Here is a 134493-nt window from a genome sequence, read left to right as displayed (position 1 = left end):
TTCTCAGCAGAAAGACGTGACCAAGGCTGACATGAAAATTCTGTCTACCTCCACCCTTGTAAAAGAAGAGTGGGAAAGGTCCCCCCTAGGTCTTCAAATGTGCTTCATTACAATGAAGTGAGGTATTCTAATGTGACCTTGAGAGTTAAACCTCAATCGTGTGCATCCGGGCAGTGTCCGTGGGTCAGAGCTAGTATATTCACCCAGGCAGGATTACTCAGAAAGCCTGGGCGATTTAGGGAGGCACAAGAGATTGCGCTGTTCTGAAAACCATGTGCCACAAACTTAATACCGGATGCACAGTCACATGAAAACAATTGTTTAAATGCTAAATGAAACCTCGTAACAAGGCCCAAAGCTCCCCATTTATGGTCTGACTGGAGCCCCAGCTGCGTTTGTGAGTGATTTCCCTGATTTCATGGCCCAGAAAGCGAAGCTCCAGCTGTCTTTCTGGGAGAAAGGTGTCCTGTGTTGCCCCAGGAGCGCGGCGCGGAGGTGGCGGAGGAGGAGGAAGCCACCCCAGCCTGGAGCACCAGGGACGTGCAGAGGAAATGACTGCCTACTGCTTTGGAGGGGATAATTTCACAGAGGAGGAGCTGGCTAAAGCCCTGTGAATATAATCTGGCCTAGGGCCACGCAGAAGCTAGGAATGACCTTAAATAGTAGTCGAACTTGTGTTAGCATGTGCTGCCTGAACAGTGGCTAGGGACGGCCTGGACTGCTGACTCACCGGCTGCTGGGGTGAGAGCTGGCGACTCTACGGCTTGCTCAACGTGGAAGATGGATGCTGCCTTATTCATCACTGTTCAGGACAGGATGTTGTAAGGTGTCCACAGATGCTTGCAGGAATCAACACGTCCAAATTTCCTTTGCGTCAGAGCAGGGAGTCTGTATTTCTGTGGAATAGAGGCCGCTGGCTACAAACTACAGCAAAAGCCAAATTCAGCTGAAATCTAGATCAGGCTCTGGATGCTGCTCGGGAGTCTGATCTGCAGTGTGGGCGTTGTCCTGCTGTTGTCCCAAATCTGAAGTACATCGCTGCCGTTTTAACGAGGAATTTTCATGGGCATTTCCATTCATATGTAAAGGTTATGCTTCAGGGGCAAAGTCTCATCTGTTAAAAAATTTAAAAAAAAAAAAAGCTTCCTCTTTTGAATAAAATTTGTAAAAGTGTGTACTGGGTAGTGGGTGGCAAGGGCTTGGTAGTGGGGAGGCTGCAGGGGGCCTGTGTGAGGAGAAGCCATGGCTGCCGCGCGCCGGCCACGGCCTTGCTGCAGGGCATGGCTGGGCCTGCGAGCTACATTGGTGGTGCCTCTGTGAAAAACGTATTTTAAAAAGGAGCAAAACGCCACACAGGCAGTGAGGATGAGAAAAATAGAGTGAGGAAGCCACCCCGTAACCACCCAGGTCAGTGAGGGAGGAGGGGGAGCAGGTATTTCCCTGCAGCCTGGAGAGAGGGACGGGCCAGAGCCGACCCGCGCTGCAGCCCCTGGAGGACCCTGTGGTGGAGCAGGGGGAGGTTTCCTGACAGGAGCTGTGGCCTGCGTAGGACCACTGGTGTTTTAATTTGTTTCTCACTTTCCAAACCTTTTTTAATTGGCAATACATTAAATTACTTTTCAAAAAAAAAATGTCTGTTTTGCCCCTGGCTGTAGTTGGTAAGGTATCTCCTTGTCTTTACCTCAGCCCACAAATTTTCCATTTTGTTTTCTTCCCCTGCCCTGTTGAGGAGGGGTAGTTTTCTCAATCTCCTAACGTTTAACCAAAATCTGTTCAGGAAGAACCGATGCCTCAGCATCAGCATCTCCATCAGAACAGCCATCGCTGCCCATGGCCTTGGCAGCTGCTGTACCTCCCTGAGAGCCTGGGAGGTCTGCAGGAAGTGCAGGAGGTACCATACAGCTGGAAGCTTGGTAAGCACAATTTACATACACTTTCTAATTCTAGGTGGGAATATAATGTTACCTTGGGCGAATCGTTTTAAAACAAATCATCTGAATCAGACACCTGCCTAGGTAATCACCATAGCGATTTCAAAACAAACAATAGTAACCTTAAAATTATCAAGAGAACCTAAGGAAAATGAAGACGTGGGTTGCCGTTTTGGAAAATATTTAAGATTATGCGTATGTGGTCTTTTTGCAGACAAACATGCACTTGTTTACCACAGGCACTGAACTGACCAAAAGACACATGACTATGTAGAACTCTGTGCCTGAAATAGTACATATCACATCTGTGCAGACCTCATTAATTGGGCTAAAGTATGTACCTGCAAAAGCTCTGCCACACTAGGTTCAAAGGGACCTGTGGCTGTCTGGGCCTGAATATAGGTTGAACAAACTCCTGCCTGTCTCTGGGTACCGTGCCAATGTATCCAAAGTGAATCAAGAGCTGAAGCTTGTCAGCGGATCATCAGTCCCTGAGCCACCCCAGTATCCATGCTGTTCGGTGGATGTTCGTCCCTCAAGCTGGTCAGGGAACATCTTCCTTAACCGTGTGTATGCACATTTTTCCTTCAAAAAGTCATGCATGCAGCTGACTGAACTGCTTGAAATCATCATTTGGATTAAAGAGAAAAACAGTAAACATGATTAAATGGTTATTAAAAGGAGTCTGGAGGAAGGAAAAGGGCACAGGCACCCGTATATCTCACTCTGGGGTATCTGCGTCAACAAAGCCAGAAAAGCAGCTGTTGGGATTGTTAGCAGAGAGCTCTGAAGCGATGATGTCTTTACATGAAAATGTGCAGTTAGCATCCTGCTGTGATAGTATCAGCAGCTGCTTCTAGCTTCAGCCATTCTCTGGAGTTCAGGCTCCACATGCAAACCAGCTGAACTCTGTCTGTCCACATCGAGGGGGGAATACTAGGCACTTGGACTGGCTTCCCTGCTCTAATCTGGAAGGATCAACGAGTTCACGGCTCAGGAATGCTCCTAAGAAACCACAACAAGGGAATATGAGCAACTGCAGACATGGAAAGTCTGTGCACTACAGACCCAACTTCCCTGCAGAGAAGGGGAAAAAGTAGAGGGAGGTGGGGATGACCCAAAGAAGGAAAAGCTCCAGGATTTCTGACTCATGTCCCTTAAGGGGTCTTAAAGCAGCACATCATGCTACTTCCTATGGAGAACATGGGATTTCCTGGTGGCACCTGAAATAGGCCGGGGCAGGTCTTGTCCCCCTAGCCCTCCCCTTGGTATGTGTGAGCTGTGCTGAGCGCGATGCACATGTGCATGCAGCACTCTAACGGCTCGTGTAGCTGCACCTGCTGGAGGAAGGGCATTGAACAAGAAAGTGGCTCTCAGATGACCGGTGATCTTCAAAGACAAATGGCAAAAAGGATTGTATGCCACAGACCTAATTTTGCAAAGAACCAGACCTTTGATGTGTGATTTCATTAAAAAAAAAAGGGGGGGGGGCGGGGCAGAGAGTGAGAAAAGAGGAAATAAACCACCATTGTAACTGTTGGTTGCTGGTATAACCTGTTTTTTAATGGTATTTCTTCTTTGTCTATCTTACAAAGCAGATGGGTCTTGTTTTGCACTTGAGAAGATAGAAGCTATAAAAGGCAATTAGTAGAAGAATGTTTCTGGTTTTACAAATTCTAGAAATGTGCTAGTTCTGCATGTTGTTTATGATTTTTCACTTACTCTAGGATTTTTTCCAAAATGGCCAGTGACTTTGGATACCCAAAACTGGGACGGTTGGTGAATATGTGCAGGTATATACAGACAAAAAGCATGCTATGGGTGTGTTTTTAAAAAAGGAAAGGAAAAAAACCCAAACAGATATTTATACCTAATGGGAATGCTGTAATTTCTCCAATCTGTTAACAGATAAAGGACAGACCATACAACACTTTTGTGTTTGAGCACGACAAAAGATTTTAAGTGATATTTTTTGACTAGCCTCACTTAGTCTTTGATTATTATTTTTTTCCAGTCAGATGTTCCTAATGGAAAATTACAACATGGCATCAAGCAACTCAGAGTTTATAAATGTGAACAGTAATTCTGATATGACAAACACATGTTTATAAAGCATGGTAACTATTAACAATTGTAAAAATTTTGCGGAAATACTTTTTATTCTGTTCAGCATAGTGGTGTAAGTACCTACAAAGGACAGAATCTTTCAGCTGGATTATGGGGAAAAATCCTTACTTGGGACTAAATACCGCTTTGGGTTATAAAACAGAAAAATCTCATTTCATGGACTGTTGTGTTTACATCATGGCTTTTGATGAGGGCTGTCCTAGCTTTGACAATATTCTTTTCATACCCCTCTTTCCCCAGCTGAACAACCCTGTATGCTTCCCAGAGCAACTCTGTATCTGCAAAACTTTTCAGACCGATAACCCTGCTGACTTCCTGTCTACAAAAGAAAACAAGCAGGAGGTTGTTGCTCTCGCTAAAGAAATCATGTTGTCTAGCTTAACAGTTTCACATGCTTGTATATCTAGACTCTGATGCCCTAAAAGCCCAACTCTTCTGAAGAAATGCATACTGCACATACTTGAGATTGTCTGACTCATAACACTGGTGCCAGGACTTTGGCTTTTTATTTCTATTTATTCACCATGGGAAACCTAAAGTACAAATACATTGGATGAAAGCCTGGCTCCAGTGAAGTCAAGGACAAAATTCTCATTGATTTCTGTAGGTAGAGAACTTAACTTCTGTGCTTTTGGTTGTACTTTACTGTTCCTGGCTTAGGGCTGAAGTGACATTTGAAAGGGTTCTGTTACCCATAGTGATGAGGAATTCCAGTGGCACTTCCAAACACAGCCCATGTGTACAAGAAGCATCTGTTTCCATCCTGAAGAGCTTGTAGCTTCTGAAGTAAGCCAGATTTGAAGCAGTGCATAGTAAAGATTTTTTTCACTGCAACACATACTCAAACCTTGAGTCTGTTTGAAGCTTCTTTATGTCAGGCAACGGGGGGAGAAAAGGAAAATGTGGCTGACCTAGGTGTTGATTAGCTTTTAGCAGCACACAGAAGTTTGGTAACAAGCAGTCTTCATGTCAAGTCTGATGAATCTTGTGCCCACCTGTCCCACAAGGAGAGGCCACGTCCAAACAGCCCAGATTTTGATGTTTCTTTTGGTGCTAAAACAGCCCCTTGGGTGGTGTAAGCTGCCCAGCATAAATTGCAGCAGCACTACTGTTACTCTAATTTGTGCTGTGGTACCTAGTTTTTCTACTTCTCTAGAGAAGTGAAAAGAATAAATTTCAGATTATACTGTAGTTAGGGAGCTGGATTTGGCTGTAGCCTTCTTGTTAAGACATTGCAAGGGCTCACTGTCTCTTCATGTGCTTTGTCAGGTACAAATTCTGATGAAGAATCTTTTAAAAAACAAAACAAAGCAACCAAAAAGAACCCCAAACCAAAAAAACCAAACCTAATAATACACTTTGGAAAATAATATATCAAGAAAAAAACCCCAAATATCTTAACGTGCTTAGCATTTGAGTTGAGAAAAGTCCATCAGTTAACAAAAATAATACTGACAGCTCCCCAGTGCCCAATTAATCATTTGCTTTTAACAACTGAAACTCACAGGCAGACACAAAGTGGAACAGGAAAGCAGGAGAAATGAAATGGTCCTTTGTCTTGTGGCTGAACTTGTTGCCCTTGCTGGGACACAAACAGTTCATCTGGGCAGAGAAACCCACTGGCCCACTTGGCATCCTGCAGCTCCTGGCATGTGTTAAACAGGTCGGTAGGTGGTCTGGCACAGACCTCTCGGACGTGCTTTCTCACAAGGTCCCTTGCTTTGCAGGGGGAAAAACAGTTCAACAGCAAGATCTTTTCCATAGGGTTCATAAACTGTTTCATGGTACTTAGAGGACTCTATGAAATATGTAGCTAAACTTCAAAATATAAATGAATTCTGTAAGGCTGTATAGTTATTTCAATGCTACACCATACAATTTTTATTTGGTTTTTTTTAATGATGTATGCAACCATTTTAGTAGAGAAACTGTAGATAAAACAGAATTTGTGCATTCAGAAATCATTAAAATTATCAGGTGAAATAATTTGGCTGAAACTTTTAGCTAGTCTAATTAAGAATTGCAGTACTTCTCTCTGCCTTAATACCTGTCAATGTATTTTAGCTCTGAAGGCTGTGACACGTTTCACTTGCTTCAAATCTATTAGAGTTGATTATGCTGGTAGTTAAAGAGTCTTTTACTGCTTTATTGGTTTTATTATTATATTGTTATTGCAGGAATATATTAATCTTTATATAATGTATGCCTGCTTTACTCTAAACTCTTGGAAGAACTTTCAGGTTTTAGTGGGGAGTCAGATGGAAAAAGGAGGAAGGATATGGAAAATTCAGGACACACTGGCCCAATTCAACACACCTATAAAGGGTGGGTTGAAGGAGGATGGAGCCAGGCTCTTTTCAATGGTTCTCAGTGACAGGATGAGGGGCAATGGGCACAAGTTGGACCATAGGAAGTTCCGTTCAAATACACGGAAAAACCTCTTTACGGTGAGGGTGACAGAGCACTGGAACAGGCTGCCTGGGGAGGGTGTTCTCTTCTCTGGAGACTTTCAAGACCCGCCTGGATGCAGCCCTGAGTGACGTGCTCTGGGCAGCCCTGCTTTACAGGGGAGTTGGACTGGATCATCTCTGGAGGTCCCTTCCAACTCTGAAGATTCTGTGATTCTGTATCAGATGTATCAGCTTAATGTTATCTGTTAGTGCTTCTTTCTTCAGAGGTTGTTAGTAAAACAACTGCTACTTGAAAGGTAACAGTTGTCTGCTACAACCTTTTATTTACATTGCAGTGGTGGGGATGCCAGGCCATGACTTCGGAGGTTGAGGCCGTGAGACATTACTGAAGTTGACAGAGCCTCAGCAGTGTTCCTGCTTATCAGCTGGATCAGCAAAAAAATGACCCAAGGTGGAAGACTGTCTTCCACTGGTGTTTACTCTGGTGCACTTTTGCTCGTTTTCTTCTGGCAGCTTAAATTGGTGCATTTTGCATGTAATACACGAGGATTATGTGTGCTGATGACTTCATGAGTGGGTGTCCTGTGTCCGGCGGGGACAGGGTTAACCCCGCCCAGGCTCCGGCAGGGACACCGGGATCCCATCCCGCGGGAGCCGTTTCCCGCCCGGAGCTGCCGGGGGCGGGGGCAGGAAGTCGCCGCTTGGAGCGGGCGGGGGCGTCCCGGGTCCGGTGCGTGAGGGGGTAACCGGGTTTGTTTGTTCCTCTGTCCCTGTTGTTGTTTTCCTGTTCCCTTTTGCTGTTCCGTTCAACTGCCTTTGTCTCAACCCAAACCCAACCGGCGGCACCTGGCTCTGTTGCCGTCTGAGGCCAAACCACGACAGTGGGTAACTCCTTAAGCATATTTTGTTTGATAGAATTGTCCAGGCTTTTTATTTTAAATATTTGCTTCAGTTGCCGTTTAATATAAAGTGCGTAAGCTATGTACTGAGCTCTGTCAGCTCAGCGACTGTTTGATTCTTTTCTTTGAACTGGTTTTAGATGGGTTGTTCCTTATCAGTGGAAAAGTGGCAAGGTGGCCCATGGTTAAGAGCCCTTCCCAGTACATGAGCTAAATGAACTGTGAAATGAAGAAATAGGGATTTAGATATCGAGGGAGTTCTACTGGAAAAAGTGACAACGGCAACAAAGTTAAAAGGGGCTTTTGAAGCTGAGATGCCCAAATTTTGTTAGTGTCCCACTTCAAAAGATCTAGACCTTAGTTTTCCTGTGTCTTGTGTCTTTAGTGCAGGCAATAAGTTGCCCTCTTTCATGAGGAACTTTGTTGTGTACTCTTGGAAGCTTTCAGGCAAGTGTGTAGTGTGGGAAAGGGATTCCTAAAATATATATGAACAACAGCTTTTCATTCAGAGTCTGTTCTGTGTTCTAAATCAAGAATTTGAATGTGGTACTCAGCTGAAAAATTTTAATTAGTTACTTTTTTTTTTTTTTAAAACGAAGGGGTGCAGACAATCAGCTTTGTGTCCGACTATCAAGCATAGTCATCTCCATGAAATCTGAAGGCCCAGACATTGCCACATCTATCTTTAAAGCATTGAAGAGTTTGTGAGTTCCACCAACAGACATGAAGTCAACTCAGCAGAATATTTTTGGGAGGTGTTCCCACTTCCTTTCCAGCCAAATGTACCCACTTTGGTCTGGACTGGCCTCCTGAATCATAAAACGTTTGCATCTGCTTCCCATTACTGCCTCCTTCATTGTGAATTCCATAATGTCAGCGATGTTTCTGCCTGACTGGTTTTCGTACGAGTAGATAACACACTTTATTCCTTAAGAATCTGTTCTGAGGGAGAAAAAAAAGTCACTCTCTTCCAAACAATTGTCAAGAGCTCCTAAGCCTTCTGGAGCATCACACAAAAGCAACTTAATCCTGCTCTCTGCAAATGTCATGTTGCCTTGATCTCTCTTAACAGGAATTTGTTAAGTTGTTGCTACAACATTTCCAACAATCATGCCCTGTGTCATTGCCGCGTGCCACAAATCACATGCAGAGAGCTGTCGGGAGTAACAATAACATATCAAGGATGAAATGGCTTAAGTCCTGTGTGAAAGATAGAGTGCCATAGTTCCAGATTGTTCATTGGTTTTTCTCTGTGTGCTTCTACTGGATCCTTTGAGACTGAATTAGGTCATGGATCTGTAGGGGGGGTGGAATTTGCTGTGTAGAGAAAAAAAAATAAATCAAAGTTTAGTGTAGCTGGGGCTTGATGCCTTCATAAGGATTTACTGAAAGTTTTGCTGTGTGACCTAGTCTACAACTACAGAGCCAACACAGGGAAAAGGGAATTTATTACTGCCTTGCTGCTGGGGCGGAACACAGAACAAAGTAGCTCAAGACTTGTCTACAGGGGATAACTACTGCCATTAAAGTTCATTCTCATACTTTTTTTGCAGTAAATCCACCTATGGACGTTCTTCTGAGTGCCTGCATGCGGTTTCAGCTCATCTGTTTTCAAACTGGATTAAGGTAAGCCTTATAACGGCTACACAGACAGGAGCAGACAATCACATACTTGTGCAGCGTAAACTCTAAGCTGGGAGATGTGCACCAGCTCTGGTTAAGGAACTCTGTATCTGTGTTAAAATGGCATTAAAATCCCAGTTGGTGCTGAGAAGGATGTATCAGCTTGGGTTTAGTGCTGGACTGTCATAGCTGTGGATTTGCTGGCTTGTGACCTGCCAGCATGAGTTGCAGGTGGAGACATGTAATTTGTTTGCACGTGCCGTTGTACATAAACTGTTAGTACAACACAGGCATTTCTATGGGAGACTAAAAGTGGATTAAATAGTTCACAGTATTTTTTGTGGTCTTTTTCTTCCACAAGGCCACAGGCCCCATCTCTTCTTTTGCTCAAAATGGGTAGTAGTTTAGTTCCAAACTCTCTGCAGCAAACCTCCCTTTTCCCCCCTCAGTGTACTACCCACTTGGAAAGGGTAAGTGAGGAACCACTTATCTCCCTGGCACAAGTGTCAATGTGATGATAAATGTGATCTTTCTTGCAGTTAGCTGTAGGGGTGTAGACCTAGCTGAGCAGCTCTTTGATTAGTAGGTTTATCTGAAGTTTCAGGTACTGTTCAAGAGATTAAAGGTATTTTTGCCATAGTTGTACCACACTGCCAAGATATTTACCTTCTCATGGAAGTTCTAGGTAATCCCTTGTTTCATACAAAACTTAAAATCCCTTTATTTGGCAAAGACTAAAATAGTATGGCTTGATTTAACTCTGAAAAAGATCAGCTGTGCTGAAAATGAGCAAAAGATAAAGCATTCCAAGCTGCCTTGTCTTTTTTTATTCACTCTACTTTTACCATGTTTTCCTAGGGAAGTGGGATTTATACAACTTACATATTTGTGAATTTAACCATCCAGCTTGCCTGGCATGTCTCCTGCCCCCCTGCACTCCACCTGTGCCTTTAACTTGAACTTATTGTCAGATCCTGATCATCAGAATTTTGTAAACAGTGCAGCTACGAAGTTTGTATTTGGCAGGGTAAGGTACAAGACAGGATAAGGATTAAAGTCATGGTTCTTGTTTGAAATAAAGCCTGTTCATACCAAACTGGTGCCATAAGGGGTCTTTAAGTCATTAATTTCACTTGCTCTCCCTCCAGGGCAGGGAACTCAAGTGCACATTAGTACAACTGAGAATCTTCTCTTCAGTTTATACAGTGATGTTTTATTCTCTTCCTGTGCAAGAAAAGAGATTTGTTTGTATAACTTCAACATTTTTTTAATATGCAAAAAATAGAGCGGGAATTCACAGGTGTGGTATGACGGTAAGAGAGCGCTACTGTGATCCATTGAAGATGACCTTCACCTCTAGATTACGTGAAAAATTTTACTAATGCATTTTTGATATATTTTTATCCTTTGTCACCAATAATTTCAAATGGTTTACAATTAGGTGTCACATTTCCATCTCGACACCTGCTAAAACTACATGATCTAGGCCCTGATTCGGCAAAACCCTTAAGAATATGCTGTCCTTTAAAATTCATTTGATGTCCGTGAATTTGAAGATTTTGGATTGCAATGTTTTTTTGAGTAAGGGTAAACACAGGCACATACCTGAAGTTCATTGTGTCGTATGGCAGGGTTTGGGGTATCCTAGAAGCATTTCCACCAGTAACTTCTCTGCTTTCCAAATCTCTTTGCATCACCCTTTTGAGCAGAGGCCCTTTCTTGTCTCTGGTGCATTAGAAATCACTGACGCTCTTTATCCTTCAAATGAAGTCTATGATATATGTGGGGGGGGCTTTTTTTCCCTTAGCAGATGCTGTAAGTATTTCTTCTGACTTTTTGCGTTCGTACTTACTTAGGTGTGCATTTTCTGGTGCCAGTTTGTCTTTTAAGTCAGGATTTAAATTTGAGTATTTTCTAACAAGCACCTGGTAAAGATATGGGTAAATCTTGAAAAAAAAAATGTTGGTTTGAAGGGTCAGAAACCCACATGGAAGGTTTTTTTTTCTCTATTTTCACACTTAGGCTGTATTCTAAGTCTCAGGTCTCTGTGACAATTTCTGCTGTAAAACATTTGTATTCTGTCTTTCATCTGAATAGTATCTTTGAAGTCCCCACCCGTTCCTACTCTAAATGTGCGTTTCACAATGGTCTCCACACAGAATTCTGCTTCAATTAGAGAAGGAAGTCCTCTGGAATTAATTTCCCAAACTGATTTCACTTCCTTTGTTGTTTCCAGTGCTAAAGTGAGACTTTATAGCTTTTTTTTAGGCTTGGGGGGGAGAGAGACACACACCTGAAGCAGGGCCTCTGCATAAGTTGTGAGCATGAAAATCCTTTACCGACTCTAACCCAGCCTTGGTGAAAGGTAGTGAAGTGAAATAATAGGATGAACAGCTTACCCCAGTCCTCAATTGAATTTTTTGCAGATATATTCTCCCAGAGTGAGAACCGTACTGAATACATAAGCTTTCCCCTATAGCTTTTTTATTTAAGAAAGTGTTTTTTCACATGTGAATACTATTCACTTGTCAGTGGTGACTCTGTGACACCAGCTGTGTGACAAGACACATCCTATGGTGAGGTCAATTGACAGTGGATGTAGAAGAAAGTGCTGGAGTTAGGTAGGCAAATAGGCTTTGTACATGTACAGTTACAGATCATTAGTTGTTGCTCAGTGAGTTTATTTTGGTGATCTAACTTCTCCAATGAAGGGTACAACAAAAGGTGCAAGAAGGGTCTTCATCTCCGTGTCCTGATGATAGCATTCTTCACTCCTGGAAGATTAAGTGGTAAGGAAACATATGCTTATTTTATTACATTGCTGGGGTGAAGTGGGAGGAGAGCCAGTTCTTCTAACGGAGCTTTGAAAAAATTTGTCAAAGTGATTGCTCTGTCCATCCTGCTCCTTGAGGACCTCTGGGATTTGCAGAGAGCCTGAGCCTTCTGTCAGAGGGGGCTGGACTTCTGCAGAGAATTAACAATATTACTGATTTCCAGATACACTTGCTAGGTGCAGCACCCCACCATCACTGTGGGGGGAAAAAAAAATTTCTTTCTAGAGGCAATTAAAGGAAAGCAGTTTCTCCTTTCTCTTATAAAGTAACTGCTAATCAATGCTTTAAAGAGAGCTTTGTAGAGAAGGAATCCCAATCTGGAGGAAAGATGTGGCGTGTGAATTCAGGTTTTCTATTATAATGACAAAACTGTATAGTCTTGTAGCTGATTTTTGCAGCTGAATCACTAAGCCAATTGTTTTGAACCTGAGCGGGGTGAGGGGAACGCTGATCAAGAGTGGTGCATAAAGTTCTTACAAAAATTTTCTTAAGGGCTTGCAATTAGAGATTATTGTGTCATCACAGAGAAGGGGCAGCCTGGAGGTCATATCTGGTATGGGAAACCCCAGGCAGGTCTTTTAAAATAGCAAGGGCAAATCAAAATGACAAATTTACGAGAGAAGGCCAGCTTGTTACTCAGCATGACTTCACCAAAATCAGCTGTGCTGTATCAGAGTAGAGATTTGGCCCTGAATACAAATACATTTGCAGCATACTTGGACTTGTAGGATGTCCTTATAAAGTATAAATCCAAGCAGAGTTTCTTCTCGTACACCTTCCTCATATAAACAGTCTATAAACACATGACTTGTCAATCTCATTACTCATGTAAGTAGAGATTAAGGTCTACCCCAGAATTTCGTGTGTCTGTGCAATTCACAGCAGGGCCATGAGACATGAAAAGTTTAAGTCTGGTGTGTTTGGAGGCTGGAGTGTCTGCGGCTGAGACAGCAGCAGATGTTTCTGTGTGGATACCCACACGGTTTGGGAGAATTGTGTGTCCACCTCATTTGTCTCTGTTCTGTGTACAATACCAAATGGTGACATTAAAGAAACGATTCCTTCATTCTCCATGAGGCCAGAACATGCATCAAGTCATCAGTGCTAGATTAGCAGCATCTGGCATGCAGGGTGTGTGATGTTTCAAGAAAAGCAGGACAGAAGGACACTTAAAGCAAACAAAAGGTTGAAGCAATCTGGCTCCAGGCAGCTAGAAGAAGCAGGACTTAGGTTCAGAGTGTGAAAATACAGCCAACACATGCTGTAACCCCAGGCTGGGTGACGTTTCACAGCAGCTATGTAAAACAAGAGCTCTTTCACACTTTAGTCTCCCCACAGCTATGGGGTGTTGCACTGGGCTAAGTGTTACCTGACTTTGATGTTCTCCAGACAGACCCCATATTTGTTCATGTTTACACATTTTGACAGGGAAGGAGCAGCTCTGCTTAATATCCCCTGGTTTTCCTTGCGGTGGTTTTAAACACTGCAGTGCAAATAACAAACTCGCAGGTCCTACGACGACTCAGTTCCCACGAGGCAGAGTTTGTGTCTGGCAGGGCAGTGGGCGAGCACAGATTGCTGACGTAGGTTTCAGACCTGCACTCCTGCATGCAGATATCTGGAAAGCTCCCATTCCCTCCAAATAGGGATAGGAAAGTGTTGGAGAAGCTGTGATAGGCCAGTCCGTTAGTTCCCTCCTCCTCCTTTCCTTTATAATCCATCTCAGCATGCTTCATGAATACTTTTGACAGTAGCTGGACATCGCGGAGCTATTCCAGCATACCAGTTGTGGGGATATACTGGAATTGCATGTTCAGGCAATAGTATCCTGCTTTTAATATCATACGTGAATATGTCACTAAATCCCAGATTTGTGGAAAACTTGGGTTTATGTAGTGGATGCTTTCTTTTTGATGCTAAACTTCATTCTGATTTGAGCCTTTATATATAATAACCGGGATGGGGCTAATGTACTGAACACCCTTGGTCAAATTTTGTCCTCAATTGCATTGTTTTTGCTCAGTATTTGTTTTACCACAGGCCCTGCTTTAATCTGTTGTGTTATGTGCAGAGGACCTGGAAAGTAAGGTAATTCTTGCCGTGAAAAGTTGGAAGAAATAAAAGACCTATAGGTATTGCTGGGTTTCTGATGAGGAGACTCAGGCATAAAGAATACTGAATGATTTTTCTATGTCTTTGGGGTAGTTGGGGCATTTATTACAAGACTGTCTTTCCTCATCCTTCTGAACTTTGATCACATTTAATATCTACCTTTTTAATGATTATTTCCTTTTGCGTTAACAAGGAGAGCCCACAAAGAAACCAAAAGTAAACCTGAAATATATAAAATTTGTATACTGAAGGTGTGGCATACCCTCCTCTGAAGGACCATTTATCTAAATCCTAGGAAGCTGTGTTATCACTACAGGGAATAACACGGAATTACTGTTATCTGAAAGACAAGATAAGGCAGGAAGAAAGGCAAGGAATACACACACACACACGAAAATGAGTTGCCTGTATTGGGGTGAAGCTTTCCTCTTTGCAAACAAGCAGCCAACAAGCGTATTTGGTTCTGTAAATTCCAGCACTGGTCTTCTCTTGATCTTTTCAAGAACTTGGGCTTTTCTTGATTTCTCTTTTTTCCCCCCCACTCTCTGAATATTGTGAAATAGACCATTGTGTCACGCTTCAAACTGGAATCCAACAAGTTGAGACTTTATTTACATTCAGGATCAATGTGGTTAAATGCAGCAAGACAAAAGCTTAATTAAAATGCAATTTTAGTGTCCAACGCGCAGGAATGCAAAGAGGCAGCAAATAGAAATAATGAACACACTGCAGAGCTGTTGAAATTACATTAATGTATTTGTATCTAATAGTTTTATTCAAAAATACAATCCAGTCTTACCAGTAACTAGAAATACAGGACAAAACTGGGAAGGGTAAAGCCTCATTGTCTCTAAATAGATATTGTAAGAAAACAAACTGTCCTACTGCTACAGCAGTAGAATCAGCGTTTGGCTCTAAGGCCTGGGTTTTTTTTTTTTTCTGTGAGAAAGATGAAATGAGAGTGGATTTAGAGCCTCCTTCTTCCCATCCCAAAGTTCCATCAGTCTGTAAATAAAGTGTGGAAAAAATCAAAGCCTTGGGCCAAAAAGCCAAATCCAGTGCTTGTGGTGTTCTGTACTTGAACTGCGCATTTGGAGAAAGCATCAATCTACTCAGTTCATAATGGATAAAGAGCTGTCAGATGGCTGAAAGTCATTACAGTTCACAACTGGGGTTGAATTTGACATGCACTGGGCTAGGAAAGAATGTCCCAAGTAGCCTGCCACCATTCTTATGTATGAGATGGGACAGTCAGTGTCAATCTTTAACAAGAACAAGACACAGAAAGCTTAGTGAGGCTGAGGTCTTCTGGGGAGCAGTGTGAGGAGGGTGTGTAAGGCTATGTGTGTGAAGCTTCTGAAGTTCAGGAGGGACTTCTCAACTAAACCATGAGAAAACATAGCAAGCGGAGTAGACAAAACAGGTAGTCTGGATCTCTCCTAGTGTACCAAGGAAACAAGTGGTGTTATGAAGTCCTAAATGTAAACTATATACAAAACTGGATCTGCAGCTGAATGCTATTTGAGCAAAGTTGAACTGTACTGCTTTATATTTCATGAAGTTCTCTGTATTTGGCAGTGTAATAGTTTAGGCTCTCTGAAACACTTAAGTGTAGATGGGTGGATGGAACAAAGTATGATTTCATTCAGTCAGTTGTTCTAAATATTTATGAACATAGCCATCATTGGTAGGGAATGTGTTGTTACTCGGCATTAATAAGAATGAAAAGGGCAAACATGACTGAGGCTCATGGGGGCAGAACCGGGGACAGTGAAATTTATATAAGGATCTGTTCTTCTCCAGATTTTAGATATCCTTCTGAAGCTCTAGACAGGTAGGTAAATAGCTATGCAGAGGTATAGATGCCTGTTTCCAGCTAAGAATTATTCCTGTGTTGATATTAATGTACTGGAATATTAGAGGAAGTATTTTGGTTTGTCGAGGGCAGAAGTTTGGCTTCAGTGATGTGTTGTTCACCGCTGGCTCTCGTAACTCGTAGGCTTCATTCTCCCTTGTGCTTGGGGTCCCAGTAAGCCAGTATGACGCTAATGAAAGAGATTTCATGATGTGGGTTGTAGTCAGCTGAATGCGTAAGTGTCTCCACATTCAGGGTCTGACAGTTATCATGAGTCATTAGGAAAAAGTATCCTTTAAGTTTGGGAAAGGGTGTTGGGTTTTTTCCTTTTTGAAAAGCTGAAACAGTTTTTTCCCAGATATGTCCCTTACAAAGAAAGTTTCCTTCTAGTTCTGCCTTGCCCAGAAGCCACACATTCCATTGCAGACTTGCAAAGTGATGAAGGAATTAGTTCAGCTGAGGCATCCTCCTGGGTGCAAGGAGATCTGGCTGCCTCTGGCTCTGTCACCAATGCTGTATGTAACCTCATCTGTCTCCTTTGGTCTTGATTTTGTTTTCTGTCCGTATCTATACAAAATGCAGAATGAGTTTCAGGTAGAAGATTTTTGGAATGACAAAGAATAGTACTAATGTACAATTCATTGTTTTTCAGGTTCAACTTTCAAGCTTAGTCCTACCTTATTCCAGAAAGGATTTTATTGTGGTTTGCTATACTGGGCAAAAGCAAGATCTGTATCGTGGAATACTTGTTCTTTCTCCTTTATGAGACTATATAAGTATTTCCATCCTTCACTGCACTACTCTAATACTTTGATCGTCTTACTGAAGGAAAAAACCTGCCACAATAATCTGAAGTAGAAAAAGCTCAAACCAAACATCTTCACTTGCACAGTTCTAGCCTGACACCTTAGGGACCTGTTTTGCAGGCACAGATCCATTTGTCGGACTCTTCTGGCTGACACCTCTGCAAAACCAGATGTGTTTGGCTCTTTGGCTTGCTGTCCTCTGGCTTCCAAACTTGATTCTTGGAGTAAGAGTCAGGAAAGAATGTCATTCCCCCCCTGCTGCCCCCGCCACCTTTTCCATAGTCATCTTCTAGCATACATCCTGCTTTGCTGGCACCTTCCTTAGCAGCGTGTGATTGCTGGAAGTCTCTACTCATTGGTTGTGTTTCAAGATGACGGGCTTGGCCGGATCCTGGCCTGTGGAACTCAGTGGTAAACATTCTCACGAAAGGCTTACTGTCTGTCACAATAATTTGCTAATCTGTTTATGGCTGAGATTCTAACGAAATGAAATCAGTCCCCCCACGTAGCCTTTTCATCCAGATATCTACAAGAAATAGACTTGATGCCTTTGATGATGTCAGTTTGCTTGGTGCTGCTTAACTCAATGACATTGAGCAATACGCCTTCAGGATTTTTCCTACTTTGGAGCTCACAAAGTGTAAGAATAATGAAAAGGGTTCTTGCATCCCTCTTCCTTATTGCAAGGGAACCCTGAATTGAAGATGGTTCAAGACTGTTTGTCAGAAACTGGTTTGTAGTAAATGTTGGCCAGCCAGTGTGAATGGGAGCCAAAGCCATGTTTATCAAGTACATTTGAAACTTCAGTGAGTTAGAGAGTCATTAAAGGGTGATCATTAGCCGTTTAAATGATTGTGCTATTTCTGTTATGCTGTGTTACAAGTTCATGAAGACTCTGTAGCTAGAGAGCTTATGGATGTCATTCATGACATAACTTTGGGGCTCTTCCAGCTGCTTTGAGAGGAGCCTGCATTGAACTCTTTTCAGAGTCCACCTGTCCTTTCTGCCTCACGTATTGCCAGCAAAACAAAGAGCTAATTGTGTACTATATGCAGGCATAACTTCCAAGTAAGCTTTGAACTGGGTGGCATGGGTAGTAGGGACTATTAAAATACATGACAGATTTTAGTACCAGAGAGATGCCATGTTATATAGCTGCAGTCTCCAGTAGACTCTCAAAGCTAACTTCAGTTGCAGCCAAATCTCTCACTGCCACCTCCTTATTACGTCCGTTATCTGTGTTGCTAAGGTGAAAGCGATACAGCAAGTTCCACGTACATTTTGTTGTTCAGATGCAGCCCAAGAATACATCCATGTGTGTGAACAGTAGCCTTTTCAGAGGAGATCATACAGCTGCAAGGCTGAAGGTCATTGTTATTCTATGGTGGGGCTAACCTGTAGCCTCTATAAATAAGTCAATGTTACAGATCTCAAAAGAAGCCAGTAACTGTCAATACAGAGTTTCCCGGTCTTTGTTGTGGAAAAATTTGCAAGGATTCTTAGCAAAATTGTGCTAGTCTGTTATTTACACTCTTCTCTTAACTGATAAAAAGGGATGGGTTTTGCAAATCTGTGCACATCTCTTGCAAAATACATATTTATTAGCAGTCCGCAATTCAGCTGTTGTGTTTCTTTCTTTTGTGCTTAAAGTGTATTTGAAAGTGCTCAGTAACTCAAGGGAAATCACTGCAGCCAGTCAGGAACGATCATGGGAAATGGAAAATCCCTAGTGGTCTTGTTGAGAAAACTCAGACAAGGCTGTGCAATCAGTGCGGAGCTGCCCTCTGAAGGAACCCACGCAGAGCTGTAGCATCTGGCTCAGGTGCAGCCCGAAACCCTGGCAAAAGGGGAAAGCGCAGGCCAAAAGTCACTCCAGAAATTATTTCATTTTCTAGGAGTTTCTGGTATTTGGCAAGTATCTTTATCTTTTATTTTCTCTTTCTTTTTGAAAGAGCCAGACACTTATATGGAGCCTTTGGGGATGTCTGCACTGCAGGTCAGTGGTATGATAGTATTTTAACCTCAGCTCAGCTCCATCATATAAACTCCCTGGTTCTGGTGGTAGGGCTGCGGTGGCACTCTTAAGAGGCTTCAAAACTCCCCTGGGATTCTGAAACACGCTTTCAGTGACATCTATGTTATAAGGCAACCTGTTACAAATAGTCTGTATGGAAACTTCATTTTCAGTGCCTTCACAATCATTGCTCCCTTTGCCATCTAGACTAGAACTAGTTGGCATAAGCTGCTTTTACAATTTTTAAATTACAGTTTGTCTAGATAACAAAACCATGTTACGTGTTTTTTAAAGGAGACACTCAAGAGGCTGCAGCTGTTTGCAAGAGCTGTATGTGATACAGGGGTAGTTTATGAAGCAGGAGAAAACATCTTTACAAGCTGTTTCTGGATCCTGAATTCAGGTTGAATGAGCAGACATATGGCTTCACAGTGGAACAGAAGGCTTAACTGGTGGAACAGAAGGTACCGAGGGCCTGCTCCTCTACCTGTCACTTCCACTGCAGGTATGAGGAATGAAAGGATTTTGACTGTGCACAGAGTGTAAAATGAATGAGGTAGGATGTTTCTCCGAGGAGATTTTGGCAGCAGTCTCGTGCCAGTTCCATGTACTGGACAGGCTTATCCTGGGCATGAGGCTCCAGGGCTTGCTGAGCGTGCTGTGAGTCCTGAGAAACATTGAGTTAATTTCTAAGGTCTCCTTCCCTCCTTAATATTACCATGTTGAATGTAGCCCTTTGCTCCCAGTAAACGTTGTTTCTGTAGTTGTCTCTCTGGCTAATTAATACCTGTCGTGATCTGGTGAGAGGGACAGCTAGTTAAATCACGATATGATACTTCATGATTATCCAGGACTGGAAAGTCATAGTAACAGCCAAGTGCATTTCTAATGCGGCGATGTACATGGTCTCAGGCTTGCACGGCATAGGTAGTGTCATTTCATATCCTTTGATCACTTTGGAGAATGGAAATTGTTGGTTTTGCCCAGTTGTTGTAATTGACTTCAGGATGGGTCTGTGATCAGGAACTTTTAGCAATTAAATTCTTGGAAAGCTAAATAACTTACGGTAATTTTTATTAAGTCCTCAAAACCTCCCGTGCAGCTTGCATTTAGCAAGCAAGAAAGCCATTCAAATTATGCCTAGCACGTCCCATAGTTCTCTGAGGAGAGCTGGGTCTCATGCTGTGCTCAGCCTAATTTCCAAGCCAAATTGACATGGGGGCATTTGGAGAAAGCTTTGTAGAAGTGTCCAGATTGTTGATATTTTCTCCAAATAGACCTATTAACCTGTGAAGGAATTTGAGATTTGCACACCTTGAGTCGTGAGGGTCCCTGAGCCACGTTTTCAATGATCACATTATTCATATTCTCGAGGTAAAAAAATATTCCATTGACGTATTATGTGTCGCCTTGTGTTTCCTGACACTATATAGGAGGCTGCACCTATGCATTTCTGATGTCGAATTTGACCACACTTAGAAACTTACTTTCTCCAGGTGGAATATAGTCTATTGACACAGTTGGCTTTTTACAGTGCGGTGAAACATTAACTGCTTCCCCTCCTCCAGTCTGGAACATCAAACTTTTGACCTGTCATTTAGGAGGCAAGCTCATTTACACCAATCAAAACCTCAAGTAATGTCATTTTTTTGGGGAAGCTATTTTGGATTTACACCCCTTTAAGAGCAGAATTTGCTCTTGAGTGCTCTCTTTCCTCTCAACCTCTTCCTGCCTAGTTAAAACACTGAAGTTTTTGTACGCTCCCACATTAAATCCACAACAGCCTGGAGGTCAGGCAGTCCTATGCCATTGTGGTAAATATATCGACTTGCTCTGAAATAGATTTGCCTTTCATCAGACTCTTCTTTAATGAGGTAAGAGATTTAATTTCATGGTTTTAAAAAAAAAAAGAAATAAAAGATACACGATACACGAGCAACTCCATTAGACTCTGTGGGAAAATGGGAATTGCCAGACCAGGTCTAGACAGCAGTCCAGGCAGTCCAGTAACTTGTCTCTGAAATGGTTAATTAGGGAACAAATAGTTCGCTTTCAGTGCTGCCTTGAGAAAAGATCTGACTATCCGGAACCTGGAGGGAAAATTCCCTTCGTAAGAAGTGCATCTCGTACATTCTTGCCTTGGCAAAGTGCATTGCACTTAAATGAAATAGAAGTAAAAGACTAGAAACAAAAAGGGAAAAGATGTCTTTGTGCAAAATTAGCAGGTCTATAGATACATACATGTGTTTATAAGCCTGAAGCACCACCTCCTTGTGCTGAACGTCCTGGCCAGCCCGTGGGCTCAGCCCAGGGCAGTTCTTCGCCAGCGGTGGGAGGCCAGAGCGCAGCATGGTGTCAGTCCTGCTGTGTACCAGGCTGGAAAGCGCCTGCGATGCAGGGGGGCTGGATTTGACCCCAGAAAATGCTGTGCACGGGGACTCTCAGGCCTCTGCAAGCAAATTCCGTAGCTTATAATCATCTGAGTCTTTTTTTTTTTTTTTTTTATACACACTACAAGAAGCATTAATTCCCTGGACTGCTTTCAGAAGAGAAAACCTGAAAGGCGGCTGTTGTCTGTTGTTCCCCTCAGTATAGCTCTTATACCAACTGTATCCTTTGCAGTCAGCTTCTGGAAAGGACACAAGTTAAGTTGGAAAACTCAGAACATTTTGTATGTTCCTTGCCCTCGTTATTGGGCTGTTTGCTTTTGTCTGTCACTAGATGTAAAAATGTAAAATAATTTTTTCCTCTTTTACTTAGGGTTAACTTATGTATCTGTACCACACTGTTGGAACAGGAACAGGTGCAAGAGTCACTTCCAAGATTATATCTTAATAACTTCCTCAAGTGTCCATTAGCCCGGAGATGCAAATTGTTTCACTGAGGCGTTGCTTGTTATTCTCTCCATACTTTTTTTTTTTTTTGGACTGGAGACACCTCCCCCCCCCCGCCCCGAATCCATGTCTCTGCTGCCTGAGCCGGCTGCTGAAAGGAGTGACATCTATTGTACTGTCCTTCCTGAATTGTAATGTGTCTTTAAACATGCAGCTCATAACAGAGGGGCCCACAGAATAAAAATGGCATTTCTCTCTAGTTCTCTTGCTGTCGTTGTCTGGCTGCCTGCTCAGGGGCTTCTTACCTTAGTGTTTTTCAGTAGCATAGGACTGTGGCATCTCTACTAAAATAGGACATAGACTTGCTTGTACCTGGATTATACGTGCTCCCACTCTTGACTCATTAGAAATACCTATTAAGCCACCTAAACACGAGTATTGAAATGATTCCTGTTCCATTCACGTTGTTAGCATGGGGCTCTGTGCTAGCAGGAGAGTTAATATCCCCCTTGCAGCCCTGTCCTGAGTGCCTGAGGTCTGGGAGTGTGGATGGGGAGGTGGCACAAACTGGAAAAATGCATTCTGTCTCCATGAAGCCTTTCAGTGCTGCCTCACCTGAAGGAAGAGCGGTCGGTGTTTTAGTCAGGGCTCGGTGTCATTTCATGGTTGTCTCTCAGTGGGGGCTGAGCATCCTCTACCTAGAGAGGACAGTTTATTCGCGTTGCGGCTGCTCACAAAGCACTGAGATACTCCAGCTTGCTTCTTCAGCTACCTTATGGGATACTCTGAATGCAAAGGAAGTTGTTTGACAGCTTGTTTCAGCAGACAATGTCGTTGTTATTGCCAGATGCTTTCCTCCTGGCCTGCCTTGGGGTGGGCAGGCGGGGGAACACCCGCAGCTAATTAGAAACAGGTATTTGTCTGCAGGTACCACTGCCAGACAGAAGCCCTTTTGCGTCTCACAGGGTCCACGCAATCTGCAACATCTGAACAAGCCCCATGAGGAAAGAGATGAATTTTTCACACCTGTTTTTCCAAATTTAATAATAATAAAAAATACCATGCAAGCTCAAGAAGGCAACATTCCAGTAACATTTTGCTTTTACTGACTGAAATTTCCCGTAAGATGGGCCTCTGGCTATAGAATGGAAAATCTGTCCTCACTCGCTTCCCCCTCAGTACTGGGCAGACGTATAGAGTCTGGTTGCTTTTTTATTCTTGCCAGGGCTGCTGCAGTAGCTCTCTGCTTGTTAGTCCCGGGTGCCATGAAGTCAGAGCCACGAGTCTCCCCGTCGCAGTAGGCGGTGGGGGTTGGTAGTTTGTTCCAGGGGACGTTCCTAAGCCCTGTGTCACTTCATTACGCAGCAAATTGGGAACAGACACTAGTAATGCAGACAGCAAGGGAAGAAAAAAGAAAAGAAAAAGGGGAGTCATAATACTATCAGAGAAATATGTGTAAAGTCCATAAGTGCTTCTGCACCTTGGCCAAATGCCAAGTTGAAATCCAAGATGGTTGATGTGCTGAATTCTGAGTTTCCCACCACAATGCTCCTTTTCTATGTTTTATATTTATTTAGCAACAGATAGTGAGATACAAACTTTACTGTGTAGCAGTTACCATGTTGAGGTTGTGGAAAACTACAGCAGGACATGGGCTGAATTTGGCTATAATTGACTGGAATTCATGACATGGAGTATCTTTTGTTGGCTTTACAAAATGGAATCACTTCCTAACTGTAATGAGCAATCTTGGACATGATCGTTTTGGGATACTAAAGCACTGGCTGCAACACCAGTACTTCTAATCCTCATTGCATAATGGTGTCTGTAAAAAGCTTTTAAAGAAGAAATAAAATATTTGGAATTTGATACCTATATAGGTTCTGAGTCTGCTCCCTGTTCTCCAGGCATCAGCTTTAGAATTCAGCCTTGTGGGAGGTACTGCCTTAGCCAGAATAAATGCAGTTTAAGATAACAGTAGAAAAAACTCTCATGATGCAAATGTTTGCCCTAAAAATTACTTTAGATGAGAGAAATCTAACTGCACTCTAAAAAAATAAGGGCTGTTCTGGAGATAACAGATTAAAGCAGAGATGTACAGCAGGAACTCTTTTTTTTTTCTTTTTTTTTTTTTTTCTTTCCTTGGTTAGATCCTCATTTTAGTTGTGTCCTTCTGTGTCCTTCATTTTAGACAGCGACTGCCGTTTGTTTGGGATAAACAAAAAGTTTAATTTACCCCCGTACACAGCAACAAGACTTTTCTGCTCTATCTTGATTTTTTTTGAAAACATAGATACTATTAAATTATTGATACTGATAGTGCAAAAAAAGAAATGTCTGTTCTTTTGTGAACTGAACTTCTGCATTCAATTAACTTCAATTTCGTAAATGAAGTTTTAGAGGAGTATTTGCCCCAATACCGTCATACAGTTTGCACTCCAAAAGTATGGGGATTAAAGAATTGTATTCAGAATCAAAGCAGCATATGTGATTTCTATTGCGGTGCTGTCATATAAATAGGTTGCAATCAACCTTATTTCACTGTGAAATGATTTGGATTATTTTTGTTGTGGGAGATGTGCCTTGTTTGCTAGCTCTGAAAAGGAGATAATCTTAAATCTGAGCTAAGAAGGATGGTTACGAGCAAGAGAGGTTTAAACTGAATTTGCTGTTCTGTGTTGATGTTAAGAGAGCTACAAACTTAAGAGGAATTAATGGGGTGCTCCTGGGTTTTAGAGAATGCAGGAAAGGCACTTCGCATAAGGAGCAGTCAGTTATGCATTATCCTGTCTTGCTCCAGCATAACTTTTGCTTCTGCTGTGTTATCTGATGGACTCTAGGCTCAGTCTAGGGTGGACTACGCTGCCCTGTTAAAGATGCGAAGAATGGGGAAATAAGAAAGGATTGGTCAGGGCTCAATTACAAACTTGCATTTTTTTTTTTTCGTTAAATTCATGACAGATGCTTCTGACACTCACTCACTTTTTTTTTTTTTTTGGCTCAAAATTATTGCTAAACCTGGATTTCTAAAGATACAGAAGCAATGTAAGAAGTGAGCTAACCCATTTGAAGAAGTCTGGGATTACAGCTGTGTTTAATAAAATCTGAGTTAGCTATAGAGAATGTAAGTAAGCTAAATCCCATCTGCTTTGAGGTTTCCCTTTGGTCCCAGAAGAAGCCAAATGCAGGATATGAGGAGAGGTGTATGGGCTCCTACCGGAAATGCTGGGAAAAAGGCAAGGAAAAAAGGCCTCCCTCTGCTCCTTTGGTCTGCTTTTATGATGTGACCTCACTAGTGACACGGTGCAGTGTGTCGAGCAATACACAAGGAGAGAGCAGCAAGAGCTTGCGTTTCCCCCTCATTGCCAAATAAATGGGATAAGAGCTCTGTGAAGAGCCAGCATCACCTCTCCCTTTTCCCATCGCTTTGCTGTGTCCATAGATATCTTGGATAAAATGGGCAGCACCAGGAACTGGGCTGGCGGGACTATGCTCCTGTCTCTTCATGCCTGGGTGCAAACTGGAGATGAACAGCTAGATCAGGCAGGACATTTCTGAGGATTTCTAGGATTGATGTGGGATTAATCATACAGCTGGTCCTTGCCGGTCTTTGACAACTTGGATATGATATCCTACATGGTCAGGAGGCAATTCTGAGGGGGGGGGGGGAAGAGGAGAAGGAGACATTAATTAGCACTTTTCACTAAAAATCAGCAAGATTGGAACTGGAGAGTCAAGTGGAAATTCTCACAAGTCTGCTTTCCTTGGCTATGTTTCTTGTTACATTATCAAGAAATGAGACAATAATTAGGCAAACGTAGCTGTAAAAACCTCTTTGTTAGTACTCAGGAAAGCCAGAATTGTATTTCAAGGATATGCATCTATTGTATTTACAAGCCCCCCCACCTCTGCTCCTGGGATACTGCTCTTGAACCCGAGGTTCAAAATCCAGAGTTCGTTCCAGTCTGCTGTCTGGGCTATGTCTCTACTATTTCAGTGAACCTTTCACCTCTTCAGCTGATTGCAGAGGCTGAGAATTACAAAGCAAATGATCGCTTCTCCATCAGCCAGATTCCTGGCCTTCTCTAATGACTTCATCTGCTGCTCATCCCTAAAAGCCAGATGCAGAGGTTAAATATCCCTATTTGCTAATCTGTGATCATGATTTATTAGTTTAAACCAATTTTAGGGTATGCTTTGAAGACTAGAGACATAACTATCTAAGGCCTGCACAAACAGGTAGTTTTTAGCTGTTTTGGGACGTTACTGTTCACTTGAGATTTCTGGACAGACAGCTTTTCTCCAATGTTTGGGGGAGATTTTTTTTTGATTCAAAGGTCAGACAAACAGGTCTCTTCCTCTCTTACTGGGGTGCTTTGAATAGAAATGTTTTTTTCCCCCCTCTCTTTTATGTCAGCGGATCAGGACTGCCTTTGTAAAAGCCAGTCAAACTGTGCAAGACGGACACAGTGTGTCTGCTTATCCTCAAGTGGGTTTTATGGACGTTACTGACAGACCATTGATTGGAATACCTATCATCAATATTTATTTGTCTATATACCTGCTTACCTTCGCTCACAGGAATGCCAGTGGTGATATGCATGATACGATGTTTATGAATGTGGCTAAATATCAGCTTTTATTTCATTTCCAGAGAGTATATAATCGAAGGTACTTCTGCCACATTTTTCTACAGTGTCTTTCTGTGTTGGGGTTTTGCTTTAGGATTAAGACAGCCGTTGTGACCGGCTTTCTACTTTAAAGGCTGGACATGGTTATCTTGACAGGCAGTGGGTCTTGTCTCTCCAGTTAGCAAGAATTAATCACTGCATGGTGATTATCAAACCCACCGCCTTCAACTCCATGGATCCAAATTCTTGTAAAGTTTTTCTTTTTGTTATGTTGCGGGGGGTTGCATGTGTACATTTGTTGTGGGTTACCTGTTAAATAGCTAACCAGACCAGGTACAGCTTTTAGACTAATTGACAGCATTGCCTTAGCCGCGAGTGACTTAAACTGAGCTGTAACCTTTTTTTCTTAGAAAAGAATTTTTCACTGTTTTCCTCAGAATAGAGGACTTTGTCCTAAGGCAGGAATTATAACAGAACCAGAGTGTTGCATATTTGGGTATGGATAACTGAAAAATGTCAAATCTGTCATTGTAGGCTTCTGGCTGGGTATTAGAAAGTTCTGAACCTTGTCTTAGATTTCTCATTCTGCTACTGACATCATGTTTAATTTTGGTGTAGTTCCCTCAAAAAAAAGTGCTATACTCTTTGTCAAGCTTGTTTTACTAAACAGTATTAGTTATGGTGTAGCTTATTTTGCCCTAGGGAAAGACTATTATTACCTTTAAGGTCCCATCTCATTCTTTTTTGTGTAAGCGTTTGACATTTTTGGATGAAATGTGCAGTTGAGACTAAATATTGCTTAAACTCATGAAACCATTTCTCTTTGATTTACAGCACAGCATGGCTCACAGTAATTAGAATAATTTAAAGACGTAGTTAGCTACCAGAGGAGCTTCATGTTAAATCTTCATTCTCCCATTTCCGAAGAAAGTAGATTTTATATTTAGTAGCAGCAAACAAAGGTATGTCTATGTGACAGGTGTATATTTTTCCAGAGGAGTAGTCTCCTGGCTAGCTGAGTGGTCCATTTCTGGTGACCAGTTGGCATGTCTCTTAGTGACTGAACACATTTTGTGGGAGCAACATCTCACTTGGGGCATTGCTTCTTTCAGGCACCTTTTACTGCAGGGCCCTTCAGGGCCATCACTTAGTCCAGGAGGGCATCAAAGATTATGGAGTGTCCACAGGTTTTTTTTTGGTGCGGTGTGGAGGATGTGTGTGGGAGGTGTTAATGTGGCATAAATGAGGATATTTGGGTAGTTTGATGCCACCATGCAGCAGCGCCATCAAATCAAGCCATCAAATTCCTACTGAAAATTAAGACAGATCCTTATTAAACAAACCGTACTTGAGATACCAAGATAGAAATGAAGGGAACATTGCTGTCACTCTGTGGAGAGCTGCGTTCTTCAAGTACCGTGTTCATTAGATGTCCCCGTCTCTATTTAAGGAAGTGCTTATGTAGCGCAATCCTGTGGGTAATGTAGGCTACCTTCCTGCCAGGCCAACCCCCTTGTGATGATAGTTGGGTGAAATTGAATTGTGTTTTCTAACAAAAGGGTGCTTAGGTGTGCTCACACCTGTTTGTGCCGTAAAACTATTCAGTCTTTATCAGCATTAGGAATCCTCATCACTGAAGGGCATGTACAGATAATGGCTATCGTTATGTTTAAACATGTTTCATATAGAATGGGTGAGCATTACGGACTTCTGCTTTGCTTTTTTTGTTCTTAAGCTTCAGTAGGGAAACTGTTCCTGCAAGGCATTTAAGGATGTGTTTAATGTGATTAGCTCTAATTTTGACATCAGTGATCTTAAAAACATGGTTACAGTAAAGTGCACACTGTGCTTCAGTATTTTTTTGAACTCAAGCACTTAGAGGATACAAATTGGTGTGGCATGGTGTAAAACCTTTACAGCAGTTGGGTTACTTTCCCTGGGCCATCTATGTTTTAAGCACTTATGAGTAATGCCAACGTGCTGATAAAAGCTTTATGCCATCCCACATAGTGAGCTTCACTTTCTCACTCAGTCCTCAGCAATTCAGTATAGTCATCCTCGTCACTATTCCTACCCTGATACGTAGTGAAAGCCATATGTTGTCTCATAAACTTCTAATAAAGTCTATTGCAAATATAATAAAAGGCAAAGATATTTATAAACATTAGAAGTCACTCTGTGTGTTACGGATCCTGACACCAGCAGTTTGGATGGAAAATATTTATGTATTGGCATAGATATTATTGTCTATTTAGTCTTTCTTTTTTTTTTTTAAGTGAAGCTTTTATTTTTCTTGAGTGAATTTTGCGTAGTGCTATCTAGATTATCTTTGTAAATGTTTGTGACCTCACTAACAAAAAAAATCTTCTCTGGTGTATGTTATCAGTGTGTTGGTGTGTGCCCTGCAAAGGACATCTGTTTCATAGGTCAGGGAAAGAGATGACCAAGGTCGTCTTTTCAGGGCACGGCAGACCTTGCATTAGCACCCTAGTCATCTGGCTACACTCTCATGTATCCCTTAACAGGCACGTACCTTCTTTTCACTGATGTGATAAGACAGTTTGAAATAACTTTATTAAACACCAACATTTGCTCAATTACCTCTTGTTTGTGATTAAGGTTGTGGTCTTTCCAGCTCCTGCAAATACTGCCAAGGCATACTTAGCTCTTAAAAGAACAGTTGAAGAAAGGCTAAATGGCTATCTGTCACAACAGTCTTCCTGTGTACAGAGAGTACGCCAGCCCAGTGGGTCTGCTCTCAAACACCTGCTTCCTATTTCTTCATTTAGGGATTGAAAGCAACCCTTGGGAAATGTCCTGATAATGATAAATTCAAATAATAGAGGAAATTGCCGTTTGCTTTTTGGAGATCATCTCTTAAAAATTTCAAAATTGACAAGTATGTTTTTGTAATTTAGCGTTTGGTGTGATATTTAATATTTTAATTGACATTACGGGGCCTCAACTTTACTTTCTTTACATGTGCGGTTAATTCCACTGAAGTTCTCAGTGGTGCTGATCTGTGCAGCAATTGCAAACTTGTACCTTTGGCTTCTGCATTTGTCTGTTTAGGTGAGACTCCCCCTGGGTTAAGAATGAGCTGCTGCATTCTCTGATGCTAGAACATTGGACACTTTTCCTGCATTTTATACATGGGTTGCAATTATCAGGATCGATCCAACCTCCAAGTAATGTTTTCTTCAGCATGATTGAACGTGGTCATACCAGTGTTCGTAACATTTGGGAAAGAATGGCCGATGTATAACTGTATAAATTAGTGTTCTCATCTAAATATAAGCACTGAACAAGTAACAAAAATTCTGTAGCGCTCAAAAGCCCTCATTCTGTTTGAGAGTAATCACATCAGGGATGTTAGTGTAGAGGCAACATGAATTGCTGCAAATAGCTGATACTTAAAGCAATAGTTTAGATATTTTCTGGGGAAGTAAGATGAAGCGCCTTCTGGTATATTGGTGTTGAGTGATTCTAAATAACAAATGCTCTCACAGAAATCAAAGTCTGTTTGCAAATGATTGTCAAGTAAGAAGCAGTGAATGCATTGGGGTGATGGTTTCCTGCAAATTAGTAGGAAATAAATTGAAAAGCAGCAGATAAGATGGTAGCCCAAGAGCCAAAGTTTGAGCAAGATTGCAAGAATGTACTCAATGTGACCGAGAGTTAACTGAGCTGTATTTGGCTACAGTCATAAAGAAATCAAGGTAGTGCAGATGTAAAGACAAAAGTACTGTGAGCTTGATTCTGTACCAGTGAAATCTTGTGAATATGGTCTCAAAAGACAGAAAATATAGGGGAAAGGATATTCAGTGAAGAAGTATCAAAATGTCTCTAGAAATTACTTGACCTAAAAGAATCAGTTGGAAGAATGGAGCATCTTTAAAGTCACATCCCCTTAAGCATCAAACCTGTGATATTATAGTCTCTCTTTAAATCGTGTTTTTTCTCATCTTCCTCTTAACATTAAATAAGATAAGCTGTCTTCAGCAGGGTGCATTTAGTTGTGACTAAATTGGTACTGTTTCTCAAGCTGCCGGCTTGGCTGTCTCCATGCTGTGCTCTTGGGTGCTGCTTTTGAGCATTGTCCTACTCTAACATTAGTTTTCTATGAGAAATACGCATCCTTCCAGCCACAGGCACTCCTGGCTCCTAAAATCGTTCAAATCAAGTATGTGTTTCCCTGCCCCAAAGCAATATCATCTGGCCATTTATGTTTTGTAAGTTATATTCCGGTGGCTCACTGAATTCCCATCTGCACATTCCTGAAATCAGCAGCGCTATGTGCATGGCAGAAGACTCCTCAGGCTACGCTAACGGTAGCGTTAATTCCCCCTGTGTTCATGGCTTCTCATTCAGGGCAGCTTTAGCTCTCTCAAATATGCTGCTAAAAAGCAGATTATTCCTAGGACTGGGTGAATCAACACAGGCATTATGTTGGAACTATGTCTAATTGCCTGTGCCTATGTTGTAACAATTTTTCTCAAGGTAATAATAAGAGCATATTTTTTGCAATTCACCAATATTTAAAAAAAAAAGTTGGTCTTTTGTATGCTTTCATAAATTCAAGATATTCCTCGATTTGTCTGTCTGTTATGATCTTCTGTATATGTTTGAATTTCATCTCTAATATGAGCTTTTAAGCGCAGAAAAACACGGCAGTAAACTCGAGAGTATGATGTTCAGTGTTCATTTAATTTCTCCCTGTTCCTTTCATTTAAAAAAATCAATTGCTATCAACGTTTATCTAATGAAAGAGGATACCACGGGGCACAGAATGCAGTTTGTCCTGCTTGTTGAGAGATCACAACCTGAAGCTATCTTTCTGATTAAAATACGTTTTCCCTGTTCCTTCATGTTACCATTTGCTTCTGACTCAGTGTATCTTTCCATGTTTGCAACAGAGGATGATTAAGGATGGGTGAGCCCAAAAAGATAAAACAAGAACAGGCCTGAACTCTCACCTGAAGCTCATCTCATATGGCATATTTTTTGAAGTCAGGTAAGTGGGTGGAGAATTATTGGAGAAAAATTTAGATAAATTTTGATTCAGCTGTTGGCGGAAAGCTAGTTGTTAGCAAATGCTCCAAAAACAAATCCCGCAAGTTGCTTTCCACAGTTTCTGCGCAAGCTTTAACTATCTTGTTTAGACTTTTGGTGTAGATAAAGGACTGTTGAAGTAAGGACAGCAAATGGTTCATTGTATGGGGAACCATCTTTTACTGAGTCCCCATCAGATTTTGTTGGAAAAATTGTGTTACAACTCACACTTCAGTTTTTGGACTTGAATGCACCTTTTAATTGAATTTCATGGGACTGTGTAATTGGGGCACAGCTAACGTAGGCGGGTACCAGGACTATCATGAGAATATTGAGAAGAATTTCACACAAAAATTGGACACTTGCTAGTAGCTATATGCAGTAACCCCATTAACCCCATTGCCTCTGACATTGGTGGTGATGTCCAGAACAAGATTTACTTTTAAGAAATCAAAGAGGGTCTGATGCCTTTACCAGGAATTAGTCAACATTTCTGACCCTCTGTCCAACAGACTCTTGTTTCTTCTCTTAGGGAACGACTGCTATGAAACACAGCATGTCAGAAAATTAACACAGGAATTGGAAATGGGTGTTCACAAATGGCTTGTGCAGATGCATCACTGATTTTACTGAACTTTTGATCTCAGTGTTTTTTCTGGAATTTGTTGGACAAGCGGCATGTGTTGGAAAAATAATTTGTAAAAACCATGAGGTTTTTTTGAGGGGGTTTGTTTGGGTTTTTTTGCTTTTTTTTTCATCAGCATCCATTTGGAAATGACTGAAATTTGTGCCACGTGCCGAGGAAGGGAGCTTGCCGTGAGCTCAGCGATATTATTAGACATAAGAGAATACAGACATCGGGTGAATGTTATGTATGAAAGCCACAGCGAAGAAAATTTGAAGTAGTTCAGTGAGCAAAAGAACTCTACTTTTTATGGTCTCCAAAAATAATGGTTCTGAAATGGTGATTCAGAATGCCAGGGTCATGAATTCTCCCATCCTTTCCTAAATGTGTAGGATGGGCCAAATCTTCCTGGCAGCGCTGTGCTTGTGAAGCAGCAAAAAGGAAAAAATCCTGAAGGTGATATGTGAGTCCACAGAGCCTGGGAAAGGCCAGCTGGGAGGAGATACATTCAGAAAGAAACATGATCAGAAAGGCTTAGGCAATCAATTTGTATCCTTATGAGTTTCCTTGCTCCTGAGTAGGATCCCACTACTTTCGTGCTGGGCTGTCCTGGAGCCTCTTGAAATCAGTGAGTAGTGTTTTGTGTTTTCATTGTCTTGAGGTGTTTGGATAAGTCCTTGCTTTCTAAATCATCACACAGAAGAGTGATTTCATCCTTTATGCTGGAAGATAGACCTGAAAGTTAAAGATTAATCTTCCTCTCTCTCCCTGTGCCTTCACCCCTCCCTTACCCCCCACCCGGCCCCCCCCCCCCCCCCAAAAAAAAAAAAAAAAAAAGAAACCCAAACAAAAGCCAAACCAGCAGTGGGCTTGGGGAGTTGGGGGGCAAGGGAGAGGCAGATTTTTAGTAATCCTTTAACTGTGATCTTTACTTTTTGCCACAAGCCTGAGGTTCAAGGGTAGTCAGGGATAGCAAACACCCCTGGAAAGGTCCCAGATGAGCGCGCTGTGTGTTACTGATAGCTCCGGGATGGGAAGCAGAGAGAATGGAATGACTGAGAAACCATAAGCCTCGCAAAAGTGGCTGCATTATCTTTACACACACACACACACAGAGCCACATAATCTCTTTTTATCAGATCTGAGAAGAAAGGGGATCCCTCCTGTGTCATTCTCTCTAAGCTTTTATCTCTCTTTCTTTTATTTTTTTTTTTTTTTAAATTTCTTTTAATAAAGAATCAGGCTAGGACTCTGCTCACTGGACTTTTCTCTTGATTTCCCCACTCTTCTCCCTGCGGCTCTTGAGAGAGCAGAAGGAGTGCAAAAGGACACAAAGGAGATCACCAGCTTGAAAATATTGGGGATTTGCCAGGTCCTCAGCTTGTGTAAATTTGAATTTTTTAGTTGATTCCAGTGGAGTGGGGTCAATTTATGCCAGATGCACATTAGACCCATTAAGTTCTGTAGGATTTTCTGGAATTGCAATCCTGCCTGTTATTCCTCTGATTTTATTTAAGTTTGCTACTCTTTCGCAATGTTAAAATAATGGGGGTGAGGGGATTAAAAATCCTGATAATGAACTCTGCTGATGCTGTAAGGAAAATATTCTGCTTTCTGAGTCATTTGCCCTGAGCTGACTTTCTTTTTTAATGGTTCAGGGGTTTCCTTCTTTAGCCATAAATTGCATGCAAATTCTTTTTTTGTGCGTGTGCCTGTGTATGACAGTGTGTGTATGTGAGTGTGTGTGTGTGTGTCTTTCAGAAGCTAAGCCAAAGAGAGAGGCTGTTCCTTTAAAGCAAAACTGAAAAAAATGCCTTCAGGCGTCCTATTACAGTGGAATGAGCCAAGGATCAGGATTTGCAGCTCAGCTATATAAACCCAGCAGAATCTGGCTGATCTGACCAGTTTGCCTTACTGTCAAACGCTTCTGTCTTTCACACACTCACACGCAAAACCAGACAACGCAACTTCTCTGAGTTTTGACAGGACGGCAACAAAGTCAGAAGCTGATAGCTGACTTTAACATCATATTTATTTCATGGAGACTGCTCACAGTGGGATCTAATCTCTGTCAGAGTCTGTAAGGTAAGTCTGCTTCCTTCCTGAATTAAAAAATCAGGAGCTCTTCTCCCACACAAGTTTGCAGTGACACGGTGTTCTGGCATGACCCCCATAGTTTCGACTATCAGTCTGGAATCGTCAGGGATCTTACTAGGGAATACTTTTGAATTGGAGCATGCCTGTCTTTAGTTTGTCTTTATTGTCCAGTGTAATAATAATGTAAGGAATATCTCAATGACATCAATCTGATAAAAGGAATGAATGAAGGATGAGTTAGTTGAGTGCTGGACATGTACAGAAATATAGACAGAAACCTAATTGATAGGAAGGGTAGAAAATCAGATTTGGGATTTCCTCTTGGCTACTGAAGCAATATAAACGTGTCCCCCATGCTCACCTCGTGTATCAGACTAAATCCACTTGCAGTTCTTAAGCCTCCCATGTAACTCCTATTCCTATACTATTGTGTATGACTTGAGAAGAGTCAGGCCCTTTTCTTTTTTAATTTGCTGTCTGCACACTTATTTGCACTGAAGCCTTTGTCACCTTTCTCCCCGCCCCCTCTGGGTTCCAGTTTCTTTTAAAAGTATGGTAACAGTAGCCTGCAGTGGGGGGCAAAAGACAAAGGAAGATTCAACTGGTATCTTATTACCAGTACTGAAATGGGTGGGTTCTGGGGAGTGGGAGGGTGAAATTCTCCATCATCATGGAAAAATGGAGACACTTGTTTTACAGTGTGTCTGAACGATTTGCTCCCTTGTGCACTGAGATTTTCTGCATGACTGTGTTTGCGCTTACCATTTAGGCTCAAATTGGCTTAAAATAGAGAAGCAGGCTGGGGGAACACGAGCGCACTTAGCTTCATTTAGGAGTTAAGCCCACTTACTCAAAACCTTGCGGCACATCACCTTTGTAGAGTTTTCCCTGCCTGATTTGCTCTCTGGCTACTAGGAGAGTTGGGAGAGTAGGAGAGTTTTTGGCAGTTATTCTAAACTTCTGAAAAGTTTGTATCGTACTATGCAGGAGAAAGATATGCTTATATTGAAATGACAGTGATGTGTCCTCTTGCACAGTACAGACAGTATAAAATTAAAAAGCATAATAAATGTATTTATCAAATTTTTCTTCATGAAAAAATAGAAACAAATGAAGTGCATCTGATTCTATGGACTGGGTAAAAGCGTTATTGTCAAGCTGTTGTGTTCGGGTTTTTTCTCCCATTTTTTTTTAAATCATATTAAATAATGGGAATTTATATTATATGCTTTCTGATTAACGTTATGTGTGGGTTTTTTTTTTTTTATTATGCTGGGGTTGTGCATTTGCTTTTTAATGCTGTGAAATCTTAGGGGTGTTGTAGTCCAAGAATGAGCTGGACAGTGGAGGCTAGAATTCCTTTGAATTCTAGGAAGACTTGCAGAAGAGTGTTATGGTGTCTTTTGGGTTTTTTTGTACTGCTCTTGGGAACTCGTGAGCAAATGTTTGCTCCAATAAAATTATTTAGCCAAAAGAAGAGAACCGGTTCTCCAGTTCACCTTTCCTGGCTGTGAATTTTGAAAGTCCTTGGAGGAGTTACCAGGGTGTTCCTAGTGCATCCCCTTTGCAGCTGCTCCATCTCCACACCTCTGCTCAGGAGAGGATGCGCGGCCGAACTGAGCTGGGCAGTTAGCAGCTGAACAAGGGCCGAGTGAGAGGGATGCTGTATGGGGCACTGCTTGCCCCCACTGTCACTGACCCTATCACAGTCACTATCCTCAGCAAATCGCTATTCGTTTCCCATATTTTTTGCTCATTAATTTTATCATCTGGCTTCTTTCAGCCCAGGGAAAATTCTTTGCAAGTTCCAGTCCTTAATCCTATAACTACAGTTACTTTATCAGTGTTTCCAAAGCTGCAGAAGAGCCAAAAGATCTGCTGAAAAGTGTACAGCCTGCAGATTAGAATCTCATGTCTCATTTGGAGAGAAAGCTGATGTTCTGCTGAGGAAATCTCATCCAGGTACATAATGTGGTGATAGGCATACGAAAAGGGAACTGACCAGATCCAATTCTCCCATGGAAATAATGTTGCTTAAGGATGATAGAACTTACTGGGAATATCCTTAAACTCAGGCTAAAAATTATGACTAACTGTGTTAGCTGGAGACTTTTTGTTAATGGAAATCTATTCTTGGGGTTTTTTTTTTGGTTTTTTTTTTTTCATTTTATCCCAGCTACTTAAGACTGGATCACTTATCAGTATTCAGTTAACTATCATGTTGCTAGAACAGCATTTCTAAAGGTGTTTGAAGTTCAGATCAGATGCCTTATATTTCATATTACTGCTTTTTATAAAATATCTAAAAAAAGCCAAAGATTATTCATGTATGGAGATGTTCTGACTTGCTGTAAAGAGACTGTCAAAGTTTGTTCTTGAGTATTGTTTCACTTTTTGATAAGAAAATGAGTTTAGATGACAGAGTCTGTGCTTCTCGGGACTTTTTCATCCTTCTCAAGAGTGAAGCAGAACTGAGAAGCAAGTGAGCATTTGAAACAGGGATGTTGCTTTGGAGCCGGAGCTTTAACCCTTTCATCTCCTCTGGTAAAACCATTTGAAATACTAGACCTGCTTGTGCAGTTCTCTGCCATTATCCTCATACAACACAACAGTTCATCTGTTCATTTGGCTTTGTAGGGTGTGTTCAGAGGTTTGAGTGGTGCTAAATGGCAATGAAATGTACTGGATTGTATAATAGTTGTCTGGTCTAAATGGATGTCCCTTATTGGCAAATCTGTAAGGGAGAAACAGTGTTCACTCAGTTGACGGTTTCCGTTGGTGAGCCCTGGTATCTGTCAAGGTTGAATATTGCACTTGGAAGGAAGTGTAAATGCAGAGGGTGGTGTCTGCTTCATTATCAGCTACATATTTGCCTGTCCTACCAGTGTGACATATATCGAAACATGAGAAATTCAGAGTGGTTAAAAATTACTCTAATTTGAAGCCTGTGACTTGCTATGTTCGTCGTTGGACGTGTGCCATCACAGCCTGCTAAGCTGAAGGGCCATTGACAGTTTTAAGGTCCAGTGTCTCATAAAGTTCTAGGCTTAGAAATGGATGATTTATACCACTGGAAAGTTAGAAATCTCAGCTTTCCAAGAATAAAAAAGCTTTTGTTTTCAAATTGTGGCAGTTTGAGATAATGGGCTTTAAAATTATGCTCTGATTTACCAACGTGCACTTTCTTAGACTTAACTTCTGGTGTGAATATAGCAAACCCATCTCAAAGACTGATCTGTTATCAAAACCAGTGATTATAAACTACAGAAGTCTGAAACTACTGTAAAATGTAATAATAGCTACCCACAGTAGTTTTAAGGTAGTTGCTGTTGTAATATTGCAGAAAAATCATTGTTACCAAAGTAGGAAATTGAGGAAGACAGCAGAGTGAATTAAGTTAATGAGTAAATATTTTGTCATCACCCAGGCTCAGAAATATGCAAAAATAGCGCAAGCAATTGTAGGACTAGTAACTACTAAGTTCTGGACAGGAAACATCATAACTTGAGCTCAAGAGTTGAAAAATAAGGGATGTGTACAGATCACTTATGATTTTATAAGACGTAATTTAATTCATTAAACTGCCTGATATCAAAGTGGACTTGCTGTCCATGCCTTCTATTGGTTTTGTGTAGGAGTTTATTAGAAGTTGATGATGTTGCTACTATTGTTACAGCATTTTATAGCCTCCTTGTATTAGAAAGAGTGAATAGACATAATAAGTGATGCTCTCTGCCACAAATTACTTATAGTTGCTATTATTAGCTGTTCAGAAAAGTTCTTTGTGTAGTGAAGAGAAAAGAGAAGGAAGAAGGCAGTTCTTTGAGGAATGGGACTACCGGAAAGAAGGAAAATGAACGACCCCGAGAGACAATCTTGAGCCGTCTCAGTTTCCATCGAGCTCTGGGGTTCATACAAGTGTGAAACTTCCCCTAACTCAGTGCTTACTGTCCACTCATGCATTCGACCCTCTGTCCAATCTGAGCTGAAGGTAAATGCCTTCCACATGTGGGAAAAGTTAAAACCCGGGCATTCTTCCAGCTAGTCAAATCTTTCAATGTATGATGTAACTAAACTGTGCGGAATGGGCAGACTGGGGAGGAGTCGTCAGAGTGGGATTCTGCCTGACAAGAGATGTCTCTTGATCCAGCAGAAAGTGTTCAGGCATTGAAAGAGGGAATATAATAGGGATCCTTCTACTAACAGGACAAAGTTGAATTACTTCGTGTCTCTTTTTAACATTTCACTGGAATGATATACGTGCCCTTATTAACTAGACGTGGTCTTAATGTAATATTTCACTGGATTTCTATATGCATCATTTCTCTCTCTCTCTCCTATATATTGCATATCCTGTCACTGACAAAACAACAACAAACAGCCCTATGGCTTCAGTGTAGACTTTAAAGTATACAAGTTAACGTACATTGTATCCCATAAAGTACCCCTCATAAACAAATGTGAGATTTTGCTGCTCAGGTTGTGGAGTCAATGAGAATAATTTTCCGTTTATGTTTTTGTTTGGCTTATGCATGAGTCAGTCAACAAAGATAAATATATCCTGAGTTGATCTTGTTGCATGAAATTTCTCCAAATTCCCATCCTTAATTGTCGCTACTGTAGTTTCAATTAAACTAAGGGGGGATGTTGCCAAGTTTTCAGAACTTCCAACTAGAGAGTCCCTGTGTACGAACAGCCTGTGGCATTTTGTATTCTTTGGGTAGCGGAGAACAACGTTGCCAAGTTTGCATTCAGTCATCCATCACATATTAGCCTACTGGAGGTCCATTCTTCCCTAGCAATAGGGGAGCTCTGCTTCCTACTTAGAAAGATTACTCACACAGAAAGCTCTTTCCCCATAACCAGAACCGCACAGGGAAGAGAAAGGAAGCTTTCTTCAATTCATATAAGTGCTCGGTTTCCAAATTCTTGACAAAAATGATATTGTTTCATGCTTAGAAAACATATTCTTTTTAGTAATTGAGTAGAAATTACAGGGCGGTAGAACAGAATCTTTAATACAGATTTTGAAACCAGTTGCTTGAATCATAGGCACAACAGAGGTCTCTTGTAGTAGTCTGCCTCTTCCCCATGCCAGGCTGTAGCATTGACTATATGTGTGTAGATATTGGCCAAGATACCCAAAGGAGTCTGAAACTGGGTGCCTGGTGAAATTCCAGTGTAATGATTTTGCTTCAACTAAGTACTTGAGTCAACGAAAGTCTGTGCTTTATCCCGACATGCACCGGAACATAAGCTCATAAACCTAAAATTACAAATGCTAATTTTCTTACTGGATCAGGATATTAACCATAATATTAATCTAAACTGTTTTGATTCTTCTTTAAATTTATGCTCTTTTACACCATTCTGGCAGCACAAAGCTAAAACAGATGTAAATATCTTCTTCGAAGTATACTTGAAAATTAAACTGTGAAATTGTTTCCCTGTGTGCCCATCAGAACTGGCTAAACAGTTATTTCCACCATTAAGAAACTCATGCTGGAAAAAGATTTTTAAAAAAAGATTTATTTCCAAGAAAGGAGTTCACTTTTCATTCCCAAGAAATTAAAAGGACTGGAAACAGGCAGATTTTTGTCAATTAGTTTTGGGCTTGTGTCAAAGACAGGATGCAGGGCTAGCAGGTGAGAGAGCCAACTGTGAGCTGAACACTCTTGTGACTGTGGTTTTCTGCCTCTTTGGTTTGATGAAAAGCCTTTATTTGGACAGGAAAGGTTTGCTTTCAGTATGTCTTGTACACCTCAGTACAAGACCTTTGTGGTTATCTTCCTTCTTGGCCTGGCATGATCTCATTTTGTCAGAAGTCAGTTTGTTAGACTTTCAAAAGGAGCTCAGTGCCCACTGTGCACTGGTTCTTTGTTTTTACTGGTTCTTTTGGAAAGCCAGCCTCTTTCGGATATGCTGAATCCTCCTAAATAGTTTCTCTGTGCTATGTGACAAAGGGCTATGCCAAGAAAGATATAAAGGTAGCTTGTGATGTGTAGGCAATCCATTCCTCTTAGTGAGACACAGTGTAACACATATTTTTCCTTTACTTGTGGCTTGTACTTCCCTTCTGCTTTGCTTGTACTACAGTAATTCAAGTCTGACTCAATGAATGCTGCACACTGTAGACTACAAGTCAAATGAGAACAGGATGCGTATTAAGGGAAAGGTCTCAGATCATTTTTCTTATTGAAATATTTTGGCAATGTAAATAGTTTCCAGGAAAAATGCTGGCATTTCCCATGGTGAGCACTCCTTATGAATGTCCTATCTATTTTTCCAGTTTGGTGGCCAAGTGGAGTGTTTATAGGAGGATATACCATCTACAAGCCAGGGAATTTATATTTCCACTGCCAAGCGTTAATTATGATGTGGACTTATACACTTTACAGGTTAGCAAGTCAGTCACAGTGATCCAGCACTACAAATGCTGCAGATCCGGGTTTGATGGAAAGAATGCAGAGCCTACAGAGAGCACCATTCTCAAATGCATTAACATTATTTGTATTTTATTTGTCATTCTCAGGCTGTTATTTCATACACTGTTTATTTGCCTTAGTAGTAGTACACTGGGATATGACGGGGTTGCTGGCAGAAGCAAGGAAATATGGCTTACTACCAGCCAACCCTGTGTGCCCGGCCATGCTTTCCCCATCACTGGACGTGGTGCCCAGGCTCTTGCACCTTTGGGAACTCAGTGTCCCTGCCCCATCTGTGTTCTCAGAAGCCCCGTGCTTCTGACATAGTAATGCCATGTCAGTGCTGAGGAAGGTCATTTTGGACAGAGTTCATTTGGTTTGGTTGGCATCCCTCTAGATTTGTGCGTGATTACATTTCCACATTACTAATGGTCCCACTGGCACTATTCAAATGGGTGAAGTCTGATCCTGAACTAATACAGTGCTTTCCAGGTTGTGACCTGACTCTCTTTTGTACTATTTTTGTTGCTCAGAACATGTGCAGGAACCGTTAAACTATGTTTGTGTCTGTATATATATGCATAAAACTCACACTTGATGTAAAAAAAGTGTAATTCCTGTAAATAGAAATATGCCTTTTATATATCCTATAATCCCGAATCCTAATATCCTATTAATATGCCCTACTATGCTGACAAAAAGGGGGCCTTAGTGTAAATAAAATTTGAGTCTGTGGTGTCTAACTTTAGTGGTTTCACCTGGGGAGAGGGCTTTTTCTGCTAACATGAGCAATTATTTTTTCACTTTGATATGGGCTGCTGAATATGCCTATAGTATACGTGATTGACATTGTCTTAATTACATAGTAGAGAATTTTCTTTTTGCAGAGGGTGCCTTGGCCTGATCTGATTTGGTTTGTGCTCATGTAGGTCAGGAGTACTGCTCATGGAGTAACATGAGGATAAAACCAGCCTGACAGAGAGGAAATTAGAATCCACCGAGCATTTTTCATGCGTGGAGTGGCACTTCATTGTCCGCATTATGCCTTGTCCGCTTCACTTTGGCTTGCATTTCTGAGGGGATGGTTTTCTCCTATGCAGACTTCAGAGGCTGCCAGCCAAATTCTCATGTGACACAATTGCATTGATTTCACTGGCGATCTGTTGCTGGATAATTGAGTTCCACATCCCTTCTTTTATTCCACGTCTCAAATTGCTGTCAGCTAAGACTTTAGCACAGGCAGGTCTCAAGTCACTGTGGGCTAAGAGAACGAGGTCAGGGCATTGTTGGTGGAGGTCTCTCAAGTCTCCCATTAGCGTAACAGTGCCCAATTTGCTGACATTTGAAGCAGCAGCGCAGATTTTTGTCCGAGTTCAGTCACCATTGCAACTAATCACTTGCTCAGGGCTGTGTATATGGCTGTATTTTCCGTTACATTACATAAGTGCTTCTGCTTTACATCAGAGCACTGAGAAACATCCTCAGACCGAACTTTTTAGCAACAGTCTCCTCTATTTTCCAAATGCCTTGCATTCAGTTTGTTTCATATTTTGTGAAGCGAATTTATATTTTTTTTTTTTTTTTGTCTTGCCAAGCCATGGTTGGTTTCACTCCATCTTCACTCTTCGTCATATATGTTGTTGTACCAAGTGTTTGCTACCCTACCCTAGCTTGCCAAAGATGCAAATTCTTGATGCTACCACGTCTGACAGAACTAGGCCAAGCAGCTCTCTAGCCTGGGGGCGATTACTGGAACTCTGATTTCAAGGAACTCCTCCTGTGGTCTCGCGAGTTAGAAAAATGTGCACATTCCTGCGCGTCTGAGCTGCCAGTACCAAGGACAGAGGAGCTCCGGCGGGGAGGAAGAGCCGCCCAAGTAAACTAATAATTGCTTTAAAAGTAAAGAATTGCCTGGAAAAGGGGTTACCTATATATTTCCCCAGCTTCTTTTAAGATGATGAACAAAGTCAGCTAATGACAGGAGGCAAGTAATAATATTTCTGGTTGCCAAGAGTATTACAGGCTTTTATGACTGAGTTCTGAGACGTTTTTAGAGATGTCGTTTTCTGCGCTTGAATAAGTATATGGTTAAATCAAAGTAAAATTACAAACTGCATGCAAATAACCACAATGAATTCCAAAAGTATAATCTGTAGCAATTCATACTAGTTAAACGCTTTTTGTTATTCCAGACCGATATACACGTAAATTGTTTGTGCTCTTAGTTACAGCAAAGTCATTAAACCGGAAGAATTCCACAGCACTTGCCTCTGTACCTGACATTCTTTCAGCTAAATTCACTTTAAATATGGAAAAGCGTGATGCTGGGTGAACTGGGTAGAACTTTGTCTAACCTCTTCCTTCGGGCCTCCAGAAGAAATTTAGAAAACAGCTTCATCAGAGATGCTTTACAAAGCAATGTTGTCTCAGTGTGCTTAGCCTATTCCCTTGTACACCACGTGAGTATTTGTTTAATATGTCAACGGTTCATGGTTCCTTTAAATGCAAAGATCCCATTTTCTACTGCATAGTTTTCAGCAATATTTTTGGTAAATTTATTAATCTGCCATCTGCTTTTTATAGCACACCACCTATTTATTCACCTATTCATATTATATTTATCAAGAGTATTGATGATTTGGTTTTTACCTCTCGTTATCTGCAGAAAAGCTGATGGTTGATACCTCAGTTGTGAATTTTAGAGACAAATGAGACTGTCCAAGCTCTTATCTCCAGAATTGGCTGCTGCTTTGTTCTCAGAAACTCTACTCAGTGTGAAAGGAGTGGGAAGAAAATGCAGAAGTCCTGAACTTCTGCTCTTCCCATCTCATCACAAAACCATCTAGGACTCTGTGAAATGGGCTTTGGAAAACCTATAGGTGGTTTTGAAAGAAACACTGTGGAGAAGGGTCTGTAAATGAAGCAGAGCTTTGTATGTGGAATGAGCGTAAGTTGCCGTGATTCATGCAAAAAAGCACACAAACCTCATAGTTTGAAACTGCATCAGCAAAGCCCTCGAAATAATTCAATGTGAAGTCTCGAGTGTCTACCCAGAAAAATAATGAGCTCCTGACAAAGTGTAACTTGGCAAAGAAACTTTCCAAAGACAAGTTTAGAAAACCATAGATCTTTTCCAGCTCTGTGTCTTTGCTATGAAGAGGAAAAAGCCAAGAGACCAAGTGAATGCTTTTGCTATTAGGAAAGGATTTATTAAAAGGTACAGTACATACTTAGGAGGCAATAGTGATTTCTGCTGTGAGATTATCAGCAAAAGTTGCTTTTTCTGTGAAAGGGTTTTTTTATATTGGAAAAGGCACTGATCTAGCTGGTCTGTGGCAGCTCTGCTATGGACCTGGTTCCATTCCACGTTTAACAGTACAGAGTTCTGCAGCACACGTCCTCAGAGACTAGTGGCTAAAACTCACTTCTGTGCTGTAAATGCAAATGGGGATTTCAGTGGGAAGCTAAGCAAAAAGAAGGTGTCATTACATCCCTTCTGCTTTCCATGGAGTTCTTCTGAGTTGACGCGTTTCTGCAGTTCTGCTTCTGTTTTTAGAACAGTGACAGTTTTTCTGAATCCATTGTCTTTGCTGTTCACATCACTGATGTGTCCTGCTGTTTCTAATCCAGTTTTTGTCTAGGCTGTATCTGCTAGTGCCTTTTTTCTTCCAGCTCTGTAAAGCTATAGTAAGAACAGAGATTGCTTTGCAAATGGGAGGAAAAAAAGTATTTAGCAGACGCGTAGTCCTGTCTTTTCTGTTCTTTTTTTTTTTTTCCCCTCTCAAGTTTGTAGCAAATTGCTCTACTTGGCTGATTGCTGTGCACCCTGCCATGAGTCTGAATGCAGCTCAAAAGCACCCCACTGACCTGCTTGTTTTGTTTCTCTTTTCTGAGTTCCCATTTCCAGAAATTGATGTGCAAGTGTCCGAGCTCTTAACAAAAAACAAGCTCCAAGGACAGCCTGAATTCCCTGTTAACTTGTGCCTCATCTCAGTCACTGGGAGCTAGACCAGATGGGGTTGGTGCTGCTTCTCCTGAAGTTACCTCTTCTAATTCTGTTTCTCTTGTTTAGTTTATATGTAACACATTTGAATAATCTGCCCCATAAAATAACTAGTTTGTTTCTTGTGGCTCGTACAGAAATCCTGTGGTTTGAGCTGGATGTTAGTATTCTCCTTTACTTCCGGTCTGAAAGCGCGAATCCCTTCAGTTGTGTAACAGCAGAAGATGTTGCTACACAACGGTGGGTACAGCTCATTGTGGAGGAACATTGTGCATACATGTGTGTATGAATGATTCCCCTGATTTCATAAAATGTCTGGAGACTGTTATAGATGAAAGGGCATTCTGTAGATATAAGATAATTAGCTGGATCTATGTATTTTGTCTCGGTTGCAGATTTTTCTCAGATTTTTCGGTGTGTTTCTCTGTGGGTTTTGTTAACCTTATCATTTATTTCCATGGATTCTTGGCACATCCTATGGCTTATGGCTTCAGAATAAGTCTTCAATTTTCTGTTGCTACCCTAGAATTTCAAGTGGTCATGTAATTATCTGCATATTTGCTACCCATCTGTGGTCAGACATTCTTCAGTGCAAAAGACATTTCCCTATCTGTGATTCTTTTCTCCCTTATGTTGCCGGGGATAACACTCCAGTTCTTCGCTTTTTAGTTATGTATGTTCTGGCAATTTTATAGCACTCTTCAGGAAGATGTTTAATTATGGAAATGAGGATTTGACAGTACCTTTCTTGTGAGGTCCTTGTGCTACTTAATTCACTGAGATGTACGTTCCCCCTGTGTGGTTTTACCAGTGGATAAACTGAGACACACCAGATGATTTATAAAATAATTCCAGTGCAGGATGCCTGAGTTTCAGTCCTCAGTTCTAACCACAAGGCCACACTATTAATCCCAAGGTTGCGAGCACTTTCTGGAGTCTCTCCCGAGAGCACGTTTCTGTGGGAACTCCACACGTCCAGCCCTAACGAGCCTGCTCTATTTAGCTTCATTTTGCTCGTTACGGTTCAGAAGACTCAGAGATGGCAGACCCTTGGTTGGGAAGCTTTTGTCTCAACTGTTGATATAGTTTTTTCTGGGCCTGGGGAATCCATTCAGTAGGAGACCTGTTCCTTTCTCACTTTGCAATGATACTCTAAGGCAGCAGTCTCTGCCTCACCATTCCATTGAACTGTAACTCCCAGATGGACATATTCTTTGGCTATATAAGCTTTTGAAACTATATATCAGTTCATCTCAAACTTTATTTCCATTTTGATTTTCGCATCAGTCAGCAGTAGACTCCCCAGTAAGTCCATCTGGGAGATTGTATTCCCGGTTTTCATAAAGGAGAGTCTCTACTCTCCATAAAGATCCATCCCCACAGCACCACAAACCAAGGCTCTCGGGTAGAGCAGAAGTGAGCTGTGTGCTCCCTTGCCGGCCGTTGTCTTCCACATTTCCCTGCAGGACAAATCTGGAAGATACTCGCTCCTCTTCTTACGCTGCCTGAGTAGCAGGACCCAAATCGCAGCAACATGCAAGGCACTGTTGTAAATGCCAGCTGAAATATATTTAAAAAAATGAATTAGTCCAAATGAACATGTGTTTGGCTTTTTCAGCTCAGCATTCAGAGATAATTCTCTTCACGTAATAATGGGAATAAACCTAATTTGTAAACAATAAAAACCCCCAAACCCTGTGCAGGGCTTTTTTTAATAGATGCAGCATTTTAATTTGCTGGACTTTGTACCTCTGAGGCAGAAAAAAGCAGTACCATAAACCATGTGAGACGTTACTTGAGTCAGCGTACTGCAGCTTGCATTATTCCCTTGAACTCATTCAGTGGCATCCTTTTTACATGATCTTATCCTTATTTTGCCTCAAACAAAAACTGTATTTTTAAAAAAAGTAGTACAGAGACATATTTTTAGCTGCTGTGAATCGCTGGAGTGCCAGAGGTCAAATTCACCAGCTGGTCTAACATGCTTTGTAGGAAAAGAGAAGGTGGGGTTGGCTAATGCACCAGGACACTACAAGCAAATTAGAAAACTGAGAAATCTTAGTATCTCTCTCCGCTGCTCCCCCTCCCCAGCTCTTCTTTCTTCTCTTTTCCCAGTCTGTCAAGCTGTTTGCTTCACATCTTGAGCCAAGACGGTTTCCAGCCAAACATGCTGGGGGGTGCGGGGGAAGTGTTATTGTTATATGTAGTTATGATACTTTTTTGTATAATAAGCAGAACTTGCCTTGCAAACAGAAGAATCGGTGTCCTCAAAGACGGTAAGAAACAGGAAGGTAATTGGACAATGAGTCAGCCATCAATAAAAAGCTATTTGGCTCTTGGACCACTATTTTTGAAGTATTTTGCTATGTGAAAATTCAGTTTGATGTCTAATGATGTTTTAAAATGTACTGACGTGTCTTACCTTCCAGTGGGCACATCTCTGCACTTTGAGGTGTAAATCAGCATAAGATTAATTCCCTTTCTCCTCCTGTCCTGGGGTGAAGGAGAGCATGAGCACTGTAGTTTCACCTTCGTGATGCTTTTTACTTAGTAATTGAGGCTACTCTGTGTTTTATTAGAAAAAGGAGGTTGAAGAAATGATTGAGGTCGTTATTCTTTCAAAAAGGCCATTTTGTTTAAAACAAGCTATAGCAGAAAAATTGCTGGTTTCAAAGATTTCCTCAGAAAGGTTTTTCAGGGTAGGATGGAATTTTTTTTTTGAGAAAGGGAACTCCTGAAATGCTGCTGACTATATTTTAGTTTTCTTCTTGCTGAGTTTTCAGAATTAAATGAAAAAATGTCACCTTTCACTGGCAAAATATGTTGTGAACAAACTTTCAAGCAATTGTACCTGTTGCTTTATCATCACTTGCTCACAGTTCTTTTATAGTACTCTTTTTATAGAGCCAACATTTACGCATCTGTTTGGTTTTTCTGACGTTCAGTTGGGAGGACAGGGAAATACTGAATGAAATAATGCAGAATAATGAATAATGCAGAAGGATAGGAATTGAGTTAATTTTTTATTTCTAATATAGGGTATCACTGATGCCACAAAATAAATAAACTGAAATACTGTAATTCTAATAAGTACAGATATTTAACGGCAGATATCTTACCATTTATAAGCATCTCTGAGTGCTTACAGATAAATCAGTCAAAACAACTCCAGTTTCACTCTTCTTTGACTTCACAATCTAACCTGACTTTGTGAGTGTGTTCTGCAAGGGAAATTAGTAATGATTTAGTTATAACTTGCTTTTTCCTGGCTGTCAGAGCTGAGCTGGTGTTCCTGCCACGTGGTAAGGGATACTACAAAGTGTTATAAAAGTTGTCTGAGCTGCGGGATGAAAAATATTTTCATCCAAAGGGCTAAGTCTTTCTTCAAGCCACATAAAAATTGGGGCACATTTTAGTTCCCCCATAACGGAACAAAAGTCCAGTGTTTGGGTAAAGGATTTCACTATGGCAGAAGGCAGGCGCTGTGTCTACAGCAGTGAGGGGCACAGGATGGCTTCAAGGAGGCTTGTGCTATTTGGATAGTGCACTGTGACCCTGCAGGTGAAACTGGCCGCGTGGGTGTGTATAACTCGTATCTGCCACAGGGCTGGGCTCTGTAGAATATTTGAAAATAGTTTAAGACCTTTGTTCTGTCATCTGAGAACAATTAATCCCTTTCTTGTGCCCTTTTCCTGTCTTATTTCTTTCGCCTTTTCCTGTTGGATAAAATGAAAAGAAAAAAAAACCCAACAATTTATTTATTCACTTCTCAATTCTGCCTGAGACTGTTTTTTAAAGACCCGTCTTTTGTGAGTTTAATCAGATGCTTGATAACAGAAAAAGCGTTGCTAACTAACCCGGGGTACAAAGAAGCCCCTTCAGAGGAACACATGACCTCATCGACAGGATTACTCTATCACATGAATTCAGACTCCATCGCACACCCAAAATAAATGTTAGGCTCCGTTTGCAGAAAAGTGCTTTATTTGCCTCCATTCGACAGGGCATATTCTTTGCCAACGTCTTCCTCAGTCACTGGGATTAAACACGTATGGAAATTCAGCCCAAGAGGCAGAATTTCCTGGTCACAAATAGCCTGCCGTGCACTCAAAAGCTGCTGGCTGGTGCGTGCCTTTGGGCCATTGCCCTCCTGGAACCAGCGAGCGCTGGCACAGGTTTGCACGTTGGAGCAAGTCTGCTTTTCGCTCACAGCTCCCATTGTCTGGCTTGGTTTTGTTGGGTGCTCAGAGCCTTGGCAGCCAGGAGCTGACTCTGGGAACGCTTGTGGGGTCACACACAGCGCTCCCCAGACTAATCCTTTGCCAGAAGGTGGCACCCATCCTTCCCTAATATAGAAGATGTGACATCATTGTATTGCCTCGATGCTCTCAGGGTCTCTAGCATCTAATATTCGATAGCATCGCTATCCTTCGGATATTCTTTTTGTAGGCACCTCTCAGAAAGTACGTGGATTTCTAGCCAGGTGCTTTGAAATCTCCGTCTGGATGTAAAGACATGGCTTGTATTGCCCCTGTGACTGAAGAGGAGGACGCTGAGAGCCGTGCAGCCTCCCACGCTGGCACGCTTTTGCTGGACAAGGTACAGCAAGACCTCAGAGTCTCCGAGAAAAGGCAGGAAAGGCTTCTGCAGTTGTTACAGTAAAATTAGCTAAAAAGGCAAGATCCCACCAAGTCACAAGCTAGAGGCAAATTTGATATAAGCCACATTATCCGTAGTCAGGAGCCCATAAGCATGCTGGAAGGCAACACATCTGCAACTCAGACTGAGATGTATTATGTATTTGTTTCTAATTATGCACATTTAACAGCATATTACATGAGAGATTAAACACCAAGTTATGAGCATGGTCTGCTTAATTCTGCATTATGCATCTAAGTCACTCAGCAGTTATCTTGATTCATTTTGAACTCAGATAATTTTATTAATTCTTGTGGTACCAAAAATGGGTTAAGAGCTTTTGATTCCTGTGTTTAGTATGGGTCTCTTCCCGAGTCTCGCTGGCTATATATAACTATTACGTAATGCCACGCTGTTGTTTGTCATATAAACAATTGAGTTTAAATAGCTATAAAGCTCTGACACAAGCCAAGAGAAGCTGGGCTTCAGCAGATGCCATTTCCTTAGGGTCTGATTCTGTAAACGTGAATTCCGCATAGTGCTTGTGATACCTGTTAGTGGAACAACAGATGCTGCAAACCCTTGTTCTTGAGGTTTTCCAACTGATATCCATGATTGTTTTGATTAAGTGAGGGTTCAAGCCATTATGAGAGCGTCATGTTACAATACATGCTGTGCCTTTACATTTCTTTAAGGGACAGCAGGCTGCTTTTTAGCATGACAGCCCGAAGGTACAACTTTGAAGTTATCCACGGGAGGTAACATTCAGGGGTAGCGGCCCCTCGCAGGAGTTGTGCCTGGGCAACAAGCAGAGCAGAAGGTGTGCAGGTTCTGCCGCGTCGTTTGCTGCCCTGCACTTCTGGCTGCGTGAGCTGTGGCAGGGGCCGTCGCTGTACCCACATGCACACACTTGGGATAGAAATCTCCATTTCCATAAGCGTTCCACAGAAAGCACTTCCATAAGACTAATCTTCTTTTAACAACGTTAAGCACAGGTTTGTCATTTAATTTCCTCCGCTGGTGGCTGGCCTCTGGAATGGCTCCAAAGAAAGCATTGAGTTTATTCTATAAAAAATTGTGTAGACACGGCCTTAACATGAGTATCTTATACCCAGCAGCCCTAAACAACATGGTGGTTGTCCCAGAGCAGCTCAGCTCTAGCCAGGTTGTATAATTTGTAAAGGCATCTCATTTGCCCTTTTCACCATCAGTCTTGTCTGCTGTCTGTCTGTGTCCTGTTTAGAAGGTGACTGATTAAACCTTATTTAGAACTGTAGTCACTTGGCTACAAGTGTTTAACACACTTGGGGCTTCCTCTAATATAGGTAGTATATAAAAGCATTAAGAGACGACTGCTAGCGTGAAGATCATAGGACTTCAGAAAAATTGAAAGCGGGGAAAGCCTTTTCATAAAGGGGTAAACTGAAGAATCTCTCTAGAGGAACAGTTGGAAATGTAAAAAGAATTAAGTAATTTAGTTATTTGCACTTTGTTTAGGGTGCAAATCTCCCATAGACTTCTTAGAAGCCAGGACGATAATTGACTTGGCTGAACTCATGCCAGAAATTAGGAATGATCTCAGATCTCACTAGTCCCAGCACAGTGCCATTTCCACACGCCCTGCTCTCCTCTGAGTTCTTGCTCCTTCCACCTTGTTGGAATAGCAACAGCAGCAGTGGTATGTTCAGGCAGAATTTCTTTGCTTTTCTCATCATCAGCTGGGTAATTCCTGAGAAACATAAATCAAAAAAGCCTTTCGGAGTATGAGACTAGAAGGCGTATCTTGGTTGTTGAGTTCAATGTCCTGTTATTGCAGGCACCTCATCACATAATCTGTTTTTCACTTCTGTTTAATTGTTGCATGTTTTCAGCAGTCGTTTTCTCCCAGCTGTATCTCTGCCAGCTGACTTAATTTTTCATCTAATTCATGAGATTTTCTCATTACATTTAATACCTCATTGATCAAAGGTGTTACTGATACTCGAAGAAGACCACCTCTGATCTCTGAACTTTTGCTCTGCTTTGAAAACCAGCCAAACTCGATGTTTAGTTTGGAAAGGTCCATTCCCTCCCTGAGATCCTGAACAAGGGTAGGCCTAGAGAGATTTTCCATGGCTAAGAGTACAAAACTTTTGAAACAAAGTAGTTTATAATGGAATAATCATGCTAATTTAACTCAAAATAGTCACTGTACGACAGAAGGTTAAGTCTCTCACGGGGCTCCTTTTATGCTTATCATTCAGAATTTACCATAGCTCTTTCACATTTTTATGGATGTTGGCTTCAGTGGGTTATTTTTCCTTCCCCTTTTGTGGCACTGTCATGCTGATGGCTTTGAAATATGAGCCTTTGCTACATTCTAAATTGTACACAAAGCAATTAATTAAAATTCCTTCCAAAACAGCCTTTGCAAAGCCCTGTCTATATGCTGCTTTTCAGCCAAGGTAGAATGGGCGGAGGCTAAAATGAATCCAAATGGTTTTATTTAAAGATGACGTACAGTAGGATCTGCGAACCAGAAATTATACGGCTTCCTCAAAGTAGAAATGTCATCTCGGAGCTGAAGCCAAAGATGAAAAATTAACTGGAGTGAAGAGTTCACGCTTAGCTGAGTGATGTTTAATGCAGGACCTCAGGGGCTGGATGGGGTAAAAAATATCTGAGTATTTGTTTTAACCGCTGTTCTTTGAAACAGCCTGAGGTATAAATCTGATCGCAATTCTAAGTGATCACCAGGATCTACTGTGGGGTTCATTTATGGTAATCTAAAATTTGTTTTGATTAGTAATTCCAATGGCATGAGCAAGGCCCTTAGAATGTACGATGGGTGCATTCTGCACATGAGAACTCTAATCTACGAGAGCTCAGAAATCAATCATGAATTAACTGTGCGATTCAGTTTCCATCTCTGTTCAAAGTGTCCTTATTTGTAAGTGTTCTCAGTCCCATGAAGGGGGCAGCTCTCAGCTGTGTGGGGCCAGCCTAGATGAAACACAGGTGGTTTCAGGGTGTATCCAGAGCTCCGAGTTGTGGGTGCTTGCCCACATCAAGCAAACTGCCAGTTTGCCCTTAAGTAAAATGGATTTAAGTCATAAAGGCAGACTTATGAAAAGGAAAGTATAGTGTTAGGGTCTGGTGCTGTAAGGTCTTATAAATGCCTTCTGGGAGTTGCTTGTGTTTGAGCTACTGGGACGGGACTCAGCAAAGCTGGATCAGCTTCACCAGTCTTGCAGTGGGGAAAATACTGAGGCCTAAATGCGGAGGCTTCTAGGAGCTCGGGTGTCTCAGTGCCAGCCTCCCTGTGTCTCCGTTTTCCATATTTGAAGTGGAGGAATGGCACTTTGTCCACTATAATTACAAAGTCTTGTGGAGAAAAGGCTTTCTGACACACCCACAGCAGACACGGATGCCAGGTGCCCTTGTTCTGGGGCTGCGGACATCCCTGAATCACTTCTGTAGCAGAAAGTAGATTTTAATACCTTCACCGCTTTGTATCTTTAGACTTCATACTTCTCTAGTTAAAAAAACGTCTTTCCCAGTTGTTTCTTCTCTGCCTCTTTATCTATGCAGTTGTTCCCGGGGGCGCTTTCTCCCTCTTTTTCGCTGTTGTTGGATATCCACAGACACCAAGATCTTTTTGCTAAATGCTTTCTTTCCTTTTAACTCCCAGGTATAGGTGGAGTGCAAACCTGGAGCAGGGTGGGATGGCAAAGGCTTTCAAATCACTGCCTTCGCATTTTGCTGTTTATGAAAGGGGGGGGTCACTGGATCCGGATCCATAGTTGTTTGTGGGTTTCCCAGGTGTGGGATTTCTTATCTAGAAAACTGACGAGCATATGCAGGAAGTCTTTTCTTCGTGAACTGGCCATCGATGTAGAAGTGAAGTTGTTTGAATGTAGATTGGAGGTAAGTCTTCACAGTGCAACTTGGAAACTGGATGGATTCCAGCTTATCACGCTGCATTTTATCAGTTAGAACTTTGGAGAATGAGGGGATCAGCTTCTTTCTTTCTTTGATATTTATGATCCACTTTTCCTTTATTCATGCAGTTGATTTAAGACTTTGGAGAAAATTTCTGAATTATGAGTATTTCCCCTTGGAGCTTCAACATCCTAAGGACGTATTAATATCTGTGGTGTCTAATTGGTGATGAAAAATTGCAACATCTCTTTGCACACACATTGTCTGTGAGCCTTTGGGAATACGATGGATATTCTGAATTACTCTAGATTTGGCTGCCTTAAAATTCTTCTCCTTAGAATGCACACAATGTAAATGAAGAAGAAAAAAAACCACAACAATTCGGTTTTGATCATTTCTGCTGAAAAGATCCAGAACTGATGTTTTAGGACTGTTATGAATTTCTGCTCTCCGCTGTGATTTAATGTAGTTTGACCTACGCTGAGTAGCCCTGCTGTTTCCTTTGCCCCGTTGGAATTGGGAATGGAAAGAAAATGATTTTCTGTAGTTATGAATGTATGGAAACAGCAGTGAAACATGGTGAAGTCACAACTGTTCATGGTTTGGCCTGCTATGTCAAAACTTTCAGCCTCCTCCTCCCCCCCCCCAGTCTTTTTCTTTGAGAACATTTCAATTTACTTCAGACTTAATCCATTTGTGTTTGAGGAGATGCCTGGAGCCTCAAGAGTCACATGCTCTTGGCAAAGCTACATTAGCACTTTTTTCTTTAAAAGGTTGCATCTTTTGAAGCCTTGCCTTGTAAAAATGCTCTCTGGCAGACAGTTTCAATGTATTAATCCTCTGTAATAGCACTGCTTGTATTCCTTGTAGCAAAAGCACAAGCTCCCCATGTGTGCAGAGAGGGAGTATTCCAGGTCAGATCGAATTCCTAACGTGGCTCTTTTTTCTGTGTGGCAATAGATAAAGAAAAGAGCACCGTGATATCGTGATGCCAGTGCCCACACACGGGCACTGCTGGATACCCCAGTCTTGAGGGAACAGATGGCCAGAACACAACTTGGTGGAAATTCTCGAAACATGAAGTTTCTTCAGTTAACAGATCACAGAAAGCTATTTTGGGGGCAGCAATTAACAAATGCACCTCAAAATGCACCATTTCATGTTTTCTGTAGAGGGTTATGGCCCTCTTCCAACTGAGCCTTCCTCTCTGTCAGAATCCAGCCCATTGCTACTTTTATGCAGATTTTAACAAGATGTGCTTGAATCCAATACATGGTGATGATATTTTATCCCCTCCTGCTGTAATATTGAAATTGTGTTTAGAGAAGAATTGTTTCTTCCCCCCCCCCCCCCCGCCTTTAAGTCTAATTTCCAAGTCGTGACATGTAAAGAGTGTCTGAGCAAATCTAATCAGCCTTCTGCTTCCTTTAAGCAGGACAGCTGAGATAGTTTTTAACACCCCCATTTCTTCATTGCTGCAATCTGTTTTGATTAAAATTGCGCAGGGTTCTCATTTGCATATTTATCGCTCCACGTACCCACAAATCATCTCACAACTCTGCCACTCCTGAATTTGCAAGAGAGAATAGAGTGGTACGCGAGAACTTTAAACTATGCAAACGTTAATTTAGTTTCTCACACCTGCTGGTTTCCAGCAAATATGTCTTTGGGGAAGCAAAATATTCATACATTGCCTTTGCTTGGTATTCCCCAGGAGTCAGGATTCCTGTGGTTTTTTCAAAATTGGTAGAAAATTTCCTATTAAGAAACAAATTTCTAATTAAACGGAAAGGGGCTGAAAAAGTATTGATGTCGGGAGGGGGACGTGGGAGGGGGGACAGTGTCTACACAAAAAGAAACCCTAACATTTTTTCAGCTTTTGACAGCCAGACTATGATGTGCTTTCAGATCCTCGGATGAAAGTGCTGCAGTCGAAAGGAAAATTATTCCTTTCCTTTATGCTATTGACAGTCCATCTTACTTCCACCACATACTGTTAAGAGTATTATTAGCTATTAAGGAGTGTTTTTCTAGAAATGATCTTTTTTTTCTCTTTGGATAACAACTAAATTTACAGTTAGTATTTATATAAGACAAGGAATTTTTTTTTCCTGAATTTCTTTCTGCATCAGGTGGTACTGCATAGATGCCATGATTAGCTTCTCGGTTCATAGTCTCTATTTTTTTTTAATAGTCCAAGTAAACTCTGAAGTGAATAGTACCATGCTCTGAGCCAGCCAATACCGAGGAGTAGAGAGGAGACAGCAAGTTTAGCCTGTGGCTGGGATGAAAAAATGTGTATTATCTTCGTAGTCTTCTGACTTGAATTTGAACCCAGCTCTCCTTGCAGAGTTGCCAAACTTTCATCACCGCTACTGCCACGGTGGCTGAGCCGTTGCCAAATGCTCTGTTCCCACGTTGCACTGATACGGGCGGCACGTTTATTAGGGAGAGGCTGACATCTCTGTCCTTGGCACCTAGACCAATACTTTCAGCTATATCACTTGGTAAGTTTATGTGCTCTAAAGAAGACTGTGCACAATTAAAAAAAAAAAAAAAAAAAAAAAGGAAAAAGTACTCTGATGAGGATAGCTGGTGCATCCAGTGTTAGTGATCCAAGGTCTCATCGCTCAGCCTGCACCTGCACAAGCTGTACGCAGATGGGCGAGGCTACCAAAGTGCTTTTGGAAGCAAAGGTGTCCACAGCAGGCCTCAGGTGATGCCGACAGATATGTTCTTGGATCTGTTTTTTAAATGGTCCTAGTACACAACCTATTAAGTAACATGACTGCAAAATCCAGACCTGCAGGAAGTCCTAATCAGGGAAATTTAAGACGTGTACGGCAAGGCCAAACTCGTGATGATAAGGATCATCATCTTTTGCAAATTCTTGCTGTAAGACTTATATGTGCCTGTGAATAATCCAGCAGCTGATGTCTGCAAAGAAAATAGAGAGGAGATGTCTCCAAGAGGCAGGTTTAAAATACAATCTACGTGAACCATTCTGAAGGGAAGAAGACGGGGAAAAATGAAGGAACGACAGAGCCTGACAGTTGCTGTGGTTTCCATTTATCTCTAGAACACTCTGCTCCTGGGTGGTCCATTGTGGTCTGAGCTGTTGTTTAGATATGTTTGAGGAACGGGAGTTGGAGAGGAGGATGTCGTCTTTGTTCTTCCAGACAAAAATATGGCTAATGTGTAAATAATTGTATGAAGGTGTCTTGTTTAGTAGATTTCAAATTCAGGAGTGGAGCTTGGCTAATCATGCTGGGTCCTTGGCAGATCAGATGAGAAACACCTGATCTGAATTAGCTCAGGTATCACACTAGGTGTTAAAACACAGAGGTCACAGATCAGACACTGGGGAGTGCTTCTTCTAGACCACCCAGTGCCTCTTCATAAACTTCAAAAGGATGTCAGCCAAGATACATTAAGTGTCATCTGTAGGCTGCGAGGTTTGGCTGACTGTAACGCAGTGAGTATCCAGTAAAAGTAACGGTGTTCACATGGCTTTCATCAGTAGGGAAGTTAACAGTGACAGTGGCTCTTGTCAGAAGCCGGTTTTTCATTTTCCAGGCATATTAAAAAAAATCACAGTTTGTACTGTCATAAAATGATATGTAAATTCACGTCAGCCAGCAGAAAAACTACAGTCAATTTCCTTGATTTGGGCAAGGCCCATATTCTTGTAGGTTGGGATTTACAAAAGCCATAAAGAAATTGATGCTCGACTTTCAGTAAAATTCAGTGAGAATTAGATGCAAAGCTGCTTCCAGTTTGTTCCATTTTCCGTTGGTGATGCGTCTGTCAAGCAGCCTGTCCCTTAGATAACTACTTGAGGATGAGGCACCAATTTTAGGTGTGTGACCTTGTCTCAGGGCAAAAAGTGTACTGCACATGGAATCTCATTGCATGGAATACAATTCGTAAACCCCAAGTGGGAGTACTTGAGAGTAAAATCCCACTTCAAATACTGTCCTGAACACGTTTCATGAACTGGCAACCCAATTTAGGGACTGGCCTGAGTCACAAATGACACCTGGACCATGTCTGAGACTGTTATTCTTTATTTAGCTTCCTGGTCATCTCTTCTGGGGCAGACAGGGGTTGCAGGCATATTCGAACAAATGGGGTGTTAAAAATGGCTTAAAGCTGAATGCTTTTCCATGACAAGAAAAAAGCTTCCACTGCTGCTTGTTTACTTCTGATTTATTCCCCAATAAAAAGGGGTGAAGTTCACTCTTTGTGAGCTCAACATTGTCTACAAAAAAATTAACTTCAGTAAACTGTCTGTTGTATTATTGTCATTCTTTTACAAAAGCAGCTGGGGTAGCATGGGAAAAAAATGATGTCTACACTTTGGGGGAAGCAGAAGCAGGGAAGAAGCTAGTCTCTCATCTGACAAAGGATTTATCATCAAAACAGTGGTGTTTAGAGAATAAATTGCTGTTTCCTCCATTACTGGCATTTCACTAGCTTACAACTAGTGAAGTATAGTCGCTGACCTAACTGCTTAACCAAGGTTTTCTGGGAGTAGAAAGAAAAACAAATGCCAAGATGACATTTATTGGGTGAGCTTGTTTAGTCAGTCCATTAGCTGCTTTTGGTTCTCGCTCTGCATGCTGAAGGGCTGATTCTGCATGGAAGACAATAGATCTCTTTCATCTGCCCTAACTCATATCATTTGAAAGGAACAGGTACAGATTGAGAAGGAAGAGGAAATACTGAAAGTGTTGGAAACGAATGAGTTTCGGGACGAGCTAGTAAAGTCCAGCCAGGTGCTTGTAACCATCAGCGAGCCTTTGTATACTAGCTGATGGAAGATCAGACAGTGGGAAATGCTGCCCAGTGAAAAGGTCTATTGGTTGCTAAAAAGGATGGTTTCACACCTGTATTGATGTAAAGCTTTCTCTCTTTCTTGAAGGACTTAGATGATCCAAGGATTTCTTTTCCTTTCTTTCCTCTCCCTTTTTTCTGTGTATGTGTGTGCACGTGTATTTCTACTGCTGTTTCTTACAGGGTTTCTCCCCTGTTGGAATCTCATCTTCTGTTGTTTCTCGCTGCTTCTATGCTAAAATATTGCTAGCTGTGGTACAACCACTAACACCAGAACCTTCAACCTGCAGCATTCTCCAACGAGCTCCACTTCATGCAAATCATCAGTATAGTGAAACTTACTGTTGGGCTACAAGCCGTGGAGCAACTGGAGTAATTTAAAGCATATGGAAAAGGGCTGCAATAAGCTCAGTAGTGTTGATATAACTTTTGACAATGGCTCGAATTTTTTACACAATGCAGCTTTCTGTAGCCTGCAAGCAGTAGACTAATGGGTGAAGGAAATACAGCCTTTTAACATTAGTTGAATCATAATGGAATATATATCTATTTTACCTACCTCTGTCTGAAAGTAGTGCTTTCAGTTTAGATGAGACTCAGCAGTCCTTGCTCTGGTCTTCTGCTTGAGGCAGTTAAACCTTCCATACTCCGCTACACTTGCTCTAAATTGGAACTAATAGGAGCTTCCTTCAAGATTCATGTCTTGTGACATTTTGCTTACAAGCACACTGAGATCCTGGAAAACAAGGTAATGCAGTGTTCTCGTACATGTGTTGTTATATATAAGCTGGGGTGAAGTGAGATCGTACGTTGAGTAGCACCCCAGCCATGTTCTTTAAGGGTGCCAGCACACGTTCAGTGTCATAGGCCTTTTGTTGGGTGGTGTAGCTGTGGTCCATCCCTTACACTGCTCTTTCTTCTTTTAGGGAACAAGTGTGCCAGGAAAGGAAAGGATATCCACCTTTGAACTGTCTCTCCAATTTATGTACCAGACTACAAAGGCCAAACATATATAAGACTATCAGCTTTGAAAAGGAACTGAACGCTGCAATGGGACTCCCCACCCAGGTTTTGGCCTGTGCGATCTTAGCTTTGCTGTACCAGCATGTCAATGGTGGACTCATCAAGCGAATTATCCGGCAGAAGCGGGAGACTGGGCTAAACGTGACCTTGCCAGAGGATAATCAGCCTGTGGTTTTTAACCATGTGTACAACATCAAGTTGCCTGTTGGCTCCCTTTGCTCTGTGGACCTGGATACAGCAAGTGGTGATGCAGACCTGAAGGCGGAAATTGAGCCCGTCAAGAATTACGAGGAGCACACAGTGAATGAGGAGAACCAGATTGTCTTCACGCACCGTATTAACATTCCCCGCCGGGCTTGTGGCTGTGCAGCTGCCCCAGACATTAAGGATCTGCTGAGCAGACTAGAGGAGCTGGAGGGGCTGGTATCCTCCCTACGGGAGCAGTGTGCCAGCGGGGCTGGATGCTGTCCGAATTCCCAGGCAGTGGAAGGTAAGGCAGACTGGGGAGCTGCTCTTGGGGAAATTCCTGTGCTGGCCGTAGATCTTGTTTAGACTAGATACTCAAATCTGTTTCAAGAATGAGCAAAAGTCAACTTGTTAAATTTGAAACGTAATCAAACCTGGGGATGTATTTGGCCAGCTTGCAAGATACATTCATTCACAGTTTTGCGGTTCTGTGAATCTGTGGGTCAGGAATCTACCTGGGCTGCTTTGTAGCTGTGGCATTGAGCATGTACGGCACTCGGGCATGGCGGCAATCTGTGTCGGAGTTAAGATTAAAACTCATACAGTCTAAACTCCTGGCTCCACTTTTTGTCCCCTTGAATAAGCTGCCAACGCAACCATTTTCGTTTCCAAGTTTTTCTTAATAGAGACCAATAAAAATACAGCAGAACATAACGTAATAGGCAAGCACAAACAGTTAGAGACGGGGCGGGGGGGGAGTATACTGCCGGCTGTTTTTGAACTGAAGCAAGCGATTGGTCATACAAGAGAGAAAACACAGGTCTGCTCAGTAGTAATCTGTCCCTCCGAGCACAGAGCCAGTCTCACAGTTGATGATACAACATGCTGCCTGGCTTTTTATGTTCTGAAGTGAATTGGTGAATAATGCTTCATGGTGCATGCCCTAATGAAGCAGTCAGGAAAGCTGCTCAGGCAGTGGAAGAGGGATTTTGAGAAGGGCAGAGGAATCCAGCATGCTCATTTACCAAGCAGCTGGCAGGGGCTCTTCCCTGGCATTAGTGCTAATTAAAGCATGCCTCTGTCGTGGTTTGGGCCAGACTGGCCACTGAAATGAATGACAGATGCTCTCTGACCTCTCTCTGAGGAGAAAGAGATTTATGAGTTTAAAAGAAAACTAAACTACTTTAATGAAAATATTAATAAAAAGACCTGGGTAAACTAAGTCTCACTGGAGAAAGGAGGAGTTATTCTCATTTAAAAGCTTTGCTAATTCTGGAAATCGTGTCCTGTAGGGAGCTAAGAAAATCAGACCCTTTTAGGTCACGTGTGCCATGCTGGCATAATGCATCACAGACAAGAGGAGTAATGGGTTTTCTGGATCATTGGTACAGGTCGCCTGGACACAACACCCTATTGCAGTGGGCACGGCAACTACAGCATCGAGATCTGCGGCTGCATTTGTGAGCCAGGCTGGAAAGGCCCCAACTGCTCTGAACCGGACTGCCCACGCAACTGCTTCAACCGGGGCCTCTGTGTCCAGGGCAAGTGCATCTGCAATGAAGGCTTTGCTGGCGAGGACTGCAGCCAGGCCACCTGCCCCTCTGACTGTAATGACCAAGGCAAGTGCGTGGATGGGGTTTGCGTGTGCTTTGAGGGGTACACAGGCACAGACTGCAGCGAAGAGCTCTGCTCCCAGGGGTGCAGCGTGCATGGGAGGTGCGTGAGCGGGCGGTGCGTGTGCCATGAGGGCTTCACCGGCGAGGACTGCAGCGAGCCCCTCTGCCCCAACAACTGCCACAACCGTGGGCGCTGCGTGGACAACGAGTGTGTCTGCGACGAGGGCTACACCGGCGAGGATTGCAGCGAGCTCATCTGCCCCAATGACTGCTTCGACCGCGGGCGCTGTGTCAACGGGACCTGCTTCTGCGAGGAGGGCTTCACTGGGGAGGACTGCGGGGAGCTGACCTGCCCTAACAACTGCAATGGCAACGGGCGCTGCGAGAACGGGCTCTGCGTCTGCTACGAGGGCTTCGTGGGGGATGACTGCAGTGAGAAGAAGTGCCCGAAGGACTGCCACAACCGTGGGCGCTGCGTGGGCGGGCGCTGCATCTGCCACGAGGGGTACCTGGGCGAGGACTGTGGGGAGCTGCGGTGCCCCAATGACTGTCACAACCGTGGGCGCTGCATCAACGGGCAGTGCGTGTGCCACGAAGGATTCATCGGGGAGGACTGTGGGGAGCTGCGGTGCCCCAGTGACTGCAACAACCGTGGGCGCTGTGTCAACGGGCAGTGCGTGTGCCACGAAGGATTCATCGGGGACGACTGTGGGGAGCTGCGGTGCCCCAACGATTGCAACAACCGTGGCCGCTGTGTCAATGGGCAGTGTGTGTGTGACGAGGGGTACACAGGGGAGGACTGTGGGGAGCTGCGGTGCCCCGAAGACTGCCACAACCGTGGGCGCTGTGTGGAGGGGCGTTGTGAGTGCGACAATGGCTTCACGGGGGAGGACTGCGGTGAGCTGTCTTGCCCCAACGACTGCCACCAGCACGGGCGCTGCATCAATGGGCGCTGTGTGTGCCATGAGGGCTTCATGGGAGAGGACTGCCGTGATCGGTCCTGCCCCAATGACTGCAACAATGCAGGACGCTGCATCGACGGACAGTGTGTCTGTGAGGACGGTTACATGGGGGATGACTGCTCCGATGGTAGGTTGCAATGTCCCGTTTGAACTGCGTCCCCTGGGTAATTCCCTGTGTCCATCCAGCAGCCTTGGAGGCTCTGTGAACCTTTTCCATAGAGCTGGGCCCTGTTGCCACTCGTCTTTATCATAATCCAAACAGCTGAATCAGAGAAGTAACAAAACCAGTAGCAAGCTCTTGGCCTCCCTTACTTTTCAAGGCTATGTAGTGTAGCGGTGGTTGGTGACTTTTGGTGGTCAGCAAGCCAACAGGCTAATAATGGTGATGTGGGCCATTTGTTATCTCCAAGTTTGCTCCCACCACAATGTCACTTGAGCTGTAGCTATCACTGGCTGGGATTTGTCACCATGACCTTTCAGTTTATTATGGTACCTCTTGATGCTAAAAAAAAAAAAAAAAGCATCTGAAAGAAACTGTTCTAGCTATGGAGAAGAAGGGGGTGTCCAGAGGTCCAGAGTTGTCTTACTAGGTATTCAGCAAGATTTATTAAAAGAATATGGACTGAATTTTGACTAAAGGCTTTGCAGGAATAGGATAATGTAGATAATGAATGTCAGTGACTAAAGAACGTCACTGAAAACGTATGAAACGTTTCTTATAGCCAGATTCTCGTTCCCAGTCTCATGCTGGATGGATAAGAAAGGGGGTTGCATTTACAACACTATTGCTGTTGTAGGAACCAAAACCAAAACACACAGTACTGACAATATACACTGACAGCCACCAAGGACTCAGCAACTTTGCTTTTGAGGTAGATCTCTGGGCTGGAGCCCTGGTGGAGGCAAAGGGGGTAGTGGAGGCAAGGCACGCACAGAAAATAACGTCCTATCTGAGTGATCTCTATGAGACAACTGTCACGATGGAATTGCCAGATGTTGCAAATATTGCAGTACAAGCTTTCAGGATTACTACAGGAGCTTTGGCTATCACTCAATTGGCCAAATAGATTTTTCTAACTAAAGTAAAACTTTATTTATGTATGTGTATATATATGTATGTGCGTGTGTGTGTGTTAGATCTGACAAAAGCTTAGAGTAAAAGCATAGAATCAGCTGGAGTGGAAACTTAGCTAGAAAGTCTCATGCTTAGTTTCCCAGTACCACTGACTCTATGGAAACTGATAGAAAATTTTGGCAGCTAGATAATGGCAGGCATTGCGCTATAAAGGAGGTAGTTTTCTTTAGTAGATCCCAGGGGAGAAATTTTGAAACTAAGATCTTTGTAGAGTAATCAAAGAGTACTTTGGGGTTGGGAACATTATAGAAGACAATGGGTACCCTTGAAAAGAAATTCCCATTTTTCATGTCCTCCTTCTGGAAGACTCCCAAGCCACACTTTATGCTCTCGTGTGTGCAAATGTGGAGTAATCCATTGTAAGTATTTACAAAAATAATCTTTTATTTTACTTTGGAAAATCTGTGCAATTCTGTGTATCCAAACCCCAGGACTTCCAGCTATAAAATCATGTGTTGCTGGCAGTTGAATTAAACATCTGAATCGCTAGGGACCCAGCTATAGTAGTCTTGTGCAGTAGCCATGAGAGGAGGAGCTGGAACGCAGTCAGCCATAGGTTGTGTGCAAGTGTATGAGCAGAAATTGGCCCATGTCTTTTGGAAATGTCTGTAGGCTTCATCAGCTGAACATTCCTTTCTTCAAGAGGCTAATTTGTGTGACATGGCTTCCCCATTCCCTGTTTCTTAGATGATTCTTACAAGCTGCTCCTGGGATAATGTAAAACTGGGTAAGTCATTATTTTCTGAGCCTTGAAAACTTCTTATAAGTTTGTTTTGTTTTTTCCCCTTCCTAGTGTCTCCTCCAACTGAACTGACTGTGACAAACGTAACAGATAAAACTGTAAATCTGGAATGGAAGCATGAGAATCTTGTCAATGAGTACCTCATCACCTATGTCCCTACCAGCAGTGGTGGCTTGGATATGCAGTTCACCGTGCCAGGAAACCAGACAGCTGCCACTATTCATGAACTGGAGCCGGGTGTAGAATATTTCATCCGTGTCTTTGCAATCCTTAAAAACAAGAAGAGTATTCCTGTCAGTGCCAGGGTAGCAACATGTGAGTTTAATAGTCCTTGTACTCATTCTTTTGTCTATTCCGTAGTATGTATTTATTTACATCACTTTTTTAGGGTGTGATTTTTTTTTAATCTTCTATTTTCAATTCATCTTCTGTTCTGGACAAAGACAGTTGTCTTCACTTTTATTTTCTGTTCTTTTCCAATACGAATGACCATGTTAAAAGTACAGTTCACTAGTTCTGCTCTCTACAGTGCCTCCCAATGAATATTATGAGATCTTTGTAAATTAAGACCCTTGGCTTCTTCATAACAAGGTATATTTTAAAAATCTGGTAATGTTCCTGAAAAAAATATAAAAATTTAGCAGCATGTAGAAGAGCAATATGAAATTACTCAGATCCAAACCGCTTTGACTTAAGTGGAGGTTATATTTGTTTTGCATCTTTAGTGTGTTTTACCACAACTTACTCTCTGTCTGCCTGTCTGTTCATTCGTTGTTCATCTTCCATTTTTTATTGTGTGCACCACAGTCGTATCTAAACATCCCAGCCTCAAAAGATGCCCTTTGACGTCTGTCACTGTGCTCATTTTTAGAGACCTGGGGCAGGATTCATCTCACATAAGTTCAAATGTCCACACTAGGCTTCTTTCAGGAGGGCAAGGAAAGAGATTTCTAGGGCAAAATTTGTTTTATCGTTTTGCTCTAAGGTAACATCTAAAACAGCTTAGAGGAATGTCTCTCCAAAGGCAGAACAATTGGCTGTGAAGAGGGTTTAAACATCTCAGACACAGATACCTACATGGCAGATATTTATAGGTGTGGAAAGATGTCCCACCCCCGGTGCCCTATTTATGGGAACTTGCTGCTCGTGTAATGATATCCTGTTTCTTCTGTTGCAGATCTTCCCGCTCCAGAAGGTCTGAAATTCAAATCTGTTAGAGAAACATCCGTCCAGGTGGAGTGGGATCCTCTGAACTTTTCATTTGATGGCTGGGAGCTGGTCTTCCGTAATATGGTAAGGAAGCAGTGTTTTCATGTATAGATGCCATATATAAGTGAAAGAACCTGGATTTTTAAAGTTTCGTCTAACTGATTGTTCTATGTGTTACAGAAAAAGGATGACAACGGAGATATTACCAGCAGCTTGAAAAGGCCAGAGACATCTTATATGCAGCCAGGTTTGGCACCAGGGCAACAGTATAATGTATCCCTTCATATAGTGAAAAACAATACCCGAGGACCAGGACTATCCAAAGTGATAACCACAAGTAAGCACAACCTGTGTTTAGTGTAGTGCCACCAATAAAACGACTGCTGTTTGGTGTAGCCTAAGGAGTTTTTAAACAAAGAGAAAGCCAGGCTCTGTACTGTGAATTGCTGGGCAGGGCGGGGGGGAGAGGAAGTGGAGCTGCTAATGGAGAATACATGAGGAGAAACTAATTCCTTTTCAAATTACGTTTTTGAAGAGGAAAGGAAATTTATATTTAGCGAGAAGGTAGCAAGCAGTATGCACTTCTATTCTTTTTCAAAATGTACATCAACAGGAACTAGAATTTCTGTCATCTTGGTGATATTTGCATGAAAAAACTATTTCAAAGAGAGTTTCTATTGTGCAGATGGAGAACCTCTTAGGGTTCCTGCTTGTCTGTCTTTTGGTAGCTTCTGATTTTAATGAATTTTCATGAATTAACCTTATGATTAATTGGTTCTATTTGTCACTTTCTTCTACAACTATAGAAAGTAAAGGAAGAAAGTCAATGAAGATAAGTTTCAGTTGGTAGAAGCCACTCACAAATAATTTTGATCTGAATCAGCAATTAAAAGCACAAGAACGTGTATGATTTTTCTGGCAAGATTTCTTTTAAAAATGCCTTTTTCTCTCTTCGTAACAGAGCTTGATGCCCCCAGCCAGATCGAGGCAAAAGATGTCACAGACACCACAGCTCTTATCACATGGTCCAAACCCTTGGCTGAAATTGAAGGCATAGAGCTCACTTATGGCCCCAAGGACGTTCCAGGGGACAGGACAACCATTGACCTCTCTGAAGATGAAAACCAATACTCTATTGGAAACCTGAGGCCACACACAGAGTATGAAGTGACACTTGTCTCTCGTCGAGGGGACATGGAAAGCGACCCCGTGAAAGAAGTCTTTGTCACAGGTAAGAGGCCTGGATACCAATCCAAACTCCTGGGAAGGCAATACAGTCACCATCAGTCTTCCTGTGCTATTTGTGTAGTGTTGCTTGAGTTGGTAGTTACTGCATCAACACAGAATCAGCACTGTTATAGAGGTGCATGAAAGCGGAGAATATTTTTTTTGTGCCTTATATACCTTACTGGCTCAACAAAATATTTAGACTCCCCCCAAGTATCTAAATGTATTTTGAAAATGGGAATTACGTTATTAAGTCTCTTCAAAGCTTTTGCTCATCATAACCTAAATCTCTGCTTCAGGAAACAAATTCCTCTGGATTACTTGTCTGTCTGCTAAGCCTAAATATCTTCCGTGGTTCCTATTCCATCTAAAATCTTGTTTGTCTAAATGCATAGCAGATTAGCAGAGAACTGCTTTTTTTCCTTCTTCAGTTCCGCAGATGTTTTCTGTCATGCTTTTATAAATTTCCTTTGCTCCTTAGTGATCCTGGCAATGCTTTGTGACAGAGAGGGTCCTTTAGCATGTTATCAAGGTTTGATGCATTAAGGGAGCTGAGTAAATAGTACATAGAGAATGACCCCCTTTTCATCCTAAAATGTAGTTACTCATTCAGAGCAGGATTTGAGCCTACTAAAGGTGTGAACAGTGAATGCCCATTGGATTTCTACATGATATTCACCTTTTGTTTTGAGACTTAGAGGTCTTTCAGCCATGAATCCAAGATATTTACTGAACAGAAAGCCTAGGGATGATTAATTCTTTTTACTTAGCAGCCTTTTTCCTTCTGAAAGATGAGGTATTTATATAGGTAAAATAATATTTTCCTCCAAATATGTTTTTCTACAAAATTATTTTGTAATAAAATATAATTACTAAAATTGAAAATGTTTTTTTTGTCTCAGGAGATAAATGTTGAATTTCTTTCACTGATGTTTTCCCCAAAGCTAGTGAACTCTCCATTTCATGCTAAAAGAAATCTGCTTGATGTAGTTAAGAACATAGTGGTATCATGTGGGAGGAAACTCCAGCTTTATGGATCATTTCACCTTCTAAAAAGTACTGTTATAAGAGATGCTATCATAAGAGAATTATTCCTATTTATTTTTATTGATTTATTGGTTGATTGATTGCAGACTTGGATGCTCCAAGAAACCTGAAGCGGGTATCACAGACAGACAACAGCATTACGTTGGAGTGGAAGAACAGCCATGCAAATATTGATAACTATCGAATTAAATTTGCTCCCATCTCTGGTGGAGACCATGCTGAGGTCACAGTGCCAAAGGGCAACCAAGCAACAACCAGAGCTACACTCACAGGTAGGGGAATGGAGAGGTTGTCATTAATGTCATGCTGCTGCCGTCACTCTAGAGCACACTAGTGTAGTGAAAAAATGCCCTTTTGGTCACTATATGTAAGAGGTACAAGCAGAGGTTATGCATTTTGAGTACGAGCAATTAAATTAAAATACATGTGATGTATATGTACACACCTGCAGATGGGTAACAGAAGGTTTGTAGCCATTTCACTTTCACGCGCATCTCTGAATCCCACTAGGATTCAGTTCCCTGAGCTCTAGGTAGCTACATGTCTTTGTGGATATGGCTTCACATCCCTGAGTGCAAACGGCTTTTGCATGTGTTAGGGATGGTATTTACTGATGCCAGTCTGCAGCTTTTCTGTGTTAGCTGCAAGTTGCCTTACCAGCCTGCAAGGCTAGCTAATGGTACTTTCTCCGTGTCACATGGATGTGTCTACCTGCTTTTCTTTGGCAGAAGTACCTACGCTGCAAGGCCTTGAAAGCAGAAGCTATCTCTGAGTATGTGTTTGCACAGAGTCCAAAATGCAATCTCAGTCAGCCATAATCTTTATCCTTTGGCAAGCACGTGGAAATTCTCTGCATACACAGCAAAGCATATATCTTATTGCCCTTATTTAAATAAACGCCCATAGGCGTATTCTGTGGACAGGAACTCATACTTCTATTCCTCATCTCTTAGGTTTGAGGCCTGGAACTGAATATGGCATTGGAGTGACAGCAGTGAGACAGGACAGGGAAAGCGCTCCTGCTACCATTAATGCTGGCACTGGTGAGTAGCTTGATCCCCCTTTTTGCTCCGGAGGAAGCAGCAAGTCAGGTAGAGCCACTATGAAGTTTCTTTCATTTCCAATTAATGTTGTATGAAATATTTTAGAAAGTCCTTGATTTCATTTTGGTACCAATGTGACATTCTCCCTCAAGGGAAAGAAAAAACATTTCCCGAAAGACTTTGACCTCTGAATTTGGCATCCTTTTCCTGTATGAGGATCTCTTAATGTTCTGGGAGTTTCATCTCCAGGTGGGCTCCTTAATGGTAATTATGCTTACACTGATTACTCTGGCCATTCTCTAATTGTGAGGGTTTCTGGCAGGAATGGTGGTTATGGCCACAAGGTTGATCAGACAAAGGGTGCAGCCTCAGTGGTTGCAATAGTCCCGACTGACTGTCAGATCCAGGATTTTTCTCACAATATAGAATTTCCCAGGTAGATTCTCTGAAGGCTTAAATTCTACTTCTCCTCTATGCAGTGCCTGCTGAAGTGAGTGTAAGCGTGGGAAATTTGTTCTAGTGTGGTTTTTCTGTAAAAAAGAACTTCATCATCCTCTACTTATATCCAGCAACGGGGCTTCAAAAGCTCCAAAAGGTGGATAAGACTCTGAGCTGTTGCTAGACACCAAGTACAGATGTTACTCTGTCTACAGATGCCTGGAAAACTCCCAGGGCAGTTCAGAGACACCTCAACTTTGCTTTTTTTGACCTGTAGATCTTGATAACCCCAAGGACTTGGAAGTCAGTGACCCCACTGAAACCACCTTATCCCTTCGCTGGAGAAGACCAGTGGCCAAGTTTGATCGTTATCGCCTCATTTACGTTAGCCCCACTGGAAGGAGGAATGAAGTGGAGATCCCTGTGGACAGCACCTCTTTTGTCCTGCGAGGGCTGGATGCAGGGACGGAATACACCATTAGTCTGGTGGCGGAGAAAGGCAGACACAAAAGCAAACCCACAACTGTCAAGGGCTCAACTGGTGAGTAACAGCTTTTGATGAGTGCTGTGCACCAGGTCATGGGGCAATGACTAGCCCAAGTACAATTTCACCTGATTTTGTAGGGCTTGTCTGGGGAACTGCTTAAAACCATCAGTTGCCTGCAGAGCAGGCTCGGCTCTGTCTAGCGTGATAGACTTAATTGAGGGATAGCCGTGTGTTTCCCTACCTACTGTGTTTAGCTCCGTGTTCTCAACGACTTCTTGCTTATCCTTTGAGAAGACTCACAAAGAACGCAGCTATGTATCCTGCAGGAAATGCAGACATCGTCCTTTGTTTTAAACGAGGCTGCTTTTTTGTGCACTATGTCTTATAACTTGTTTTGTTTTCTGCAGCCAAAAACTAAGAGGAAGAGCAACCAGAATGTATTTAACGTTGCTTGTTCTTGCCTAATGAATTCTCTTCACAGCATGCCTCTACCCATCATGCTACAGCAGGGTCAACAGGGCTCTGATGTTGTGCTTTTTCAGTTTTCTTATCCACAAGCTAGAAAGGCTACTGCCACAAATCTGGTCACAGTCACCGTTTCCTTTGGATACCACAACTGTTACGTTTGTCTACAAATAAGGGGTCCATTTTTTGCCGTCTCCATTTTTACAAACCACTCCAATTAACCACTATTAGTGGACTACTGGTTGAACAAGGTTTTATTCTTTGTGCACAATTTGACGCCAGGTTTCTTGCATACAGAATTATATCTCGGTACAGAACACGAATAAATTCTGAATCTGTCTGTGCCTTCAGGCTAAACCCTGTGAGGCAAAGCCTTAACTGCTGTAAGTAGGCAGAGACATTGAAATCAGAATCAGATGGGTTACAATTATTGTCCTTAGCAGGTATCAAATTGTTTATCCTTTTCTCCCGAAAGACCATCTATGAGGTAAACACACGCCAGAAGTTGTGGATTTTACAAATTAAAAACTATATAGCTTAACTGATCAAAATTGGTTTCATATTCCCTGGTAGTGTTCATGCCAGCAGAGCCTCTGAACACTTTATTATTATCTCAAGTAATCCCGTACAGCAGAGAGTTACATGGTATGGTGTAAATTACAGAAAGCCATCAGTACTGAATTACGTGTTTGATGCGTGTCAGGCCTGTGTCCAATGTAGGGAAAAATTAGAAGGCCTCGAGGCACACATATACAAAAGGAAGCTGGAGGCTTATGTGGCAGGAGCGAGCAGGCTTTGATTTTTCCGCAGTTATCTGTTTTCCCACCTGTCTGAAGACTGAGTGGTCTCAAAAGAAGTATGCATGGGTGATGAAAAGGTAGAAACAAAATGCTGTGGAATTTCACAGTCTGGTCTTTCCAGCACCAGTTTCCAAAGTCTTACAAGGTGGTTTCTTTTTCCTGGTTTGGTTTTTGGTTTTTTTTATAAATACATTCATCTGGCCAGTGTGTTTGTTTTAAGTCTTTACTCAGAGCAGCCAGTAAACAAAGAGTTCTCTACAGTGGGCTCCTTAGAAGCAACAGCAGTAGTTGACATAACCTGTCACTGTGACCTTCCTCCCGCGTAGGAATGGACAAATCCAAACACATGAGCACGGGGAGGCAGAAATGCTCTGTGACCCGGTGGGGTATAAGACAGGAGGTCTCTTCTTCAGTTTACTTTTTTTTGTCCACCCTCAAGTCAGCCCTCTTTATCCATGTTCCCAGTACTTGGGAGGTCCTGAAGTCCGCAGGCTCAGCCAAACAAACGTCTTGTTTTACCCTTTCTTGCAGAGCTATGGGGGACCTCAGGTCCATTGCGCTGCTGGGGAGAGTACTTGGAGCAACCAGAGGGAGAGAAAGGAAAGATTGAAGTGGAAAATGCCAGTAGCACAGCGAGGTCCGGGCTAGCTCTCCTCGGTGGGTGGAGGAGACAGTCCTGCTGTTTAGAGGGGCATGTGCCATCCCCGCTGAACAAGGGAGCCAGGGACTATGGAAGGGCTGAGAAATTTTCTTTTCAGAGTTTCCTTTGCTTCTCCAGATTGCCAGTTTTCATCTTATATTCTTCCCAGCCTGTTGATGGTTCAGTCAGGCTTCTCTGCCGGCAGGTATTCAGGAGTTTCACATGTTATTTTTATTTGTTTGCATAGTAAATTTTCTATCACTGAGGGTAAAGCTTCTTTCAGCCCCAGAGCTGAAGATCTTCTGTTGGTGCCTTCTCTCCCCTCTCGCATTCTTCTTATTACCTTTTTATATTTATCAACTGTCCACACACAGACAGCTGAAACATTCAGAGCTCATGAACCTCTAGCAAAGAACATGTCACAAAATCTTCCACAGTACAGGATGGCAGCCTTCTGTTGCTTCTGTCTCTTCATATGGATGAAGTGCAGCTCAAGTGACAAAGTTTGGTTTTTTTAACTGGTGTCCATGATTCTACATTCAAGGGATGGTAAAGATTATGAAGTGAACAGTTTGCTAAATGTTATTTTGCTTTCCTGCAAAGACTGACTATTTCACACTGCCATTTGCTTGTTTGTTTCTTTGTAGCTCTGTATAGTCTAACCCCAATGCAGGCAATGACTCCTGACCCAGAGCAGCTCTCTGGCTCTGGGAGTTTTCTTACTCCAGAGGCCTCAGGGATGCAGGAGGATGCACTGAGGGACCTCGTGGTCTCCAGGGTAACAGACCAAAGCTTTAGTGTCTCATGGTATGCGAATACAGGAGTCTACAGTAGTTTTGTGGTGGAGTACAAGGAAGTGTCACTGGCAGCTGGGCCCCCTGCAGAAACCTCCCTGCCCAGAGAATCCCTAGGTGCTGTGATTGACGGCCTCCAAGCTAACACTTCCTATAAAATCAAGGTGTATGGATTGGCTGGAGAACAGCGCTCTTCTCCTCTGGAAGCTGTGGCTACAACAGGTACCTCCTTTCTGTTATTAACAAAGGTATCACAAAATAGGGTACTGCTTATTTGTTAGAGGACCTCCTCAGCACTGCACTAAGGTTTTGGCTAAGAACCACTTCAGAAATCGAAGAGGATGAGCCGTTTTAGTAGTTGGAGGGACCTTTCTGACAGCATGTCTTGAAAATGTTACATCAGATTAACAACTAATCTGTAGGGTGAGCACGTAACCTGGCTCTGAGGAAGCTGAGCAGTCAGACTGCAGCTTTGTTCCTTCTTGCTCTGGTTCTGGAACCCTGCCTACATAGCACAATGTGGGTCCTGGAGGAAGACGGATGGTAATACATCAGGCGTGAGAGGCCTGTGGAGATAAATGAGTGGACATTAGAGAAACCAAGTGCCAACATCAAATTCCTCTGCTGAAGGACCCAGATTGTGCAGCAACTGCTGATGAATCGTGGATGTGATACAGTCTTGCCTCTGGAAGTGAATTGCCCGTAGGAGCATGGCTTGGAGAAGTAACTTTTCCATTGTGTTGAATGTTCTTAAGAAGATTTATGCTGTTTGCTAAAGACCCTTGTCTGTGTTGTGCATCACTCCCTCTTCCTCTCCTGGCTTCTACTAGTTTTAGATTGCGCCACCCTTTTTTATACAAACTCAGAAAAGTTAGGAGGAAAGATTAGGTGTGCTAGTTCAATGGGAAACTACAGTACTGACCACTGGGAAAATAAATTTGCCGGTAAAGATTGTCCATCTCTTCAGCTGATTCCTCTGCTAAGAGAACCTGGAAGCTGACTTCAGTTTGAGGAATTTTAATGGTAGCTCCTGTAGTATTTCCGGCTCGTGATACATTGAAATGCTTTCTTTATGAAATTCAGAGGTGCACCTGCGCTGTAAGCCCAGTTTAACCATCTGGTTGAGAGAGGGGAAAGACATTTAGCCAAAGGGGGTCTAAGAAGAATGCAAGTACCTTTGTAGGCCATCATGCGTTATAGTGTGCTTGAGCTGATGAGACACTCCGCAGTGAAACTGGCTGATAGCCTCTCTTGGAAAATAATATAAAATCCAAGAGACAGAAGCAAGAAATAATGCAGAATACTGTTTGCTCCATCCCAAGTAACTGGGGAAATGTCCTGGCAGGACATTAACATTCTTTTTTGTTAAAAGCGCCAGTGAAGCATTACAATGGAATTCCTCAAAAGGCCAGCAACAGCAGTATGGACATATTTGGGCCATACTCAGCCTGAAGATTTTACTAAGAGAATGATATTGAGAAGTATTCTAGTCTGAGAAAGAGCGTATGTTTGTTGTCCATCCACTGTTCCTTCTACCTAGCTTTCAGCTCTTTGGCGTCTACTATTCATTCATTTTGCCACCATGACTCATCCTGTCTGGCTGCGATTCATCCACCCACCTGCGGCTCCTAGAGCTCTCTTTCTCTTCTCCCCATCTATTCCCCTAGTTGCTAAGTCAAATGTTTGAACTCTGTTGGTCTTGTTATCCTTTAGTTTGACTCTTTTCCAGATTTTCCATTATCTGTTATAGTATTCTATCTGCAAAACAATGAACACTGACACTGTCTGTAACATCAGTATTTTCCATGTATTCAAATAATTTTCTTTTTTCTATCTGTTGTATGTTTGTACATAAAGCCACATATTCCTCTATTACGCATGAACACAATGTGGGGTATATGTGTGTTTATAGCGGGGGGTGTGTGTGTAGAGGGTAGACCACTCTTTCTCATCCACAAATTCATTTATGGAGTCAAGTCATTAAACCTGAGGCAATATTCAGAATTTGGCCTGAAAAAATACCAGAGGTAATGTAACTACATATTAATATATATATTCCATGAGACAATCTGTACATGGCAACCTCCCATGCAGTTGTCAAAGTTGGCACAATAATATTTATTATTAACCCACTTGTGACAGCAAAATTCTGATTTAAAGTGCCAACTAGGTGGTAGGTCCCTCCGTTTTTGTATAATGCAGTTGAACTGTTGCTGTATTTCCCATTCAGGTTAGGGAAACCAAGTCCTTGCGTGGTTATACTATAAGCGACAGGAGTCTGGGAGAAAAGTCAGTAGGGGTGGTCAAATAAAATGAGGGAAAATGAGATGTCAGTTTTGACTAATATTACACAGGGTTTCCTCAGGGATCCATGGTATATCAGGAGTGTAATGCAACTTTGTTTTTTTCTTTTTCCCTTGTGTTTTTGGATGTTTTGTCCTAGGTTTCCAATTCAGGGTGCATGGCAGTTTCCCAGTGGGACCATCCACAGCATGGAGCTGTACATGTGTAACGCTCTGCTGCCCTTTCCTCCCCACTGCTCTCTTCACTCTCTCTGTGCATGTCTTCTGCAGAAGTACTCCCCAGTGAAGCCCAGCTACCACTGTGCATGCTAAGTAGGCAACCTTAAGGCTGAACCAAGTACCAGTGCACTTGCTCGATGCCAGTTTTTTGCGTGCTCCCAGAATAGGAGAGGGCTGGTTGGCATCTAATTGTGCCCAAGCAGCTGAAAGCCACAGAAGGCTAACGGTTCCCTACTGCATGTCTTCCATGTCTTCCTGCCTTGTTACGTGAGCTCAGTAACCAAGTGCGGTCAGATAGTTCTGACAGTCCATTTACTGAGAAAGAAGGGATTCCTTCTAGTGGTTAGCATTGCAGGTGTGCTGGTGTGATGACAACGTGGCCATCTTCAGGCTGTACCATACATAGGGCCTGGTTCAGATCGTGTGCTGGGGTAATTTAAGGAGGGCCCTTACCTAAGTCAAGAGTATCAATGATATATGTAAATAAAAATAACTGTGTGCCTCACAGGCTTCTCTCCTTCCTGGAGGTGAGCAGAAAACAATGTTTTTACATCTGTGTTTGTCCTGAGAGTGTATTTTCAAGATAACGTTTCTGCACTTATTTGAAAACATTTTTAATTGATCTTTCTCCTCTGAGAACTTTTTTTTTTCTTTTGATACATGTGTGGATTTGGAGGCAGATACTGAATCCTGAGTACGTATTTGTGCTGATCTGATTGATGATGGTAGATGACTTGCTCTCTCTTAATTGAATGCAAGTGGAGCATGAAAGCAAGGCAGTCACTGAGGTGTGAAATGATGTGGTTTTACAGTAATGAGGAGATAATTCTGCATGTCAGAAAAATCACCTGCCTGTTGCCTTGCAGCTGTGATCAGAAACACCTTCTCTGTGATCTCTGTGATCTCTGAGATTTTCAGAATCTGACTGTACTACAAGATATGTTCACAGATCATTCAGCATGTTGAAGGCCAACTCTTTTTCTTTTCTGTTCCTTTGGATCTCTTTAAAGAAAGATTGCTCAAGTTCTTTCTGTCTTGGTTTTTAGGTAAGGATGTGTGTCCCCCTGCCTTTTTTGAAAATTCTGCATGTATCCAGACGGATAACTCATCCAAACCTGGTTTTGATAGGACGAGGCTTAGCATGCTTCTGCTGTGGCTGATTTCTTAGTGTGGATTCAGATATGTTTGTGATATTTGGCATGCATTGCACTTACGGTTTGTATCAGAAGCAATAACTGGCACGCTGTAGTAAAGATAAAAGGCATGTTTGAGAGACTTAGGGTTGAAATCCTCACCGATGTAAAGTAGCAGAGTTCTTTGGAGGTCGTTAAAGTGTTCTGATTTACATCAACTGAGGATGTGCCCGCTTCTCTGCTGGAAGCATCCCAGCTCATCTCTGAGTTTCATGGTTGTTTCCCTGGATCTGCTCATTACTGTGCTTGCACGAGAACCATGTTGTGCTTGGTGATGCTACCTTTGCTTATGGCCTGGATTCAGTCTCCAAAAAAGAAGTACCCATCTGTTTTCTCTGTTCTTAGAGCTCTTTAATGCAAAGCACACAAACTGTTTTGTAGCAGATGTTAGCCGTCTTTTGGTGTATTTGGGGATTTATTACCAGGAAATTTTAACTTGTAATTTACCTCTGTTTAGCACATCTAGTCACAACACCTGGAGAATCAAACAATGAAACATCATTTAATCCTACCAGTCCTGCACCTACAGAGCTAAGTTACTTAACAAACCCCAGCACTGATTCTCATGCTCTGCTTTTGGTGCCCGCTGACCTTCCCATCACAGAAGCCACTGGTGCTCTTCATGACCTTAATATAACACACAGGACTTTCAGTAGTTTCACCTTGTCTTGGGCAGCACAGGATGAGGTATTTGATCAGTTCTTTATCACTCTGAAAGACCTGTCCAGTTTAAACAGAACACAGGAAATCTTTTTGCCGGGAAACCATCGAGAAACAGAAATTACCAGTCTCACAGCTGGTACACACTACCAGATTACCCTCCGTGGAAGCACCCAAGGTCAGCTCTCTTGGTCCCTGGAAGCCATAGCTGCTACAGGTATTTTCTATGGATTCGTTAGCCATATGTTCCTTTTCTGCTTTGAAATACAGAACTTCATTTTCGTACTGCTGTTCCACTGCAGAAATGCTAGGCTTTGTGAGTGATGCCTTTCTTCTTAGCTGTTTTTTTTTTTTTCTTCCTTTTGCACGGGATAAAACTCTTATTGCTATGGAATGAGAGCCTTGAGTGGTGCAGCATGGACAATGCCCCATGCAGCTTTTAAGGTGATGTAGCATCAATTCTCTCTTTTCAAACCGCATGCAAAGAGAGATATTGATGCATCTGCTATTTACAAGGAATGTGAAAATAGCAAGATGCTACAAGTATTTGTCTGGATTGTGGCTCAAATGTGAGAAAGATTGCAAGGAGGTTGCAGTTTTGTAGCATTGGCATGGAAGTGGTGATGTCAGAGAAAAAAAAAGATTGAAACACATTGGGAGTATACCTTTCTGAAAACTTCCCCCTCTTATCCCTGTTACATGAATTTCATGAGGAAGCAGGTCTATAGCCACAGGGCTCAGTTCAATAATGATCAAAGTACCGGTGTGTAAGTTCATATCTGGAGAATCTAGCTGGAGGCTAATGACTGTACCTGTCCATCACTCGAAACCAAATTCACAGCATGAGATGAAATATTTACATAGAAACACACAGGTTATTTCACACCTACTAAGAAGGCTAGAGCAGTCTCATCTCTCAATGGTTTGTTCTCTGTCTTTTTTTTTTTTTTTTGTAAAGTAAGAAACATCATCCCTTGATATCATTTGCCATGGTCGTTGTCATTGTTTTGTCATATATGTTGGATGCTTTATGGATGAGGCTCTTGGAGGTCTCCAACAGTCCGAGTTGGTGCATGATTTTGTATCAGAATCTCTTGGTCCCTAGAGAGCATGATGGGGTTGTGTGCGCTTCCATTGCAGACATGCATGAGAAACAGACGGGAGGAGAAGGGACGCTGCATCTTGGAGGCGAATGAAACTGAGCACCCTTCAGAGAAATCTGAATTGCTTTTAAGCTGTGATGATTGCTGCATTATTTATTATAATCAAGCTTTTACTTGAAAGATTTTACCTTACTGTAACTTTTGGTTTAGTTGCACTTTCATTTTAAGGAAATGCGTTTGTTTTATCGGTTTCTGTTGCCACCAAAAGATCATTATTTCTGATACAACCACTTCTTTTTCTGTCCTGCTTTCTCATTTTCAGCGAAACAGTGCTATTTTTACAGGATTCATATTTTGCCCCAATGTAGCTTATTTGTGTTCCTGATAAAGCAAAACAGCTCTGGATTCATGCTTTTTAACATCATGGCGTTATTTCATAATCAATCTCTTCCTTTCTAACAGGATGGGAAAAGCTTGTCAAAACTCTTGCTTTCCTGAGTGGTAGCAATTCACTGTACATTACTGAATCTCACTGAAGAGAATTGGCTGTGACCTATGAGTGCTCAACCTCTGAAAATACAACTCCAGCTACCTACCTAAGGCTATGCAACACTCATACAACATGCACTCTGTTTTTACAGGGTGAAAATTTGAGTAATGTTGCTGAACCTAGTTTTCATTTATTCCAGGGCCCCTTCACCTTCTGTCTTAAAATATACCTAAAGCTTAAAGTTGAACTGACAAATCAGATGCGTTTCCCTCCTGCATTGTCTATTAAAAATTCTTAGTTGTGCAGATCGGGATTATTCAGCTAGACTCTCTTCTTATTATATGCTTATGTGTCGACAATGCAACTAAATAAGAAAAGTGCTAAAAAGTCATTGCAGTCCACAGGCCAATGATGGATCATATAGCGAGATTTTTCATGTAGAAAAAAAGCAGGTATTATTCTGTCATTTTCCCATATGACTGTTAATTTTAAAGTATCGGTTATATTTCCTCTGTAACAGAGGACTTTCTGTTCTCACTGGAAAAAATGACCTAAATTTTCAGATTTAACAGCCTCAGAGAGTTAGCTCTGATGGTTCCCAACTTCCTTGGCCACCCCAGTGATGCCTTTTGAGAATGTTGATTTCTGTGAATGCAGATTTCAATTTGAGATTAATATCAGTAATTCTGAAAACCCAGGCTTCTCTGCCTCCAGGAAGTTTTTGTGGGCAGAATAACATAAGGAAGACAAATCCATTAAATTAAAGACATGCAGACATGGAGGAATTTTCCCCTTCTTTATTGTTTTGGATTAAAAATAGTTTGGAAGAATAAATAGCATCCTTCTTGTGGACACAATTGAAAGCATAAACATCTGAATCCAAGTACTCTAAACTCAATGTCTTCCTACCCTTACATCAGGCATCGTTGCAGTATTCGCAGCCATTTCTTAATGGCAAACACTGAGTTGTTAGTAGTGCAGTAAAGTGGTTATAGTAATACTTACTTGTCTCCTAGGGAGTTGTAATTCATGTTGGCAAAACACTTGCAGCTGTAAGATGGTCTATAAGCTGCTTTCTGTAAGCAGCCTTTTCGTATTAATGTGGTTATTATTTATTACTGCAGTTCTTTTCTTAATGTTCTGTTTTGCTGTGTCTCTGAAGAGACTTTGCACGTTATCTGAGGCAGCTGAGAATGTAAATGTGTGTGGGGGGGTCCGTCCCCGAGTCACTGATTACAAATGAAATTCATTAACACAGAACATCATTAAGTAATACCTCATTGCCACTACCCTGTAACCTGAGTAACTGATTGACTCTCTGTCCTTATTCAGAGGAGGAACCTGAGCTTGGAAAATTATCAGTGTCAGAGACTGGCTGGGATGGTTTCCAGCTCACCTGGACAGCAGCCGATGGGGCCTATGAGAACTTTATCATTCAGGTGCAGGAGTCGGACAATCCCGAAGAAACCCGGAATATCACAGTCCCAGGCGGACTGCGCTTTATGAATGTTACAGGCCTCAAGGCCAACACACCTTATAACATCACACTTCATGGTGTGATTCAAGGCTACAGGACCAAACCTCTTTCTGTTGAAACCATGACAGGTATCTCTTCAAGTCACTCACCCAGTCTCATGGCGCCCTGTCCTTGCAGACGGGGCTGCGAGCCAGAGCTGTTGCAGCTGCTCGGCAGAGCTTGCTCTCTCGGTCGGCTTTGCATGGGCTGCACTGAGCTCGTTAAAGCTTGGCTGAACATCTCTGGCATGGAAATGTCTCATGATCAGACTTTCCAATAAGAGTCTCAGTGCCCCCATGGAGCCCTTCGCTTTTAGGAATGCTTTTTCCATCTACCTCAGAATGGCTTGTTTTGTTCCCTTTACTCACTTTTCTGCTGGTTGACACTAACAGCAAAACCCAACTGACTGTTGTACATGGTCGGGAAAGCCCAGGTTGACTTGTAACATTATAAAAATCTGTTCTTTGTAGTGCAGATAATCAAAGCCGAAGAATATGTTTAGTTTTCACCCATCAGAAGCTACCTCTGAAATTATGCACCAGCTTCTGTGTAAATACAAACTCAGGTTATAGCGTGTGCATCTGTCTTGAGGGCAAGGACAGGCACCTTCTATATGTTCTCATATAGAAAAAACCACAAGTGAATTCCTACCAGGAGTAGTATCGTGTATTAAGCCACACAAGGCTGTTAAAAAGTCTGATTTGTCTGGAAAAGTTTAATGAAGAAGACCAAATTCAGCAGAACTACCCTGGCATAAAAATGACCTGAAAGAAGGGAAGGTGAGCCCCACATTATCAGAAGGTTGCATGAAACTAATCAAAAGCCCCAAAAATAATTTTCTGGCTGATCTTGTGAAAGACTACAGTTTTAAATGAGAGCTTATCATGAGCTGAGCTTTGACTGTGAGAAGTAAATATATACTTATGTCTATCCTGTATGGCTCACTGACTCTTCCAGGTATTGTGAACATTGGTAACAAAAAGGCTATGAATTAATTGGCAATAAAGGGGCACCGGTGGCTCTTCCTTCAGGTAATTTCTTGTAGACGATATCTGCTGCCTCTGGGCTTCCTTACAGACTTCTGCAGCCTCCTGTGACTGTGAGATGGCCAGAGCTTGCTCGTATTTGATTTCCCCAAGCTCTTGTTACCCAGCACAGAAGGGAATAAAAGTACACATAAGAACTAAATTCTATTTAAAACATTAAACACAATGAAGTTTGCTTGTGTCAATAATGCTTTAAGCCGCCTGGCTTAGGTAGAAATGTGTCTGGCACAAGGCACTTGCTTTGGGCTGAGTCCTGCTGCAGGCTAGAAGCCCTGTGCTTTGAGAGTCCTGAGTGTGAGCTGGTAGCAGATTGCCCATTGAAAATAGACAAATGTGGCTGGACAAAGGAGGCTGTACAGGGACAAACAAGAAAACAGACATCATGGGTGTCCTGCCTAAATACGCAATGTGCTCTCTTTTTACTAGCTTAGCGAAAACAGCAGAAGATGCCCTGCTGAGGTTTTCCCTTCCCTTTCTGGGTCATGCTCAGCACCCGACTTTTCAAAATTTTCCTTTCTGGGGACTTCCAATTGTCAGAATTTTCTGAGCCTTCCTGTAACATGTCAGGGATGCCTACAGAGAGGAAGAAACCCCAAGGCAGCTATCACTGCTTTGCATTTTGGCTCTAGCTCCAAAATTACGTGCCAGCTTTCATAGGCTTAAGCTGAAAGGGAAAGTAGAAGAGCAAAAAACCCACAACCTTTTCCTTTGGATAAAGAAATAGCTCTAGTTTCAGCTTCTCCGAAAACTGGAAGCTGGCTTTTCCAAATGCCCTAGGGGCATTTGGAAAAGTTCTTTTGCATCTGCTTTCATGCTCAGACCTCGAAAACACATGGCTGCTCCTGGAGGCAAAAGGAAATAGCCATAGCTTTAAAGCTTGTTTTTTCTTTCTTTCTTTTTTTTTCTTATTTAACATTTTGAGATGCTTTAATTTGATTTCTGCCCCTTAGTGCCTGTCTGCTTGTAGCAAGCTTTTACTCAAACCCTTTTCTCCAACGGCAGCTTGGAGTGCTGCCAGCATGAGCAGAGCAGCGCGGCATTTCTGAGCAGGAGGAGGTACAGGCCTGTCCCCTTCTGACCAATGTTGTTTCCCTCCTCAGGAGCGCACCCAGAAGTTGGTGAGCTAACCGTTTCCGACATTACTCCTGAAAGCTTCAACCTTTCTTGGACAACCACCAACGGGGACTTCGACGTCTTTACTATTGAAATTATTGATTCTAACAGGTTGCTGGAGCCCATGGAGTTCAACATCTCAGGCAATTCAAGAACTGCTCATATCTCAGGGCTTTCTCCCAGCACTGATTTTATTGTCTACCTCTATGGAATCTCTCATGGTTTCCGCACACAGGCAATAAGTGCTGCAGCTACAACAGGTATATAAAACCTACCTCGATGCTAACTCTCCTTTCTTCTAACTCTTCCTTACAGGTTGTGCCCCTTTCCCTGCCCTCAGCTAACCCATCAGTCTACCCATTACCAAATCCTCTACCTCATTGTTTGACACCTTCTAAGGAAGACCTTCCGGAGCCATTTTGAACTGTGAATGTTAATCCGCCCTCACGTACAGCAAAGTCAGTCAATCACACTGTGAAGTGATTTCATTCACACAATAAGTTTGCTCTTGTTCAAACATTAAGGTTAGACCAGCCTCTGACACAGATAAGAAGCAAAACAAATTTCCCAAGAACGAAGCGGGAGATAATTCATTATGTTAGCCTTGTAACATGTGTTTGCATCTGCCTCCCAGCATAGAGGAGACCCTATTTCTCTCAGATAAGCTGATTTCTAGATACAGTTTTTATCCTGATTCTCTAAGTAGATTTCAGGCACGTTTCAGTCTGCGACAGCAGACTCCTACAAGGCAGATGCATTGCTTAAATTTGACTTCAGAATTCAGTTTACATGATATGAGAGATTGAAAGAGTCCATTTGACTTGATGTTGTGAAGGAAATAAGCAGGCATTTACTTGTTGGCACATTGGGCTTCTTGAAGTTTTACAGTTGACAGTTTTTCCAGAACAGACAGGGAAGTCGAATGTTCAATGTGCTTTAGCCAATTACAGTATGAAAGTGGAAGGAGAGGACGAGACTACAGAAGCAGAAGGTGCATTCTCATAGTAGGCAGATAATCGCTCATGTTGTGATCATTTAATATCTCTATTAAATTTTGCCTGCTGACATGATCTTAGGAAAAGTTATCATAGCAATTTGTCATAGCAACAGATTGATGTGGTTACTGACATTAGACAGAATATCAAATTTCAGTGATCAGATAATGCAGAGTTGCAGTTTCTAGCATCAGCAGATTGTGTATATCCTCACTGAATCATGGGTAACACGGGCAGCGTGACTGCAGGAGTTGCGCTGTGGAAAACATTGAGAAACACAAGGCTAGATGATTTTTGTGGCCTGTGGTTCATATGAACTCAAACTTCTATATTATTTTATTTTATTGCTTTGGGTTTTAATAATTGCAATACATTTCCGTTTGTTTTTCTTCCTGTAGTAGAGGAACCTCTCCTTAGCAAACTCACTGTATCAAATGCTACCTCAGACAGCATGTCACTCACGTGGGAAGCGCAGGACAATGCCTTTGACCATTTTATTCTAGAAGTCAGAAACTCTGACTTCCCTTTGGACTCCCTGGTGCACACAGTGCCAGGGGCCTCCCGGCGCTATGTAGTCACCAACCTCAAAGCTGCCACTAATTACACTGTCCAACTCCACGGTGTAATTGATGGGCAAGGTGGTCAGACCTTGACAGCACTGGCAACCACAGGTATTTCACTGTTTCACCTTCCAGGTTTGCTTTTTTCTCTTCTTTCTTTTGCTGTCCACCGAACTGCTCTAAAACATGGCTCCAACTCATCATCGTTCCTTTGGTAAATTATAGGGAGATCACTATGAGGGGAGGCTGAAATATGCTGGGCCTGAGAGTGCTTGGAAAAAGAGAGATCTGAGACAATGGAAAAGGCTGAAAAAGTGCCCCCATCATTAAGGGAGCCAGTAGTAAACCATGATTGGTTTCCTTATATATACACTTACCTGCAAGTTCTGTGTATATATAATTGACTTGCTCCAGATGGTTAATATTTTTCACAGAGTATCTTTGCACTTGATCTGGACTAAAGTTCTTGTTCATCCCATCCTCACTTGCTTTGTTGTGGGTGGGAGGTCTTCGTGTCTTTATCAGCCTGGAGAGGCACCTGCATGCCATTTTGGTGGTTCTTCATAAAACCAAATGTCTTCCAAGGCATTTGTGTCTCTTGTGGGAGTTTCATGCAGCATGCTAAATGACCAACCGAAACTGCATGGAGTGGTCTGGCTGCCTTGTGCTGGTTCTGATGTTCTTCTTTGCCTAGTGTTTTTATGCCTTCCCAGAAGAGATCAGGGCTCAAAAAGCAAGTTCACCCTTTCTTGATGGTCAGCCCACCACTCTGTCACTTGCATTGCTACCTTTGAGTCTCTAAGACCTGTCTTGTTTCACTGGATATCGGATTCCAGGATGGTGGAAGATCACTAAGACTTGCTTGAAGAGATAATTTCAACTTATTTTGCATGTAGTGTTCTTTGGAGTCTGGGTGTCGTGATGTGAACGTGCCTGACTGGATGCAAGTGGCATGTGAAGGAATGCAGCCATTTCAGGATGAGATTGGAAAGGATCCACTCTCTTTGTCCTCTCTGACCTGCATGCGGGGCTGACGGCTCCATGCTCGGTTTCACTGGGTTCTGCACCCAACCCTGTTTGCTTTGTGGATATTTTCTCATCTCCTCCTCTGTCTTCGGAAGTACCGTGCTTACATGGTGACATCTTTACTGTCAGCCATGAAGGCATTGACGGTCACTGGTTGACAGCATGACAACAGCATGTGTCCTTAATTGGGGCCACTTGGATTCACCTGTTCCTAGGCATTTCTAGAGAAGAAGGTGGACTGTTATTTTTAAAAGTCTTGCCATGAGGGACGGGAATAAAAGTTGGAACATCTTGCAGCAGTTCATGTTTTAGTTAAGGAAAGGATTTCGTTCTGTCACTGTTCTCTTTGTCAGTGGGATACATCTTTCTTACTTTTCTCCCAGCATGAATCACTTACACGGTTATTTTCCTGTATCTCACTGGCTGCATTTCCCAAGGTGTTCTTGGTTTGTACTCAATTGGCAAAAGAAAACCTAGAAAATCACCCCTGAGAGGAGGCACGGGATTCTCTCAGCACTTGACTGCCGGGTCATATTTGTGCTTTCTCAGTGTCTAATGAATCTTTAATGATTTTATGCTAAATGGAATAACTTTAAAACAGGATGGTGAGGAGCTCTCCCTCTCCTGTAGCCTGATGGCCAAGCTCCTTCCCTGGCAAGGGAGGGATGTGATTTTGAATTTCCTCTAGCAGAAAAGGAAAATCTTTACTTCTCTAAAGAAGTGCCCTGACCACCCGACAGTCAGGAAGGAGAGCAACTGCAGTGTTGCGGGGTTTTTTGTTCATTCTATTAGATATTCTCTGATTGTGCCTAATCAGAGGATGAGGAACACCTTATCTGCGGAGTCCAGGGAGGTTTTGGCCTGAGATTAGTGCTGAGATAATCAATGTTAGGACTGAAGCCCCTCATAAACTTCAGGGTCCAAAAATAGAAGTATCTATAACTCCAGGCAACAGAAACACTAAGCAGAAGCTGAACTGGGATTTCAAGGATGCCTGTTTTGGATTCACCTAATTCCTGCCTGAATCCTACTTTATCTACTGCGGAATTGCCATGGGTTTGTATTCCCATCAAATTCCCAGTGTGGAGTTTCCTGCAATTTCAGTGTTTTTACCACAGGACTGTATGTTGTTGGTGCTTCTGTAAATCAGGCTCAAATTCCATTGGGAAAATTGAGAGTTTTAAAGAAAATTAAATGAAAAAAATAAACTAAGAGTCAGCACTAATTTCAATGGCTTCTTTCCAAAACCTTACAAAACAGTTCTTGCAATGCTTGCTTTTTTTTTTTCCCCCCAACCACAGCAAAACAAGGCTAAAACGTTCAGCCTTATCTTTAAGCATCTATAAACCTCCACTGCTAATTCCCCCGGCCCCCCGGAGTAACGCTGTCTCTTCACCTGTGTTCCTTTCTCCTTCAGAGGCTGAGCCACAGCTGGGCACGCTCACACTCACAAATGTTACCCCCGACAGCTTCAACCTCTCCTGGACCACAAGAGATGGGCCTTTTGCCAAGTTTGTTATACACATTAGAGATTCCTATGCAGCACATGAGCCCCAGGAGCTTACGGTGTCGGGAGGTGCTCGCAGCGCTCACATCTCAGGCCTGCTAGATTACACTGGCTATGACATTAACATTAAGGGGACCACCAGTGCAGGTGTTCACACAGAGCCCCTCACTGCTTTTGTCATGACAGGTACCTGCCTAAAGGTTTGGAGTCCATTTATCGGCTTATAAAAATATGTATTCCAATACGGATTAAACAAAGACTCTCTACAGCACTGAATATCTTGTCCAGCAGCAATGGTTTTGTTTGCAAACTTAGTGCAAGGATGGGTCAGACAAGTCGTATTGACCTTAAAAAAAAAATTTCTAGGAGGAGTACTAGTTTAAAGTGAGTTAAAAGCCCTCTGGAGTCCTTCTGCCATGTATAATAATCTCTTTTAACTCCTGAGGGGAAAATTTGCCTAATATCCACTAGTTGCATCTGAAGGATCCAGAGAGGAATGGGTTTTAGAACATCTCCTGTCCTGTGGTGTCCCCTCAACACATCCCTTACGTCTGAATATTTTGGCTAGGTTTTGACTGGGATTGGTTGTACATCACATGCCTCCTAAATGATCAAATAAATGCCATAGAATTCGCCTTCTATGTATTTTGTGGCCAGTACGTGCCACCAGGGCTTGTCACATAGACATAGGGACACCGTAAATAGGATTAATGGAGAAATTGAGGCCTTTTCCTTTTACTCCTCTCTTCATTAACATGCAGTGGGAACACCAGTTGCAGCAGCAGCATCCCTCACAGCCCCTGGGCTGCCAGTTCCTGTGAAGGGCAATGTCCGTGATCATTTTCCTTAAGGCAAATGGTTGCATTTTACACCAGCTCTGATCTGCCATTCAGTCCCGTAGTTAGAAGTGAGCAACTCTGCTCTTTGGCTCCACCAGAGTACAAATGCTTCCTTTTTGAAAATAAACCGTGGACACTGATATTTTGAGAGGAAGCTTCCCACAGCTAGGTAAACACGTGGTGCACTCTGCACAGCAGAAGGATGTGCCACAAGGTCACATAAACCTGCCGGGTTTAGTGTGTTGGTGTCACTCAACGCCTATCCCAGGAAAATAATTTCAACATTTTGGGCTCTTAATTTGTTTACCCACCCTCCCAGAAACCAACCCAAAATGTGACTCTTTGGGGTTGCTTGATTAGAAGCAAGTCAGGTGCAAAAACGTCTCCAAATTGAGTAAATTCGAGCTGAATCTCTAGCACTCAGACATGGAAACATCAAAACATGAGGACTTTCAAATTACAAAATTTTAGGAAGGAATTCTTACGCCAAATTCTAACAGAACATCAATTTCAGCTGTTGGGAAATGTCAAAACCAAACCCAAAGCCCTTTCCCAGAGAAAGTTTTGCGTTTAACTGGTATTTTCTTAAGTGAGTGGAATTTGAGTGATTGGAAGATCAGATGAGTTAGCTCCCGAGACAACAGCACAAGGTTTGTCAAATAATCTAAAGAAATGCTAGCAATGTCTGGGATCCAGGATCAAGGCCAGGGCTTAGCAGAGCCCGTTGATCTTCCTATTTGACTTGCCAGATTTTGAGTAAGCAAAATACTCTGAGCAAGGATATTGTGAAAATTTGGCCTTTTTTGTTTTTTTCAGAGACTTGGTGGGGAAGTTTTGGGGGGTTGATCCACAGCCTCTAAACTTTGACAAATGTCAACTGATGTGAAAAAAAAAAAGATTCCTTACTGGAATTTCTTTAAGTTGTCAACATATCACACTAACGGCTGCCTGTGAGGCTCATTGAACGGATTATTGCTCTGTTCTGTGGTCATTAGCCCCTGGCCTTAGTCAGTGCAAATTCTGCTTTCTCTCCTATCCCCTGCAAAAACCAATCTTGCAAGTATTTTGTACTTACATCACGGAATCATAGAATGGTTTGGGTTGGAAGGGACCTTAAAGATCATCTAGTTCCAACCCCCCTGCCCTGGGCAGGGACACCTCCCACCAGCCCAGGTTGCTCCAAGCCCCGTCCAACCTGGCCTTGAACCCCTCCAGAGATGGGGCAGCCACAGCTTCTCTGGGCAACCTGGGCCAGGGGCTCACCACCCTCAGAGTGAAAAATTTCTTCCTTGCACTTAAAAATGTCTTAGTTGCACTGGCTATGACCCTGACTGGTCAGTGTCCTGCTTCTGGCAGTCCTTGTGGCATCTCTGACCCTCCACCATTGAAAAGAAAAGCTGGAGATATTCACGTGAAGTAGAGAGGTAAAAAAGCAAAATACAGGCTTTGTGAATGCCGAAGTTGAGGCTTGTCCCTAAAGCACTGACGGTGGGCATGAGCGGAAGGAAATTAAAAGCTTTATGCATAGCATTTCTAAAACAGTTTTGGTTATAACTGTGCATGTGTAACAGAAGAAATGTGCTTACACAGTGAGCTTGGAAGGAATTTCAATGGAGCTTGTCATATAAGGTGCTGAGACACCCTTGATGAAAATTAAGAATTGAGCACTTAACTTCTGGAGGCTCCACTGAAAATCCTAGTCTTGTGGTCCTGGCTATGCACTTCTATCAAATCCATACTTTGGGGAAAAATGTGATTTATCTTTGGTGGAATCTGTGATACTTTCTAATTTGAAATGTTTTTCGCTTCTTTTTTTTTTGTATGTTTTTGCACCTTCCCTTCTTTTAGAGGCCATGCCCCCACTGGAAAACCTAACTGTGTCTGATATTAACCCTTATGGGTTCACAGTGTCGTGGATGGCATCGGAGAATGCCTTTGACAACTTTCTAGTAGTCGTGGTGGATTCTGGCAAGCTGCTGGACCCACAGGAGTTCCTCCTTACGGGAGCCCAGCGGCAACTGAAGCTTAAAGGCCTTATTACTGGCATTGGCTATGAGGTTATGCTTTATGGTTTTGCCAGGGGGCACCAAACAAAGCCCCTAAGCACTGTGGCTGTTACAGGTATTTTAATGTGAACAAATTGTTCTCTTCCACCCTGTCTTTCTCGCTTTTCTTCTCACATGGAAGATGTTTTGTGCAATCCATTTGCAAAGCAGACCTTGGCTTTTGCATCCTTTTCTGCATCGTGGCTACACATAACTCCTCCTGATTTATGATAGGTTCACCAGTGAAGTTCTGTTCCTTTTAACTTGATGTTTCCCTTCTGTCTTTATGAGGGATCCCGTAGAGACGCATGATGTGGGTTGAGGGATGAAAGTTTCTGGGATGGTTACGTAGGTACTTCTAACCGAAATCTTTACAGAACAAATGGCCTGCATGTGGGAGCTCGTCTTGTTAACAGCTGCTGGGCACATCAGCATTCTGCAACTTGCCAACCAACAGGACCTGCAGGAAGAGCCATACTGGATTTCTTGCCCATGGCCTCCTTTCTTTCACTCTTTGTGTGGGTTCTACCCACAGACCATCGAGTACTATCATTACCACCCATGAAGTTGGCATCTCTCTCCAGAAGGCCTTAGCTCATGTTTTCAACCTCATCATAGCTGCCATTTCCCAGCAGTGTTTGAGCTTTCTTGAAAAATCGTTGTATTCTCTAGCCCCATAACCATCAAGTCTCATTTCCGTGTTGCTGACTATGCAGCAGTAAAGCTGGGGGTTGCCTGATTGGAGGGTTGCTAGAAAATAAATAGGAATGTCTTTCTGTGGAAGAAAGAAGTGCATTGGAGATGCTGGGAGATAGTAACCGCTCCAGTAGCATTTCTCTAGATAATGATGCCTGACCATACTGAGCTAAAGACGTTTTGCAGGTAATTCATAACTTACAGCTCCTGGGGTCCTCTTGAATGGGTTCTTTCACTGAAGGCAGTAGGTCTTGCATTTGGATTTAAGTGTGCTGTTTAAGGGATATGAATTTTCATGATTCCCCTTTGCTGCTTCAGCATTTGTTTAATACAAAGTAAAGGATTCATCTGATGGGAAGCATCACGAATGACAGAAGTGCATGAAATAAGGGTTTTGCATGAAGAAGACGACTCTTTCAAGTGGCTTCTATGTTGTCCTCCTAACAGAGAGAGACCTGACAATATTACAGGCATGCCTGCAGTTCTATAACAAGAGCTTGTTTTTATGGAATATAAAGGTTTCACATAGGTAGCGAGGGAGAAATGCACATGAAACTTACTGTTAGCATGTGTAACTTTGCATGTCAGAGGCAAATGGTGTATGTCCCTGCAGTGGATTTGCTATTAAAGACTGAAAGTTTGAATGGGCCTGCACACACTCACATATATCTTCTTCAGTATGTATATAATGCTAATATTCTTTTTTTTTTTTTTTTTCAATAGCTGGCAGATTGTTTCCCTTTCTTTGAAGTGTGGTTGGATTCTTGCAGTATGCTATATCCAGACCTCAAGCAGGTCTCTAATGAACTGATTAAAGAAATCATTTCTTTTCCCTGCTGCTATCTTCTCCTTTTCTAGAAGCAGAACCCGAGGTCGACAACCTTCTGGTTTCAGATGCTACTCCAGATGGATTCCGTCTGTCGTGGACTGCAGATGATGGGGTTTTCGACAGTTTTGTTCTAAAAATCAGGGATACCAAAAGGAAATCTGATCCACTGGAACTAATAGTACCAGGCCATGAGCGCACCCAGGATATAACAGGGCTGAAAGAGGGTACTGAATATGAAATTGAGCTCTATGGAGTTAGCAGTGGACGGCGTTCCCAACCCGTAAATGCAGTAGCAACCACAGGTATTGTCTTTGCAGCAGGAAAAGCGTAACAAGTTCATGCCTGTTTTTTTCAGCATCTCTCCTTTTCGTAGCCAGCTTGGGCTGTTACCGAGGTGTTCGGACTGTCTCCTGCATGTCCCTTATCCACCTTACTGGTTCAATAGGGTGTAGCTATTTATAATGAATCATCTCAGATTCCTTAGCTTCATTGCTGTCTATTTAATATGGTTTTATTTAATTAGTTTCATGATCTGGAATTAGGCAGCATGGTCTAGCAATTAAAGTACTGGCTTTGAGAGTCAAGAAATATTCTGTCTGTATCAGCCTTTTTCAGTGATTTCCTGGGACTAATTACATATCAGGACTCCACAACAATTTACCTCCCTAGAAAAGAGGTATGACAATTTGATTTATCAGAGCTATTGAGAAGTTTGCTTATGGCTTGATCAGCAAAGGACTAAGCACCATTAACTGATCTTACCAGGAGCAACATATGCTCAATAATTCAAAACAAACTTAAGTTTCTTGCAAAATCAAAGCTTTGAACTCCCTCAGCAGAAGTTGCTTTATGTTCTCATTCTTGTGTGTCAAAAACTCTGGTGTAAATTAACTTAGTGACTTACCCAGGTAAAATCATCCAGAAGAAAAGCTGCAGGTATGACTGCCAATTCATGCCATTTTGTTTTAAAAATACCGAGGCCTTAATTCTCAATTGCAGCATGGCAATTCCACAAAGCTGGAGTTCTTGCCTTTCATAGTTTCAGACTAATGAAGAAACATTGTAAATATAACTGCAAATGTCTGCTGTCTGAAGTTAGCCTAAAACTATATATGTTTCTGAAAAGTCTCCACCAGCATTTTCTGGCAGAAATGCTCCACCAGCACAAAATGCCACCTGGCATTTTCTCAGTGCCAGGGAGAAGGAGGAAGTTTTTGCTATTTGTAACTGGACTGTTGTTTCTTATATTATTTTTCTATGAAAATAAGCAGATATTAGTCAAGTAAAAAGTTCTCAAAGCTTAGGTTGAATTCCTGAGATTAATTTAAACAAAATAAGGTTTATAATTTGAAGCATTTCATTTTGGTACTTTTGAATGAAGCTTTCCATTTTTTTCCACCAAAATCATGGTTTCATTTTGAAACATATTTAAATCTAAAGCAAATGAAGCAATATGCTGTGACCCAAATTCTCGCTTTTAAAAGTTTTGAGCTTGCTGCTATGAAAACATAATAATTTCAGTTTGGTCTAATTCTGGGAGTAGGGGAACGAGAAGGGGACAGGTAAGTTCAGTGTGTGAGGAAGCCATAAAAGAGGCGTTTGCTCGGTTGTAGCAGTGTGTTCCAGACAACGCACAGAAAAGGGACAACAATAACTCAGTATTCAACAGCTTTTCCTGAAATAGCATGGCCTCATGATTCACCTTAATGTCTGTAGTGGTGGTTGTTAGCATGGAAAGGCACATTTCTGACCAGCTCCAGTGATTGCCATCACATCCCTTGAATAAACAGCAAGGGCATAGATACACTCCCCAAGACATTTACATGAAGCAGAACATGCATCCATCACAAGCCACCTTTCTCCAGGCTCATGCGAGTTGACTCATAATGGAGGGGGATGTTTAAAGTCAACTGCGCTTGTTAGCAGCATGTCCCCATTTTCACTGACTTGCAGGATATTTATGGTAAACCGCTAAGAGTTATCATTTTCCTCATGACTACATTCTTATTCAGTTCTTTCAGGGAGATTTAGCACATGTCACCTACTGAAGCCAATAGCCCAAAAAGATGTTTGTCAGATGTAAATAGCCCATGGATAATTGATAATAGAGCTGGAGCCACAAAAATCCAGCTACATAATTCGGACTGCAGGTTATACCACACTGGGTAGCTGGGCCACCAAGGCGTCTAACCAATTTCTTTTTTTGGAGTTGATTATTAGACAAACATATGTATATTTATAGCTTTTCCAGTCTGGTTGCAAAGAAATATTTCTATCCCTGAAGGGAGGTAGCTCAGACGGGCTTATATTCAGCCTTACTTTGTTCTGGCGCGTGTACAAGTTACAAGTGAGCAAGGAATAAATTAGCTAGGAAGACTTTAGCTTTAGTAGAGGAGATAGTAAAATAACAGTTGGAACAAAGCTAGCAAACAGACCGGCAAACCTAAACCAAACACTACTGTAGAAATGAAGGCAGGAAAATAATATATATTGAAAATCCTTCTCTGTATTTATCACTCACAGCTTCCCACTTCTTCCCTATCTGGGCACATACCCTTGAATGCTCAAAGGCAGTCTTCAGGGATCAGGTTCTCAACTGGTGTAACTGGTGCAGCTGAGGGAATCTGTTTGAGCGTTGCCAAGCAATCCTCTCCGAGGGCTTGACCTCTTATCTTTGTACAGCAAACCACCCACGCGCCATGAGGAAGGAGGGGGAGGAATGATCTTGCAGCATTCACCTTTTAATGCCTTGTCCTTCTCCATGGTTTCCTTTCCTTCTTTCTCTTTCAAGAGGAAGTCTGCAAGGCAGTTGATCTAGTGACAGCCATGGACTGGAGATGGAAAGGATGAGTAGGGCAAGACTGGCATTTGCCATTTTCTCCAGGCAGCTTGCATTGGTCCTGCAGCTGGTAACTTGCCTGGAGGCTGCGATGATCTCCCTTGTTCCCATCACACCAGTAATGTGGTGTGCAACCGCTGGGTATGGGAGTTGACAATAAAGTCAAATCTTCCCGCACTCATCACAAGTGATTCTTCCTCCATTATTTACTTGTACGTACAAGCGAACAGCAGTAGTTTTCCCCCAGAACTGCTGATAATAATGTTGTTAAAAGGTTATCCTCTTTGGGGTGATGCTGGTACCCACTCTCCCTACCCTCTGCGCTTGTCGGTCATTTTACCCTCATCAATTCTGCTGTGATAGAAAACATTAATTATAAAATCACTGTAGTGCAAGGCAACATCATACAGATCTGCAGTCTCTAATCAAGTTGGCACAAGGGAGTTTGTCCTCTGCTGCTCTCAGAGGGACAGTTGGTGTCTTTTGGAAATGCATCTATATATTGTCCACTAAGGTGCAATTCAGCCCTCCCTGAGGGACCACAACACGCTGCGTGCCACTTAATATCCTTGGTAGGAAGTGTGGGTCTCATGCTGCTACTTTCCGGTTCTTCTAATGGTGTTTTGCCACACTGTGACAGCATTTTTCATCTGAGAGGATCACAAAACTCTTCACGTGCTCTTTATATGTGATAAATGCAACCTGGTGCTTCTTGTTGCTTAAGAGAAGAAAGCCTGTGAACATACTCCTATAGTCTATTAGTAACGAAAGAACAATTTTTTAGCAAAACAATCCCCAAAGAAATGCAGCTACTCAGGTATCATGGGTGCCTTAGCAACCTCACAAAAAAATTTTCCATCTCTCATAGAACTAATGGGGAATGATGCTGGAGGATAATGCTAAATTACCTGTATTTACCCAACATATGAACTGAGGTTTTTTTATAAGTGACAATACAGAAGCATGCTGGCCATTTTTTATGCCTGCTTAATTTTAGCTTCCAGGTAGCTCGAGGTGATGGTTTCACTTGCTCCTTTTTCATTTCCCTGTGCTCAAAGGTACCCCTCTCTTACACGTCCATGACTCATTTCAGGACTGATGCTCGCTCTGGTGGTCTGTTACACTTTCTTGGCCAGGTTTGCTCCCAGGAAAGTAGCCGCAGTTGGGGTAGTTGGGATTGTGGAACTCTCACGTAGTCAAGGCTATCCTTACTACTGTTTGTTATGCAGCAGTTCACCTGGTACAGGAAAAGAAGCGTGAAGCCCATGGGAATCTGCACAGCAGAGTCCAGGTGGGATGGATTGGGTACTTCATTTTCTGGGAAAGGCTGAAATTCTCTGTGGGTATGAAAACTGAGTGCTGGTCCTTCTTTTTGGTCTCCAGAGTCATCACTAGCACTTTTCGTTAGTCATTAAGAGCACCTACAACGTGAAACAAAATCAATGTCATTTTCACTTGTCTCTCGTTCCCAGGGGTTTTTTTATGCTCTTCTGTTTCCTTCAGACTGTACCTAAATCAGTAGCAACTTTGCGTGTGGTGCAGCTTTGTTAACCCCACCTTGCTTTCTTCATTATCTTTAATTCTTTTCTTTCTTTCTTTGGCTTTTCCATGTGAGCAAACCCCGCAAACCCAACATGTCTAGTGAGCTCCAGAGAAATAATTTACATTTCCCTTGAGAGCTCAGTTGTTTTTCTTTCCTTGCCTTTCAGTTGATTTAGTGCATTGCTGCTACAACTTTGGGGACACATGGAACAAACAGCCCTCTGACTTCTTTCCCGCAGACGCGTTCTTTCCGAGCTATTTCAAGCACAGTCACTTTTTTTCTCCTCTCGCCCCCCTTCCCCTGCCCTCAGCCTGTCTCCACCGCTCTTAATGTGGCTGATGTTTGGTATCTCTCCTCCTTGTGCTAATAGCCTACTCTGTGTAGGCTGTTTATTTTTTTAACACGTGTCAGGGTTGTTTTGGTTACAGTCAAAAAAAGCAAATTGGAAGTGAGATGCTCAATGTAAACTTTGAAGTGGCAGGTCTCTTTACCATGTCCTCCCAGAAGCCCTTTCCATGCTTGTTTTGCAATAGCTTAATTAAGCCTTAAACTGGAATGTTTCAGATACCTGTTGGTTTGCATTTTAAGATTGGGTCATTTTGGCAAAAGTTGGCTTTGTTTGCCCGGCTTACTGATTTAACTTGTTTGGGCAAATGTAGCGCTCAGGTTTACATGGGGAAAGGCTGGGTTGTGTGACAAAGAGCTGCAGTGGAACCACAAGTACTGGGATGTCCTCTGGATGAATGTGCTTTGAATGTGCCTAAGAAAAATCATGGTCTCAGACAGAAATTCCAAGAAGAAAATCTTCTCACTTCAAGTTTGAAGCCAACAGAAGTTAACAGGCGGTCAGTGCTTGAGAGGATGGACCCTTGACTCATGCAGCTGAGCCCAGGTCTTTTTTAGGCATCCTGTAGTACAGACTTTATGCTCAGGAAGAGACATCTCTCCACTGCTAAAGGCTGCCATTGCTGTGTGTCATAGGTTGAGACTAAATTGAAAGTCTAAAAATCATCCAAGTGAAACTGGGAGAGAAAAGATTGTAAATACAATGACTCTTGGGTAATAGAATTGCATTCCTGTAAGGATTCCTCCATACTTCTCTATGACACTGAAATCTCTGTTACTTCTTTGTATATGATATGTAGATATGTGTCTGGGGTATTTTTAAGCTATGAACTACTGTAATGTTAATGAAAAGGAAAACTTAGACCAAACAGATTGTTGCTGTCAGTATGTGAAAAAACCATTAACTGTTTAGTGTTCCCTGCATTCGTGTTGGTTAGGACAGAATATCGATAGCATCAGCTCTTGGGATAACGGAATAAGACAAATCAGTGTTCCAGCACTAAAGACTGATAAACAAATGATTTTCCTTTTCTTTCTATGTGGTGTGTTTGTTCTCTACTCTCCACGGACAGTTGTTGGATCTCCCAAGGGAATTTCTTTCTCTGACATCACGGAAAACTCTGCTACAGTCAGCTGGACACCCCCTCGCACCCGTGTGGAGAGCTACCGGATCTCCTACGTCCCTGTCACGGGAGGTAACTGCGAGGAGGGACGGTGAGGAGGGTGGTGAAAGGGACAGCAGAAAGGGCTTGTTCTGATGATATTCATCTCTCGGTGCATCTCCCAGATGATCCTATACAGATCATCTCTTTTTTTCTTCAAACTGCTGACCAGGAATGTGAGTGCACAGACATGATCCCAGTAGCCAACCTTTGTCTGAACATAGTGTCCCACATCCCATGGACAAGTCTTGTAAGCGAGCTCAGAGCTAGATGCTGGAATGGCCCTAATAGGGCCACATTCACAAAAATCTGTTCCCACTGAGCCTCCTAAGTAAGGATTTATTTCCAGACTGCCTCATTATTTTGTAGGCACTTTATGAGCTGCGCGTATTTGAAAAGATGACCCTTGGAAATAATAATCACGATCCATGGTTATAATATTTTTCCAAGGTAGTGATTTTTCTTAGCACTCCCCAATGTTGTTTCATTCCATCCATTATATCTCTGTTTTAGCGTTCAGCTTAAAAAACTTCCTATACTTAAACAGATTTTTAGCAGAACTTAGGGATATCTCAGAAAGGAAACAGACGTCAGGACGACAAAAGACATGCTATTGACTAAGATAAGTAAAGAGTAAAGATATAGGCCTTTAGACAATATAGTATGTAAGCATACACGTGATTTAAATATGTAGTGATCCAACAGAAGAAAAGGAGCAACCCACAGTCATAAAGTTCGGCGCTTGTCTAAGTGCTTTCCTGGAATGAACCCAGAATTTGAAACAAGTATGTGTCCCGAGTACTCACCCGCACATGTAGCACCTCTTAAAATAGTATATACTATATCTTTATTCGAAATGAGATGGGTGAAGGAGAAACTTACAGCCCTTATTACCGGAAACAAAGCAGATATAACCTGCATCCTCACGCATGTATGAACTTCCATGTGGAGTGCTGTGTTTTCACCTTACATCTCATTTGTAAAATTATATTTTTCTGAACCGGAATGTTAATTTTTTCTTATTGTTGGCATACCAGTAGGAATGGATACAAACCAATGTCTTAGATTTAGGTGTCACGGCAGCAATATTTTTTCCTGAAGCTGATCTATGATATTGATGATTGTAACAAACTGGGGCAAATTCCTGCTCCTGTACGAGTATGTCCATGTTGGTCATAAAGTCTTTAACTTGAAACACATCCTTCAAGCATTTACTGGAGTATTGTGTCACTAATCCCTTGGCATTTGGCTTCGTCCTAGGTACTCCAAATGTTGTTACAGTCGATGGAAGCAAGACAAGGACCAAGTTGGTGAAGTTAGTCCCAGGTGTAGCCTATGACGTTAGTATTATCTCTGTGAAAGGCTTTGAAGAAAGTGAACCCATCTCTGGGACTCTGAAAACAGGTAATATACAAAGAGGAAATAGAAGGTTTTCAAATGCATTGTCTGTGCTGTAGGAGAGACTTGGGAACTGGAGCTGATGACCCCTAGAGATCCCATTTTTGCTGTGATCCCATTTTTGCTGTCTGCACAAACTGTAGGAAGTTTTTTGCCCGCTCTTTGTGTCTTTGTATTTCAGATAAGTACAGAATGGGTAAGTTTGATCAGGCTCCCGTTTGCTAAGTGCCAAACCAGCTTACAACGAGGCAGAGACAATTCATGTATTTACAGTCCTAATAAATCAGAAACAAACAGAAGTTTAATTAATACCATTTTACAGATGGGGGAGCAAAGGAACAGCTCAGATGAACAGTTCAGACCAGTTTCTGTTGTGGACTCAAAACTCCACATCTCACAGGTCCCGGACTGTGTCCTAAGCAGAAAAACATTCTCTCTCATGGTTTTTCTTCAATACTGCTTTAAATATCCCTGCAGGACATGAGGGTCCACCATGCTACTGCTGACCCCGCCCTGTGGTCTAATTTATTCATTCTTTTTTGGGGGGCTAACAAGTATTCAGAGAACTGAGGCAAGGAACAAGATGATAAATACTGGATAATAACATGAAATTTATAGCCCATTCCAGATGTACTGGAGGCAGATATCTATCCCAATTCAGGGATAGAATGAGGAAGCAAGGCAGGGCGTGTGGGCACTTTGGATGGTTGACTGGCTGTTTGATTAGTTTATTTTTAAACATGCAGGGCAAGCTGGTGGAAGGTCACAGTGGCTATCAGTTGCCGTCACATTCGTTATTTTTCCCAGCTCTGTCTCCTGACTTTGTTCCAAAAAGCAGTCCAGATTTGAGGGTGTTGAGAGAAATATGTCAGCTCTGACAGAGCGGTTAGATTGATGATATCAAGACTGATCTGAGAACATAGTTAGTTATGTCTGTTCCCAGTGTTTAATCTTTTCACGCATTGACCTCCCGTTCCAGTGGAGGTATTTGATGTCTCTTTATAGGCACTGACGTCTTTTCTGCAGAGCTCCACTATTCCAAAGGGGATCGTAAAAGCTGCATCAAGCAGCAGTGTTTGCGCATTTTATATCATATATTTACAACAGAGCATTGCAGAGAGCCGAGACTGTTTGTCAAATTCCTTCAGTCTGTTATTCTCTTTCTTTCAGCTCTGGACAGCCCGTCAGGCCTAGTAGTGTTGAACATCACAGACTCGGAGGCTCTGGCAACCTGGCAGCCAGCAATTGCTGCTGTGGATAATTACGTTGTCTCCTATGCTTCTGAGGACGGTAAGAAGAGTTAGTGATGGGTCAGGGTGCTGACAGTGTTACACATTTTGAGAGGGGATCAGAAATGGCTGCTGCAACGTGACCCCAGGAGGATGGCAGCAGGCTCTTATTTGAAGGAGGTGCCTCACTGAAAACGTTAAAAAAATGACCATTTTAGTTAGGCATTCCCAATTCAGACAAGAACAGGGATAACTGATATTCTTGGAAAGAAAAGATGGTGTTATAATTCGTATGAACACTAGAGAGTGCTAATACTTTTAGATAAAAGACTCTGGTGTAATTTAGACTCCCCATAGGTGTAAGAAGACAGATGGGCTCTGGGTTTTTATTCTTTTGCACTTGGTCCCAGCTAGTAAAAAAACCCAAAACTCTGAGAGGAGCATGGAGTTGAGTACATCCTGACATGTCTGAATAATGACATTCTCTTTTCTGTGTTTTCTTCTTAGAACCAGAAGTTACTCAGATGGTATCAGGAAACACTGTGGAGTATGACCTGAAGGGCCTTCGACCTGCAACTGAGTATACGCTGAGTGTCCACGCGCTGAAGGACACGCAGAAGAGCGAGACCCTCTCCACCCAGTTTACTACAGGTGATATATCCCGCCTTACTGCAGGGAGAGCTGCCATTTCTTCTAGTCCCACCTGGCTTACGTTTGTCTAATACCATAAAGTCAGCCGGTACATTGTGCTTTTTTCACTAGAAACCTGAATTTTGATTACTATCAAAATTTGTACCAAATTTTCTCTGGTGAAAGGCTAGCGTGACTGATCCAGAAGGTGGCTTTCTGTCACCAATTCAACAGATTCTCACACAAAGCCAGGAGCAGGAGCTCTTCTTTGGGGGATGATGTTAGGGTACCAATGCTGAAGGTACCCAGTTGGTTTCATACTTATGGCTTTCCGTGAGCATCAATGAAATCATGGATGTTTTCTATTTTCCTGACTGTTATTGGTGTGCCAGGGCATTACCTAGAGATCCAAGAGCTGAGCCGTACAAATTCAGTGTCACATTTACAGTGAAGAAGGGAATCTGCAGCCAGACAAAGTATGAAAAAAAGGCATTATTGGAACCAGAGGTTTGCTTCCTGGGAATATGTAAATGCTGATCTGTCGTCTTGTGTGAAATAATGAAAGGGACAGTTTTGTTTCAAAAGACATGTTCAATACAGTGCTTATAAACTGAAGCACCTGAGACAAGTCAGTATCTTAACTTAGATAAAGCAAATATCTTGATTTTAAAACTTCCAATGGGAAAATGATTTTTTTAATCACAAAATTTAGGTTGAAATATTTTTTAATTTCAAATTTCTGGGGAGAAGAAGGGTTTTGTTTTTTTCCTGGCCTGTTTCAATCTGCTGCCCATAGGATAGCCTGTGTACTAAACTCCATATAGATGTGACTGTAATCGATCTGTTGTCTCCTTCAGGACTGGATGCTCCAAGAGATTTAAGTGCCACTGAGGTTCAGTCAGAAACAGCTGTGATAACTTGGAGGGCTCCACGTGCTCCTGTCACAGGTTATCTCCTGATCTACGAGTCCATTGATGGCAGTGTCAAGGTACAGAACTTGTAACCAAACCAGAAGGGCTGTGCCTCAAAAGCGGGCAGTGGAGATGCTCTGAAGTGTCCAGCAATGGAACATAATCATGTGCCTTAAGTTAAACATGGTAAAATACTAAGTACCTGTTTCAGTGTTAGCTTGAGCACGGATGCATTTAAAACCTGCTGAAGTACTTTCCTATATTATATTATAGAAGCTCAATTGCAGACTGAAGTTTGACAGTCATCTCCCCACAATACGGATAAAAGCACAAAGCAAGTTTTCCCTCATTCCAAACCTGTATCATGGGATAAACTCACACGCCCTCAAGAATGGGATTCCCCTTTCAAAACTCAGGAGAATCCATCCCTGTGCAAGTAAGGCGTCTAAGGCAGGATGAATCGCCTCTGAAAGTGCCTCTTGCTCTCTAATAATTTTATTATGTTCCTACATAACTCAATGACACTAGATGCTTAAATATGAATGAGGTGAATCCCAGGAAAAACGGCAGACAATTTTGGAGGCCCAGCCTGGTACATCAGAAAGGGCTCTGATTTTCAAGAGGGCAAATTCCCTAAGCATACTGAAAATCTGTCTTTTAAAGATACAGAAAACCAGCCTTTTGAAGACTGGAGTGTGTCATTTCCTTGTCCTAAAGGGTGATTCTTCTCAATTTTATGAGTTTCCCAGAGACATCTATACAATGTGTATGTTCAAGGCACGTAAACATTTGTGCTGACTTGCTTTTGAACCACACAGCTTATACATTATGATGGTAAACATTCATTTGCAGGCAACTTTTCTTGAACTTGCAAAGAAAGTTAGCTTGAAAAAATCTTAGGGGAACAGTTTTGTATTAAATAATTTATATGGTTAAAAAATACCATAAATAATTACCACAAAAAATAATGTGACAAACCGATATGTAACAGTTCTGGTCATTGTGACTTTCTCACTGAGATTGCCCTGTATTATTTCTCCTCTCCATAGGAAGTCGTCCTAAAGCCTGAGACAACTTCCTACAGCCTGGCAGAGCTGAGCCCATCCACCCAGTACACCGTGAAACTCCAGGCACTGAATGGATCCCTGAAGAGCAAAACGATCCAGACTATTTTCACCACAAGTAAGGACTTCTGAGCACATGCTTAGCTGAAATAACATATAAGTTACTGCTCTCGGGACAGAGCTGAGCTCTGCAATAAGCAGACACAGACCTCAAAGAAGATTTTTAATCCGATTGTCAGTATGTACTTCATTTGCTTCTAGTATCAGTGCAGAAGTCCCTGTTCCCCCCTGAGCTGTAGTGTCATCTGCTTTCCCTGGACTGGCAGGATGAAAATCTTTTCTTTATATCCATCCACACCACCTCTATAGTCCCCTGACGAAACATCCTGCCTTTCCGGTGTAAAGTATCAACCCTTTAAAATCCACACTGACACCCTGTATCGATGCACAACAAGCTGTTAAAACAAGTCAGCATTTTAAGTTGAAGTGAAGCAAACCACACACACAAATCAGTTCAGTGGTCTGAGGAGATGAATTTCTGGGCAGGTTTTTTTCTCCTCTTTCTGAGATAGGTTTTCTCAAATCCACACGGCATGTCTGTCCCGGCTCTAACAGGACAGCTCTCCAGCGAGCTGAATGCAAAAATAGATTGGGTTCTCTGAAGGTCACTTCACAGCTGACATTAAAAAAAAAGTTGTTGTTCAGTAGTAACTGTGAAACCTTGCCTGTCATTTGTCTTACTTTTCACGGTTTCCAGCTTTTCAGACCCAGCAGGACCTTCAGCCGTTTCCATTCTCCCTTCTGCCGCTTGTGCCAACTTCAGCCCAAGGACTCACAGAAGTGCTAATAAAAGGCACACAGCCCCCAGTCTGCTCACAGTCACTCCTTGTGTAGAGCAGGATGAACTCCACCAACAAGCGACAATCCACAACCAGAAATAGGAGAAGAATTAAATCTGAGTGTATTTAAGAGACGTTTGGCAAATTGACCATAAGCAGGGACTGAATGAGAATCATAGAACCATAAAATTGCCTAGGTTGGAAGGGACCTTTCAGATCGAGTCCAACCATCAACCTAACTCTGACAAAACCCATCACTAGCCCATATCTCTGAGCTCTGTGTCTGCCCGTCTGTTAAACACCTCCAGGGATGGTGATTCCACCACTGCCCTGGGCAGCCTGCTCCAATGCTTTAATAACCCTTTCAGTGTAAAAAATTTTTCCTAAAATCCAATCTAAACCTTCCAAGGTGCAACTTGAGGCTGTTTTCTCCTGTCCCATGGCCTGTTCCTTGGGAGCAGAGACCGACCCCCCTGGCTACCCCCTCCTTTCAGGGCTTGTAGAGAGCGAGAAGGTCTCCCCTCAGCCTCCTCTTCTCCAGGCTGAACACCCCCAGCTCCCTCAGCCGCTCCTCACAAGGCTTGTGCTCCAGACCCCTCACCAGCTCCGTTGCCCTTCTCTGGACGCGCTCCAGCCCCTCAATGTCTTTTTTATGGTGAGGGGCCCAAAACTGGACACAGCCCTCGAGGTGGGGCCTCACCCGTGCCCAGTACAGGGGGACGGTCACTTCCCTAGTCCTACTCACCTCACTGTTCCTGGCACAGGCCAGGATGCTGTTGGCCTTCTTGGCCACCTGGGCACACTGCTGGCCATATTCAGCCCACAGTTGACCAACACCTCCAGGTCCTTTTCTGCCAGGCAGCTCTCCAGCCACTCGCCCCCAGGCTTGGAGCGCTGCATGGGGTTGGTGTGACCCAAGTGCAGGACCCAGCACTTGGCCTTGTTGAACCTCATACTGTTGGCCTCGGCCCATTGATCCAGCCTGTCCAGATCCCTCTGCAGAGCCATCCTACCCTCAAGCAGGTCGACACTCCCACCTAACTTGGTGTCCTCTGCAAACTTACTGAGGGTGCACTCAATCCCCTCCAGATCATTGATAAAGATGTTAAACAGAACTGGCCCCAATAATGCCTTCACCCATACGAACACAGTTCAGGCAGATGCTTAAGCCTGGCCTTAACTCTAAACATGCGTTTGTGTGCTATTTAGTGAGAGGGAAACACTGAAGTCGCTCTCTGCAGACAGCCACTCTTCTCCTAATCCCAAAGCTGATGCAAATTCTCTGTAGCTGAGGCACAGGCAGGGACGTGTTACACGCTGGAAAGGGAGCAGCAGCCACAGTTAAAAACTCTCCTGTGGACACACCTAGAACATCCCTTTATTAGACCACTGGCTGAAAAAGTTAATGGCTGAAGTGAATTTAAAAAGAAAAAAAGAAAAGCTTTTTTAGGGGTTAGAAAATTGTTCTGACTGCAATGATGCTATTAGCTTGCTGTCAGAAAGAAATGCTTAATAATATTTCCCTGTAGTTTCAACTATTATTGTTTGCTTTCTTTTTTAAAAGCCTAGTTTTATACCATATTTAATATTATACTTGCTAGCAAAATATTCCCAATTTATTTAATTTTGGTTGTAGTCCTGTCTTTCTATTTCCCCCATCCCTTTTCTGTCACATAACCAGAGATTGGTAAATTTGGTTTTACCCAAAAGTTGCTGTAAACAGAGCTCATGCCATTCAGATATTAAGCTGGGGGATGCACTGCGATCATAGCAGGGAGTAGTTATCTGACATTCACAGCACTTCCAAAGGTATAGACAGATGTGCAAAAGTGTATTCAAAAGAAAAATTTGCATTATCTGCTGTTTACTTTGAATCTTTTTGATGTAGGATGGCGATTACAAGCCTGTTCCTGGGTTCTGTACCTGGTGATGCCATTGACCCAGAACAGATTTTCATGTGTCATCTGTATTCGACAAGTTCCTTGTAACTGCTGATTTCTTAAGGACTGCTTTCTCTTTTTTTGTGTGTGCAGCTGGTCTTCTCTATCCTTACCCTAAAGACTGCTCCCAGGCTCTCCTGAATGGAGAAACCACCTCTGGGCTCTACACGGTTTACCTGAATGGGGACAAGGCTCAGCCTCTGCAAGTCTTCTGTGACATGGGCGAGGATGGGGGCGGATGGATTGTGAGTAAGAGGGAGAGGGCCCCCACCACCCTCATGCACATCTGCCTGTGCTACGAGCTGGGGTAGCAGATCCCGTCCCTGGTCATGTATGACATCCCCCCTAGTGCTTTGTTATAAGAGTAGGGCTGACTTGTCTATAAATTTGGGGAATTTTATCTCGCATAGGACACCTAGGTGCCTAGAACAAGGCTACCAGCTCTTTCTGTAGTTTGAGGAGAGAGACATGTCTCCAAAGGATGGGTCACATCTGTGATTTCAGCTCCTAGAAAAAGCACTGATCTCTCTCCACTGGCTGTAGTGGGTACTGATATGACTGTCTTAGATCAGATACGTACCTTCTAAATAGCTAATTAGGTGAGAGGAGGGTGGAATGACTCTGTTTGAATCGGAGAGACAGTGAAGGTATAGGCCAGAGAAAGCATTTGTTCAGCAGCCATATCACGTGGTGGCTTGTCAGGCTTCCCAGGCCATTATAGAAGAGACACATCCCACTCAGACAACAAATGAATAGCAATAAAAATGCCAGCTCTCTGTACTGATGTCCTCAAATCTGAACATGTCAAAGGGACCCAGGGCACAGAAAGGAAGGAGGAGCTGGAGAAATGCGTGGCTAGGAGACTAGAGGGTGTAGAAAGTCTTGGCTGAGCAATACAGAACTGCAAGGGGCGGTTAAAACAGCAGAGAGCAGGAACTAAATGGCCACGTCCCTCAGGGGAGCCTGGGAACCCAGTAGATGAAGTAGAGACTTAAATAAAGCAAGGAGCATTCAACAGAGTTGGGACAATTAAATAATTGCAGTGAGATTGCTGCTTTGGGTGGTGAGGGCAGGGGAGCAGCAATGCCAACCTCTGCATTTGTAAAAGCTACATTGCTAGTGCCCTGTCTGTCGAAGGCGGTCTGTTGATAACAATTCTTCCGTGTGGTGTTTGTAGGTGTTCCTGAGGCGTCAAAATGGAAAGGAGGATTTCTACAGGAACTGGAAGACTTATGTGGCTGGTTTTGGAGATCCTACGGATGAATTCTGGATAGGTAAATGGCAAGAATTTGTCTTCTTTAAAAAAGAAAACACAAAGCCCGAAAGACTGGGAGCCACTTTGAAGCCTCCGTGTAGTTGGCAAGGGTATCTGTAAACGGGAACATAATCTGCATGAAGGAGGCCAGGGACAGCATGCTGCGAGGGAGGTTGAAATGGCCAGGTCCAAGCCAGTCCCTCCAGTTGCAGTTCATAGATGTCATGCTTCTTGGGTCACCAAACGTACCAAACCAGTGCTCACTGGTGCTGTCTAAGACGTCAGGAGGCAACCTGAGAAGCAACTGCAAGCCTTCTCCTTCTGTACTTCTAGGACTCCCTCAGCAACAAAAGCAAAGTGAGGAAAACAGAAGTAAAAAGCAAATTTTCAAAGACTGTGCTACATTATATCTGGTTGTAAATGAAAGACAACGATGAACACACAGCACAACTTTGATTACTTTTCCCAAAGGGCTACCTGCTCCTGTGATTTAAAGGGGGGAAGTCTCTCAATCACCCTGTTTTTATCTATTTGTTCTTGTGCTGATATTACCCTACAGCTGAAATAGCTCACTTTCCTCACCGGTGTTTATGCCCTGGTGCATCTATCCAGGCCAGTATGACCTCCTTTATGGTAGGGGAGACAATTGGATTGTTCATTTATTTCCACAGGTCTGGAGAACCTCCACAAAATCACTTCTCAGGGCCAGTACGAGCTGCGTGTGGATCTGGGGGACAAAGGTGAGACGGCTTATGCTGTCTACGACAGGTTCAGCGTTGGAGATGCGAAGAGCAGATACCGGCTAAGAGTGGATGGGTACAGTGGCACAGCAGGTGAGACGGAATATATTTTTTTTTCCTTCTGATTTGCAATTTCCTCCCAGTTGGCTCAAGGTAACAGTATGCGAATGTTGCAGATTATCATCACAGCAGGTACCTCTTGTATGTCAGGTGTTTGAAAATATGAACATACCAATATATTTTATGTTTCCGTTTTAAATCCTCCAGTCATTTAGGTGCCACATTTTATGGCATGCTTATGACAGAATATAAACAAGTATATTAAACAGCCATATATCTTATTTGGCCAATGCTTGACTGTCATTTATACAGCTAATAATAGCTTGGCACAGCCTCATCTCTTGTCAGCGGAATATGCAGCAGAGTCCTGCTATAACATGATTTGTAATTTTGCTGAACAAATCACCTGCCTTTTGTAATCATACTGGGGCGAACCCTGCAGCCTTTATAGAGTCAGGGCTTCAGAGGACAGAGATAAATCCAGCTCCACCGGATGGCTTAAAAGGAGATACTTTTCATGCTGCAAGGTGCATAGAACAGACCAGACTGAGATGTGTGTGTATGGACTCTGCCCTGTGACCATCACATGAACTTTATCCACAGCCGATAGGGATACAAAGGATAGGCAGCAACAGTAGAAATAATGTCTAATGAAGGCAAACACAACGATGCAGAGCAGTAGTAGTTGCTACAGCTAGTAGGATTCAATCCTGCTACTTCCTCTTCCTAAGAAATCAGGTCTAAGATTAATCGATGGAGCAACACAGATCCTAAGGCACGAATGCGAGCTCTGCTTCAGGCATACACGGAAAGCTGCTCCTATTGCACCCATCTGTAAATCAGCACCCAGGCCCTGGGAGTGGGAAGTCAATGGAAGGCAGACATCTCTCTCTGCCTGTTTCCAGCTAAAGAAGATGGGTGGCTTTACTGCATGGAGCAGCTAAGTGTTGGAGACTCCTTTGCTCTTGATTCACTCCTTGTGGAGGTCTCTTTAGGCTTGGTTTGTCCATACTGCCTTCTTTACAGGGCCAAAATCCAGCTTTCAGCAAGAACTGCAGAAAATGAGATGAATAAAAAAACAGTTAACAAGTTGGGGATTAGAGGCTACCTATTTTGACTTGTACCACCAACAAAAATCGGGTACTTCTTCTGTATTAAAACAAGTCATTTTTTAAAAACTTAAATACACAGCCAGGTTTTACAGATGGTGCATGGCACAGTCCAAACATTTTCTGCAGAAGGGTCACTCCATGTAATCTAAACCAGACAAATGAGCGACCTTGCTCTTTCTTTTGTCTCCCCCATTCAGGTGATTCCATGACGTACCATAATGGAAGGTCCTTCTCCACCTTTGACAAGGACAACGATTCTGCTATCACCAACTGTGCTTTGTCATACAAGGGTGCATTCTGGTACAAGAATTGTCACCGAGTCAATCTGATGGGCAGATATGGTGACAACAGCCACAGTCAGGTGAGTTTGGTGTTTGAACGCTTCTGTAATGCATTAGAAGAAGGTCAATTGCAATTATGGATCCATCCGTCTGGTGGTTCAGCTATCCAGACATCAGAGCACTGACCAAGCACACCCTCCAGACCAAAGGATCTAGGGAAAGATAGGGGCAGTTGCTCACAAAACAAGAATTTAATGTCAGCTGGTGAAATATTGATGGTTTTGTATGATTTTCCAAGGGAATATCCCAAGTGTGCAGGGAACAGTTAGAGTTTTCAACAAAATGTCCTTCCTGCCATGAAAGCCAGGCAAAGAGTGACAGCTCTGGGGGACAGCATGGTTTGTAGGGGTTGTGCATGCTAGTGGCCAGAGCCAGGTGGTTCCCAAAGCCCCTCTACTTTGTTGTGCCTCTGTTCCCAAGTTAGAAAACAGCCTGCAGTCTGAAACGAGAGCAGTAAAGGCTGACAACAGGAGAAGAAGCGACTGTGTGACCTCCCACACTTCATCTTTGTCTTTGCAGGGTGTTAACTGGTTCCACTGGAAGGGCCATGAATATTCCATCCAGTTTGCAGAGATGAAGCTGAGACCCTCCAGCTTCCGAAATCTGGAAGGAAGACGAAAGCGAGCGTAAAGCCCCTGAGGTGGTGAAGGGGCTACAGGCAGGGTGACGGGGGGGTGGGATGTAGAGTGGGGGCGTGGGGGGGATCCTCTGGCATCACTGGGGTGGTGGGGTGTGAGGAGCTGGTAGTCGTACCAAAGCATTGGTGACCCTTGGCCCAACAGAGGCTTCTGCAACAATCCAAACGTCAAGCCTTAAGTGTCCCAGCATTTTCAGCAGAGCAGCTCCGGCTGCCCGTCAGTAATGTCCTCCGCACCAAAGACAACGATCTCAAGGGTTCTATGTTGTTTTATTAATTTTTATTTTCTCAGAAAGCCTCTGGGATAAAGTTCTTCCACAGTCTGACTATCTCTTGGGTGACCCCGGGTAGGGGAGGGAGAACAGTTTTGTACATTGGTAGTTTGTTTTAGAACCAGCCATATTTTACACACAGAAATGTGTACGATTAATTATCATTATTATTATTATTAGTTACAATTGAAATGCTTTGGTTGTTGGAAAGCCTTTTTTTATATATATCAAGTACCACAGAGAAGGAGGGAATGGGAAGGGGAAAGCAGTATGTTTTTAAACTTAAGCATAAGATTAATATTATTAATATAATGACAAAGTAATAATAATAATGATAATAATAATAAGCTAAATTTTTGTCATTTTTAAGAGAACCATGCTTTTGGAAACACAGCAGGACAGTGTCTGATTGTAAATTTTTTTTTTTATAAATAAAAGCACAATTACTTTTAAATAAATTCTTACCTTTTTTTCATACATGTTGAGTTTGTGCATGTCCAGGGTGTATTTACTCAGACGGGGAAGTAAAAGAAAGGCTGAGAATGATTAGGCTGCTGAGCCAGTACCGAAAACTGTTCCTTATGCCAGTGATTGGTTGTAAGTATTCTGCTGGGTTTGTTACAGTGGAACGCCCATAAGGATTTGGTTTATTACAGAATATATTTCTTTTTTTTTCCTGCCCAAAAGCTTCTTACATGTTTTTCTACGCGTTACTGACCAATGCTTGCTCCATCTAGGTGGGAACAACTAACAAAAGAATACAAAGAAAATACAGAGTTGTTGTTAGGTACTATTGGCGACTTTGAACATTTGTGTAAATAAAGGGTGCTCTTTTTTTATATGAATGAAACCTCTGTGTAGTTCCTCTGTATCATACTCTTCGGTCGAAGACAATAAAAGATCTTTTGTTTTAATCCAGTCTCTCTGCCCTACTTCGAAGTTGCACTTTTCAAACAGAGCAGATGTTTCTGCCTCCTCCTTCGTGGTCACTGGAAAGAAGGCGCTTTTGGTCAGAGCAGAGATGCTCAGCTCTGCCAGAAAGACTTACTGTGAAGTGCCAGCTGTTAGCCAAGGTCAGATATTGTTGATATAGTCACAGGGTGTAAAAAGTGTCCGTGCATAGGAAATATCACTAAAAGACTTCAAAATCAGGAGGGAGGAAAAAAAAGGAGGGAGAGAATCACTCCCCTTTAGGTCCTGTCTTCCAAATTGTTTTTTTCTTTTAATATTATTATTTTTAATTGCAATCCTTCGATTGTTGCATTTCTGAGCTTTAGCTGAGCATCAGCCCTTGGGGATGGTTATGTCCCGGGACCATCTTGTTCAAGGTCTCAACTGTAACCTCGGCGTCTCCCGAGAGGGGAGAGCCTGGTGGGGACCCCCCGTGCTGGGGTGGGCACCGGGACCAGCTTTGCTGTGAGAGAGCCCCGGGACAGCCGGGATTGCTGTATGGAGACACAGAAGGTGCTGCAGACGGGAGCATCAAAGCCTGCGTGCTGTGCTTTACTAATAGTCGGTCTCAGCAACTGCATTTCAGAAATGTCCAATTTCTGGCGGTATTTTAATGCATCTCCCCGGACCCACCTCACACAGTGAGCAGCTGTTCATCGTTAAGCAGAATTGAGGACCACAGACTGAGAGAATACATGGGGATGGTGCAGAGGAATTCCCGGCTGGGAACAGGCACTGCCTGGGTGCGGAAGCGGGAGAAGTTCCTAGCAGAATTAGCAAAACATTGGAGATCTTCTATTAATATAGTTTCTACACCAGCATCTCCTGGCAGCCGTGCTCGCCCTCCTCATCCATTTTAAGCCTGGCTACCGGCAGATGGCACACGGAGTCCGTCTGTCTTGGTCTGTGCCCGCTCTGTTTGGCAGCACTTGGAAATCCTGCAGATTTCCAGCATCCGTCCAGACGCTGCCGTTCCTCACTGACGTCTTCTCATGGGGTGACGTCCAGCACTCCGAGCTTCCTCGCTGTTGCTGGTGTCTCTGCAGCACTGGTCTTTGTTAGGAAAACCGACGGCACGTAGTAAAGCATTGCCCTGTGGCCACACAGCGGGAACTTTGCAAGGACACCTGTGAGTGAGGAAAATCTGATTTTTGGCTTGCAGGAGCTAGGTCACAGCAGAAGCACAGGTCAAAGAGGAACTCCTCTTTACTTTCTTCATGGATATTATTTCACGTACTTTGAATTTCTTTCTTTCTTTTCCCCCCCAAAAAAGTTGAATTTATACCAGTGAATATTGTTTATTTTGCACAGGGAACACAAGTGTCCTTTCACCTTCCAGAGTGCTGGCAAGGGTCTGAGCTGCAGCAGTTTATTAAATTAATCCTCTGTAATTAATAGCCCTTCTTTGGTGTTTGTCAGAGCAAATGATTGGCAGTATAAAAGAGAGCAAATCCAGTAATGAAGAAACATGCTTCACTCTCAAGATGCTTTTCAAGTTATTAGGAAATGGCACTAAATCTGTGTAACTGGGGACTTGAAAGCTCTTGCAGTCTGTTTGCAGACATTCAGAGGAAGACTTGCCGTTTATGAAATTATTTCCTCATTTCTAGACAACATCCCAAAGCTGCCTGGGTCTGGCTGTGATGTCGCTTAGCTTGGCAGATCCAAACAGGGCGGCTGGAGACGGGCGCAGGTTTGTACCTCGCTCCAGAAATGATGCGAACGCGCTGCACGGAAGAAAGATGATATTTCTTGTAATTACTCACTGACAGATGCCCTGCTTGGTATTTTTCATGATTACTACTGCAGGAGAGAAACTGGCAAATCCTTGAAGTAACACATGCCAAAACACCCTTCAGAGCTGATACAAGATTGACCCGGGACCAAACATCTCCACCACGGGCTATTGCAAGGGATATTCGCTTTCTGGCTTTTGTCTCCCCCCTCTCCTGGTTGTAACTTGTGAGAATAGCTTAAAAACATCCTCAGTTTTGAACTCTATTTATAAACCTGCCAAGGGTGCACCAAATTGCTGTCTGGTTGGTTTGTCAACTTAAGAAACCGTAAGTCACCTTAGCGCTGATGTTAATACTTAAGGTGATGAAGTGGTTTAGGAGCTTCAAGGGGGCAGGAGAGGAAGGGCTTCAAAAATATTTATGCAGCAAGACCCAAGGTCTCAAAGGATTTATGGGGTTAGGACTGTGTCCATAAGGGGTACTCTTGAGACACGTAGATGACCAAGCATCTTTTCCAGTGCCCTGTACCTGTTCTCCCTCCTTCAGTCAATGCGCAGTCTCTGCAGGGACCCGTATCCATACTGCAGTCCTAGCAACATCCCAGACTTGGATTTCTTATTTAAGTTTGGGTGAGGCGGGTGCCTCAAGCCAGCTGGGCAAAAGGCAGCTGGATAGGTAATTTCTGGGGACTGGGGCTTAAACTGATGGCAGCTTTTAGCTTATTAAATCCTCTGGCTTTCTGTGGGACTCGGACTACTAAAGGATGGGGTTTTGCTGAACGCAGGCATGAGTGTGCAGCCACACCGACCGCGCGGCCAGAGCGCTCCAGTGGGACGTGGGGGTTATTGATAGATACTTTGAATTCCTCCGTTTGCCTGAACAAGGTGAAGACCTTGATGCCAGCTCACCTTGACCCCAGGAGAGCACCCTCCTCTGCTGCACCATCTGTGGGTGCAGCTGCCTTACCTCTTCTCCTGGTGCTATTCCATTTGGTTCATTAATTAAAGGGAACTGATCTCACCTATTGCTGGGCTAAATGTAACCACAAAACCAGGACATCTTGCCTGAGCCTGCGTTAGTGAATAAGTAGCCCAAACTACTACAGTGACCTGTAACAGAAGACGACTTCTATTTCCCATCTTGCCTGTATAAGGAACGTCACTTCATTCAAAATTACAAGTTTAACTTGCTTTGCTTTAAAAGGGGTTGGGCATAATCAGGGGTTAGAGTGTGTAAAGCTAGAAACTGAGTATAGAGTGAGGCAGTGGTTGTCCCCTCTGCCCATTTGGTCTCAGGCTTCGCTGCCTGAATCCAAAACAGCAGCCTTGAAAAACTTTGTCGCAGCTGCCACATTAACTCTGAGGACTGTTAAACTCCGCAGGAGCAGGACCTTTTTCTTGATTTCTTTTTTTTTTTTCTTTATTTCTCTTTCTTTTTCCTCTTCTTTTTCTTTTTTCCTCTTCTTTTTCTCCTCTTCTTCTTTTAAGTGTTTTTGGTGGCTAGCCTAGTGAACTTTCCATCAGACCTTGAATAGTAGAAAGGAAAGCTGATGTTTAGGTGTCATCAATAAGCCACAGCTTGATCCTCCACCCAGAAAATGGCAAAGTGGTGGCATCAGCCTCATACTTCTGCCTTCCAGGGATGTGGGTGAGATGACACAGGCCTCTGGAACAGAGCTGGGATTGCTGTGACGGTGCTTGGCTGATCGCTGCTGGTTCTCCGCAGTCCATCAGGAGCCACAGGCAGACTGGAAGGAATGAGCAGATATGAGACACCTTCATATATAATGTTACAAATACAGGATCTTGGCAAAATGATCAGGCAAAATGATAAAATGTATTTTATGGGAAGTAGGGGGGAAAAAACTATGTAAAATTAAAAAAAAAAAAATAAAAAAAAAATGACACAAATCCTTCATCAGCTTTAGAGCTCCAGGTGGGGATGTCCCCTGTTCAGGATTGCCTGATCATTTTCTTCGAAAAAAGTCTGCCCAGAAACTCTCCAGACTCTAGTCTTTGTTCATATGCCTTTTTCTTGGGTATTTCCCCGGCGGCCTCAGCAGGTAAAGAAATCTCAGCCTGTAGCGCCATAGCAGCTTTGTGTGGCTACCGCATAGGTTTGTTTTGGTAAACAAGGTGTGGTTTGTCACCAAGAGACTGCGAGCAAATAACAGCAAAAGCCGCACATATCATCTTTGTTCTTGGAAGGCTGGCAGCCTGGGTGTAAAAAAAACACACTTTAATCAAACCTTCAATCTAGAGAATAACATGACCTCTCTGTGGTGAAGAAGGAGCTGGTTCAGGAAAAAAAAAAAAAAAAAAGAAAAGAATACAAAGTGTAGGAACAGCTCTGGTTTTCTGGGTCATCCTCAGCTGCTCGCAAGCTCTTCCTGGCTCCAGCCCAAGAAGTTGAGGAGCAGCAACACAACCCTCGTGATTGTACAGTGAAGAGGTTTGCACTTGACTAGCAGCCTTGGTGAGGAATTTCCACAGGGTTGAGAATGAGTCTCCATCCGGGCTTGTTTCAGCCGTGCTCCTTCTGCAAAATGAATCAGTCCTATTTCACTTTGCAGTGGAAATGACATCCCGGGTGGAGGATGGAGCAGGAAAATATAACCACATGCAAGCATTTCAACACCTCCGTAATTTAAAGGAAGGTTTTCTGGAGGTAGTAGGAGTTGGAAAAGAAAGATAGAGGAAGTTGTTGCATTATAGCTAAACAAAGAGGCTGATGCCCTACCCAAGTGTACAGTCTCCGTCTGTCCTTTATCCCTTCTACTCCTACATTTAGACGCATGAACACTGAAAAACCCACTTCAGTTTTAGTCACTTTTAAAGTGTGGGGAACTCATGGCCTCAGTGAGATGATATCTGAAGAGTTACTCACTTGTGCCCTTTTAGCTGGCATTGAGCATAAGGGATTTTTTTAGGGTAAAAGTCCCTATTCAGGACCTCTGAAACTGCAAAAGTTTGGGCTGAGCTTTTCAAAGGGGTCTTGCCATGTAGGAGCCCCGAGTCACGTTCCTTAGTGCTGATGTTTTGCGTCCCCAACTCGGCTTCTCGGAAGACCGCGGGGAGGAGTAGAGGGGACAGATTTGAAAGGGCACCTGTGGCTGTGCCAGACGGATGGGAGCTTGCAAACTGACCCCCCACCGCCCAGTTCCCCCCATCGCAGCTCCCAGGAGCCAGCCTGGCCGCCCCACGCTTTCCAGCCTCTGGACATGGAGAGGGGCCTCCAAAGCCCGTCCCCTGCGTGCAGAATCACCCCTAGTCACGATGTGTTAGTGGTTAAGAGGGTTTTTTTTGGTGTACAACATGTGATGTAACCAATCGCTGCTGTTATTCACAAATTCAGGACTCCCTGTTCTTGGATTGCCACAGGGAAAAGCGTACCGCTCGCCTGCCACGCACTGGCAAAACCACTTCAAAGGCGTCTCGTTGCAAGATAGCGTCTCTGCCTGAAACCGTCGAGGATCCACGGTAGCGATGAAGTCAAAGGGCCTGATGATTTCACTCGTTCACCTCTTTGTCAGGTACTTTCCTCAGAGGAAATCATTCAGCTTCCTGTGTTTTTACTGTAAATTATATGCTGCAAAGAGGAAAGAGAGAAAGAGACCAAGACAGATCGACAGATTAGGAGGGAACAAAACAACACACGGATGGTTTCAGTGCAGATAATCCCTTTCACTGCCACTTTTGTGGCTCCCTTTGCCTACGGCATCCCCCTTCTTTATAGTTGTGCGGAAAGGGTTAAAAACAGCAGCCAACCTGAAATTTTGTCCACTGCTTAAACTGAAACTACTTTCAGGACTGAAAGTGCTGGTTTCCTCCACGCCCTTCCCCTGCCTCTTTACTTTTACTTTACTTAGCGCCTCGTCCTTCTACCTCTGTGACTGGCAAAGAAAAATAATGTGAAAAAGACCGTTCCTTGTCCAAGTGAAAGAAAAAATATTCCTGGCTGTGTGAAGCACAACCAGTCAGATTGAGTCTCAAAGATGATTTCCTCTTTTTTATCAAACGAATTGTAAAAGTTTCAGCTTAAGAAAGAGTTGGGACTTTTTTATTAACAAGATGTTCTAGATTTCCATGCAAATAGCATGCTGCTTGCAAAGAAGGTACTTAGACAGAAAAAAAAAGACAAGGGCGTTTTCCCTAGAAAAAGGTTTGGAAAGGAAATTTTGAAGTAGCCCCCCCAGAGATGTTTCAAGTCCATTTTGACAGCCCCAAGAAGTCTAACTGGCTGAGACAGATACACTGAAGTAATAAGAATAAAAAAATCCATCATATTCTGAGTATGCGCATACCCAAAACTGTTTGACTTTTCCCTAGAAAATAGAGCAAAAAGGAGTTTAGACACCCAAGATGCCATTTTTTATATGTTTTAAGTACAAGCTATGTGCATCCTCTACCTTATAGTAACCAGACTACCTGGAAATAACACACCCGCTGCAGCGCTGCAACATCAGTCCGATTAATTGCAGGTGCTCACCTAATAAGAAGTCCATCAGAGCATGGCACGGGTGGCAGCTCTGTGTTTTGGTGGTCTCCCATCAGCCCAAAGGAGTGGCCTCTGGAGGCCTGTGTGTGGATATATTCCAGCCATGGTTATACTTGGATACATGGATACCTGGGGAGGGTTAAGGGGGAGCATACCCTGATTTCACGTTTGTGATTGCATCTGACGAGCCTGATCTTTGCTTTCCAAAAGGCTTCCCAGGCCCTTGTAGCTCCAGCCGCTGTGATCTCTTCCCACTGAAATGGGTTAAGGTCTCTCAGCCACTGAAATTTCCGTTCTCCTGAGCAAAATCTCAGTTCTAAGCCCTGCTTCACCCCAAACCATCTCCCCCGTCCCAAACCCTTGTCATCTCGCTTGCCTATGGGGCTGAAAAACAGCTCTTTGATGAGGTGATGCTTCCACGCCGTAGCAGGAGAATGGGGGAAAAGGATTGCTCTGTGTAGAGAGTGCGACACACACGTACCAGCGCAGACGGAAGCGTGTCTGTGTCTGTGTGGCTGCAGGTGCCCTTTAGCTGTGGTGCCTTACAGCTGCCATCGTGCAGACCAAGGGAAGGCTTCAGGCAGGAAACTCCCCTGGTAAAATCCCATGTGCTGGAGGATGTAATAAGTCACTTCAGGTGACACGACCCTGGTCACTTCTGCACCACCCCCTCCCCGCAGCGCTACAGGCTGCAGTCGCTGCAGCTTGTTTTCTTTCCTGTTTGCCTTGCGCGGGCCGGGGTGGGTTTGTGCCGAGGCAAAGGCTCTCCCCAGCGGCTCCTGGGGCCGGGGTAATGTCCCGCACCCTCTGCCAGCCCTCCTTCTTCCAGCAGTTTAGTGATGCCCCAAGTGCAGGGGAAGCACTGCTGTGAGCGGCCAGTCTCAGCCTTCAGCGAGTCAGCTGTACGTCAACAGGCGATACACGCGTGTGTGTGTGTGTCTGCACGTACATGTATACCTATCTGTGTGTACCTATGTGTACGTAGAAACTCTCCATGTCTGTACATGCGTTTGCCCAGAGACACCCATCTGTAGGAGGCTGCATTCAGTGTGCGCCAGGGAGAGAGTGTGTGTGTGTGTCAGTGTGTGTGTATACACCTGAACAACACACACACACACATATATATAAATATGATCATTGCAAGGCTGGGAGGTGTTCAGCTGAGCATCACCAGTACAGAGACCCCAACGTGCCACCAGCTCAGCGTAAATTTCGGTATTTCTTCTTGCAGCTCAGAAAGGGAGCAGAAATCACCGAGGTTTCAGAAGGCAGCAGGATCTCAGGATGGGCCCTGGGGAGGGGGGGTGACAGCAGCTGCCTGTGGCTGCTGCGTCCCACCAGCCCCACACCACCTGCAGGCAGAAATCACCGCTGCTCCCAACATTCTGAAGGATACCCCCTTCCACTCCTCCGTTAGGGTGTGATAAAACCACGTTTATCTTTCGTGTTACGGTGCGTTTATGAGTAGGAGTTCTCTGATTTCTGTAGCAATCAGTTCATTCACTTATGCACTTCAAAGTACGTTACAGAAAAAAGAAAAGAACAGAAGAACCAAAGAGGTGTCTCTGTCCTGGGAGGGATTCATCCCAGACCAGAGCTGCTTCGTGTGCTTGAGCAGGTGGGGAATGAAATCAAAGTAAAGGAGCAGTAAGCGTGTACTTCCAGCTTTGGTTAATGCTCCTTACTGGAAAGTTTTCTTCTCCCAGGGAAGGATTTTAACGATCTGTGCCTTTAGAGCTTCTCTCCTCGCTACAGTTTGGCAACTCTCATCAAGCTTCCCATCTCGATAAAGCATTGATCTGGGAGGCTTTGCAACACACTGCGTTCCAGAGAAGGCTTTTTCTTCATCTTAGCTGAACCCTGACTAAACACCACCTGACTGCGTTACCTCTGTGGGTACCCAGGGAACTTTACAGTACAGCAAAAATGGAGACACGTGGCACCTCAGAGACAAGAGCCCAACTTTTCATCTAAACGGGAAGCCGTAAACATGAGGATATTCCTCCGGCTCTATCACAAAGGCAACAAAACCAAAGGCAGCTGCAACCGATGGGCTGGCTGGAGTTAGAACATGGCAACAAAGCAAACCATCGGCACGCTCAGCTGTCTGAACAGTTAGTGCCCAAATAAAAAGTGGAAAACTTGTGTGTGCACTTGGCTACACCACGGATCTGGAGAAGAAAGAGCAGAAAGGATACACACGGCTGACGAGCGACTTTTATTCCAACTGCAAAGATGACAACACATGATGAGAGTTTAACGTTGCTGTAGCAAAAAACCCTCCGAGCTCTGCATACATTACTGGCCAAAGAAACATCAGCTGCTTTATTTTTCAGCCAAAAGCTGCACGGTTAGAACTTACTGTGCGGGCTTTGCTCCCTCCCAGGTGGTCAGATTTTCAAAGTGCTGAAGGTACAGCAGATTTTTTTGGGGTTGTTCGTAGCATTTCTGAAACAAAGATCACTGTGCTAAGTGGCCATCTCGAGATTTTAAAACCCTCACTGAGAATCTTATTTTATGCAGGTGCATACAGATTAGGAATCAGATTAAAAGTGTATATAAAATGAATATATGATAATAGTGTGTGCTGTTGCTGCTAGGAAATCACCTCTACTTCAGACAAGTGGGTGTATGATAGTTTTTAAATCTTTTACTGATGATCTGCATACGTGAATACGTGTGGGTATATCTTTTATATGTGTATATATATGTGTCTCTCACAGAAAGACGTTATCTATCTCCTGTAAACAGCATGGCAAGAAATGTCCCATCAGCACAAACATATTGTGTGTGATCCTTTAGAATTAACGAAGGGAAAAAAAAAAAGAAGCAAGAATATTCCGTGGAGTTTCAGTGCAAACATTTCACAGAAGGCCTCATCACACCTTGTTATTTGCCATGCAGTATTTCCTAGAAGCTCCAATGGAGAAGATGGAGCTTTTTAGGTGTCAGTGTCAGCACCTGACCCTACCTGGTGTTTAGCCCAGCTACCCTCTTCTCGGAAAAGGACCTTTGGAAAATGAAGGCAGCGTGTCCTGAGTACGCCATCCCTTAGCACACCAGGGCATCAGCGTTCAGATGTTTTTCCACTGATAAATCAACTGAACGTTTAGGCTGGTGCAGCGCTGCCACCTTTCTCTGAAAAACAACCTCTCCTTCCTGGGAAGACAACTGATGTCAAGGGGCCAAACACACTGCGCAGGCCAACCGGCCGAGGCGCCTGCGGGGTCTGCAGCGGCGGCAGGGAGTGGAGCCACCCTCTGTGGCCATCGCAGCTCACCCCAGGAGCAATCGATAGAGGAGCTGGCAGGCATCGGTGTCTGCAATGGGCAAAGTGAGAAAATAATAAAGGAAGGCAGGCTGTCAAAGAGGATTTTTAGCAACCAGTACTCATGTTAATCCTCTGACCTAGTTTCTGAAAGGCCTATATAAGGAAGAATATTCTCCACTGAGCAAGCAGCTAATAAGCAGTGCCAGCATTTAAGAGTTTGGAGTGCATCAGTTCTCAGATTCAGCTGTCTCTTCCTGGAAAAAAATAAAGCACTGAAAACAAACGCTCTTCAAAAAAAAAAAAAATCCACTTCTAACAAAAGCTTTGTACCTTAGCAGCGCTGAGAGTTGGCACCGTGGCCCCGAAGACACTGCGGTGTTTGCCCAGTTGTGGGTAAGCTGCCAGATGAACTTCACCAGAAAGGAAAATTCCTCCCCTCAAATTACCGCAGCTTATTTTATTGGAGTTACTGCAAACATCCATCCCTTTGAACCACATGTGTACACAAGCAGCCGTTAGTGCGGTCTTGGCACCATACTCTTAAATTTCCCTTGTGGACTATTTCCTTTCTTTATGGTTTAAAGCTGCTGACAGCCTTTAGCCTACAACCTGTGTAGGTACATCCAAGGCGGGCAGAAAGGCCTCTCACTTCAGCCAATGTGACCACTCTTTGGACGTCACCTGTGACTTTGGGAGCCTTCCTTTCCACTCGACCAATGTGAGAGATTTCAAGGCTTCTTTCTTCGGCCAGGCTTAGCTGCAGGACCTTCCCTTTGACTACCAGTGGGTCTGAAGGTACTCAGCAAATTAGCACAAAGTTTATCAAGTTGGACTTCAAACAACAGGGGCCCTAGAGCTATTGTCCACATCTGATAATTTCTGGCCATTTTTCACATCTGGCAGCTCTTATTTCAGTGCTTACACCGGTTCTGGCTGGGTGTACAGCAACGCATGGCTCTGATGTTATTTCTAATTTACTAAGTTGAAGGCTACACAGCTAGTCCTTGTAAGAGTCATGAGATTATTTTTCATGTCACTGTCCTTCCAAGAGACACTTCCTATGTTCTAGTGTAAGAGATCACAGTGTTTCAATGCTTCTTACCCCCCTATCAAGAGAGGTATATCCGAAATTGTACAGAAGTGCCTTCCCTTCTGAGCGCTCCAGTCCGTTTCTGCAGAACGAGGTACAGAAACATCAGCTCGAAACAGTCTGCTCCTCAGGATGAGGATGTTTTCAAGGCCATTGGGAGAAAGTGAAAACCCATTGTGCGGTGCTGTGGTTGGGGGAAGAGAGATGGTTTGGTTCATTAATCATCTAGTGTCATTGGTTCTATAACTTTCTTGCTTCCTTCTTAGGTGAACACTTACGGAAGAAAGCTCTCCTTATACTGTATAACTGCAAAAAAGCGTAGCCAAAAATAGGTGTTCTCCAGGGACACGTGGGCACGGGGAAGAGTGCAAAATAAGAGCTACTTATTGCCATTCTGTACTTTAAATGTTTGGATAATCTTCCATCTTCTTACATTAAATTTTTCTTCTCATAGAGAAATCTCATCAAAAACACTTTCTGTTAGAATCTCTCAAACACACCAAGGGACGGCAGCCCCCACAACAGACCTCCTCGCTCCTGGGGATTTCCATTTTACCTGTGTCACAAACCCAAGCACAGAGGCACTAAATACATACAGCAAATCACGGCCAGCGCCAAAAGCAAAGCATCATCCCCTTCCTCCCTCGACTGCCATCCCCATTGCTTTGATCACGCGAGCGCCTGCTCCCGTCCTCGGCTCCCTCTTCTCCTCCTCGAGGCACGGGGATCGGGATGAGCTCAGCAGGCAGACGGAGGCTGCCCGGCTCCTTCCTGCGATGCCACGGTAATAGTTTCCACTGAATGTCCCCTGTGAAAGAAAAAAAAAAGAACTCTCAACCTTTTTTTTTTTTTTTTTAAATAGTGAGCCCCAGGGGAACATATGACACAACCATCTCTCTCCTCCTGTTCGTTCTGCATCATCTTGTACAACACACGCTGCCTTGTGGGAGGACCTCTGAGAGGAATTTGCCACAGGTGCTAGTAAAACTAACCGCATTTTTCTTGCAGCTTCATAACCATCCGCCTCATCGGTATGTCGAAATCCCTCGGCACGGCGTCCTCGCTGCAGCTACAAGTCACTTCAAAGCAGGTTTGCTGCGAGGGGCCGGCAGAGGAGCCGACCCTGGCAGTGCCACAATTCTTTGCCCCTCGCTAACCTTTCACACCACCTACCTGTTTATTAGGGCTTTAAAGCACTTCGGCATACTTGTGGGTTTCTGTAAAATTGCAAAACAAGAAATGTCCCCCGATTCTCAGGAAACCATACAAAACCACATTATCTGTCAGCTAGTCTGAAGTGTGTTTTCACTGTGCCTGCCTCAATAGGGATGGGGGGGACTAATACAGATCAAAAGAAAAACTGACCTGGCATTAGCTGAAAGGAAAACACACCTAAAAACCTGCTTCAGCGCTTTTAACAAGTAAATATTGCTTTTAGTTGTTGTTCGTAATTTCGACCAGTTTGGGATTTCCTGCTCGTGGCTAAACCTCTCTGAGATGCTCAGCGCTTTCCTGCCGGGTGGGGACCAGTCCCCGGGAAGGCTCCATCCCTCCTGGCTCCTCCGGCAGAGGATGGGGCTGGCAGCTCCGGTCCCCCCCTGGGGACAAGCAGGGACTCCTGCCTGCTGCCTGTGCCACCTCCACGCAGGAACCCACAGTGACGCCTTCCCCTTTCACCATCCTCATTTTTAACGCCTTTTCCTCTAAGCCAGAACACCGGCACACCACTCCTTTCGCTCACTGCCTCATGGGGTTTCATTAGCGGCTGCCGGGGGCTGCTCCTGGGGGGGGTCACAGCCTTTCAGCCCCGGCTGCCCTAAAGGGCTCGTATTCAAAAGCACACCTTGATTTTGATTTTCCTTATTCTTCCCCATGGTCTGAGACTTCAGGCAGCTGCTCCCCTGTACAGCCGGGGCTTCTGTTTGCCCAGACATTCGAGTGTCTTGGAGATGGAGCCCTTTTAGCAAAAGCGGTTGGCAGCTGCGTCACTGCGGGGAGAGGGCTCCTGCCAGGCCACGAATGATGAAGCAGATGGATACACAAAATAAGCTACGCAAACTCCTTCTGAAAAGTGTCCATTGCAAAATAAAGAGCACGATATGCAGGTAAGTCCCATTGCAGATGTCTAAAGCTGGGTGAAAGTAACTCTCTCGCATCCTCCAAAGCCAGCAGCTGCTAAATACAAAGGCTCGGTGCTCTCCCAGCTCAGTCTGCGTGCGTAAAACCTGGAGCACAGGCCTAGGGGTCATTTTGGTTAAGGGAAAGCTCCTCATCGACATCCATCTCCTGCACCCAGCGAGCTGCAGCTGGGATTTACCTGTACCTTGTACCAAGGTCTGATCACAGGGGATGCCTGGCACAGTGGGGCTGATGCTCTTGGCTATTTTTTTTTCCCAACAAGTGCTTGGGCAACATTATCATGTACTGGAAAAGGCACTTTTTGGTGCTGTAGCTGCTATCTCCCCCCATGGGGAGCTGGAAGGTCTGGAAGGGGGCCGGGCACAGGGGACAGTACCGGGAGGGTTTGAAGATGCAGCAGATTCTGGGCTTCACGCCGTCCCTGAGGGGAAGTACGAAGGAGCACGATGAAATGGTGAGTGCACGGAGGCAGCAAGCCAGAGATTAATTCAGTTCTTCATCTAACAAGCCTAAGGGGCACCCCAGGAAAACAAACCCTTCAAAGCATTTAAAATAAATGAAAAGAACATTTGCTTTATACACTGCATGATTAAATTATGGACCTCATTGTCACAGTGTGTAACCGGACTCAAATAGGAATTAGCCAACACAGGTGAATGCCCACTGTATTTTGCCTATTGCTTATACTCTCTCCCAAAGCATCTCGTACTTAATTAGTGTGCTTGCAGATGGTGTATCGGGCTAGATGGGTCACTGGGCTGTCTCAATACAGTGCTCTGAGTCATTGCAGTGGCCAAAGACAGCGGGTGGTGACCTATCTGACGTTTCGTTAAGTGGCTCTTGAAAATCTACATCCGCCGGCTCGAGTGGTTTTATTTACGTATGGAGCACACCTTTCTAGTGCCTATTGCTGCTGCTGTTCCTGGCATAAAAATAAAATTACAGGTCTCTCCTTATCCAACTAATACCAAAAGGGCTGTTGTTCTCCTGCAGGGTCCAGGTCATAAGTGTTTGAATTCACCGACTTACCTAATAGGTACGCACCCTGTAAAACTGAGTCCCAGGGAGGGAATTTTAACTTGCAGTTTTCAGGAAATTATTAGCGGGTATTTTACTACCCTTTCATTCAGTTTATGGTATTCTGGTTTGTGCATGCCATTTAATAATAATGATTTATTGAGGATGGCAGAAGATTGCTCAAATCTGTGGTCTGAATTACTCAGAGAGGGAGATCGTATCTACAGTTATTATGGTGAGCATCGGTACCTTGATCAGCCAGCTAACAATGTCTCCATCGCCGAGCTCATGTTTTGTCAGGAACCAAACCTGTCAGAAGTGTAAAAGCAATTAATCTTAGATCTGTCTAAACCACTGTTTAATCTTGTCTAATTCCAGTGTTTCAGCACTTCCAAAAGGTTTCAGCACTTGCAGTTTCGCCTCAACCATTCAGCAAAATTCAACTCAAATTCTTTAACTGGCTTGGACAAACTGCAAGTGCCTTTTCCAATGAAATGATGATTCATTGAACCATTTTCTCCCAGCTTTAGGGCCACCGCATTTCATGGAAGCCAGTTCTTTGCTCAGAGAGATGGCTATCAATCACAACCGATTCCACCGTAGGAGTGTTGAAAGCGCCGGCTGTGGGCTGTGCAACCGTCTAGGACTATCTTCTGTGGTAACTTGAACCTCCTCCTCTACCTTCTTTCAATTAATCTAACAGATTTATTGCCATTCAACTACTGCATTCCACAAACTAATAACAAGGGTTTAACTTACCAGACTTTGGGGTATCCTTATGATTGGGATGTGCTTTGATATGCAGGTCCATCATGTGCTCTGTCATTTTGTTTTCCACCTGGCTGGTTTCCCTTCCTTTTACTCTGCACAGTCAGCTGTAGGTTAGGCTACACAGTTAGAGTTTAACATTATAAAAAAAATAGAGATAAAAAGTCTCAAAGGTGGCCTATAGAAAATTCCCCTTGGTGTGGAAAACCGCCGTCCCAACCACTGGTTTTAATCAGAAAGATGGTACCCAAACCAACAATTTCCCGTATGAAATAAAGCGCAGTCACCGGTGCCTGTCTGCTGCCCTGCTGGAGTACTCACCGGAGGAGCTGCCCGACCTCTGCCTGTCTCCATCCCCAGTGGCAGTTGCTCATGAGGATGGGCACCTGCTCCTCGTGCCCAGGTCCCGTGAAGCCTGGCCAAGCCGTGCCCTCGGCCGTCTCCCCCCGCTGCTGCTCGCTCCTCTCCAAAGTGGAGGGGTGAGCTGCAGCCGTGGCGCTGGGTCTTCCCCGCTCCTCCGAGCCATGCACCACATCCTCTGCCTACATGGTGACTCACCACCGGTTGTACCGTCCAGCTCCTGCGCATCACCCCGGTGTCAGCTCAGGTCACGCAGCCTCCACTGTCCCCTTCATCCCCAGTCGCCTCTTATTCTCTGTTCCTCTTCAGTCCCCCAGTCATATGGGTAAATGTCCTGTCCAACTCTGGACCATGTCCAGTCTCTTCATCCTTGCTTTGCCCCCACACCCCTACCTTGATGCCCATCCTGGGCACCTCATGGCTGTCCCATCACCCCACCTCCAGCCCTCTGCCACTCTCCAAGTGCCCCAAGAAGGGCAGAAGCTGCCCCCTCACTAGCAAGGCCACCCAGTCTCTTGTTGCTTTGATAGAGTCACTGATAGTGCAGAAGTTCATCTCTGATGTGTGGCTGTATTGCAAATAGTCATCACACTTTTTTGGTGGCCCGGCACTCCTTTCCTTTTCCAGGGAAGCCCAGTGCATTTGACAACATTCCCAAGTGAGATTTAGTGGTGGCAGAATTAGGGAGCCCCGTCTCTAGGCCATGTCACGGCAGACTTGTTTTCATGAAGAACATCCCCCCCATTCCCGCGGACCCACAGACTTAATCGTTCAGCCGTCCAGCCCCTCACCTATTGCTACGGCTCCCTACTTCTCCTCCAGCTCTTCCTGTATCCCACCACCTCTCTGCCAGTCCCTGGCCCCTCTTCCCATGTCTTTGTGCACCACCATCCAATCCCTATTGCACTGAGGTGGCTCTTCGGGGAGCAAAGCAAACCCATCAGTTTTCAAAGTGGTGTGAACTCCATTAGACTGGCAGTAAGCAAAGTCTTCCTGAATTACTGAGTAAAAGCGCTGAGAGTCTGCTATCGCTGCGAAACCACCGGTCATGCAAATATTTGATCAGGAACTAGCCCTTGTGTTTGGGTTGTAATGCTGCAGTTTAAGAATAACTTATATTCAGAAAAAACATATCCTAGAAATGTGTCACAAAGCAAAAGTCCCTTTCTCCACCACCAAAGTGTAGCAAATGGAGATCAAAGGGCTTGATTTTTCCCACAGTTTCAAGCTGAATAAATACATTGAATAAATAAATTAGTATCAAATGAAATGTTCCAAAACAAAACGTCATTTTTTATAGAAAAATGAAATCACTCTATTCCAAAAATGCTGAACTTACATCTTTCAGGCTTATTAAAATGTAAGGGTTTTTTGTTTTTTTTTTAATTTTCTGAAAAGTTTTATCAGAATGGCCATCTTTCCGAAAAAAAAGGTTTTGCTTTGAACAAGCCAGCATTTTTGAGTGCGGGGGGGGAGTGGGTGGGTGGGGTGGGATCCACTGCAGCGTTTCCAACTGGTGGCAGGCCATTTTCGGACTCGGGCTCAGGAACCCACAGTCCCGGTGCGGGAGCTGACGCAGAGCTGCAGTTTGACTGTCACAGGTCACTTCCTTCAGGCTAGAGCTACCCCGATAAATAAGGTTGCCCTGAAGGTCACTGTAAAGCCTGCCGTGGCCAGATACATCCACAGTAAGCCCCAAATATGCCACAGCACCCATAGGATTAAGGCTTCCTTGGGTTTGGTGAACCTACCAGTGCATACCTACCAGCTGTCACTTGCTGAGACTCTCCCCCATGCCTGGAGCCCAGCTGGTCACGCAGAAACACCTGTGGGTGCCCCAGGAGCCCCGTCTCCAGAGTCCCTGCTCCTGCTGGTCCTCCCTTTCCCTCTCCTCAAAGCCAGACCAGCTCCCCGCGGGACCACCCTTCCTGCACCAGCACTGACGGGCTTTGCTGCCCAGCCCCGGGGATGCTCCAGGCACGCAAGGGCACTTCATGCACTTCAGGCTGGAAGATGGCGCGTTAAAGCCCAGAGAACCGGCGCTCCGTGCTTTCGCTTCTATCAGGCTTTGTATCGCCTGTTCAGACGGCAGGCTCACAAGCCCGCCTTGCAGTATGTTTGTACAGCGCCCAATACCGCATGTTTCCATTGCTAGCTGTTGCCGCGTCCCAAGCCAGGCTTTGTCAACACGAAAAAGCTTTCTTAAACAAGTGCACTGATAACCCTGTCTGGCTGCTTATCGACGCTTTTATGTCTCGTTGCTAGTTTTTAGACTTTGAGGTCTTTGTGTCTCTGCCTAAGCTGTCTTTTTGTCAACGAAAATGCTTATAGGAATATAGATAGTATCGCAAACCAACACCGATCCCAGGCACGGATTAGCGGTTCGGCTGTGCTGTCCCCCCTTCACCCCAGATGAGTGAATGACCTATATTTGGCTTGTGGCTAACCCGTACCTGGTACATCACAGCCTCAGCCCCTGCCCTCCCGTTCTTCATATTGACTAATAATAACAACAACTGCTTTGCGAGCTGTTTACCACCCACATGTATCTAGCCCCAAAAAACCCCAGAGGAAATAACATGAGGTAACATGCTTTTTCTATTTATAAACAGAAAATGATGATTCCCAGTAATAAAACAGATAGATGTTTATCTGCTACGGCAGAAATGTTGAGTCGAGTTTTTGAAATTCCAAATGTGAAGTTTCCTTTGCTTGTGTCAAAGCTGTTTCATCTTCTCTCACAACCTACACCACCACCTCCTCTTTCTCATTATCTTCACCAGACTCCTTCCCTCATTCCTTGCCTTGCCCGGCTTTGCGTGAAGAGACTGCCCTGGCCCAGCCGGGATGGCAGGGACAACCACAAGTGCCCGTGAAGCTTTTCCTCAGCCCGTGATGGTGTTTCTGCAAACTGAGGTCAGGGTCGAAACCCGCTGTAGCTCCATGGATCTCACTTGTCCATCTTTGCACCTGGGAAAGGCTCTGGAAAGGCCCGGGGCGTCTCTGCCCTGTTAGTGACTTCTCCATCCTCTGCCTCAGTTTTGTTGTTTGGCAAATGGTAGAGATCAGGTAGATCCTGTAAAAAGGATTTGAGCTCTGGGGTGGAAAATGTTGGAGTTAGGTGTATGGCAATAGGCCCAAAGGCATTAGCAGGTCCTTCTGCTGAGTGCTGCATTCAAATGTGTCTCTTCCCAAAGCATTCACGACAGAAGCAGGCAAGTTCAGCCTTCCCTTGCAGAGCGGTCGCTCGGTCCCCTCCCACCCGCTTCCCTTGGGCCTTGGGCCTAGGAAACTCAAGGCAAAGTCATTACCACCCCGTCTAAAATGATCCTCCACTTCCAAGGGATGCTGACAGATGGCACGACCGTATCTGTGCGCAGCTCCCACCCGGCTGAGCGTGCCACTTTCCTGACGGAGCCACTGGGGACAGCGGGACGTGGCCAGTGACGCAGCGCCCGTCCGGCAGGATGGCTGTGGCAGAGCCCAGACCTGAAACCAGGTTTCCTTTCAGTCTGGGCTTTACCCACGGGCCAAACCCCTCTAGAAAACAGCTAAACCAAAGCAAAACAAAACATCTTGTCAAGACACAACCTGAAACTGCCTAATTACCTTTAACAGAAAAAATAGGATATTTTTGCATTTCATAGAATTTCTTAGAATCATAGGGTTGGCAGGGACCTCCGGAGATCACCCAGTCCCACCCCCGGCCAGAGCAGGGTCACCCAGAGCAGGTGGCACAGGAACGCGTCCAGGCGGGGTTGGAATGTCTCCAGAGACGGAGACTCCCCCACTTCTCTGGGCAGCCTGTGCCAGGGCTCTGCCACCCTCACAGCAAAGAAGTTCCTCCTCATGTTTAGGTGGAACTTCCCATGCTCAAGTTTGTGCCCGTTACCCCTTGTCCTGTCCCCGGGCACCACTGAAAAGAGCCTGGCCCCATCCTCCTGACACATTTGAGTGGGTGCCTCTAACTTTCAATTGTTTGCTGTGTTTATTTTCATTCGAAGCACTGTTTGAAGCTGCAGTTCGCAGTTTCCCATCCTGAACGTTCTGAGGAACATGCTCTGTTACAGATTTCCCCTGCTAAACACTTGGCGGGAGTGAGCAAATGATTCGGGGTCTAGAGAATGCCTTTAATGAGAGAAATTTGAACAATTAGGTTTATTTATTTAATCAAACTGAGGCACAAAGAAGACTTGAACCTGGATCCATGTGAATTTAAGTTAAGAAAAGGAAAGTTTTGACTAGTGGAAATAAGAGTTAATAACAGGAGAGGCGAAAGAAAACCCCAAAGCTTAGTCTTTTCTATCTTTCTGTCTGACTCTGTCAATCCAATAGGAAAGAGAAGCAAATCCATGAGACTGAAATTAGTTAAAAATTGGCATGACTCCTTGAAAGAAATGGCAGGTCTGTCATGACTTGAAGTCTGAAATGAAAGCTAGCTGTCTTCTAAAATGAAATCTTCCCGTCTAGTCGAGTTTCCTGGTTCAGTTGTGCTCAATAAGGTAATTTCTAAGGAATTCAGTGAGAGAATTAGCAGTGATGCATCCTGGATGACAGAATTGGCTCAGTAGGTGAGACACGGCCTTCGGAAATGTATCCATCAAAAATACACACATTTGCTTATATATCACTAAAAATGCATTATATTTCAAGGCAAATTTTCCACAGTATAATGTCTCTAGTATTACCCATCCCTCATCTCGCTCCTATATTCATTTACCTACTGTTTGACTGTCATGAACTCAAGGCTGAAGCTATCTTTTACATGCACAGCCCTTGCTGCACCACGCTCACATGCGTGTCAGCAGCCCAAGCCAGCAAGTGCTTGATGATTTCCCTGGCCTGATTTAGAAATGATCCAAGTTTTATTCTCTACTGGAAGAAGCAACTGCTAATCAGTTGGAGAGAACAACTCTAGAGTCTTAGTATTTTCCCAGTCTCTTTAAACTCTGAGATACAAAAGACATAGACGTATGCCAAGCCTACACCACCCATAGATTTCCCACCATGACAAAAAGAATCCTTGATTTTTGTCTTCCAGGTAGGCATTCAAGGCTGAAACTCTACTAACAAGACCAATACAAGGGCCAAAACCAAGTCCAAAGCTCAGGAGCCAAAGAGGGCCAATAAACCAATCTATTTTAATTTAAAACGAACCGGGGGTTCACACCGTGCAGAGAACTGTCACTTTGCAACCAGGCATTTTATAGCAAAGTAAGTCTTGCATTGTCAACCATTATATTCCCAGTAGACAAAAGTGTATGGATAGCAATTCAAAGTGCTTAAATTTCATGCTTATTTTTTTTTCAGACTCCACGAAACTTTCATAATGAAACCCCAAAAAACTAGGTGAAATGTATGGTTTGGTCTGGAAACCATGAGCAAGTCTGTGGTTTTGCTTAGGTTTGTACTGAAACTAGTCCAAACTAGGTAGTTTCTTCTAGCTGAATTTTACCTAAAGATTTTGAATTCATTCACACCTGAAACTGAGAGCGAAATTTAGGGGGCATGAACCCATATAGTCTAAAAGACGGAAAAAGGGTTTGCATGAAACCGCAGGTCAGGTTTGCTAACTGAGTTTAGCACTGCTTTGAGTTGCTCCGCGTGGTGTTCTCTGCCGACTCACCGAACCATGGCTGCAGAGTGGTGGGCCCCATGACTCTATGGCTACCTGTGAATTGTCAAGCTGCTGTGGGAGCACACAGGTACCCAAGTGCTGCTGTTTTCAAGGCAGGACCTTTGAATGCCTGGCCGAGCCTTCTGCTTTGCTCTCATCAGCTAGAAATCCACATGTCTGCTGGCAGGCCTCGAGTGTGCAAAAGTCTGGGGAAAAAGTACGGAGAAGTAATATTGCCAGAAAAACACTTGCTGTTTGGTACAGAGGTTCACGTTCACGGGGTCTCTTGATTGTCCTTCAGGCATCTCAGTGTCCAAGTCTTCTGGGTAGGCTGAAAAACCTGCTTTTCCATTAGCAAAACCTGCTGTGTGTTGAGTGCCCAAGGAACTACTAAGACATTTGCATAAAGGCATCAAAGAAAGAAATAAAGGGATTCGGGGGTGTGATGGGGGCTGGAATTCAAGAAAGGACAAGATTAAATTTTTCAGCATAAGTCTGCATAAATTGAGACTGACATTGCTAAGGTTCCTGGGTTACATTAATTCAAGGGAAGCTGAAGTAGAAATGATACGAATATCAATGGAAATGCACCGAGCTTTCGTACGCTGTGATTGGAATCAAAGACAGAAACACCAAATTTAATTCCACGGAGGGCAAACAAAGCAGAATTAATGGTGGATGTGTCCTTCTTGTGGATAAGAAATACAGCTTTGATAAAAAGCTTTGGATATTTTTAGAGCAATTGTTCTAGGTGAAAATACTGGCGGATGCAGTATTTTGCCTGGCGTTTACCTTCGTAGGGACAAAGAAGGACTGTCGCTCAAGGCTGAATATTTTGCCTTTGCTTTTTTGTTCTCCTGTGACATATACATTTTCTCTGGCTTACGCAAACGAACAGACAGTTTTTCCAGAGGTGATCACGCACTCAGTCGTGGCTGTTGTGTCACACAGTGATGCCTTGATTTCCTTATCCTGATGTTACCGCTCCTCCCTGGACTCGCCCGATGGAGATGGCTCTCACTCCCTGGGTCACCCCTGCTGGATGATGCCCTTTTATCGTTTCATTGCTGACCACGGTGCATTATGCTTATTTGGTGTCTGCCACCTTCGGAAGGGTGACGTCAAAAGGCGGGTGTGATTTTTCACAAGAATCACAGTGATTAACTTTCCAGCTCTCCGCCTGCTAACAAGGCTCATGCTCCTAAATCAGAAGTGCCCCCAGTCATTTTCCCTGCCTTCAGCTATCTGAAAGATATCTAGACCAAACGCTGCCTAGGCTGTTTCTGTAATCCCTCTCTGATATGGATTGGGGACATAAATATTACCAAACTGATTCACCACGCCTACCTCAACTATTTTAAGCCAGGATGAATCACTTACCAAGAAAGCACCGATGCCTGTCTTCAGAATTGGCCCGGGGAGGCAAGATGCATTTCATCCGACACATTTATAAAAAACTTGCCCCTTGCCGATAAGTAGAGCTTGTGAGAAGCCAAGCAACCCTGAAAATTAACTGCAGAAAAATGCTCATCCAGAGTTGTAAATTAGCACAACTGTTAATTAGCATAATTGTAAATTGCATAGGGCTGGGATCTGAACAGCTCTGTTTAGAGATGTTGACAGCAGCCAAGCGCTACGCTGCTCCAAGGAGGGAACTTACAGCTTTTCAGATGGTCAATTTTGTCTTTAACTGTAGTTCTGGGAAACCAGAAAGCAGCTACTGCTTGCAGGTGTCCCAGGCCTAAGCTCGTAACCAACAGCTACCAGTAGTTTCAAGCTGACCCTGTGCTAATTGCTATGAAAAAAAAGCTCCAGATGACCTTCATCATTTAAGGCTTTTCGAAACATCATTCTTGCCTCGTTCTTAGGATTTCTACCAGGTCCACATCTGGAGAGAAAGCTCCTGTCTCCCTGAGGAGATAGGGTTCATTTCCTTCTTTTGCCATAGATCTTTGTGTGGATTTTGACAGATCACTTAAGCTAAGATGCCCTTGTCTGCAGCTTTTCTCCTGAGCCATGTCACATCAACCCTGTAAAGGCGTGAGGACCTCTTCAGGGAGCTTTGTGGGCACCAACACCTGAAGAGGGTCCCCAGACTTGAGTGCACGGCTGCATTTAACCATGGACCCTGTACAGAGCCACTTCCAGCTTCTGATGCTTCATCACTTCTCTTTAACAGGGAGATGGAGGACAAACATCAACACTGACCCACCTTAAATAGGTGCTTTGAAGATAAACCATCTCAGACTGTGAGGTGACCTAAGGTAGCTCTGGTACCTAAGGCAGCTAACTCTATCACATGTGCAGCAGCGGAAATTTTGCAAGCTCTTTCCTTCCACGCACTCTAGGGATGGAAAAAATAAACTACTTCACAGTTTCTCCCCTGAGAAGACGACTGATGGGGCTTTATTATTTTGAGAAAGGTGAAGCCTTTCAGCTTGCCAGAATTATAAATATACTTTCACCTTACATTCCTGCTCTTCCTGTGATGTACATACTGCATTTCAAGCTAGTTGTGACTTTGGCTTTTTGCTGGTTCTCATGTTATTTCCCGATAGGGTTTAGTGTATGAATGCCACTCTGAGCAGACTGTATACTTCCCTCTTGATAAGACCCAGGGAGATTTAGTAGCTGTCAAATGTAGAACGCCATCCTTTCTTGTGGTCTTTATTTCTAATCTGGATACGTTATACTGCCATCTAAATTCAGTCATAATGTAATTCTGCTGTTCTCGTGAAGTTTAACCAGAGATGATAGGATTCCTATGAAGGTTTCATTATTTTCCATCTAATCTCCAGATCACTCATCTCTCTTCAACCAAAAGCTTACAATACACTTCTAATGCACAGGGAACACAAATAATAGCTTTTGACATAAATCAGGCCAACTAGTCTTTAGTTCGGGATTCCACTTCTTACCATGGCCAATTACTAAAAGTAATTTTACACAGTAAAATACTTATTGTTATACTCTAACATTTCCAGATCAATGCCTTTCCTAACCTAGACTGTGTCTCCAAAGACACCTGACTTCCCCTTTCCATCTAAGAGGCACCGTCATCATTTCCAAAATCATTGCTCATCAGCATCCCCAGGTGTCTACGTGCCTCACGCTCCTCCTTAGGTGGGGTGGGAAGGCCACACGCAGATGGAAAATGCTGCTCAAGTCCAATCCTGTCCCACAACTCAGACCCCACCTGATGCTTCTTTGTCTGGCTTATCAGCATTACTATCTTCCAGGTTTTCCGGGTAAAGCCATATGACCTTTTCCTGAATAGCGTGTCAGATTATATGATCTAAAGGCCTTTTCTTGACTTGAAATCTGTGAATCTCTCACACAGGTTGAGTGTTAGATCCTTCTCCATGGTGTCTTTACTACAGTGCTGCATCTCTCTGGGTGTATCGACACAGCTGGTTTCAGTGCCACTGCCCCTCATCCAACTCATGGTCATGGTGTGTTCTCTGCAGGCCCCATCTGGAGTCCAGCACGATGAAATGGAGCCATTCCTTTCATGTCAGTGGTTTTCATCACTTATGGCTATTTCTTCCTGCCACTCAAATCCATTTATTACACCTTCCTCCTCCTGAGGATTTGCTTACGCCAAGATTTTCAGGTGTGTCCAGAGACAGACACATAAGAACCATACACGGACCAGCAAGTGTAAATGTCCTTTTTTCCCCCCTTAATGAACTTCAATAAATGTCCTTTTTTCACTCTTAATGAACTTCAAAGTAATACAATCCTCTTTCTTTTTAATTTAGACCCTGGAGTCTCAATATATTTCTGGCTGGCTCAATTTTTTATTATGCTGCTTGAATCACACAGAAATGGCCTGGTTTTCAGGAACTGATGAGAACTATGCTGGAAATGAAGAGCCTTCCAGTGCTTTGTAACACAATAACTGGAATTTCAGGTATCTGAAATCTCTAGATACGCCTGGACATCACATTCTAAATAACTCTGTATTTTTTTTTTTATTTAAGCAATGTTATTAATTATCCTGTTTCTTCCAGTTTTGTGATTCTTGTATTATCTTCTTCATCTCACTCCCAAGTCATTAATCAGAATACAGAGTGGTTCAGCACCCAGAAAGGAGCTTTTCCACTTGAATTGCCTCTTACCAGCAAATGCCGCTGAAAGGTACGGAAGATTTTTCAGCAAGGCAGGCAGCTCCCTTCTTCGGGGAGGATGATGCTGCACGGGAAGAACTGTTACTGCTTGGGCAGACAATAACTTGCACTGAGCAAATGCACTCTCTGACGTATCTGTGGAAGTTACTGCATTTTTATAACTGTTCCATTTGTACTGCTTTATTATTGCATTTTATTATCTATCCTAATGCCTCTGGTTTCTACCTGCATTTCAAAGGAGATGGATGGTGCATACCACCTACAGTATAAAAAGGTGGTTTTCCCCCTATAGCCAATTTCCAGGTAATTTAATATACCAGTTTTTCTATTGCCTTACAAGGCTGAGTGATATAATTCTTTTGAACAAGAAAGACAGTTGCACAGTACGAATAAATGGTATGAAGCTTCCCGAGGAGATAATACCGCCCAATGGCAGCTTTAATCTTTCTTTTTTCATCTTATTTTCCTCCTGTCTGATGTCTATTTTTATTCAGTAAATTTATTTGAGAAACAAAATGAGAAAAGAACATTGCTATTCCTGGAAACCCTCCCATATGTTTCAGGAGCAGAAGGCTTGTACAAGAGATGTACGGCATCTCCCTTGTTTTATGGCAACAGCCAACAATATCATCGCAACAGTGTTAGGAGTGTGATATTGGACTGCCATTCACTTCATTCTGTGAGCAGTCTTTGGATCAGGTTCACATGAATAGACACAGGTTCTAATAAATATAATTTAAAAAAATCCCCAACAAGCAACGTTGTCAGCCCTGGCCCAGGCACCCATCTCCCTTGGCTCGGGCTGAGGTGTGGAGTACAAACATAACGCCGAAGTGCAATATGAGAGTGATTCATCAGAGGAAACTTAAAAACCTCCGACAACAAGGTGATTCATACCTTGAGTGCTAATGGCGTTTTGCAGTAACCTCAATTTACTGATTTTGCATTTCCATATCAAGTGATTTACAAGA

The 134493-nt window shown here is 43.2% G+C and overlaps 2 protein-coding genes and 1 long non-coding RNA gene across 5 annotated transcripts; 2 read left to right on the top strand and 1 right to left on the bottom strand.

The window, feature by feature from the left end:
- The first annotated feature begins 33645 nt into the window (after nt 1-33645).
- Nucleotides 33646-108854, top strand: LOC134523660 (tenascin). 3 transcript variants are annotated; one of them, XM_063352827.1, is made up of 27 exons: nt 33646-33839; nt 58601-59187; nt 60275-61588; nt 63390-63653; nt 64516-64631; nt 64728-64884; nt 65509-65778; nt 66908-67093; nt 67775-67864; nt 68580-68843; nt 78789-79061; nt 81119-81391; nt 82525-82797; nt 85130-85405; nt 87907-88179; nt 89658-89930; nt 95429-95551; nt 96779-96922; nt 98087-98206; nt 98653-98796; nt 99633-99763; nt 100736-100868; nt 103623-103774; nt 104707-104803; nt 105456-105617; nt 106894-107057; nt 107557-108854. In XM_063352827.1, the coding sequence occupies exons 2-27, from the start codon at nt 58725-58727 to the stop codon at nt 107665-107667; spliced, it is 6246 nt and encodes a 2081-aa protein (XP_063208897.1). In that variant the 5' UTR covers nt 33646-33839; nt 58601-58724; the 3' UTR covers nt 107668-108854. The 3 variants fall into 3 exon arrangements, with proteins under 3 accessions (XP_063208897.1, XP_063208895.1, XP_063208896.1); XM_063352825.1 differs by lacking the exons at nt 82525-82797; nt 85130-85405; nt 87907-88179 and having other exon boundaries at nt 33647-33839; XM_063352826.1 differs by lacking the exons at nt 78789-79061; nt 81119-81391; nt 82525-82797; nt 85130-85405; nt 87907-88179 and having other exon boundaries at nt 33647-33839.
- On the top strand, nt 70698-74972 carry LOC134523661 (tenascin-like). Its single transcript, XM_063352828.1, has 2 exons — nt 70698-71710; nt 74877-74972. Exons 1-2 carry the CDS (start codon nt 71362-71364, stop codon nt 74933-74935), a joined length of 408 nt encoding a protein of 135 aa, XP_063208898.1. The 5' UTR covers nt 70698-71361; the 3' UTR covers nt 74936-74972.
- Nucleotides 108855-118752: 9898 nt separating the features above from the next.
- On the bottom strand, nt 118753-124154 carry LOC134523758 (uncharacterized). The gene is made up of 3 exons (XR_010073401.1): nt 123407-124154; nt 122897-122956; nt 118753-120299 (listed from the first exon to the last, which is right to left on the bottom strand). It is a non-coding gene; the product is annotated as an uncharacterized LOC134523758 (long non-coding RNA).
- Between the last annotated feature and the right edge of the window lie 10339 nt (nt 124155-134493).

Source organism: Chroicocephalus ridibundus, chromosome 15, assembly GCF_963924245.1.
Source record: "Chroicocephalus ridibundus chromosome 15, bChrRid1.1, whole genome shotgun sequence".
Taxonomy (NCBI): domain Eukaryota; kingdom Metazoa; phylum Chordata; class Aves; order Charadriiformes; family Laridae; genus Chroicocephalus; species Chroicocephalus ridibundus.
This window is presented reverse-complemented; position numbering and strand designations above follow the sequence as displayed.

Excerpts from the sequence above, each read along its gene's own strand:
- LOC134523660 (XM_063352827.1), top strand. The coding sequence starts at position 58,725 with ATGGGACTCCCCACCCAGGTTTTGGCCTGTGCGATCTTAGCTTTGCTG. Across the intron at positions 68,844-78,788 it reads AACTGTCAAGGGCTCAACTG|AGGAGGAACCTGAGCTTGGA; the intron begins GTGAGTAACAGC and ends GTCCTTATTCAG. Across the intron at positions 105,618-106,893 it reads TGGGTACAGTGGCACAGCAG|GTGATTCCATGACGTACCAT; the intron begins GTGAGACGGAAT and ends TCCCCCATTCAG.
- LOC134523661 (XM_063352828.1), top strand. The coding sequence starts at position 71,362 with ATGCAGGCAATGACTCCTGACCCAGAGCAGCTCTCTGGCTCTGGGAGT. Across the intron at positions 71,711-74,876 it reads GGAAGCTGTGGCTACAACAG|CTGTGATCAGAAACACCTTC; the intron begins GTACCTCCTTTC and ends GTTGCCTTGCAG.